This window comes from Brachionichthys hirsutus, chromosome 8, assembly GCF_040956055.1.
Source record: "Brachionichthys hirsutus isolate HB-005 chromosome 8, CSIRO-AGI_Bhir_v1, whole genome shotgun sequence".
Taxonomy (NCBI): domain Eukaryota; kingdom Metazoa; phylum Chordata; class Actinopteri; order Lophiiformes; family Brachionichthyidae; genus Brachionichthys; species Brachionichthys hirsutus.
In genome coordinates, this window is record NC_090904.1 from 8,162,386 (window position 1) to 8,304,793 (window position 142,408).

Genomic DNA, 142,408 nt, shown 5'->3' on the forward strand with positions numbered 1-142,408 from the left:
ACAACGAAACCTTTGAGCTCCCTTCAACACAAAATTTGTGCATGATGTCAAACTTTGCATTTTCTCCCTCTGCCTTGTCAGCATTAGTGACCGTATATGAGCCAAGACACTTCTAAGTCACCCCCAAACCAGAGCAAACTCTGACCAGCAAAGCAGCAGCAGAGTTGTGTACCGTGCCTGATTTACTGAGCTAAAGGTGAGGGAGTGCATTCAGGCCCTGCTGCAGCGCCGTGCTACGTGAAAGACTGCCACACATGAGAAGAGACGATGTCTGGAATGTGAGCTGATCAAATGTCTGTATGTTGAGAGGAATTATTCTGTGAGAAAAATTGTGAGCAATAATGCAAGTGAGGCACTTAGTCGCACAGCCTCAAGATAGAACGGTGACACAAGGAGTTCCGGGTGACACGTCGGTCGCCTCCCCAGCTATCCTGGGTCCCCCCCACAGGAGGCCTCCATCCCACCGGTGGAGGCCGCTTCTCTCCTTGTTGTTATTCACTCAGCTCCAACATTAAATGCATTCCGATAGCTACGCATTTCTGGAAAACATTGCTGTTAATAGTCTGTTGCTGCACATCCATTCAAAATATATTTTCACATAGTGTCTTTATAAAGCTCATGAATGCAACCTCGTAGCACGGGCAGCAAGAGCTAACGTAGCACAGCCCATTTGTTTTCCCCTAACCAGCATTTTTTCATTCACCCGCAGACAGACATCGGTCTATTTGTTCAAACTAGTACTAAAACTATTATAATTTTGTTATGCTATCATATTACTGCAGACATCCACTTTTTTCCTCCCCTCAAGTCGATCAAGTGAAAGAACAGTTTTCAAATCCCATTTACTGTCATGTTGAACGCAGCTGGGCTGCATAGCTGTCATCCAGACATGAGGATGATTATTGATCCTTTCATTCAACTCTTTGAAAGAAAGGATGTAAGATGCATCTCCCAAACTGTCAAAGTATTCCTGCAATAAATGTGGAGGTGTTGTCTCACAGGCGCCAGCGTTGTTGTGATATAGCTGTGGTTATTACTCTGCTCCGATGCTAGATGAGCGTAAGGCAATCCCAAAACGTGGAGCGTTTATATAAATGGCAGATGAGAGGAGTAATATTCATATGATGGATTCTGGTGACACATGAAGTTCAGAGAGAACCGTGCCTCTCCTTTTTGCTGTCTCCTCCTATGCCGCCATCTCTGTTTCCCTCTTCAACAGATGGCCGGTTTTAATTCAAGAGTGTAAAGTCTGCCAGCCTCTTACGCACATCAAACCAGACTGTGTAGGAATGGGAGGAATAGATCCGAGCTGATAGGAGGAAGGAACGAATAGCAGATGCAAGGCGTGGGCTGCAGTGTGGACAGCAGGGGAAGAGGGATGAGGGTGGGGTCGGAGGTAGATGCTATCCAGGTTTTTTTAATGACGATCGTTTGCCCCGGGAGGGGAGTGCAGCATTAATATGGTAATATCTCCCCAGACTATAGCCAGAGTGGAAGGTCATCCACCGTGTGTGCATCTCTGAGAGCCTGGGCGAGCAGCTCGGAGATCCCCGGGGGGGGGGGGGCTTGAAGCTGGTGAAGAGGAAGCAAAGGTAAGAGGAGTCAGGCTTCCTGAAAATCCCATTTCCAGCTGACAAAGAGAACGATCGGGGGGGGGGGGGGCAAGACTGGGAATAGTCTGCTAATGGGAAGGAAGAGATTGTATGACACACACACACACACACACAATCATGGAAGCAACATGCGCCATCCACTGATACTTTAACTGTTTAAACACATGAAAGGAAAAGGATGCTGATGTGTGTGTGTGTTTATTTTTCCTTTTTCCAGTCAACGAGTTTCCAAACCATTGGTCGGCTGATCCCCCATTAAATTATTTAAAGCATATAACTCATATATATATATTTATTCCCCAATTTATTCCTCCTGCATTGTTTCAAATGAAGAATAAAATCATATCAATGTGACACAGCTGTGCTGTGTTAAATCAAAAGGCACATGTTCGCTATCATGAAACCTTTTTTTGTTTTTGTTCAGTGCCCTCGTGGGTTCTCTCCTCCTCTATGCTGGGAACATGGAATATCAAACTTGTCACAATAATTAAGATAGGACGCCATTGGCTGTTCGAAGACGCCGCCTGAGGGTGGGCATATTGGGAAAACTTCACTCACATTCTGTGAGGACTCCTCCTAAATAAAAATAGTATATAGGCAGAGATGTTTACAGAAACCTGAAATGGAGGAATTCCATTTCGGGAATTCCTCCAGTTTCATTCGCTGAAATTAAATCAGTAAAACAATTAAATGTCCTTGAAAACAAAAAAACACAATTGCTGACCTTTTCTGATAAGGTCATTCAAACAATTAGCAAGTAAAGCACAAGGAAGTCTTTTCACAGCATCTTTGAGCAGCCACTATTGCAATTAGGAAGACTAGGATCAATGCTGAGGCTTTCTGCATCGCTGTCACACGGTTGTTTTTATGTTCACCTGAGACAGTCAGCAAGTGGAACCTGAATTCATTTCCCTAATTATCTTATTCTACAGTATGTGAGCTCTTCTGTTTGTACAACGAGCTCCCCCCATCTCTCAGAGCCGACTGCACCGCATCCGTCTCCTCTCTCTCCACCCGTACGGGGGAATCCCTCGCATGACTTCAGCGTTCCCTTCCATCCCAGGAGTCCTTTTCTGCCTCCTCATCAAACATTCATCGTCTCTCTTTGTCTCTCAGAGATCATTACTGTCAGTCCTGTGATTGGTGGGAACGCAGTGATGGATGTTCGGCGCTTCTGTTTCAGAGGTTTTATTTTATCTTTGCATTATTCATCATCGCGCCGTCACACTGTTGGAAGAAAGTGGCCTGGAACGCCATGATTCTTTTGGGGTTGGGGGATCGTTATTGGTGCTATTTTAGAACTAACGACTGATATTTAGATGCTTTTAAATACACTATGTTACATTCATGAATTATTTACAAAATTTAATAAGGCTAGAATTTTAATTTATTTATCCATTTATTTTAATTTGGTGGTTCCCACAGACTTTGAATCATTAGATTTCATAATGCAAATACCGACATGCATAATTACACAGTATTTGCACAATAAGAGTAATTGAATATGTACATGCACTGTATATGTATTCTTTTACGTGCCGTAACGGAGCATTGCTAGTTGCTCTGCCTTTTGATAATGTTGTTCTAACTGACTGTGGGTGGAAGTGTCCTTTGGTAGCTTCAGTCAGATATCACGTTTCTGATAGAAATGATAATCCAATAAATCAAGGACATATAAATGACAAAATATTCATATTTTTTTCCATAATACTAATTACACGGCTAAACCATCTCTAGACCAATCCAATGCAACTACAACAAGTAATTCCAATATAAGATCAGCAGTAATAAAAAACCCGATGTGAAATTATTGGCGTCGTTCTGCAATGCACGTACGTTTTTGGAATTTCAGGCCCCTTAAAGACTATTAACATGAAAGAAGCTGAGCCTGGGTGCTCCTCATATCTGAAGACTCTAGATTAAATGCTCTAATTGGCATCAGCTGGGCTGCCACTAACTTTGATGGTTGCTGTGTTTCTTTCAACAGTCTTCTGCTGCACGAGGAGTAAAGACAAGCTCGGCCTTCACTGACAGGAGCTGCATGCATAAAGACACTGTATGCCGAAATGTCAAAAGAAAATGTTTTACATTCCTGAGGTGGAATTCATATAAATGAGAGCTGCAAGTAGGAATCGACTCCAGTTTAGTGTGATTCACATGCAGCTGAAACCCGAACTGCATCTGATGACCCAGAAGCCACTTAACATGCAGTCGGTGCTGCGGTAAATAGTCAAACTCACATCAGTAATTAATTAATAGGAAGTTTCTCTATGATTTCACATGAGTAAGTCCATAGTTCAATCCTGCATGAGTAAATATCTACTGAAAATACTGGAGATCCCTTTGCCCCCCTTTTAAACCGTGGCTTTTCCTTGGACATTTAGGATTCAGTTGCAATAAAATGGAAAAATAAATACCAACAGTAGATGAAAAAAAATGCAGTTAATTCTGTTCATCTAAAATTAGCGCTGGGATAATTGTTTCTTTAATTTCTTATCATTGATTGTGTTTGCAATCACAATGAGCTGCATGAATGTGTTGCATTAATCCTCGACAGCGTCGGCTGCCATCAGCTCACAGGACACGAATAACTTCATTCAGAACGTGGTGATATTTTAATATTGATTTTAGCAGATGGTTTGTGCGTAAAAGGCTTTGTGTGGACAGTATGTGAGCACGGCCGTGATGGAGATTAAACCTTAAGGTTGTGCTCTTTGATCAAACCCAAGTGACTCATCATGCAGAACTTGATTTACCAATCACTGTTAGCCGATCTGACACATCCGAAGCCTTTTCAAGCACATTCTCAAGGCTACTTGGAATTTCTTTTTTAAATGTGGCACTCAGGCGCTTTTCTCTGCAGACACAAAGCCATTCTTGCATCATCAGTTACAAAACTCTTGCAACCGATCACTCTGCTCTGGTGGGCAGACACCAGAATAAAGTAATTCACAGCCCCCCCCCAATCCTCACATTGCAGCGGTGAAGCCCCTTTACCTGGAAACTAAGCAGCTGAGGCAGCTGCATCCTGCAGGATCTCCGTGAAAGGACGGACGGGTCAGCAAGCCTCACCTCCTCCTGTTACTCCTGCAGGAGTTGACTCAGATGATAGCAGTGGAGCATCGTGGGCTCCTTCTGTCAGCCGTGACTTGAATAATAACGGATCATTAACATATTTAGCTGGGCTGCAGATCATTTCAGATTCTTGGTATTGGGATAGAAATGGATTAAAATAAGTATTTATTTTTTTTGTCTCAGCGTGAATGTTTGTCATGAATAAATTGATTATATTGCAATCTGGTGAGGCTTTTTATTGCTGGGGGATTTTTTATATATATATATATATATATATACACATCTGCTGAACGTGCAGGAATAAAGCCTGGAGCTGTAGAGGAAGCATCCACAATAAATGTTCGTTCCTTTAATGACTTGATCCATTATTAGCGTCGCAGCCTGCATGCGAGTATTTCCTGCGGGTACTCGTCTAATATTCCGCATGTGTTCAAAAATGCATTCTTAAAACTCTTGCTGATATTCCCACCCACGGATCACACCGGTTCATTCACGCTGTGATCAGATAACGCGCTGTTTAAACACATTTTATAACAGATAACAGACAACAACGAAGATGAAAGAGGGAGGAAACGACTGCGAGATTACAAAGCGAAACAAATCCTCTCCGAGTCACTGGAACTCACCCTAAGTTTGACTTTCCTCTGCTCTAAATGTCTCTTTTCTGTCACGCAAAGTGGAAAAAGCCTTAAGAGTGGGATGGAGACATGGCGGGTGTTGCGTGCTGCAGCCACGCACATGTGGAGGGACGTGCAGCAAGTGGAAGTATAGACAAGATGAACAAATATAAAGAGTAAATACGACGGTAAAATGACAACAATAAACATTGATTTTATTCCCTGTTTATTTTTTAATTCCAATATTTTACCAATATGACCAAACTGCCCAGATTTGCTCAACACAATGAAAGAGGTGTGGAAAACTCGTAAATTACAACACAAACATATCTGCGCAAAACACGTTTGTTGAAGTTCATTCGAATTCACCTTTAACGGCGTGAATCGGTCCAGACAAAAAGCAACACGAGCGGGATTTGCGCATCTCTTACCTGCGCGCGGTGGGTGGGGGGGGGGGTCCCGCAGATTCCAGCGCTGCCGTGCGGGGACTGGGACGCGTCAACCCGACGCTCGCCCTTTGCAGCAACTACAGCGGAGCAAGGACGAGGAAGCGGAGGAGGCGAGGGGGGTGAGGGGGGGCGGCCTGAAGTTCGAGCAGCAGGAGCTGTCCAGTCCGCCGTGCTGAAATCCCCCCCCACGAGTCGAGGTGGATTCCTGCAGGTGCGATCCTGCCGTCAGCGACTCAAAAGTGCCTTTTCCTAAACGCGCTTAGAACAAACGCGGCTGACGCCCACTTCACCGAGCCGAGAGGAGCTGCACTTTATCGGGTACTTTATTGGGAATAAAGGACATTTATGAGCACAATAAAAGGCCTGATTACCTGTTTTATTTTTTTGCGAGAAATGCGGCAAAATTGTAATTCTACCTGTTACGCGATTAAAAACTCACAACAGTATTTCCTAAAATAATCTCCCTTGCAGATAAAGAAAGACGCAACTAAACCCCCACATTAATATACAGCCTATAATGAAACGTTCTGCTCTGGAAAACGAGTCGTGGAAGGGATGGAGAGTTGCCCCACATTCGTTCCTGGGGGGGGGGGGGGGGGGGGGTTGAGTCCAGTCCCAGATGTCGGCGTGCGTGAGGCGTGCGGTTGAGCATGCGCTCTGGCGGACCCTCCTCCAGTCTCCTACCAAAAGCAGCTACAGACACCTATAGATGTTTGATCAGACCCCCCCCCCAAAAAAGAAAAACTCTCCCCACGTGTAATGTAATGAGATTAATAATCAACGTCATAGGAGGGCAATAACCTCCGCGCCCCCCCCAAAGCCATGACACCCCATGCGTGTTTCCCATCTAATTAAATCAGTTGTTGACCCAGCGTGTCGTCCAGCTCTCTTTTTCCTGTGGACAAAGAGTGGGGTGTCGGCAACAAACGTGAACGTGCAACACACCTGTGGCGCGGACACCTGTCTACGCAGGCTGATCACACCCTGGAGGCGGCACCAGTGCATCGCCACCGTCCCGATCTCCAAGACAACGTCGTGTTGCCTACAGACTGAAACCTGAAAAAACATTTCAGTCAACATGCTTCTAATTATCGAGCGAGTCAGGCGGTGCAATAGAAGAGAGGACGCTTCCTTTGGAGGCAACAGCAGCCCAAGCGAAAGACACTTCCTTTACAGCTGGCAGCAGTGTTGAGCCCACGTTCCCCTGAAGATGCGTCTTTCTTTGGCATTGGGGAGCATCCCTCCTAAATGTCTTAGTAGAGTTGAACCGGATCAACATCTGTTGAATGTGAATTGGGCAACATTTGTCCTCGCAGCAGCAGAGCAGAAAGGATTGCGACACTAAACTCTAATCCAAGGAGACGCCTGCGTTAAATATGGGCTGTTATGAAACCGGTAGAGCAACAAAATCCAACTAACCTCTCATTGAACATTTTTTTATTAGACAGACAGACGCAACCAAGAAGTGTGTGCCGTACATTCTCTTGGAGGTCTAACAGCGTGCACCGACAGCTTCAACCTACGAACACGTCACGAGTCGTCCCTGGAAGGAGGTGAAGGTTTTACAAATCACCTGCAGGAGAGAGAGAAATCGCATGGAAAAAGTAACGCTCTGACGATAAAACGTGCTGCGCGTTATCCGAGGGGTGGGGGGAAATTGATTTTGGGATTTGGAGGCTTTGGTGATGTCACATTACGACTGTAACGCCTCACTGATGTCGATGACAGCGGTTTTCGCTCTGCCTCAGACTTCGGAATTTCTCCTGTGTATTAAAGACACTCCCCAGAGAAACGATTCATGATTAATACTATATGAAATAGGTCAGTCAAAAGAATCGATGGCTTGATCCCCTGATCATTTTCGCCCCATCTTCGTAAATCAACACGTCAAAGTCGGGCAATGCACAGCAACGCATGGCAGAACATGAACTTTCACACGCGAGAGAGGCTACGTGAAGATAACCGGAGTCAATGAGCTCACTTTGAGCTCAATCTAAAACTGAAAGTGTCACGTTTAATCAGCAATGGAGGCGATTTACACATAATTACAGGTTGAAATGAGATGTGAACATTAACAGCAGAAAAAATTAGGTTAGCTTCAGAAGACAACCCTGGGGGGTAGCATCAGGGATTATTATTTTTTATAAAATAAGATTATAGCATAACAAAAAGTACAGGCTCCTTAAAGAGGAATCAGAAGGCGCAGAGATGTGGAATGAGCAGCTTTAGATCCACCAAAAAGATTACATGACAGATAACCAGAAACAGCTGCTGAACCTCTGGCGTGTTGCATGGCCTCATCCTTCATCATCCTTCTAACTCCTCTCCATCCCCCAAGGGCTGCTTCTTCTCAGCTGCATGTTGAACCACTTCTGCAGCTGTGTCATCACCAGAAAGGATGTCCTCCTTTTCCTTTTCCTCCTCCCCCTCCACCTCCTCTCCATCTCCCCTCCTTTTGACATCCTGCAGCTTCTCTGCCTGATCCATGTCGAGCTCTTCGAAGGACGAGCCGCTGCCCATAGACTCGTTTGAGATTCTGTCGCTCTGGTCCCGAGACTTAATGTCTTCATTTGCATCCATGACATCCCTCAGAGGCAGGGAGGAGGCCAGCGAGGCGGCCGTGGAGGCAGCCAGCGACGTCTCCCTGCTGTCCCAGGGTGCGCCGCCGCTCACTGAGCTCACGTCGCTGTGGGAGTCTGCACCTGTAGGAACGCCGGGAAAGAGACACACATCCAAAAGGAGGCTCCGTCAATGTTTGATAGCGATCTTTCAACTTAAAGGACTCAAGCAGCGTGAAGTACAAGCATTTCTGGTAGAGCTTTGTAGACATTTGGGTAAACCGTGGCTCTGGTTGGTCAGTAGGAGTTGCCATGACGCCACGGCCGCAGCGCTGTGAGGTCATACTGGGGAACCTGCTAAACACCCCCATAAAGACAACAATAACATAAACAATAACATGCTGATGTGACGCAGCATTCTTTATTAGCTTCACTAATTAGCAGGAAATGACTTAAATACAGTGGAGGATTGTGTAAACATTGGTTCTATAGGCACAGTATGTTGTTGTTGTTGTTATAAACAGGCTGGACGTATTGGATTAATTAACATTATGATGATGTTACTGAACGAAACTCAGAGGAGCATTTACTGCTCAGCCGGGACCATGAATACCGAGAGAGGATTTAATGAAGACCCATCGAGACAGTTTACTCAAAACCACAAATGCAAACCAGATAGTGGTGCTTAAAGGAAAGCGACAGGACGACAAAAAAAATCAACTTTATGATGCGGCAAGTCTGATTATTTGTTCGCCGTTTCAGCAAATTTCAGTAAATAATTTCCTCTCATGATACCAAAGTTGCTGTGCTGCAGCTGCACTCACAGAACGAGATGATTATTGTAAAAGAGAGCAAAAGATCTTTTTGGATAAACTCTGACTAATTCTAACATCCAGCACCGCCGTGCTGCATCCGGCTGCAGCACGGCAGGGAGAGCAGGGCTGAGCCGTGGCCGTCTGCAGCGCATAACACAGATCTGAAATCAGCACCAAGAACTGATGGAGATTTCCTCACCCACACGATCAGCCTCCTGACGCTTTCAGGGCAGACCTGATCGTGACTTTGCCTTTGATCTCTGTGAATGAGCTTCCGTTTAGGATCCCTTTCCGCAGATGTGAGCTGGAAACGGTATCAATACAGGAAACGGCTGCAATGTGTGAATCACACAGGCGAGTTAGAACAAAACCCATCTGATAATCAGAGGCTCGCAAGGAAGGTCCAAGCTAAAGAGAGGGAGAAATAAAATGAAAGTCGTTGTCACGGAGACGGCCCAAAAATAACCAGTGGGAAAATAGGAGCGCTTTCTCTTCCGCATGGGATTTCACACAGTCGATATGTAGTAGCATAGTAATAAAGTACTGTAAATATTAATATAGCAGAAAATAATGTGAGGAAAATTTGAAAAACAAAAAAAACGTGTTGCATTAAACTGCTTGATGCATTTTGTTAACTGTTAAATTTGTAACGGCGGTAAGATGAATGACTTCTGAAGCTAACGCTAAAGTCATGATCAATAATCATCAGCTAAAGTTCTTAATCAGGCCCGAGCGCCTAACTGGCGTCATTTTATGTGTTCTTGCATCGCTTTGGGGATTTCAGCTTTTTTCGTTCTCTGAACTAAACCAATTATTTTATCGTCATTTTAATAAAGTTGCTTTGAACAGAACTTTATGGTTTGAAATGAACAAACGTAAAAAAGAGATTAGATAAAATGAGACTTGAGATGGCCCGATTGTCCCACAGGACACTAAAATATTATTGTCCGTCCCCCCCCCACCCCTTTCACACTTCAAATAAATCTCATCGACACATCAAAGTGGGTTTGCACTAACTCTGTCCCCGGGGACCCGCATACAAGGAACAGGGGGCTCTCTGAGCCCAGGTCACTTTTTCCTTTCCATTTATTTGAATCTCAACATCACCCAGCAAAATAATTATCACATCCAGATCTGATCCTACCAGCAGTCAGGAATACTATATATGGGATACTCATTTAGCTTTTTCTGTAATATCTGTTTACCGACTTGTTGATTAGCGAGCAGCTCCAAATAAATCCATCTGAATTAGTCCTGTGTGAATGTAACGGCAGCATTGCATTAAAATGTTAATAAAAATAAATGGTGATTTCTGTATATTTCATTTGCATGCTGCAGTAAAATATATTTTAGACGTGTTTTACTATAGAAGTAATTTTACAAGAAATAATGGGTCTATTTATAGTAATAGGGTGGACAGCCCCCCCAAGGAAGAGCCTGAACACACTAGACAATGCGCTCTCTGCCCCCCCCCCCCCCAAGCAAGTTCTGAAATTGGTACCCTGGTTGAAGCCAGCTGCGTCTGTGAAAGTCTTTTAGATAACATTTGCCTAAATTAGTTTCTAAATTGGGCCCTTTGGGATTATTAGCAGAGAATCAAGGTCTTGTTCTTGAAGCAGTATGAACAGAGGAGAGGACGTTTTCAGGAGGTCATTAAACAGGCAGGGCGGAGGTCTGCGTCAGAGCGGATGGTGAAACAGGTAACCCACGTTCCTAGAAAACAGACTAAATGAAATATTAATATTAATATCCAATCCCATTGCATGAATGTTGGATGCATTCAAATCAGTTGGTGGCATGGAGAGCGTCGTCGGCTTCTGCGGCAGAGATCTCCAGCCATTGAAATCTTTCTTTCATCAATTGCTTTCCTACTTCAGCCAAGCATAAAATGCTGTTTGTGAGGTTTCGCCTTTATATTGAGCTCGTAAACACGAGTACAGAAATATATTTCGTGTCTCGTCTTAGTTAAGATGGCGGGAGCGGTTTCATATCCTTCCACGGGCAGCACCGTGGCGCAGTGGTTAGCACTGTCACCTCACATCCTATCTGTGCGGCGTTTGCATGTTCTCCCCGTGTCTGCGTGTTTTCAACACCAGACGTCCTGTGAAACCCCCCCCCCCCCTTAATGAAGGGAAAATGCGAGCCTTCGTACAGTCGTTAGTTAGAAACAGAAACTCAGAGGTACACGCCCAAACGCCTGGAAGACTTGCAGCGTCTTTGCACACGGCACAAGAGTAGGAATGATGTCATTCATGAAGAAGAAACAATATCATCAAAAGATTTAAAAAAAAAAATATTTTATCCAAATCAGCAACTGAAATGTTGTTAATGGTTCTGTTTGCTCTGAATGATTTCTCCATTCCTTTGAACCAGAGTGGTCAACAACAATCTGTCTTGCTCTGGTGGGTTATCTATCTGTAACCATGGAAACCTCAGACACATGCACATACATGACCTTCCACCTGGCACGCCAGCAGGACAAACCTATGCTGGTATTGTGTGCTCCAGGTGAGCAGCGTCTGATACATCTCCTCCCACCCTGTCCCATCCTGCTGTCCCAGCTGTAAACCTCCAACGACGTTTCCATTCAGGTAAAGAAATGGCCATTTTGTTTCAGTGTACGTCATGTTATCTTATAGGGAGGGTTTTAATGCTGGTAATTATTTCCTCTGTTAGATTCAGCTTTAACAACATTGTTTGGTTGGAATGGTATTACCTGTAATGTCAGTTCCTCTGTCCTCGTCAGATTCCTCCTCTTGATCTTCTGTTTTAACTTCATCCTTCATCTCTGGAACAAAGAAGTCCGTCTGACGAGAGAGCGGAGCCATGTACTTGGTGACCTCCGAACCGCAGATCTCCATCATGGGAAAGGCACAAAGCTTCCTCTCCTGTAAAGGAAATACATCGGTGATGACATGAAACATGACTGAAACGGCTCTGAGTAATCGCTATCATGCCTTTTGATGATTCTAAGGCCCTTCCTCCTTTTTTGGAGAGGTGGGGTAAGACCATCTGGTTTAAGAATGTTTCTGGAACAGGAGTTACTGTAAGATGTTTGCTTCTGGTTTTATGAATAATTCCCCACAATTCTTGGACAAAAATTACAAGAACTCCCCATAAGATCTGCCACACTTCAGAGTCAGAGCTGGATCTGGATTGGTCCAGAGCCGGTGATCCAGAATGTTCGTTATATATTCATTTGCAGGGCTCACTCAAATTTTGCTACTATGAAACAATAAATAATGTTCTTCAAAAAAAAAGAAAAGGTCAACATTAGAGTCATATTTCTTTTTAAACTGGATGTGGGACATATTTGGTAACATTGTAATGTGGATTAGCTGTTGCATATAAACATCGATTTCCTCCAAATAATTACAATCCTCTTCTGTCAAAACTTTCAACGCACCAACTGAACAGTTGATGAAAATGTACTCGATCAAAATGCAAAGGGTTAAATGTTAACAACGCATGTTCTCAGCAAAAGTACCTGAAGTAAGGTAGATACATTTAAAAAGCATTTTTTTGAGTGGGGTTCATTCATAAAGTTCTACAGACTAGTCTTTCTCACAGAATTGTACTTTTGCAATCTGCTCATTTTGTTCAGTAAAATGTGTTTTTGTTTTTCTGTATATCCTGATAAGTTAACAGTATATCTACAGACTATTATGCATTAAAACACTATATATATATATCCTCATTTTTGCTGTGCAAGCAATCTCAGAATTTCGTAAAAGTCTAGTTAAATCAGTTTATAATTAATCAAATGCACAAGAATTTCGTGGTTGCCGTAGTGGTGCGACCAATAATGCTATTCCGGGCTGTCCCTAGAGTAATGGATGGTCACCTGACTCATTTATCTCAGGGTGATCCGGGCTCAAAGATTGGTTATAATGTAATTCTCTAAAAAAAATAAGACTGTAGGAGCTGCTACAAATTACCTGCCTGCTACATATAACTGTTACAGCCCGTGGCTGCCGATGCAAATGAGTCCCCATCGCCTTGATCCTCATCCAATAATGAGCAGGGAAATCGAGACAAAGACTGTGGTAGTACACAGTAGGTGTGTGTGTGTGTGTGCACGGACCCACGGATGCATGCACACAAATACGTGTGCGCACAAGAATATTGTGATAGATGAGATGTGTGTGTGTGTGAGGGATGTGTACTCATGTAAGTGAGGATCACTGACAGTCACGTTCACCTTGTTAAAGCAGCAACTTCATAATGAGCGTATTTCCTTTGTTTCAATCCTCACATCAGAAGGACTGCCGGTTCTTATCAGGCGATTCTTCTGATTAACATAACACCAGCATGTGAGGAGAAACGCATCGTGAAATCACCTCACATTACCTTTTGTACAAAAAACAGGGCAAACAAACTTAGTGTGAAAACATCAATATTTAGCCGTCTGTGTGGATCTGTTAATTAATATTATAATAATAAATTGCACAGTAAACTAAGAGATTACCTGTAGCTGTCCAGAGAATATTATTTTGGTCTCATAAAAAGTAGCACTCAACAATTCCTGGCATTGAACAGAAGTTTGGACACAAGTAGAACTTTTTTTCTGCTTGTTTTTTCAAGCCGATTCTTGCAGATGACCTACAACTAAGATTCATGAGCTGGAAACAAAACAAAGCAATGGAGCAGCAGTGTTTTTAGCCTGAGGCTATGTCTCAGCATTACCCCCCCAAAAAACCCCCCGCTTGAGATGAACCGAAGCATAAACCCATGACAGTGCGTCATTCCTCCCTCCACACATCATTAAGAGGTCAGAACAAGCTATTTAAAAAGCAGAGCGAAAACCAACACGCAACTTTATAGAGGCCGTTACATCGACACAAGGACGGTTTCTGGTTTTCTGGCCATGTGAAGTGGAAGTCTTTGTCTTCAACGCACCTGGCTCGGGCTTTACACAAGAGAGGAGGCGTGATAATCTCTCTTTGCCACTTTCCTACTCACTAGCGTCACTGGGAGAGAACAGGAAGTTGGGTAGCAACATGAACTTTGAAGGAGGGGATCATCTGCACTGATCATCATCACGTCTGTATTCTAACCCAAGTTACGAATAGATTGCCTTTATAAAGCATAACACACAGAAAAGCTCTTTCAAGATTACATACGACACATATTTGTTATTGCAGCCTTAACTGAGAGCTAGCAGCTAAAATAAGACTCCATCTTTGGCAGGTATATTTTACTGACCACTAATCAATACTTCCCGTCTCCAGGGAGATTAATAATGAAGCAGCAAATAGATGAATGGCTCCATCATAATCAAAAGTTGCTCCTGGCTTGAATCTTTTAACTCATACGACATGCAATATGTTCTCTTTCCTCCCTGTGCCCTTTCCTCGTCTCGGCCTGATTGGATGCCGCCACTTTCCCTGTAGTCCATCACGGAGTCAACATCCATCCACTTAACCCGCATCTGTTCCTGTGACTGCTGGGATTAAAACACGCTCCTCCTGCAGGATGTGAAACCGAACGAGACTGAAATGTCTAAATACCGTGTCAGATGTTTCTGTGAGCTGCCTCGGAGCAAACACGACATTTAAAATCATCATGGTCACACTTATTTCTCTCACCGCTGATGCAAAATTCTGAACAATGAAAGCAGTCCGTGTCTCTGTGTGGACAATATTTCACGGCTCTTTGCTCATTGCTCACGCTGCAGAGCAAGAGAGCAGAAATCTGTTTCCAACGTCACCATGTGATCAATCCCAATAAAATGCATGTAAAATAAATCATCCATTAATCAACTGGCTACAATTGAAATTTGAAATAAACTTGCTATTAATGAGAAGCCATATGACCGAAGCCTGGACCACACCAACCGCCCTTCAGAAGACGCAACCCCTGAACCAAGGCAGCAGAATGTCATTTAAGAGATCGGAAGAGACAAGTTCAAGTGCCCTTGACTAAGACACTAAATCTTGTTTTGTCTTGTCCCCCCCCCCGCCCCCGCCCCCGCCCCCGCCCCCGCCCCCGCCCCCGCCCCCCAGGGCACAACTGTGTAGTTAACCTTCTAACTTAATTGGAAGATACAGGCAGTAGTTTCCCACAAAATCCATAAAATAATCACAATTTTATTAATACCGCTTGACGAGAAGCCTCCCTGGAGTCGTGTAATTGTAATCGTAACCATTAAAAATGAGCTTCATAATCTTCCAGAGTCTTCTCTGGTGACACGACCAAAACAGCATTTAACAAATGTGGACATGTGAAGTCCCCACAGAACCCGATGGATGAAGACAGAAAGTTGTCCAAAATTCAACAGTGTAAACTGCAATGCATAGACAAGGAGATACTGAAGAGATCTCTTTAGAGGCCAGACGCCACCCAAAGCTGAGGAACAAAAGCAAACACAAAGAGGTTTGACTGGAGATCTGCCAGAGGTCACAGTGGCTATATGCCTTAACCTAGAATTGGTAATACAAGTCAATTTAACACACTTCAATGAGAATAAAATAAAATACAAGTTGATTTTTACAACAGCAGGATTTGATGTCATTCTCTTAAAACGTTTACACACTCCTGTGTCTCACATGACAACACTTACAGGAACAGAAAGACAGGAAATCATTCCTCTTTCAGCAGACTCACGACTAGCAGCTTCTCCCAGGCCTGGGAGACACTCTGCTAACAGAAAGGACAATGCTCATTTGTTTCAAGTAGAGATGCACCATCCTGCCTTTATTTTCCACTCCACTAGGTTAATTAATTTCTTCACTACAACTCAGCTGGACAATGGAGGTCCTGTGGAGTTCCCTGGGAGATGTTGGAAGGTATTGTGGGGAAATTCAAAAAAACACAAATTTCAAAAGAAGCAGGCAAGGCCAAAATGAGGAACATGCAGGAAATAAAAAGACAAATTACAGCCCTGGACTCAGAGACAATAAGAGGATCTGGGACAGAGCAGCATGATGGGACGGGGTTCTCTTTCACATTCAGGTAGCCATTGGCGGTCCAATGAGGACAAAGCCTCAGCCACCATGTTGGTAGTAAAAGTGAGACATACAGGTGGACTTCCAGTCGTGGACTCCATGGATTTCCAGCTGCTGTGAAACCCCAGAGAGGGAGCCCAAATGTTGCCTAACAAGGTCGTGATCTGGTCAACAGCCAAGACGTCTGCGTGGACGAGTGACAGCTGTCACGACTGTGCGGGGCCTGATCAATGACCTCGTTGTAATGATGAATCACTGATTTATTTGTACGCATAGCAACAAGGTACTGAAGCAGTTCTTTTTTGCTATTAAAGGTTTTTGGGTTTGTGTTTCTATGGTTACAAGTTGAACTGCATAAAATGTAGGTTTGAGAAGGTAGCCAGAGGGAAATTAGCCAAAGTTGAAGATTAACTCAGGTTGATAGTGCCTGAAAGAAACTTCAAACGTCTCCGACTATCATTCGATGAAACCAGTGAGCCCAAAACAGAATAAGCTGTTTTCTTGCAAGCAACAAAAATCGTTGACAGCACAGCGCCGCCTCAGAGGACAGACATGAGCTATGGCTGAGGAGCAGCGGTGAATAATGAAAAGAAGACGGAGTATTCGTTCAGGCCTGGATTCACAGTGACAGCCTCCGACTCGCATGGACCCTATGGCAAGATGAAGAAAGACCCTGCTATGGGTGTAAGCCACTTTATAACAGTGGATTCAGCACAGAACAGACATCCATCCATGCACACAAATGTCCACACACATTCACACATCTATTTATAGGTTATATGACATCTCACCCTGGTCCCAAAGCATACCAAAAGGAAAATTAATACGAAAGCTGGGCAAGTCAAGGTGACAATTGGTGACAGCCCCCTGAGTTCTCCTTGTCACCTGATCCATTTACTCCCACCACTATTACAGCCATGTAGTCTACCCTCCTCACACCCACCGTAGCATCCTCTTCCCCTTCCCATCTGTGGAAAGAGACAAAAACTCTTCTTCGCACCTCTGTAGAGGTGTCCAATTCCGAATGTCCCTTATGGTCACACACTTGTAGAAGAGGCTATTTTCATTCTGCAGGCACAGTGGGGCTATTTTCTGCATCAGTCTCAGCATGCCCAGGCCTCCGCCTTCTTACTCCCCATGCCCTTGTAGATACTGGGAAAAAAAAAAAAACGACTATTGTTGAACTCGGCACAGTTCCCAAGTCCTGAAGACTAAAAAAAGTGTATTGGCCGAAAAGCTGTGGAGGTGTAAAAGCAGAAGGCAATGGGTTTGTCTCAACCTCCACAATGCACCCTTTCAATCAATGAGAATAGTTACTCTGTCAGCAGGTGCTGTGGTCTCTTGAGCTTCTCCACAATCGATCTGGTGAGCTGGCAAGAGGTAAAAACGCAAAAGGCGGAGCTAGACTTCCAACTTCGGGGTACAAACTCCAGCCACACTTCCTGTCCCGTCATCACCTGGGAGTCTTTGGTGGCGAAATCTGGACTGATGGCTTTGTCCTGCTATCCTATATGTGGTCAAAAGTGAGCTCTGCATGGTACCAAGAGAAGGAAGCCACTGATCGCTCTGAATTTTTACTGTGCAGTGTTTTAAACCCTTTCAGAAATGACATAGGCCAAAGCCAACATCTACTGGATGCATTGGAATAAAAACACAATCATCCATAAAAATATCAGAAAAACAGGCTTTGGACCTGAGCATGCTAGCAAGCTATAGAAAATGTGCAAGCCTAATTCCTGCGAGTATCAGCATGTTGTCACTGCGAGCGATCTAACCGCTCCTTAGCACTATGATGCTAAATCCTCACACAGTAACAAGGCTAATGTGAATTATTAAAACACGATATTAGTGACACACAGCAACATATACATATAATAAATAGTATGTTATGTATTTTGTTTTGGGTTTTAATCAGACTTTCTGGAACAGTATTTTGGGCAGAGAAGAACAAGGAGCATTCCTTTCATTTAATCACAATGTAATGACAAAAGTCTTTGTCCTCAAATGCAGTGGTTGGGACCTAACTTAGCGCTTACATGTAAAAAAGAAAAAAGAAGAAATCAGGCAGTGTTGTCCGGGATTCTCTATTGAGGTTATGGAACAGTATGGTCTCATCTACATGATGCTGCATAGCTCCAAGCTCTTCATGCAACCTTTGAAGAGGAAAAACCTTAATATCGACAGCAGCAGTGAGGATTAACTCTGAAATTGCATTGGACAAAAAGAACAAGACCATTATGAAAAAAAAGTGGAGGGATTTGCGGTCAATTATTACTGGCAAAAATAAATAAATAATGGAACCATTGCAATTAATAGAGGAAATATGAATATGACTCATTATAAACCAGGAGAATGACTTCCTCCTGTAATTGAGATCTTAATCTGAGAATATATGTTAGAGATATTTATGTCTCTGCACTAATGACATACAATTAGAATGAGAGAGGATGTGGAAAGTGTTTGAGTGTTGGTGAAAGACTATTCTAGTCGCCTCTAATGCAGGCCTTGCAGGTGTAGAAACATTTGCATGCAGTAAATGCCAAATAGCAAGTCTATACAGTCTCTAGTTTTCAGTTGCATTTTCAGTCTTTAGTGGGGTTTAGAAATCATTAGTGAATAACTTCTTACCTGCCAAGTGATGGCGGGGGCACATTCTGTGGAAGTGGTATTTTGTTAAGAGCTTCGACTGCATAATGAAGCCGACAAACAACACTAAGCCACGGGCAGATCTTTACAGAGGCATGCAAAGTCAACCCAATTTACTGCATGCATCTTTTCCAGACTTAATTAAAAGGCAACTGAGAAAGAGCGTTGGAGGAGAAGAAGCGTAATTTGCACAGTGATTAATGCAGCATTAAAAAGCACTATCTACTGTTTTTGGTCGGACTTGGCTAAAGACAGAAATGACTGACAGGTAACGCTGTAGAAAAGACGTAGACCTGATGAAAACACCTGAACAGAATAGAAAAGAGATAGCAAGGGTGTGGAAAACATTCCTTTGACAAAGCAAAACACATCATGAACCCAGACAGCCAGAATTCTGTTGATCAGCTTCACTCCATCTATTGTCCTTCATAAAGTCTGACCCAGGTTGGTCTTATAGCCCTAGAAATGAGACAAGAGGCATTCTACCTCCTCTCTATGAATAAACCATGGGGTATATCCTTGGCATTCATACAGTAAGAGGCCAAATGTCATCTAAAACAAGTCAGGTGGCCAAATTAAATGCGACTGAACATAACACAAATGACTTATTGGCCCCTTGAAGGCAAATCTTTCTCTTCCAATTTTCCATTGGGGTTAAAGAAGCCTCAGTTATGGTGGTTACATTCAATACCACTTCTTTCATTACCGATTCTTAAATATTTGTCAGCTTATTCCTTTGCATCGTCTATTATTAAATGTCCGCAGCGGCCCCGATGTCAGCTGTGAAATGCTCCTTTATTTGTTGCCTTCCATGATAAAAATTGTTGCTTTAAACATGAGGCTTAAGCCTGAACCCCATGCTATAACAGTTGCTGATTATCTTCCACTACATGCATATTTCAACTCTGAATGCGAGCTCTGATGTGACAGCCATCACTATACATTTTCTTCAAAGGAATCGCCTTGCGCATGCATAACTATGGGACAGCACAGTGGTCTAACAGCTGCTTAACGCTGGGTCTTCAATCATCACACATAAACTAAAGCATGCAGTAAACAGAGCATTGTTGAAGAAGACAAATTCATTTCCATGAACACAATCGGTGAAAGTGGAGCAGGGAGAAGACAGGAAACTGGGACCGAACTTTTGACTAATGGCGTGTTTACAAGAGACAACAATCTGCTGCACGCCTCCATCCTCAAAACTCAAGGGAAAACACAGCAATCCCATGTCAGCTATAAGACAGAAGCTGGTGGGTCTGCGAAAGCAGGCACAAACTGCTGTCCACTGGGCAAGAGGCATGTCTAAAACAAAGGCCACCCACCATTAGCAAGCCACAACGGCAGCCTAATGGGTGCAATTAGCAGTCCCTTCTGCTGACAGAGCTCCCATCTAACTGTGTTCTCTTCGGTTTGGTGCTGCTCTAATGACTGTGTTTCACAGGTGCACCGAAAGAGAAGCCGAAAAGACGGGGCAGGAATTTGAACAATAAAAGAGGAGATTTATATCAAAAGCAACAAAACCAGGCAGAACAAAGCTAACTGTTAACGCATTTATTGCCCAACGTATCATATTTGATACACATGTGCTTTCAGGATTTTGAGACGTCTACTTCAGAAGTTAGATTTTTTTTTGATCCCCCGAAAAAGCTGATAGATACAAGCCGACGCATGCATCTAAATTTTCCAAGAAAAGATTTCCGGATTTTGCAAAAGTTACATAAATTAGAGTGTTCTGACTATTACTTCATGGGGCGGGCTTTAAAGGGTTAAAACAACTTAGGGAGAATAACAGCGTTGTGGGTTTAGACTAGACAGTTTGTAATATGATATACTGCTTATATTTCCACATTGAAGGAGAAAAATAATACATAACAAGTTCATATTAAAATGTCCCCCCCCCCCCCAATTGTATTTTATTTTTTAAGCCCCATAGTTCTGTAGATTTGTGAACAGCTCAGTCACTAAAACCTTGTATGACAACAAGAGACATAAATGCTGCCTGGTTTTCAACGGCTATAGTAAAACAATAGGAAGATTGATAAGATAAAAGGTTCATGTCTTTCCGTTTTACATCGAACTGTAAAGTTGGGTTTGCGATAACGGCAGTGAACCTCAGAGCGCAAAGACTCCCAGAGGAGCTGAGAAAAAGAGCTTTAAAGCTTTAAAGCCTGTCGTTTGCTTCACTCCATTCGGCCAGCAGAGCGTCCCATTCCTCTCCGTCAATCCATGGAAAAGCAAGAGGAGCTGTTTTAGCTTTTGTGGTCAACTGAAGGACTTTTATTGGCAATTACTGGTTAGTTTGAAAACATTATTTTGTTGCTGTGTTATACATCGCATTACACAGAAAAAGGCTTGCATGTATTAGAAATCAGAGGAAGACAGGCCATCTGGAGGAGTGGGCGTTTTCCCTTTGGGCCAGTCGACCAGTGGGCTGGTGATGAGTCCAACAACACGGATGTAAAATCGAGGTGGGAAAAGTATGTCATGGCACGCCGACTGGCTCCGAACACATTTTGAGTCTGACAGACTTTAAATTCACATCTCCTGAGTCCCTCTATCTTCAAAGTGCCAGATTCCTTTTGGAACATTCTGTCTCGAGCAACCTCCGTCTGGAAATGGCAAACCTTTTCTGTTACATTCATCTGCATGTCATAAATATGATTACTAACGTGAGCCAATCGTTTCAGATGTAATCGTGAAGCAACTTGATGGCAAACATTAAAAGTAAAATTATATATGTGGGAAAAAGTTATTTTTCAGTAATGCACTGAAAAATGCTGAAGTCCCTAAAACAAAAAGTACGATCTGATTTCAAAGTGGATTCTATGCACAACAGCTCAGCACAACTATAAGATATTGCTCAATTAATTTGTTTTACTTTGATTTGACCTTCATGCGTAGGTTTTTAGTGGCCATAACCTTGCAGGTGTTAAACTTACGTGGTAAAAGTTAAAGTCTGACGTTAGCATGACTTGGAACAGAGCAGATATTTCACCATGCAGGTTGAGATAATATATAACAACAATATTACAGGTACCGCAGTTAGGAAAAGCATCACTTAACAAAGATTAGTTTAGAATTATATTTAATGTTATCTTTTTTCGTGGCATTTTCATTGATTTGTTCTGACAGAGCAGGGACACTCTTTTGTCCTTCCTCTACTACTCAGACGTGTTTCTTTGAAAATCATATCACCTATTTCCAGAAGACACTTGAAATTTGACCTATTTGACTTCCTAAAGCCCCTTCAATTTTTGCCACACCTCACTGACTCGAAATGACTACCGGTATTTAAATAAGTTGGAAAATCCTCAACTGAAAACCCTTGTGGGAGGAAGCCCCACATTAGCATGTCTATTTCACTGCTATCTAGCATTCGGAGATACAGTTTTTTCCCTTTAAATACCTTCTGACATTAATCACAATAAAGCATATCAATGATATTGCTTCGAAAAAACCTTTTTTTTACAATCTTCGCGCAACCAGGCAGGACAACTATCCCGAGACACAGATGAGACAGACCTGCGTGTCCTTTAAGTGTAAGCTGCTATATTTGATATGGTTGACATTTTCATTTAGGACCATTACTTCAGGTCTTTTGCCCCCCCCCAAAAAAAAAGTTCCCCAGCTCAATAAGTCGCCAAACCACTAATAGGATTGCTTGGCCCCTCAAGCAGCTAAACAAGTCAGTATTAGTAGAAAAGGAATTTCCTATTAAGACCAAACACCATCAGCCCCGAGTGAGCGACAGCTCAGGTCAACTTTACATACACAAAAAGTAAAAAAGGGGAGATTTGGAATGCCGTCTCTCCTTAATTCATGGACTGCGGTTTGCAAGACAGAACCTACAGTTTTTTCAGGCACAGGCTTTAATGGTTTTATGCAGAGGATGATGGAAACACAGAATGACGATGGAAATGTCAATGCTGGGTCCCTCCTTTCAGTGCAATGCATGAGACGAACCTGACAGTCTTCCTGAAAAGACACTTGTTGCACAGAACCGCGAGGAAGAGCCTGGGCACATCTGCCAAACACGTCACGGCACAATGCTGCGTGCATGACAGCGAAAAGGAAGTACACATTTGCAAAATGCACTAATAAGATAGATGACAAAACACTGCTGATGTACTGCATGTCATCCTAGCACGGCAGCGGCCTTTCGTGTCCATGTTAAAACACAGGTGGAAGCATGGAGTTTATTTGATTTACAGTTCAGAATGCGTCATAATTCATTAAACATCACACTTAATCAGAGAGAGAAGATACCCATCAGTCTGCCCCCCCCCCCCCCCCCCCCATAAAAGGCTTCTTCACCCTATCTGGTTGTTTCGCGCCCCCGAGACAGGTCTATCCTGTCATCTGCGTGCCAAATTCCAGCTGTGTGGTGGTGTAATCTCTTTTGATGTACTTACACTCTGGGCAGATGGTTTAACCGAGCTTGATAAAAACACAATCCCTTACATCTCTTACGAGCCAGAGGCATATCTGAAGAGGAATGGTGGCCAAATGGCTTCTAAATCACAGCATTCTCAAAAAACACAGACACAATAAGATTCAATGCTGAAATATTGTGGGTTTTATATTTGTTGATCTATTAATATGTTTCTATATTAAATTTGGACAATCTAGAATCATTTTCCCATCAATGTCGGAGCTCAATGTTTTCCATCAACTTGTCTAAACAGTAACTGAACTTTGTTCTGTACGAGTGTTTTCAGACTTAACATTTAATTTTGTACAAGGATCAATCAATACCAGGATCAATAGTGTAAATGCAAATCTTCATGTCATCATTCTGACAGCTGTTTGGTGAACTGCTGTCAGAATGATGAGCTGCTTCAGCACTACAGCTCTCCAGTATTTTAATGCTCCAGTTAATTTGCTCTTTCAACAAAAAACAACAACAATAAAACAGCATTAGATACTGTTCTTTAAAAAAAATAAAAATCAGCCACGGATAATTTATGAGCTACAAAATGCAGGAATCAAATTCTTTTGACAAATGGCTTTCTGTTAAAAATGCCCCCCCCCCCCCCCCCCCAAGTCACAAGTGAATATGCAAGTGAGATGATGACACCTTCTGGAGATGATTCACAGGCTTGTCTGATGGGTGTCTAAAAGGAAATTAAAATAAGATTTTTAAAAACGCAGAAATCCTGGACAGAAAATAAATTAGAGCAAATGTCCTTGCTCTGGCTCAGTTTGGTGAATCTGAATCAAATGTTTCTGAATTCCATAATGCAAATCCTAATATTTGATTAGATTTTAACTTAAAATAGGAAAAGCATGTTGATGATAATTATTATAATAAGGTTTATGTATAACATGGGAAAAGGTTAACATTAAACTGCCGACGATTCTCAAGTAAGTGGAACCACAGGAAAATATGAAAGTATTCCTCATAAGTGGGGCGGTGCTGGTGAGAGTAGATAGATAGATAGATAGATAGATGGATGGATGCACGGAGGAGTAGATGGTCCCGATCGCAACAGAAACAGATTGATGTCATCGTGTCACATTATTAATGTACAGCAAATAGGAGCATCCTGGATTGCAGATGATTGTCTGATTTAAACTGTCAGATGAAATGACAAATTGTGCAACACACACACACACAGTTAGCAAGGAATGCTTCCATAAGAAATTCAACTTCTCATTCAATGTTCACATTTTCCAAGAAAACTCTATTCATAATATACTTTCTCCAATTAGCAGACGTGCAAAAGCAAAGCAACACACACACACACACACACACACACACACACACACAGAGCCTAAATTAAACCCCTTTCTACATCAGATATTATGAGTTTCCTGCTCAGCTAAAGATGACAGAACACTGCGTCAAAGGGAAATCTTTTTTTGATCCTTTATAATTATTATTATTCATTTTCTTTTACCTCAAGAATTTAATTGCTTTTGGTAATGCATTTTATTCTGAATTTAAGATAGACAAAAGCTTCAAACAATTGGAACAAAAACTAAAAGCAAACCAACTCCGAATGCTCATGACAATGAGGGTATTTACAATTAAAAACCCAGAATAACGGCAGCTTCAGGCCAGAAACCAGGACGTGAGCTACATCCCAAAATCCCACACATGTATAAGAAGCCATAATAAATATACACCTAGGAAACCAGAGAGGCAGAAGATTTCTGGCGATCTACGTGGCAAAACTGCACGGCTCTGCTCATGCTGTACATTTCAATGCGCTTGGATGAAACCCTTCACCTCCTGCCATCCTGCTCAGCAAACCGCTCAGCGCCGTGAAGACCGTTTTGGTGTTTCACAAGCCTGCCCTTGTGTGCCTCGTCCTTCTGAGCGACAGTTCCTTGAATGGCATTAATAAATTGAATCGCCCCGTTAGCCGTCTCCACTTCAGTCCACAGAAGAACGAGCGCTCAGTCAGACCACAGCATTTCATCCACCGTAAATGTCCACTGTGAGACACAGGCCCATGCACTACTTTAATCTCCCATTAATCTACTCCCATAACAATTCACAGAAACATGTCAGGAAGACGCTGGACTGTATTTTGTTGCTTGTTGCCATCACCACATAGACACAGTGGGAAGTAGGAGCAGATACGCTCATGATCCGACAATCAGCAGCAGGTGAGGCTGGGATGTATAATCCAGCATCCGGACCACCAACAACGGTGCCCCCCACAGGGGTGAGTCCTCACTCCACTGTTCTTCTCCCTCTACACAAATGACTGCACGTCAGGAGACCTTTCGGTGAAACTCTTGACATTTGCAGACGATATCACCGCCGCTGGCTTGATCCGGGGGACGAAACTGCTTACAGGTGGAAGAGCTGTAGCCCCTTACTGTCATTTGTCAAGTCATGCAGTATCCAGCACCACATCCACTGCGTACCATTAATATTAAATCTGTACTTAATGCTGTACTGGTATAGTTGGTATTCCAAAAATCATCCAGAATGACCAGTGGTCAAATTTTCTCTTGACAACTTTTTGCCCAGGTTCTGAAGCAATTTAACATTGGTTTCTTTATCTGAGAAAAATTACAAGTGTTCTTATTTATTTCATTAAAAAGATCCCCTTTAAGATACCGGTACCTCATTTCCTCCTGTCTGAATGCTGCTAAGATCCACAAAGAAGAGGAGCTCCATAGACACCGGTATGAGAGCGGTCGCTGTGATGCCCCAGTGGTTTTGGGTCTCGGGCATGTTAATGTGGCATTTGGCTTCAGAAGCGGATGTGACAGGAGATAATGGGCGAGGCCAGGGGACGTGCTGGACCTTTATTATATGAGGTCACCTGAATTTAACCACAGATTCCATCTTAATCATGGTTTAATCAACACACACATTAGCATTAACAGTACAATAGTCATTACGCATATAAATATGCACCAAAAAAAGCACGTCTTAGCCTGCCGTGTTTTCAGATAAGATCTTTTTTTTGGACCTCTGTCATTCTTCAACTGCTATCGATCAGTGTTGTGTGCGATCTCCAGACATCTACCTTTCCTTCACCTCACCATTCCCACACAGCATATTGGCACATTAATCCCAATCTGCAATAGGAGCTGCATCAGCAGCCGTGTTTACCCGCCTATGCAATCAGTGGCATTCTAAGACGAACTACAATCAATTTGCTACCCTAATCTAATCAAGCGGCTCACACAAAACACTTTGCTGTTTTATTACTTGGACAGTATGTGAAATAGAAATCGGCACAGATAAAATCCCAGGCACACACACCACGCATACGCATGCAACTACATGCTTAGTTGCAGTACATTCATTTGCCGCCTCCTTCTTGGAGTCGGCTGTCCTATTGTTATATGTTGGTTAAGGTGTACAGCAGCAAGAAGAACGAGGGCAGAAGAAAAATGCTGACACCGACTCCTAATCGCAACAATTCCTCTTCCAAGCATCACCAACAGGTAGGAGGAGCTCCACAGCAGGACAGGTAAGTGAACACGCCACTAGCCTTTCTTTGTATTGAGGTACACATCTTCATTTTGCATTATTACACAGCCACTTTTCTATTTGCTTCCAGAAAAAAAATAAACAACGAACGGCCTCAAAAATAAATATTAGATTAACAGAACAAAAGTTTGAATGATTGCGTTCATTTACAGCATCGGTAACTGAACACTTAAGGCTCATTGTTTGTTTTTAAAGGTAAGATTTAATTGACTAAAACACTTTTGTCCATTCCTGCTGCAAACAGGAAGACACAGTTCACTGTAGTCCTCAAATAAACAATGTCACGTAGCAACAATGCAGCTCGGAAATATTGAGATGCATAAATGAGGCGTTGAATATGCATGAGCGTCTCTGTCAGCAATAAAACAAAGACGAGATGTAGGGTGTTCACATTTTCACTCATTTTTCTATTTAAATTTTCATACAAATGTACTTCTTAATAACCAAGACGAACACAGATACATTTTTCCCCTGTAAATCTCTTCTGTCTTTGGCCAACAATCAGTGCAAATGTTCAGCCACATGGAACACCGACATCCTCCCACAAGGAGAGCGTACGCTGAACCAATATCTGCACCCATGAAGCATGTCTGCAGGTTCAACAGGACAAACCGCTGATGTCTCATCTCTTTAAGTGAGGGATGGGCTCACCAGATATCTTTAACACACAGGTTGTTCCCATCGTAGCTCCGGGCTTGCTGCTACAGTTACAGCGTGCTACAGAGATAGACGAGACTGGGCTCTTTCACCGTACACCTTCTCCAGGTGTCTGTGAGTCTTTTCCACATACTCTAGCTTTTTGAATAAGAGTATAAATAGAATCTGTATGTGCGTCTGACTACTGACCCGGACAAGATGCAGCGAGCCTTTACTCTAATGCACTATTTCAGCTATACATGTTTACTCTTGGCAGCAAACCGCACCTTCGATTTGAGCATCACAGCAATGTACTTAATATTGACTCATTTACAGCCACTTGCCAGCAGCCACGCTGTCACTCACACAGCGTCAGCTTTTTTGGATGCAGCTTTACAACATTGCACAAGTTATTGATTTTGTAATCTCTGTGTCAAAGAATAACAAGAGGAGTGCGGAGGCATCCATCAAAAGGAGACATGTCCTCCGTTCATGTATTAACCCGAGAATGGTGTTTATTATTTGGGATGTAATTTTAAACCGAGACGATGAATAGCCTTCAGAATCACCATAAAACACGTTCTGCATGGAAAATGTACAAAGAAATGATATTTGTAGAAAAATCACAATATTAAAAGACAACTATTTACTGTTGTTATATCCCCCTGTGCTGGAGATATGCGCCAAAAAAAACATGTTTCATTAAAAAGCCGTTATATTTAGCTTTGAGATTATGAGGGAATCTGATTACAAGAGAATGCCAGTGCTATGAAACCAAGAAAATGTCACCCTCAAAATGAACTTTACAAAAAAAGGGGTGCATTCAAGTACAACACAAAATACAACACAGAGGAACAAAAACAGCCACACAAAAAAGCATTCATATAGATAACAGAGAGAGAGAGAAGAACAAGCATCCAAAGTAAACAATCGTTTAATTAAAAAGTATATAAATGCTCTCTGAAGTTTTGTAAAGAAAGTTCTTAGTGGGTTCTTTAAAGGGTAGCGTTCCTGTCCAGACCCAGCTGCCCTCACTGGAATTATCACGAAGAATCTCTGCCAGTCGGGTAAATGCAGTTTCAGGTTCAGGCGTTGTTGCGGCAGGTTCCACGGTTTGGCAAAGAATATCTGCCAGAGGTTGGCCGAGGATCCAAACACATAAATTGGATGACAAAGTTCAACAAACACCATTACGAGTCCAAAGTGAGGTTGTGTCTCCCGTGTGACCATGGCTAAAACTAAAGTACACATATTAAGTATGAATTGTCTACATTTTTGATCAGACTGCTCATATCTGGCATAAAATCTTAATTGCATATATTTCTTCATGATTTATTTTCTCTTTGTGCTCTTTTCTCTCAGACATTCTATTAATCGCATTAAAAGCGTGATGGCATCTCCTTTTTCAATGAGCCAGAATAGAGCAGAACTTCAAAAATTAAATGGATTCTAAGGCCACGTGGGAGAGAGACCAGAGGCCACCGTGATGGAAAGGGTATTTGACAAACTTATGTTCACATGAGACAACAAAGCGTCCACGGCCAGCCCCTTCCCTCTTTAATTCACACTTCAAAGCCAGAACAGCACAGTGGATAGTCCTGCTGCAATGAGGAAGTGGCCAGATGACAGCAATGAGGACGAGGACGAGGACTCTGGCTGGCTCATAACCTTAACATGCTATGTCAATGGATCATATTCCACAGGACATCAACGTAAACAACGTCCGAAGCAGAACATCTATAATAAGAGATTTCCTTGTTTTTACATGACAATGGGCACGCTGAAAAAACACTTACAAAAACGTTCCTTGTTCAGAAGATGTTTGGAAATGAGGATTTTCTGTGACAAACCAAAAATGAGAAGTTGTAGTGTGCATGCCAGGCCAGTAGTGGGTGATACACCCTTTCAAAACTAACACCAAAGAACAAGGTCACAGCGGCAGGTCAGCAAATCTGCATCAGAGGAATGTTAATGTCTCTAAAGAACCTGCAGCATAAACAAAAGCAGCATTTATTGTTGTAGCTGTTCTATGCAGAACGCCGCCGCAGGTCGTTCATTCCAGTTCCTCTGCACATAATGCACGTATGTAATGCACATAGCATGTAGTTTGATGTTTTGTTTTTCCTTATCTTAGTCACCTGTCTTCAATGTAAACAAATATTTGATGCTCAATCTTCTTTTGGACATGTACCGTTGTGCACTGTAGTATTTGTACTACTGCACGATCGTATGCCTTTTTGCTGCTGCAACAGTTGAATTTCCCAATTGTGGGATCAATAGCATTCATCTGAGCTTATCAACATGCATAAATTAGCCTAAAACCACAACAGGAATGTGTGTTTATGCATTTACACTGTCACACTCTGAGATGCTCTTTCTTACCAGTGTCGCAGCAAAAACGCAACAAAGATTGACCATGTAAGGGTGAAATTGTTTGTATATAAAAAGGCCACAAAAAAAACCTTTCCTACTGATATATGTTTTTTTAAATGGCAACAGCTGATCTCTTGACACCTCCTCACCAGCTTTGCCAGCGTCTCCACACCCAGAGGGGTTGGGGATTAGCTGCCTTATGTTCCGCACTGAGGGGTCCTCCATAGGAAATTTGTCTTTATCCTCTCCTCACCAGCTGAGCTCGAAGGGTTTGCATGGCTAAAGGGGAATACTGGAATTTCCGTACTATAAATTGCTACATTTTTCACACGCTTTGAATGCAACTACCTTAAACACAATGTCACAACCTTTTGAAATGTGGCTTGTGTCTAGAAAGGTGAGGTTCAAACTCAGTGGTATCCGGTACTTCCCACTCCAACGAAGACAACTCACCCACACACAACCACGCTGTTACAAATTCGCTTTACAGAAAGAGCACATGCCCCACAATGCACTGGTGGCGTGTCCAGGGTGTAACCCCGCCCTTTGCCCGGCAATAAGGTAGATAAAGCGGCTTTAGGTGAGACGATAGGAAAAGGGCACATTGCACATATCTGTACAAAGAGTACATACGTTATCAGTATTTATACCTCAGGGATTAACATTTTACACTTGTAATCTGCATATTGCTTCTTACAACACATGACTTCTTTTTTTCCACTTGCTACAGATTGAGTAGATTGCAATTCCCTATCTGAGAGCGGTCGCTTATAATGGGTTTTAATTAAACCTGGTCAGAGGGTTGGATTTATGATGGGGACGACCCACTGAAAGATAGAGTGGATCAGGGTTTTGTTTAAAAAAAAAATAATCATACAAAATAAAACATTTTTAAAATACATTAAAACATACCGTATATATAGCATAAATTGGAAAGTACAGGTACAAATAACTTGATCTTGAGTGTGGTAGTGGAGTGAAAATACTTTAAACTATTACCTTCAATAAAAAAAACCCCTAATATTTAGAATAATGATTCTAAATCACGACTAAATATTTTTTAGGCTTTTTTTTTAGGTTGAGGTCGGTTTAGCAGCAGCTGAGGTTTACTAATAACCCAAGGATGGATGATAACTAACATTAGAGCTGCAGCAGCAAAGCAGGCAGTAATTGCGGCAAAGCCCAGAATACACGGCTGACTTCAGCAGATCATAGCCCACTCTTTGCAGGAAAAAAGCAGCCAAGTGATGAAACTCACCAGTGTCACCGGTGACTAAAAATAGCCCTGTGCATCTACGGCGCAGTGTTTCCTCCACAGGCTGTCAAAAGAAAGAATGAAGTAATTTCATTGCATATTAATAGTAAACACGATATGAAGAAAGGCAGGTCGCAGGCTGCCTCCACTCAGGGTTGCTGCTTCCTGTCGCTACGGTGTTATTACTACCGAGAGCCCTCGAGAAACAAGGCGTGTTAACCAATAAAAATGTAAGCACGGAAAATGCTGAAGAGTGACAGCATTAAAAATGAAGGAGACTCGTCTTGCTCTCAACCACAAAGCTGCATTTTAAAGCAGACAGGGCAGACAGGCGTGAGCCTCCCGATTCTAAGTTCCACCAAGCGCCCAAGGAATCAGTCGCAAAGAAAACACGCCTGCTCACGAACTCACTCACGCGGCGCGTATCGATTCTCACTTTGCTTTTCAGTGCTCTGATGGCATCACAGTTACAACCCGTGCCACTCTGCACCAAAGCTAGCATTAAAGATGTGGGATCCTGCCACGCCTTCCCCTACACCCCTGCCTCTGCCATCTCGGGCTTCGAGATACCATTGCTTAACAAAAGGAGCATGGAGGGGCCATGTGTAGACTCCTGTAAAGACCTCCTCATGGCTAGCGCAGACGAAACAGCGCTGTTTCGTGTGTCCCTGCACCGCTGCATGTGGCTCCCTATGGGTGTCAAAGGGCAGTAAAAAGAAGCAGGGGATGCATCTGGAAATGGAAACAATCCTTTTAGCTATAAATATAAATGAGGGATTATTTTACGCCGTTTCCTGGGTGAGGTGAACAGCTCCCCTTTTGTTCCGCAGATATGCCTACAGTGAGCGAAGGCGTGTGCAGACGGTAAAGCACGGTAAAGCACGGCAAAGCACGGGCAGGCTCGTCTGCCGTCACCTCGGGTACACATGGGGAAGAAATTTAAATTCCTAAAAGACAAACCGTTGCTGCACGTTATTGTACAGCAAGCTGGGCTGTCTCGATCGTGAGCCGTTAGCTGGAGTTAAACGTGATAGAAATGAATCATTGTCTCCTGTTCGTCACAGCCATTCATTCTTAGGTTTAATAACGCAATACAATACAAAAGGAGCATTTTCCTCTCATGATGAAGAAGAATATTGCATTCATATTAAAGTATATATTTAGACTCTTTACTGATAGCCTATCGCCTGCATGGACCTGCAGCTGCGTCTGCATGTCCCAGTTCAGTGAATTGGGTAATGTGGTAGATCTATAGAGGGATGTTTTTAGATTGCAGCATCAGCGGTTTTCCTCATAACCTTGTTGCTGCAGAGTTTGTAGGCTTTCCTTATCACTTAGCTTGAAACTAAAATGCTCTCGCAGCAGTGCAGTCGGTGTTTGCTTTTGCCACTTTGGTCAAATCAATAGATGCTCATTGAAAGGTTTTGTGCCTGTAGAGATAAACAGTCGATGGCATGAGAGGCTCATTTAATTCCCTGCTTATAGCAAAATAAACACGACCCACATGGGCAGGCAGCAAACAGAGGAACACGACATGGAACATTTAGATTTCTGCAGATGTTTCTACACAAATGAATGGAAGTAATTCCTCCACTAACATTCATTCAAATAGTTTGTAATAACTTCTGAACTTGTGTAATTGCAATCAAATCCACTGCCTTCTACTCCTTTGTCTGGTTAGACACCATTTCTAAAGATGAGAACTAAAAAAGAGCTGCAATACCAGGTAGAAATGACGGGATGCCAGACAGTGCGTGGGAGATTTCTGAAACGCACTTTGAGAGAACAAAAACAGGTGTGTGTGTTTTTTTTTTTAAACTGTGCAACACAATTAAGGATTATTACTGATAAATGGTCCGTCTGCGTGTTTCTGCTCAGTCGAGACAGAGACACGTGGCGTTTAGAAGGTCACTGTAATGGCTGGGCGTGGGTTTTACAAGACGCCCGGCCCTGTTCCCGTTTGACACGAGATAAAAAAGGAGGACAAGATTCAACGGTTTTCTCAAGAGTAAGAGAGCCTGACAGAATTACAAAAACACACCAAGATCTATCAGTAAAAGAGCGAACACCTGAACACCCAATCAGGGCGTTTTAAGATGTTTAAGATGCTGAATTTCCACTCTAATTCGCTGATAGTCTGTGATTATTAACAGCACAGTAAAACACCAGGATTAAATACAGCAGACACCAAACACCCACTTCACATCATGTAAGCTGCAACTGCATCCCCTATTACAGCATGGGTGTGTGCGCGCGCGTGTGTGTGGGTGTACGTGTGTGTGCATGGAGGAGATAAGGTGAGCTAAGCTGCTGTGGATATGGCACTGTTGGACTGGAGAGAAGGCATTCAAGTGGAAATATGCATTTACGCACCTAATCTAGTGTAGAGGACTAGAGCATCACCAGAGAGTCTGAGAAAATGCTATCGTGCCGAAGGGGGGAGGAGGGGCGCAGAGCCAGACACTCAGCTCGCCAGTCTGGCCTCCCAGCATCACCGGTTGCACTGGTCAGCGCTGAATGCACTTCATTTCACTGTTTGACTTCAAAGGTCAAAGCTGTGGTAATCAATACAGCTATCTATACTCACGGCGACTAAACCTACAAAGAATTATCACCAAACGCGTCTGAAGTTACAGTCTGGCTGTAATTCCCAGATTATCTGTGGCATTTCCACACAATCACTGTGATTTAAATGTCCATAGACAGCTTGACTGGTAAACATGCCGTTCCATTGAGAAGGCACTGCACAATTATCAGTGCGTCGCTGGTTCGAGCACCAGTCCCCCCCCCCCCGTCCCCACCAGTCTATTTAACACCATCTCGCTGCCAGGGCGCCTGAAGGGCTGCCCACTACAGGGATGGATCAAACACAGAGAGCACATTTCAAGACATTTCCTGTGTTAAATGGTTTGAGACGGAACTCGGTTTAAATGTGTGTGACAATGGAACTATTGGACATCTATTATAATGTCCCCAGACAAATGATTGCAGGTGTCAGAGGAAAAAATGACTACAATCAAAAGCGCAGCGGTATATTGTGAAATAGCAAGGGGGGGGACGACGACGACAATAGACTGATCTGTCTCACACGATATACTGCATATTGTTTTTGAAGACATGAACGCATCACAAAATGCAAACTTTAGTGTCAGTGCCAAAAGCTGATAAAGAAGCCACCTAATAAAGAAGACTCTGGGACAAGGCCGGGAGGAAAGGCTGCCCGCTATCTTTAGCACGTCTTTGATACGCTGGCACTGAGCATCGCCTTCGGCGAGGTCCTTGTCTCCGTCCTTGCTCGTCACAATACAACAGATGGAGGACTTAAAAGCAGCGAGCACGTCTCTAATGGCAAAATGTCACCATCACACGCTGATGGTGCGCTCAGATTGTGCGGGCATTTCTAACGTGCCTTTTTTTTTAATAACGATACACGAATAAATTCTGGCACGCCGATGTAACCGCTCTTAACATTAACCAGTTGTGTGCCTCCCCCATTATCACGCTTACGTATGTTTACGGCAACCAAAGAAAGTGAGAAGACATAATGAAAATAAAAATGAACATTTACAATTTTTGGACTGCGGAACTGGGATTCTTTTTTTTTTCCCCCTCCTGTGATGAAACAGATGCCTGAATAAACAGATGGACGTACATGAGAGCGCGCACCCACCCACAAACACACACTGAGCATTATTCATGCACTGGGATGGCCCTAAACAAATCCATGTGGGTAAATGTCATCAACAAATGTCAATAGCTTTTTTTTTTGGGGGGGGGGGGGGGCTGCCCTGAGGACATGGAGCCCAGCACAAGGGCTGAGGGACTCAGACGTACCTTCATTTGCTGCTGCTTCATCAATTCTTAATCTACTTTCAGGAACCTATCTGTGCACGGAATAAATTAAGCAACGCACCAGTGAAGGCCTTTTGACGGGAAGCAGAGGAGAGGACAGATGTGATCATAAGAGGCGTGCCATCCTCTGCAATAAAAGGACATAAGGAAGAGACGAAAACTGCCGTCTTACTTTTTCATGTGGGTGAGGGGGTATAAATACCGTAGAAAGAAATGTTCTCCTGAAAACTGGAGACGCTTTTCAATAACAACTCCTGACACTAACGGCTAAAAAAGCCTTCGACAGACTCCAGCTGTCATGAGGTATATCATTTTCTGCCATCACACTGTCATATTGGCTGTACCTCGAGGTAGGATTCGAGCTGGGGGTACACCCTGTAAGGGCCCAGCACCAACGACAGCGAGGTGGTGTAGGGGAAGGTGGTGGTTACGGCATGGCTCACTTCCGGCAGGGAAAACAGCTTGAAGCCAAAGCTCTCGTGCAACTTCCGCAGTTCTTCATCGGGCTTCTCTTCCCCCTCGCACAGGATGTTGCCCACGGCGTATCGGCATTTATCCGACGGCCTCTGAGGGGACAAAGAGCAGAGCTATTTTATTTATTGGACACAGATCCAGTTAAAAAAAAAAATCTCAGTGTGTCGCCTTAAATCAGATGAAACGCACTGCTCATTTACAGTAATCAAACCGACGGCGTGATTAACCGCTAAAACAAGGCAAAAAAAAGGATTGAATATACTGTACACACTTTTGGCCACACCACAAGACTGCCAACTTTTGTGTGCCTAACTTTAATGGGTTCAGGAAAAGTGTTTGGCTTGCAATACTGTGCTGCAACACAAAGAAGCAAGTGCAAATTAGTGTGTGTGTGCTGTGTTTAGAGTGGGGGGGGGGGGGGGGTCTTTTGTTTGTTATTCCAGGACACATAATCATGCATAACAACAGGTGACTTAATGCTCCCTCAGCACATAAGCGGCGGTAAGAATAGAGGCTTGATTGAGATCTGCTGAGACTCTGCCGAACGTCGCTGGCCAGAGTGCTGCCAGCTCTGCCAAGCATCCTCCAGCGAGACCACATGCTGCGTGTGGCAGTGCAAAACGCCGGTGATTTAAATCACGCTAGTCAAGTGAGCAAGACGTGGTCTTTTTCCTACGCCATGCGACATGAAAACGCTCTTAAAGCATGTTAAAATACCAACTTTGACCCAATTCATTGTAGTTTACACATGTAGTGGCTATCAATTAATAACATGGTCCCAAATGAAAATAACTATCCTTATTACCTATAAAAAAAAACTTTCAAACTACAGAAATATTAATAGAGCTATAACAAAAGTAATATAGCTCGAGTCGGTTCAGCCTCGGAACCGCACCCCCACACTCTAGACGGCATTGTCTGTTCTGCTCAACGACTCTTGAGCGGAGTAGATGCGAGGTGACATGTAGGTCCGGTCTCCTTCAGTGCAAACCTCCGCCACCATGTTCCTTAACGCGCCCGCGAGTCTGCATGCAGATGAGCGACGGCTCCAGAATCACGAGCAGATCATCAGTCAGAAGAGGATGTGACAGTCTCCCACGCACATCCCTCAGCCGTCTCATTCTCTTACTGACTGGTGGTTGGCTTTTAATGAGCCGTAACGGCTTCTCGCCAATTCACTAAAAAAGCCACGTCGTTATACTTAACATGTATCTGCGCGCCCTCTTCTGAAGCTTGCTAGAGTACTCGTTTTCTAATTACATGTTTCCTCATTACCCCTGCAGGCACCAGCAGAATGTACTGCAAGCACTCGTTCCGATATAAGGAGGCTGCATCATAATGATCCCTTCCTGCACGATGCTGCGAGTAGATTATACACAGAACTATTGTTCCGTCGGCGTTCAAAGGACTCCTGAATTCATCTTTGGAGAGGCTTTGCTCTGAAGGCAACGAGAGGTCCGGAAAGCAGAATATTAAATAAATACAAGTGTGATTTGCTTCAGATGAGGGAAAACGGGCGAGGTGTGTTCCTTTAATGCCTGCTGCCGGTCTCCGCTCCACGACAGCGGCGGCCTGTGAAGGGCTGGCGTTGAGGGTGCACAGATGGGAGCAAGCAACACTCATCTTCATGTCCCTGGCATCGAGGCATAATTATCGCTTCCAAACAGCGCAAACCCCTCTCTTCATTTCCATCTCATTTCTCACATGCAAAAGTATCGTTGTCTGCGTCGTGCTGCTACTACTCCACTTTGTTCATAATAATTCAGCACCAATCCCCCCCCCCCACCCCCAGTGAGCGTGGACACCTCCACCTCTGACCTCTTAACGTCCCCACCGTGTGATGGACAGCCAGATAATAATGACTGACAGTGCCTGGTTGAGCCTGAACAGGCTCATCTTTGCCGTGACCTGACAGAGAACCTTTGCCACCGTGAGCAAACGTCAAAGTCGGAGAGATCACGGCTCAACAGCTCTGGCAGGGGATTATTCAATCTGGCCAGCAGGAGAAAGAACAGATGCGTTTGCAATGAAGCAGCGAGTCACTGTGTATGCAGCGCTGGAGCAAAGCATTGAAGCAATAAGAAAGGAAAACATGTTTAAATCCTGCTGATGCATATTTAGCGGCGCGGTGGTGGACATGGTATTATAAGAATAGCAGATAGATATAACCACTGGTATTCATAGCCTGACTTTTCCTTCAGAGCATCTACATTGAGGATGGATTGCCAAATATAATGGTAAAAGATACAAGGGAATTTATTGTAATCTCAACCTGTGACATTCCAATCGGTGCTTAATACTGATAAGCAAATCATAGCTTGCCGACAAGCTAAACCAGGATGGACGTCGCTCCTGATAAACACGATGATCATCAGCGTCGCTGTGCCAGAGAACACAACTCTTCACAGATCCGGGAGAAGCATGAACATCTATATATCAGGATATCAAATGTGTGCAAAGTTCACATGTAAAATCCTGAAAAAGAAAAACAAACAATGAAACTTCAACAAGTGTCTTTAGAAAACATTATTTCTTCATAATAGCGCCACCATTTGGGCTTGGAATGACTCATTTTGAAAGATAATATTGGCTATTAGCGGTCGATCATTGAAATTCATGGGTTGGGTCCCACAAACATAAATTTGTACACAAATGAATATAATCACCGCATTTGAGGTTTTATCGATTCAGAGCTTTTTTTTTTAATAACAACTTAATTTTATCTGATACATTTGCATCTGAATATTTGTCGTACAGCAGATCAAACATGAGCCGTCACCATCCCCGCTATGCAGAGCTGCTCCTCGTCAATAACCGTTTAAAGACAGATGGGGTGACAAGCGTCCTCCCACATCGCTATCTTCTCGTCTCGCAGCCTTTCATGCTCTCAGTGCAGATAGACTAGCGTGTGTCAGCCGAGCCGGTAGTTCACTAATGATATCATTCATATCCCACACAGTGGCAGGAACAAACACCAGCGCTGACCTGCATCTCAGCCCTGCTTCCTGCAAAATAATCCACCACATAGATGGACAGGCAATTAGGAGGGCGAGGAACCTCGCTTCATGGACTTGACTTGTCTTTGTCATCCCCACCAAAGTTATTTTGTCTGCGTTTGAAATTTTAACAGCAGCAAAATGACAATTGAGAGATTCTTCCCACGCTGAGCTGCAGCGCTCTGAAGGCCCGGTGCTGCACGAGCTGCGCTACGGAAGGCAGCGGGAAAATCCGGTTCGCACAGGTGTAGCTGAGGAGGACCGGCTGCGGCTTTAGACTGGAGCGGTGGAGAAGCAGAGAGACGGACAATAAGAAGGCCGAAGCTGATAGTCCCCAAAATGAACTCTGACATGTCTGGAATACAGAATATAGAAACCACAGTGAAGAGATCTGTAAGACTTAAACAATGACGTGATCTTAATTCATGCCTCGGGTAATTTCATGTACAGAAAACATTAATTTCCTGTCTTTGGGAGAGAGAAAAAAATATGTACATGGCTCACGACACACACCCATACCCACACACACACACACACACACACACACACCAGGTCTCCACGGACCTGTTGGAAGAGAAAGTAATTTCACAAGCAATATGTACTTTGCTTGAGGCTACAAGGGTCTCTTTTGATGGATGATGGTTCTACGACAATAAAAAGGTACGACTGACAAAGATAACTCTTTATTAGCGGACCGATAATGAGGATTTAAGCTCCATCTTTCCTCCTCTTGGCCGTCGCCTAATCTGGGAAGCACTGCTTGAAACTCTGGCTCCGATTACCGCGGGTCACTCCTGAAGTGAGAGCAGGTTAGAGGCGGGCAGCCAACACTCCCACTTACTGAGACATAATGAGAACCATTGCTGCATTCATTAAAGCCCCACTGCCGGGTGACCAATCAACCAAACGCAGAGCTAAATGAGCAGAGTGGGTGTGATTAACGGTGCACACATATATCATCTGCTCTCTGCAAGGCAGAAAGGAGTTCCTTTCCTGTTAAGTTTTTGCAGGTTAACACCTAAAAAAAAAAAAAGCAGCATAATTTAAATCAAAATATTTGGAGAAATACTTTCACACCCTTGTTGGCACTGAGCTTCAGGATGACGCTGGATTAGGAAGAGGATCATGTGACCGCTCCCTGCATAGTCAACGCATCTGCAGTGGGAGCTCACATGGACCTCCTTCACCATCAACGGCTGCACAGAAGCAGGACGAGCAGCGAGTCTGAGAGGAGCTTGTCAACGGCCCAAATTGCATTGGATAAATGCATCAAGCAAAAGATGCACATCGTCGCCTTTGCCCGAGAGCTTTGGTTTTCTGTTCAGTGGCCCACGGTATTGTTTTCATTCTAAATCTGGAACACAGAGACGGGGGGGGGGGGTCACAGAACTAGACTTGACACACAGAGAGTAAGGAGAATAGACAACTACAAGATAAGCAATCTCTCAAGGAGAGCGGTTCGCTTTCCTGGCGTCAGAGCCGTCTCTGCTGATCCGAGGTCATTTTGGCACCGCTACAGGTCGCCACGGCAGCAGAGGTAAGTCAGACTAACAGCGCCCCGAGACCGCAGGTATGCCGCGATGGCTCCTTTGCAGCTGGATTAACAGTGAAAGCTGGCGTGCTTAACTCAAGCAGACGCAGGTACAGCATCATTGAGCAAGGAAACACTTGAGGGTCTTTTTTCAACTTGGACAGCAAGAAAAAACAAAAAAACAACCATCGCACCGGCATCTGATTTTAAGTCGCCTGAACCAGCCGTCCGTCATAACGACGGTGTAAATGAAATTAAGATGGACCCCCCCCCCCCCCCCCGAGGTTTTTATGCATCTGCTGCAGTGACGAGGCGTGGGCCCCAATGGCTGCCTCTCTCTCTCTCTCTCACCAAGTGCAAGTTCGGTGCCTTTAAGCTGTGCTCAGATGTAGCTGGTAATTACACATGGCATCCTGGGACTTCTGGCATACATAATTACTGGCAAGGATACGCAGCCTGCTGGAGGCAGCCCATGGTTTTCCTTTGCCACCGACAGTTGTTGAGCTGGTTCAACACCCCTTGGCCAGCTGGACACGGCGTGGCCCGCCTCCAGCCAGATGTCATCGGGGCTTGGAGGTAATCTTCCCTAATAAGAGAATCAGATCCTCTCTCTCTCAACAACAATCTTCTCTCCTCCACCACCGTGCTCCCTATCGGCTGTTCTGATTCGCATTCGCTCGTGTAAACCAACGTTCTGTGAATTATAAGAGTGGAAACCCAACACACGACACGATTGAAGGAAGTGTCTTCCCCGTCATTCTTGTTAAAATTGCATCCTGCAAATATATTCAATAGATATGTTTGAGGATAAAATGGCAGCTCCTTTTTTTTTGGGGGGGGGGGGGTAGTAAACATCCAGGGCATCTCCCATCTGGTTTAGCATTGTGTCACTGACTGTTGAGAGTGTCCACAAACATAAATTGAAGAGAGACAAGCACGTCCACAATCAGGCATAACGCAGCCTTCAGGACATCTGAGACCAGACTTCAGAGCCGCAGCGCATTTATGTCTCATTCTATATCCACCTTTAAAAAGCAGCAGAAGCCCCCCCCCCCCCCCCCCCTCTCTTTCATGTCGCTGCCGATTGTAAAATGCTAATCACTTTGACTCGAGTGCGCCGATGCTCCGCGCTCTGATCTGAAATTCCGATTGATGAATTGGAGCACTGCGAGCCTCTCAAGGTGAGTACGATTCCTAACAGTTTAAACGCCTCATCCCGTTCCTCACACGTGGCGCGTTCTTCTACCCTGCCCCTCATAGCAAAGCCCCGTGAGTGGGCAAAGAGGGACCTCATGAGATGAGAGAATGAACCAAACCATAGTTTTTAGGGTCAAGCATGTCAAACATGCGGCTCGCTCTCCATTAATGACACATTCCTTGCAGACAGTTAAGGGTTTGTTTTTTCTACTCCTTGCTTTTCTTCGACCAAACATCGAGCACAACTCGGGGATTCAATGATTCACTTTTGTCTTTCATCCCACTCTGGGATTTGTTCAATGCTGGCTTCAAAGCAGCTCGGCCTGAGTCGTGTTGGTGACGGCTGCGGGTCACTGATCCTCCGATTCCCCCCCCCCCCAGTGGAAGTGCTAAACTCCTCCATCCCACAAGCCTTTTTTGTGATACAGTACAGTATTAAGTGATGGCAATTTTAAGCCTACATGCAAACACATGCCAGAGGAGCCGCTCCCTTTACTATGTAGCCTGAAGTGCCTGAGCTGATCGAGGTAAGGATGCTAATTACCCGCCGGTACCTGTGTAGTAAAGTAAAGAGTCCACACCTGTCAAAGCTGGGGCTGAAGTAGTATTAATAAACTATAGATTATTACCATTAAACACAATCAGAAGTTATCAGGAAGGGCGTGAATCCGAAAACTGACTCAGGTAACGTGATCGAAACAAAATGATGCCAAACATCTTCTCTAAAAAGGTAGAATCAGAATTTACTGACTTTATGACGAATATTAATTAACAATTACCACATTTCAGTCAACAAAATCTAAGATCCACTCCAGCTTAAAAAACTGTTACATTTCAGTTACATTTCATTTAGTGACTAAATTAATCAATGATAATAAATTAAGTACAGGCACAACTCAATACCAATGCTAACACTGCCATCTAGTGGCCATAGTGTGCAGCGTGACAACAGGTCAGTGTCGAGGATAGAGTGTATTCAAGCTAAAAGAGTCTCCTCTGCTAGAATGAATGTTTATAAACGTGAATGCACCATCTGCACATGCTGGTGATTATTTATTAAAACAATACAAATCTGAATCTCTTGGTCTAACTTAGATCCCATCACATTTTGAGAGCGATCCAGATACCCCCATCTGGATACAAAAGAAATGCGTTTGGCTTTATTATGTGGCCGTTGATGCGTAAAGAAACTATCGGCCTCCAAGTCACAAATCAAACAGTTCAAAGAGTAAACGTATACGACCGCAGCCCTTTGCACCCTGCTGTGACAAGGTACCGGGTTTACCACGCTGTTAGCCGTCACCACCCAACCGTTAGCGCTTTCATTTAGTTCTATGTAGAGTCATGTTTAATTAAATCTTTATTTCTTGTCGTTGTTGAGTACACACACACATATATATATGTGTGTATGGGCCACATAACATACGGAGAGGGCATAGGGCGGGGGTGCCACCGTGGTGTGTCAGCAGCTGGGAGGCGGGGTGTGGGCCTTGCTCAAGGACACTTCGGCAGTGCCACGGAGGTAGACCCCTTTTGAACCGGTGACCCTCCGGTTCCCCACCCGAGTCCCGACCGACTGAGTCCCTGTCGTCAAAACCAAGAAAATGACTGAGCCAAGCCTTTCCAAGCCGCTCTGATTAAATATTTCAAAAAGTTTGGACCAGCTGATTACTGATTGATTATTAATTACTAGCACTATTTTCCACTGTGTAAATAATCTCAACAAGTGAATCAGAGGTCCATATACCGCCTCTTCAAACTACATCAGCGAAGCCCGAGAGCTCATTGTGCCCCATGCGCAAATCTGTGGAGCAGCTTATTATCCAGACTCTCCGCAAATTCTTTCACCAGCAGAAACATTTTAAAAGCTCCCCGGTGAGCCTCTCGCCACAACTTTCCACTGTCCAGGCTTCCAGTCAGGCTTTCCACTGAAAGCATTTACTGAAGGAAGGCCTGCGCACAGAGACAGAGTGCTGCCAGTTTGCCACGTTCCTGTTCCGCAGGGACAACAGAATACTGCACCTTGCAATGAACGACAGTAGAGTATTACAATGGCCCCAAACACAAGAGGCAGTAGTAGTTGTTATTATTTTTAGTCTTTAAATATTCTACGTCTGGACTACTGAGACTCATCAGCAGTCATTTTACAACCCGGTCAAAGCACAAGCCATGTTGCAAAGTCAAAGTCGCTGTCATGTGTGCTGAACTCCTGAATAAACATTGTCATCTACCAAAGCAGCCGTTTGTTGAGCATACATCTCCTGTTGACCAAAATAAATACATAAGCCACGACTCATGTTCAACGTTGGAATGTCAAAATAAAGTAGGAAACGTCCACAGTCCTCAGCTGAGGAAGGACACATTTATGAAAGAAAAAGGCTCTGGATGAGCGCAGGAATAGAAGGAGGGATTGATTTCTGCCCGATGTTGGACAAATAACGTCAGAACTTATTCAGACGAACCGAATGGCTTTACTGTCAGAGGTACAGCAGCTCCCGTTGGCCGTGTGGGAGCGGTTCTGTCTGCCCTTCTAGTTTAATTATGGTAAACATTATTTGACTCAGAAGCAGCCAAATGCTGGAGCGCCCTGGAAACAGGATGAGAGAGAGAGAGGAGGGGGGGGGGGTGTCAATGGTGCAACGTGGCACTGAACAGCTGACTGGTTTGATGATTCAGGTTCCTTCACCCACAGGAGGCCGCTTTGACGTTTAACCCCTTCTAGCACAGACGCCAAGTCCCATCGCTTTACATCGTAGTTCCACCTCTGAGGCACGTCTAAGCCCTTCTGACAGCAAGCCGGTTAATTCCATTTGAAAGTTACCGACACTGTAAAGTTAGATTCATTACTAACTTGACAAAACAGAAACGTAATCAACAACTCTAAGAATCACACTTCTGCTGGTTTCAGCTTCTCAAATATGACAGTTTTGTTGTTGTTGTTTTTTTTTGCTTGTGTCACAGTATGAGATGTCTTTTATTTTGTAGGGGCTGCGTGACCTTTAAGACTGCGCTCAGGTCAAATTAAAACACACTGTGGTGCAACAGAGAACATTGGCTTCGTTCTGGAGCTGAAGTATAAATACAGGCTTATCAGTGCTGCGTAGTTAGACAAAGTTCGGGGGGGGGGGGCTCACCTGCTTCGGGTCATCATAAAAGATGCCGATGGAGCGCAACTTCGGCCCAATGCTGCAGCTCTCGGTGTAGACGGCGCCGCAGTCCTTGTAGGCGCCCTCCTTGAACTTATAAGCGATGGTAACGTTCCTTATAGGAGGGGGTCCGGTCTTTATTGTGATTTGCGCCAGAAGCCCCGAGTACACCGCGTAGCCCGCTACGGTCACAACGAGACACACAATGAGCACCACTATGAGAAGCAGCAGAATTGAGTCAGACATGGTTCCACCAACGCGGTCGTTTTACTGTGTCCCAGAAATGTTCTGCCTGAATGCAGGAAAACGGGTGACAAACGCCGAAGCTATAATCCACAAGATTCAAATCTGAGACGTAAAAAATGGTGGCTGCTCAAGAGCGTTGAATGCCTCCCCCCGTCAGTGGCACAATTAAGTGTTTGACAGTTTACGGTATTTCCGCAAACAGTGGAAAATGCTTCCGGGATATACCATTCTCACCAAACAGAGGAGGGGAGCATCAGTGGGAGAGGGGTTTCTGAAGAAGCTACTTATATGCACTAGCTAGTAGCCACGCAGCTAAAATAATCTGATTTACCTATAATATATGACTATCAATACATATAACTATAAAGCTTTGCATTAATAATAATCTTAAGTATATTGTGTTTCTTCGTGTCCCTCGTATGGACTCTTTTTAATCACCATGGTTCAGTCCAGAAGGCCACGCACAGAGAGATCCGAGTTCTGGAACACAACACTCACTCTATAAAGCTAACGAGCAGACGAACATTAATTACATTTTACTTTAAGGTTTAATTACATAAAGTGTTTGAGGTGTTGGATTTAAATTGTCTTTCATTTTGTCAACGTGTTATTTGTGAGCTGTGAAGTGGGGGCTGCACTTAACTCTAATTCAACCCATTTTAGCCATTTTTAATTGATCTTTTTTGGACATGTGGTTAGAATGAGGATGATTTAATTATCCTCTAATCATCGGTATTTGTTTAATCTGTGGGATGTTTTGTAATTAGCCATTTCTGTATTTCTATATTAAAAAGAAAGTTCTTTCAAAAAGGAGCTAAAAAGGCCCGTGGGGCTTCAGACTCGGGTGTTCAACGACCGATTGCTAAACCCAGTCTCTTAACTGTTGCTGCTCAGTCATGGCGGCATTTTCAGAGTGAGATTTAACAGTAGCAAAAAGAAGCACTTTTTTTTATTGATGTGCTTTTACGGTCTGGGTTTCCCGCAAGGATTACATTTAAGTCTGTCACGGCTCTAAACATTTTGTATCCAAGATTCATTTGCACACCAAAGTATTGCAAGAGTTCACAAACAGAGTCTTATCCCTGGTTTCAGATTTTCCTTAATTAAACTCTGAGTCACTTACAGTATTTATGGTGTCTCAAAATGACCTTTCACAAGGAGTAAGAATTCATGACTCAACAAATCATTACACACAGTCATTCAATAATCTGCATTTTATTTGGTCAGCAAACAAAAGTAATTAAATAAATGGTGTATTGTCAGAAGCCTAGCAACCATGACATGTTTCAGCGTCAACAAAGCAAGCCTGCAGAAGTGCGTAACGGCACTGTAAGAATGGCTGTCTTATAGCTGCTACTGATCTTACAACGACACAAATTAATGCAGTGTTCGGTACATTTAGAAAGCATTGCTCCAAAACTCTCGCCATGTGAAACAGGTATGTGCAAAAAACATTTCAAATCAACAGCAGCAGTTTGGCTGTCCTCTCAGGTCGAGTCAGACCCATCTGTGAGGGCAGCTTGGTCAACATCATCTCCTCCGTTGACCCTCTTACTCGCCTCAGAGTCGGACTCCGGGGCCTGAAGGGAAACGCATGAAGAGCATTGGGCAACCCTGCACAGCATCGGGCTGGACACGGTCCCTTTCATCTTTATCATATGCTAATCATTAGCAGGTGGAAGAACCAGATATCTTATCAAACCACCACTCTACAGTTTGAACTGTTGAAGCAGCTAATTCAACTGACTGCTAGAACTGTGTGCTGCTTATCCAGCACAAATACAACCTGTGTGCAATGTTTTGTAAACAAAACAAAGTTTTAAATGGTTACCTTATTGAGCGTTTTAGCCATTTTTTACATTTGTTTACCAGATAAACGACCACATAGCTTCCAATTGTTCAATGTTCCTCACAGGTACTTCGCACTGAAACACACCAGATCTCACAGCCCTGACATTTTGATAGAAAACATCTTCGCCTTGACCTCAAACAGTCGAGACATAAAGCAAAAGCCAATGTGATTTATTTGCGAAATCCCCCCTTTGACACACAAGCCATTTAAAAACCATACAAAGAAAATATGTGCAAAGTTTTAACTCGTAAAATTAGAATCAGAAAACGTCAATAATCCCAAAAGGGAAATTGCTTTTGGTAGTTGCACTGCGCCAGAAAGTATGAGAGAAAGATTCCCACAATCAAGAAGAATTCAAAGAAAAGAAAGCAAAAGCTCTTACCACACGATCTGTATTGTGTAATTCTTGATTAATTCATTGATAATTATCTCAAAATGCCGAATCAAACTTTTAATTTCCACTGGTATACAAATACCATTTAATTATTGGCTTATTTAAAAAGAATATAACCCTGGAGTTGATGGAGATGACGGGTACCTCATCCTCTGACGATTCCTGCTGCAGCAGGGAATGTGGCTCCGGCTCCTCCTCCTCCTCGTCATCCTCACTTTCTTGTGACCTCTGAGATAAAATCTCCTCGCCCTGCAGCAAATATTATTCTCTTGAATGAGATGTCTCAGAAGTGAGCCGGACACACTCTGAAAGTCTGCTGCTGTTCTACCTTCAGGTTGCGATTCTTCAGGTTTCCAATCCAAAACGCCTCCTGACAGTTGTTGAGCGTCAGCATGGCTTTGACTCTATAAACAAACAGCTCCAGGCTCTTCTTTATCGCTGGGACGTGGTTGGTCAGGCTCGTGTCCTGGCGAGTCTGAGTCCCAGCACATAAAGACAAAGCCGATTCATTACAGAGCGTCGAGGATTAGCACACGTTATTCTAACTGGCGGACCTGGCTCCGGTGCACGCAGGTGGAAGTGTGAGAGAGGAAACTGAGATCTGTAGCTACCTTAGAGTGGCCACACATGTGATGGAGCTGCCGGGTGCTGAGCTGGAATGTTTTCAGTAGGCTCTGGACATCCTCCTTGAAAAGATCGGGGATTACATTCACGTTGCTTGTAGCGCTTTCATTAGCGAATCGGCCTCGAGCTAACTGCGGTTGTGTCGCTAGCCGATGGAATAAAAACCATGTTTATCAGAGTCCCTGTTTAAGCCGTAGCTAACAGTTTAAGATCCATCTTAACGGGATATGAACAAGTTGCACTCGGTGACAGTCATGCGTACCTTGTGCCTTTTAAAACTGTTGTCCAATAAAGGCATCCCCAACTTCAGGAAAGACTCCAGGAACAGGCGACCGTTCTACCGATGGAATAGCACAGTTAGTCGGTGAAAAGGGAGCAGCTGCTTCGCCAGAAGGAGAAGTGTTTTCAAACAGGCAGCTCACCTTCAGGCACACGTTGAGCACAGCCCTGGAATCAAACAGCTGCAATAAAAAGATCACAGGAGGAATATGGGAGCAGCTTAGCCAAACTGACACATAACGATAACAGCGGAGAATAAAACGGGATTCAATCAGAACAAAATGAGGTTGAACGTCAAAACTCAGTGCATTCAGACATCCGGTCACCTAACAGACCTTTACTAGGTTGACCAGGATAAGAAAGTCTCTGACAGCCAGGTTCCACGTCAGCAGCTTCTCACTCTGAGCCTTGACGGAAGGAAATGGGTTGCATGTAGTAAAACCAACAGCAGTTTGGCCTCATTTTTTGTGAGTTATTTCAGAATAAGTTGTTGTGGACAAACTAAAAAAAAAAACAGACAGACATGCATCAAATTGCAGAGCCAAAGATGGACTCCTTCACCGCTAAAAATATTGAGAAGTGTTTCTGCGGCTCTGATTAAATGAAGGCCTGGTGCCTTGCTCCACCTGGTGGCTGACCTCATTGTTGTCGCTTATTTTGTAAGCAGGAATCTTCCTGGCGGCCTTCTCCAGCTCGCCCATCAACACTTTGTAGAACACGAGGAACGTTTGCCTGAAGAAAAAAAGGAAGATAATGGGACAAAGCACAGCGAGCTTCTACTTTACTACACGATAACAAAGCGTGAGGGCCGACCTGCTGAGAGTGGGCCACGATGAAGAGCTCTCCTCTTTGGATGCGCTGACAAGCTCAGGGATTCCCTCTCCAGCTATCTCCTCCACTGCCTTCAGAATATCATCGACATGTTCCAGGTAGATTCTGCAGAGACAGGCGGCTGCTCAAAATGACAACGAAACCCGAACCATAAATGGCAACCACGTGCTTTATATTTAGGGTTGGGCGTCGTTTATAGATGGAGAGACAGAAACAAAGTTCAGTTTCTTGGAGCTTAACGTTCATGTCTCAGTCATCTGTGATGTGTTTGTGTGAGTACAGTACACATTGCTGGAGTTCTTCTAGTCAGATATTCCTCATCATATCAAATCGCCAAATATCTTTGCTAATTTCCACCGATTGTTGCGTTTTCTTTTGTGCATATTGTTTATTCCTGCAGACGCACCTGAGGAGTGAGTGAAGCGCTTCGTTAAATTTGTTCCCTCGCTCCTTCTCTCCGGCGGCCGTCACCCAGACTTGGCACAGGAAGCGCTTTGCTACGGACGCTGAAGGAGAAAACGCATCAAACGAATCAGCATCAGAACGACATTAAAAGAAGAGGGATCACAGACGCGTCGCCCTGACCGCTCTGCTCTCTGTAGGCGGCGGGGTTCCCTCCTTTCTCTGACACGGTGGACAGGAGCTGCGAGAGACTCAGGGCGGAGCCGAGACTCGGCGCCGTGCTGCTGAAATTCACCAGGTACTCGAAGCTGTGTCTGAACAAAACAAAGAAAGGAGCGAGGCGTGTTTAAAAGTCTGTCGTCATCACACCGAAACAACAAGACGCGCCATTAAACGCAAACGCAAAGAACTCACTTCACAAGCTGCTCCAGGTTCAGCTCGGCACCGCCCTCCTTTAGTCGCCCAGCCAGGACTCCCAGCGCCTTCTTCAGTAGCCCTCGCTGTCCTGGCTGGCTGAATCCAGACCTGGCAAGCACAAACAAAGGCTCATTCAGTCCAGTTAAAAGAGTTCATGCCCGATATGGACGCGGCTGGTTACTCTCCCTCACCAGCTGAAGGTTCTGTTCAGGACCCGCAGGAGTAGCTGGTAGGCCGAGGACATCAGATGATGCTCCTGAACGTCTGTAGCAGGGCCGTCCACAATGCCGTTATTCTCAGACAGCAGCGCCTGTAATAATAAAAACACACAGAAGGAGTCAGAGTCAAGCTCGCATCTACAGATTCAGCGCGTTGCCCCACGCAGGAACCCTTGCTGCTTTAGATTAGGATCATTTGCGTTTAAACACAAATCGAACATCTGCGTTGCAAACTGCCCGATGGAACAATCCGCTTGTACCTGAAAATGGTTGTGGCAGTTCTCCAGGTGTGAGCAAAGAGCAGGAAGCAGCTGGATGCAACAGGAAGCGATATCCTTGGAGCTCCTCTGCTGCAGGTGGGAGAACCCGACACTCTTAGAAGTCCTTCCCTGTGTGAAAGAAAAATACTTCCTAAAGTCTTGACCATTTTTATCAATAGTTCAGAAACCTATTTTCCTCTGGCTCTTTTCTCTGTCTTATCACGACTTCTGATTTGGTGTTTATCGCAATAAGCATCGGCCTGATTTTTCTCTACCTTGAGGAAAGGCGCTCTCTTTGCAGGCGCAGCTGTGAGACTGAACTCGAGTTTCTGAAGCATATCTTCCAGCAGGAAAACCATCTCAGAAGGACCCAGCAGAACCTCGTCTCGCACCTTCGGTCACATCAGACATGAGGAAATGCAGCACTTAATTTGCGTCGTTGCACGTGGTGCCAAATAGATCCGATCCCATCCTCGTGGTTTGGAAAGCCACGATGTTCATTTCAAAAATGGGCATCGATGAAACATTGCTCTTCCGGTTCTTACCTCCGTGTGGAGCTCAGAGTCCAGCAGCGACCGGGAGAGCAAGCCGCACTGCAGCACGCTCAGAACCTCGATGTCCAGCTCCCTGAAAAAGGCTCTGCAGGAAACCAGACTGACTCCTTGTCTGATGGGCTTTTCCTTCTCTTTCTCCGGCTGCTCCTTCAGCGGGGACGCGTTTTTCATGTTTTCAGCTCAGGCGCATTGAATACCAGACGAACGTGAGGATGGAGGATTTACCTGCTGAGATTTCTCTGCTTCAGTCGTCTCCAGAGAGCAGCTCTCAGAGTTCTTACCAGGGGCCTTTCTCTTCTTCCCCGCACCAACTACATAAAAAACAAAACAAATCGTAACGCTCAACATCTGGTCTCATTATTACCCAGTAAAACATCCTCTCTTGGGAATGGCCACCTTTCTTTTCCTTATTCACAGGAGAAGTGGACAGAGGTGAAATCCCATCTGTGCGTTCTCCGTCAAAGTTTGCAACAGGTGGGACATAGCCGGGCGTTCCTGAATCAGACAGACGACAAATAAGCCTTCAGTAGAACTGGTATTCATGACATGAGGGGGGGGGGGGCGCGACTGTGGGAGCATTGAGGGATCACCTGCCAAAGCCCTTTCTAACAGTGTCTGAAGGTATGTGATGTTCTGGAGACGGGTCATGACCTTCATCTTCATCTCAACGTCTTTCTGCGTACAGAATGAATTTATGACCTATAAAGACAGAGGCCAGACATGCATCAGTCTCACACACACCTGCTACTTAGCAGGAAAACTATCTGTACTAATCATCAAGTGAGCACGCAGTTACCTCTCTGAACCAGTTGATGGTGAGAAACAGCAAAGTGCACAGAAACTCCCTCTCGGCTTTCGACATGCTCTCCATCTTCTCGACAGCATCCATGTTGGTTAGGATCAAAGGGCAGCCTGTTTTCCACAAAACACACAGGGACATTCTTTTTTGCAGTTAAAGATACAGGATTTCTCTGAAGTTGCTCAGCGTGTGGGTATGACCCCCCATTCCTTTGGTGAATCGAGAGAACAGAACAAATGTCTGGGATATATGGAAACAGAAAATGTCCAACTTTCAGAGTCACCTCAAAATAGATCGTCCATGAAAAACTCACTAAATAAAATCTAGGAAATTCTAAATAGCCAATGATGTCATCTGGTAGAAGGTTTGGTGCTGATGATGGACAAACGGGTGGACTTACTGATGGGGGGGGGGGGGGGGGGTAAAAAGACAAGACTCTCACCCAGCAGGGCATCGATCTCCTCAAGGTCTCCGTTGTGCCTTTTCTCCTCACAGAGTCGCAACAGGCGAAAGAAAGGAGCCAGGCAGAGCGGGGAGACGCGCCTTCCCCCCCCACAAAACACAGGAAGAAACAAATCCAACAAAATCAGACCCTTGTGCAAGAGAAACACACGAGGGGACAGGGGAAGGTGATTTTTGTTTTGAGGTGACTTACTTGTGCGGCGTCTGGCGTCGACCGCTGCTCTGCTGCTCTTTGTGTTGCACGTCTTTGGCCAGCAAAGGCAGCAGGTTGATGGCGATGCTTCCCTGACTCTCCTCCTCATCCAGATCATACATCACGCTGGCCGGAAACGGGAGGGACCTGAGGTGCGCGGACGGCAGGTATTAAACGAGTTTCTCCGTGTTCTTATATTTCCTGCTGTCTGTCACTAACCCTGATATTTCAGGCCCCAGATCCACAACAAAGTCAATCTGAAAGTCGTCCAGGACACTCCCTGCGATCGTTTCCTGCAGGCAGCATTAAGACGCGTGACGATCATAATGCTTTGTCTTAAGGTGATTGAACAATGTGTGAAACACTTGAGACGTACCAGAACCTGGGGGTCCAGGGTGGCGCTCATGATCAGGTTGGCCAGTTCATCATAGTACAAAGCAGCAGCCTCGGGGGTGCTCTCACTGCTCGACTTCACCAGCTCCAGCAAGGCCGTCAGCTGCGACGCAGAAACACACGAGGAGGTCCCGTTTCAGCCCGACAGCTGAGGAGCGCCCGCCACAAACACCCACACGCTGATTTTAGCTTGGTTTATTGCAATGGCCGTTAAAAGCCGTTAAAGGTTCGCCACCTATGTTAATGCGTCAGAGGCGCGAGTAAAGGAATGCTAATTATATGAGAGTCATTGTCAAGCAATGAAATAAAAAACAGGTAATGAATTTACTGCTTGCTAAAATAAAGTAAAAAAAAAAAAAAACAGCTAAATAAAATGTGATCTAAAGATATTTGTAGAACAAAACGTTTCCATCGTCTGATACAAATGGAAAAATCAGAGTTTTACAAGAACCAAGTTGGCGAGACTTTTCCTTTAAAACGCTAAACTTTGGGGCACAGCTACTTATAAACTCTTATAAGTTTAAATAAAAAGGAAATGACTCTTTTGGCCGATACGCACCTGCCTGAAAGTCTCCTGGGGGAGCGAGCCATTCTGCAGCTCCTTCCCTTTAAGCCTGCAGAGAGTGAGAGCAGTGGACTTGAACAGGAACAATACTGCGTACAGGTACTGCGTACCGGTACTCCTGCGAGTACAGTTGTACCTGCTGGCCCCCATGCTGCCTATAATCATGACGGCACCGATGATCCCGATACGCTTGTACTTGGGGATGGTGCTGGAAAGCTGTTTGCGGATAACGATGTGCATGTCATCCTTGGGGGGGGACAGGGGGGACAAAACGAGTGGATCAGTGGGCGAGTGGACGACAAGACAAGGCAGGAAAGCTGTTGATCGTGGATGGGCACCTGGATGTGAGAGCCCTTCTGCTGCTGCCCGAAGGCCAGAACGCTCAGAAGGTGGAACAGCCTGCGGATCTGCTGGGCTGTGAGGTTCTCCATGTAGTCCAGGATGCCCTTTAACAAATACACTCAGTTAAACAAGTCCACCAGGCACAATGGAGACGTGTCCAAGAGCACCATTAGGTGGCGTTCTAGCGGCAGACCCGCCTTACCTTGACAAAAACAGCATACGAGGCTAATTCCGAAGGCTTTTCCGTAACCAGGCCGCAGAGCAGCTCCAGAGCTGCGTCCACCTCCCCACCCAAGCCGCTGCACACGTGGGTCACGAGGGAGCCCACCACCTCCTGCAGGAAAGGCACAAGACGGACTAAAAAAAAAAAAAAGGACTAAAATGTATTCAGGTTCAGCAACTCGAAGCCCAAACGCACCTGCTGGCAGTAAGAGTCGAAGGCAGTGAAGGCGTGTTGGTACATGTGTCCCCCGAACGGCACCACGCGGGGGTCGGGGGAGCGCAGCAGCGTCTGGGCCAGAGCCAGGACGGAGGGGAAATACCCTCGCATCACCTGCAAGCACCATCGTTAAGTTCAACTCAAAGCCACGAATCTGATATTTGCTAAATAGATGTAAAGGAACTCTTGTTCACGATGCTACTGCTCTTTGATGGTCGAAGACCGGAGCCACCTGAGCGTAGTCCCTGAAGGTCTTCTGGAGCAGCGTCTCCTGGATCAGCCCGGTTCTCAGTTTGGCCCTCAGCACCCTCTCTGCCCCCCGCCGGCTCTGGTTGGCGTTGGTGGAGTGGAGGATGAACAGCACCAGCAGATCTATCACCTGACGCAGCAGCGCATGGAAGTGAAGACGGACAAGCACGACCAGCCCGATGTTTGGACACACACCTTCTCATTTGAGATTTAAATTCCATCTTTAAAATCACATTTTACAGCCATTCCTCATTCTACTTTATAAGAATGGGACTTAAAAGGCCATTTTATACATTCAATAGAGATAAACCCCCGAACTGACAAGATGGCGCTCACCTTGTGGTTCTCCGCTTCATCCACTGACTCGATTGCCTTTTGAAAAACAGTTAAAATGTCACTAATTAAAGCTGAAATAGGGGCGGACTGTTGAAGATGAGAAGAAATCAAATAAAAAGGTATTCAAATGGTATCTCCCACCTTGAGCCAAGCCTCCGATATGGCTCTCTGGAATCGCACCGCTGACTTGATTCCGTCTAATATCAGCACGATGCTGTCCTGGCTGCCGCCGGCCGCCGGCGTGGACGACGACCTGCCCCCAAGGCAGGTTGGGAAATATAAGAAGCCTGCCGGCCCACTTCAGAACAGCTTACAGCAAACTATAACGGTGTATATTCGGCGAGTCCTGCTGGTCTTACGATCCCGGTCTTTTGTTCTTCAGGCGACTCTGGGATGCCTGCAGCACGGAAGGCAATACGCACTGCTCCAATTCCAGCTTCCGACGGAGGCCAGCCACCACCTGAGACGGCAAATATATCCAATTAGAATTAAGCACGCTACAAACCAGCACACGAACAATATGTCGTTGTGCAAATCGGTGCAACCCTCTGACCTCAAAGGCGTCGGCGGCCGATACAGAGTGGAGGATGAACTTCACCACCACGGGCAGGTCTTCCAGCTGAACAGCAACCAAGGTGGTCGTGACGGCTTCACGGACCTACGAGAGAAGCAGCAACATTCGCTTTCCCTTTAGCGACTCGCCAAAAATAAGTGCAGCAAACCGCGTGTGTGTGTGTGACGATGATGAATATATTTATTAGATAGAATGTTAGAGTACAGGTACAGTCAAACAGTAGTATGTATCACAGTACAAATACAGTCAAACATCCTGTCTAAGAGGAGCATTTCAAAAAAGCACTTGTTTCCGTTGAAAGTCCTTCGTACATAAATCATCGGCATTTAACAATACCAAAAAAAATAAATTACTAAATTAGTGCAAAATAACAATAAATTAAAAAGTCACATAATATGTACGACGTAGGTGGACAAAAAGGGGGTGGGGGGGGGGGGGGATTGATCCGGAGAGAGTCGTGATGACTATCTCAGTTTCTGCCCCCCTAAAAGGTGAATTTTTAGGGCTGTTTTGAAGGAGGCCAAAGAGGTGCATGTTTTGAGGGCGGGAGTCAAACAGTTCCACCCTTGGGTGGCCGTATTGTAAAAAGATGTGTGTGTGTGTGTGCGTGCGTGCGATACCTCCGTCAGTAAAGATGAACTGAGGTTCAGACTAGAGAGGGCATCTAGGATGGGGACAGTCAACTGCGTGTTAACCTGGAGCAAAGCGCTAAAGAAGACACGACGGTAAAGATCGGAAACGCTGAAGTGACGCAAGCAGAGCGAGAGCCACAGATCTGCGGCGGAGGTTTACGCTACGCACTTGAGCTCTCTGGCTACGTCGCTGTGCTGGGAGTCTTCCAAAATCTCCGCCAGGCTGGTGATGATGTCACACTGAGTCTCCACCGGCGCCACCGACACCAGCTCCATGAGCTTTGCTGCCAACTCCTGCCATTAATAGGAATCTGAGCAATAACTAATGTGAAGACGGAATACGTGATGAGAGATCAGCTAAAAATAAAAAGACGCATGACGACCGTCTAGACGGGTCATCACAGAGATGACTACCTTGCCGTCCACGACTCTGTCCAGCCATTTCAGCTGGTTAATAATTAGGCGAGGAATGCTGAGCCCTCCGTCTCCACCGCTGTGAAAGACGGGAAAGAGGCTACAGTACGCAGGAACAAACACTTGCAAACAATAGAGTGTAACATTAACTCTTGAAACGCTGACCCCTCAAGCATAAACTCGGGGAGTTTCTCGAGCAAGGCGTTGATGATGAAAGTCTGCGAGGAAAAGAAAAGTAGGTCAGACATGTTTAAACGCATTGCTCGTTTACATGCCTCGGGAAGAACATTTTATATTCATTCCTATTCTATAAATGGCTCCTTCTTACCATTGTAATATTGCTTATTAATTATTTAGTAATCTGTGCTATATATAAATGTTCCTTAATTGTTTCGTTTGTTTTTTTTACATTATTAGAAGTCCAATAGATTTGAAATCTTAGTTGTATAATGGGGGGGGGGGATTTAATAACCCCCCCCTCAATGGGGGGGGGTCTTCATCCCACTCCTTTTCAAGCACTATATAATGACATATTTGCTATTTCTTGTGTACATGGCACATTTGAGGTTTTGTTTTTGACATATTTATTGTTTTTTTTTGCCAAAATATGTTTTCGTATTATTTTATTTTTTATTCCAAACTAAACCAAACTAAACTAATCTAAAATAAAATTTCTGAGTTACATCATCATAGCCGAATATTGCTGAATATTTACCCCCCCCCAAAAAAAGGGTCCTACCTGTAGCATTTCAACTCCCAACAGCATCCGCAGCAGGCTTTCCTGGAAGGAGTTGACACAACTGCAACACAGAGGAAAACCGTACGTCTCCATGTCGACCTCATGAATTCAAGTGCAAACCTAACGTGCTTCTATTAGCAGTGTGTGTGTGTGTGTGTGTGTGTGTGTGTGTGTGTGTGTGTGTTCATAAGAATTACCCAGAATCCCCATCAGACAACCGTGGGACGCAAGGAAGGAGGCAGTTCTTGAATTTCTCCGGATCTTCAATATAGGATTCCAATCCAGTAATGAACTCCTGTACAATCTGAGAGGGGAAAGGTAAACGATCGCTTCGTGCTCGGGGCTTGACCTTTGTGCACAGAGTGTGTTCACGCTCACCCCGGGGTACCTGGGGCTCCTCTGGAGTTGCTGCTGGATCCTTTTTTGAAAAACCACTTGGTTAACAGCTGGAGAAGAAAAGATTAAGACCAGGAAAGAAAAAAAATCAAGATATATATATATATATATATGGGCTTGTTACATTCAGAAACCTAGATCGAGTGCAATTACCAATCTCGTTGGACGTGGCCCCCACTTTCAATGTGACCCCTGCCTCTTGAAGGAAGAGCCCAAAGACACTTTTATGTGTCTCTTCTGGGACAGGCTGCTGTGACTCTGGAGCAGCGCTGCGGCTCCTCTTTCGCTCTGCGGGGAGAAGAGAATAAACTTTTAACAGAACAGCTTCCTCATACAAACATCTTTCTAAGATATTCTGCCACTTTCCCCACTTTGCATATGTAAATAAAACGCAGGTTATTTTCACGATAAAGTATTAAAAACATTTCAAATAGACAGTTATGGCGTTGGGATGAGAGACTCTGGAATCCGGACATGCTAGTGTAACCGGATGATTGATCCCGACCCGCCACACTAGCCGGGATGAAGAACCTTCACTCGGGAACCATGAACATTGGTCAGCAGTGCAGCAGCTAAAGGAAACTTACTGGAGTTAGACGCGGCTCCCTCGCCTTTATCAGAAGCAGGCTGCCGCTTTCTACGCATCATCTGAAGAAACAGTCAGATGGGATCGTGTTAGCTCACGCTACAAACAAGCTAGCATGTTTTCTGCGTTCACTTAACTGGGGATCGATACAAGCAAGATAGTTAACTTAACAATATCACCAAACAATGCGACACGGTAAAGTTACATTGACGTTAAATTTAATGTGATATAAGGGAAACATACGTTTCATTCGAACAAGTAATCCACAGGCGGAGATATTAACGGGACCGTCACCGAAGCAAATTATTGAGAAAACAAACTTCCGCGCCAATAAACTTAAACGCGTCATCAGCCACACTTAGGGACCGTCTTCGTTTAGTTTATGTAAGAAGGGAAGACAGCGAGAAATAGTTGTCCGAAAGGTCAAAAAAATAAACAACTAAGGCAATCGTAAATAATTATATACACATATTTCTATTATAAACCAGTCAGTGACTGGAATCGTTTTTTGCAGGCCGTAGTTCACTGTCACGGCAACTACAACATAATACACACGGTCTCTAATTGTATCACCGGGCTGCATGTTTTATGAAGCTTTCTGCCACTGTTGGGCGGTGTTAGATATCGAATCAAAGTGTGAAACTCCTACGGGATACGCGGTAGAATAAAACGTTCACAATCTCAAAGCGTTGTGAATGAGCAATTACGTCAAAGAGTGTTGAATTGATCAAGATGTTTCATCATGCCTGGTTCTTCGGCTCGCCCTATTTATTTATTTTCACATAAAAAATAAATGATAATTGAAAAACTAACTATACTCCACACAATTTAATAAACCATTTTACCCAATAAGTTGATATTATTTAAATGTTTTTGCCTCACACCGAGTTCCTTTATTTTCAATAAGTGCTGTTTTATCCGAATGTTTTGCTCCACTTCCGCATTAAAGCTGACCAAACAAAGCTGGAGTGAACGCTCTTGGCAGAAGGCCCTTCGGTAATTCGAAGGTTGCGTCAAACCCTTAAGGAGCCGGATAGACCAGAAGAAGAAGCGCTCAGTGCGTTCTGAGAATAAAGGGAACGAGTGGGAGAAGAATGGCTGCGAACTTCTACAAGCTCGAAGCTAAACTCCTAACGGGAGAAACGCTTTATTTCTCATCCTTGCAGGGGAAAGTCGTCCTCGTTGAGAATGTTGCGTCTCTCTGAGGGACGACCGTCAGGGATTACACCCAGATGAACGAGCTCCACGAGCGCTACGCCGGCGAGGGGCTCGTTATCCTGGGGGTTCCCTGCAACCAGTTCGGCCATCAGGTGAGTCCAATGCACGGTCGAGACAGATCGTGGTACTGATATGTTTATATATATAATTACTTATTGAATTTATTTTAAATATGTGTCATATTTCTAGACTTGTGTAAGTTAGACTGCAACTATGGCACAAATACACAAATAAAATTGTTAATTATCCAGACCAATGGTTGACGTGTTTTTTTTTTTTTGTTTGTTTTTTTAAGATTAATATTAAAAAATAATTTAGTCGCTGCAAATAATTGAAGCAATAAGAACGACTCAGGAATGAGGAAACGGTGATGCGGTTATTCATCTACCAGAAGGCGCACCACATGCACGAACACTGAATCGGTTATTAGACGTCACGCGTTAACTGCTGGTCCGGTAGAACGTGTTCGACGACAACTCGGAGCGACACGTAAAATAATGTAATAAATACTGTAAAGATAAATGAAGGCAGATTTTCGTTGATAACCACGAGAACGGGGATTTGTAGACGAGCTGAGGTCATGAAAAGGCAGAAATGAAGTTTGGTGAGACTAGAAAGTGTAGTTTGTGCGAAATGCTTTGGACAAGATGTCAGATCGCAAGACTGTCCTTAAAAAGCCGCTTTTCACAATAATCAATAATCAATACTTCAATAACAAGAACTGTAAAGTAAATATTTAGCAGATTTAAAGACGTCAAACCCACTAGAAACAAGACCCAGAGCCATCTAAGCAGAAAAGAGAAATCCAACCGTGTGCAATCCTGTTATTCCTGCAAATTGTGCATGCAAATAGTTAATCAATCAGGATAAGTTACTGTTATACACTGAAGGATTTATTACTCAAATTGTGGGTGATTGAACCTTTTTTTAAAGACTAACTCCTTTGTGACTGTCGCTCAGACATTCCATTCATCATTGTATTTGACCTTTATTTCCCCAACTCCTCCAGGAGAACTGCGGGAACGATGAAATCCTCTCCTCTCTGAAGCACGTCCGTCCTGGAAGTGGCTTTGAGCCGAAGTTCCAGCTCCTGGAGAAGGTGGACGTGAATGGGGTGAATGCCCATCCCCTATTTGTGTTCCTCAGGGAGAAGCTCCCCCTCCCCAGTGATGACCCATCTTCCCTGATGAATGACCCCAAATGCATCATCTGGAGCCCGGTCTGCAGGAATGACGTGTCCTGGAACTTTGAGAAGTTCCTCATCGGCCCAGACGGGGAGCCTTTCAAGCGCTACAGCAGGAGGTTCCTCACCAGCGACATCGATGGAGACATCAAGGAGCTCCTTGGGCGAGCTGAGGAGTCTACCGGCCAACATGTGGCAGCACCTGTGCTCGTCGTAGCCTAGCCGCGACCTTCTATTCCCGACCGCCCGTGCTCAGGTGCGCCCGATAGGCCGTTTGGCTCTTCTACTACATGAAGGCATCCTCTGAAACCAAAGCTTGTGAGGAGGGCGTCTGATGAAATGTAGAAGACCAAATGTTTCTAGCTTCATTGGGTTCATGTAAAGCACGGCTGTGGGTTTGATCTACGGGGACCAATAAAGTGTCTTTTCCAGCCTCTGTGATGTAACCAGGTTGAGTTTAACCCACGCACGACCTTTAACGACAGAATAAAGAACTCAACCTCGCCCCAAAAGCCTCGTTTTGAATTGGGAGGGGTACATTTTCGTCCCGGGTTTCGTGGTGACACCGATTTTTTTTCATTGTGGAACTAATCATTCCAAATGGTGTGAGAAATGAATATTTCACCACAAGCAAATGGTTCATTTTTGCAATAGCTCCCCGCTGAGTTTCAGCCAGCTTCGTTAGACATGGGCATCTCGTGAGTATTGGGGTGTGTGCACGTTTTAAATTGAGTGCGATGACTCCAAAGCAGCCACAATGAGGCTTCCAAGTCTTTATTTTAGAATTCAAATATTTCTGTTAAAACCAAATACTGGCAATATTAGCATTAAGATATGACTGATCTATTTATTTTTACATCTCTTCAGTTACCATAGAGCTTTAGGCGCCTGCACGATTCACGGGGAAGACAGGCAGCCCAATTTATTTGTCCCAAGTAGTTACGTCGATAAACGACCGACTGAAAACAGGAAGTGGGAGTCCCTTCTTACGGCATGCCGCAGGCTGCACACGGCATCACTATAATGCCAGACCCAGAATATATCCAGCTCCTCGGGGAGCAGGAGTGTATTCTATTTTATAAAGAGCAACCCTCTTACAACGCACCCGTTAAATTATTATTACAGTCTACAGACTGTTCATTTATGCGAGGAAAATACTCCCGGACAATCGTGTCTTCTTTGAAACATCTGAATCGAGCCCACTGGAATTTGAGATAATCAAACGCTGTTCAGGTTCTGAGTCCTGACCCCCCCCCCACCCCCCCAACCTGACACGGGTCACGAACAAAGCGCCACTTTCATACTAGTTTATTCCGATTTACTCTGTGTGCTTTGAAAATATCAAATAACAGCAATTCAATACATGGAATTCAATGTACAAGACTAACAAGGATCAGCGACCGCAAATAATCTAGGGGTCAAATCGCAGCGATCAAAATGTGCTTTAAGACACATAAACATGAGATCAGTATGCCAGACCATAAGCTTGAATGCTAAGGTCAAACCATACAATCCGCCTTTCTGGACACACCAGAAGCAGGTGGGTCCATGTATCAGAATCCCAAGCGACTTCTTTTTGGGGTTGAAGGAATCAAAAGGCCGCTTTTTTTGCTTTTTGCGATTACAGAAAAGGAAGAGAACTTTTTCTGGTAGTTGAAACTCCTTTTTTTTTTTTGAGAGATAATAGAGTGGCTGAAAACAAGATCATGCCGTCGTGACAAGATGCAGATAAGATGACGGCGATGCTGAACGTGACACTTAAGACGCCACGCTGAGAATCCACAGGACTTCGTTATTAAGCATGGCAACATTTACCTGCCTGGATTCTAACGACTGTTAGTTTCATCATAAATATTTTGGAACACTTTGGTTGAAACGTTTGCATTTGGCTTCTTTATTTGTATTTTTTTGAATGCTGCTTTGAGCAACAGCAGCTTTAGTTGATTTAAGCATCCGAGGGCACTTCTTACATTCTCTGTTCATCCAGTGGGAATCTAAAATCCATCTATGCTTGGTCTGAATTCAAGACTCGTGAACTACCTTCAGGAATCAGTAGGAGCAAATATCTCGGGTCGCTCTTCTGGCTCCGACTGACTTGAGACAAAAAAAATCAGATAAAAGGAGGGAAGGCAGGGATAATATTATGTTTGTAGTCGGCTGTCGTTAACGAAGCTTCGTGTGTGTCTCCCAAGAGTTTCTTTTTCAGTGCGTGTCCGTTCCACTTTGGGAGTCCTCAATTTGTATCCATGTGGTCGTCGGGCCCTTCTGGGTCTCCTCCCAGCGAGGCAGAAGGCTGAGGTTTGGAGGGAGCGTCCTCGTCTCTGCGCTGATAAAACAGGACGTAGGCCGCTTTAGTCTGGAAGGAGAGAGTCGGATAACAATAACTGGAACACCAAGGACAGGAAGCCAAATAGGCTGAGGGCTTAGCTTTGAGAAGCAAATACACATCGGGATTTAAAGAACGAAAACTCACCACAATCTGGTCCTCTGAGGCCGAGGAGACGCTGCTGTCATCGAAATAATACCACTTTCCATCCAATTTATTCTTGCCATAAGCCGTGTCTGTAAAGAAAGGGGCCAAGAACCATCACTAAAGGCCATGTTTATCCAGGGATAGATTCACTTATCAGAACCCTTAATGGTCCGTCCATACAGAACAAACACATGCGGGCGTCTTTTCCTGCGGTGAAATGGGTTCATGTTAACGTAAGCTGTGCATGGTACCAGGTACACGGTACAATAAAAAGAACTTACAGTGACCCCCTCCCATTCCTCCATAGTGGTTGGACACAGCGATGAGGTCATATATGTAGGGGCTGGCCTTGGGGTCGCACACAAACTCAGACATGTTCAGATCCCTGACGAAGAAGAAAGCAACAGTCAGGGAGAGAAACTCTCCAAACCCATTTAATGTAAAAAAAATAAAAATAAAAATATCATCTTACACCAAGATAAAGTCAGACAACATGAGTCGCCACATGATTGTTACCATTTCTAGTTTCAAGTTCCTCTGTAAACGTGAACATGCGGTGCAAAAACAGTCGCGTGTCAAACAGGACGTGGTCGGGCCCTGGAACTGTGAGGAAACTTCTCCATTGTAAATGACAGAGGGACATTTGTTCCGCACCAACTGAGAAACAATGGCGGCTCCTTTTTAAAGCTGAAGTTACACAACCTAACCCAGGTGCGGTCAGTGAGGACACATTTATTCAAGCTCTCGAGCAACAATAGTCCGTTTCTCTCGACGACCGTTTCCTCATTGCACAAGTCTCGCTGTCCGCGTGGCCCGAATGTAAACTTCCTCCTAGTGTCACAATCCCAACGCAGCGTTTCTCAGTTCCAATGACACACACTTGTTTTTGCTTCCTCTTTTTACAAGTGTGGTTTATAAAATTGCCAGCAAAATGAGAGGCGATAAATATTTCAGCGGTCTGGCCCCGTCGGAATAGTAAGAGAACTTCTTTAGTTCAGTCTGAAAGTCATAAAATGCCAACATTCACCGTTTTTAACATCTGCAAAGCCTTTAAATACCAGCATCGGACCAAAGCATCATTCTGAGCGCCCTTTAACCATCGGCGCAACGAGCCGCGCTGCCTGCGTACCTGATGGGAAAGTCCACCACCGTGTCCAGTTTGTCCCTCCAACACCGGTTGTAGGAGAAACGCTTGAGATGAACCACCAGGATGCGAGGCAGCGACCACAAGTCAAACTTCTTTGTGGCCTGTTGGTGTTTCTTACACGTCGGACAGTACCTGCGCAAGAAAAAAACATTTCTCCATGACAACAGTAGAGCAAACAACGGAGCACCTCATGCTGGGATGGCTTCTGGCTGTGAACCCCTTACCATGGGTCGTGCTCTCCCAGCGTCTCCATGGTAGTGAAGAGCTCGATGCATTCCTTCAACGCAACGGTGGCCTTCTTCTTCTGGGGCTGCAGCATACTCTCATGCTTCTCATAGGCCTACGAACGACAGACATAAATATGAACAGCTTCTTTACAGTGTGGAAGTGGTTTAATATTTATTTATGTGCAGTCCTTCCCTCACTGGATTACAATGGACCAATCTCCTGTTTCTGAACATTGTAATAATTTACATCCAACAAAATGAGAAAACGGGGCTCAGATTAAAAATGTAAAAAACACTTTCCATTTGAGAGCTGATCAGAAACTAAATTTTGTCATCCAGTTTTTTTTGGGGGGGGGGGGGGGGGGGAGCCTGCAATGAGTTCAATAAATGGGTGCTGCTGTGCTAATCTAATAGCAGGAACATAGTTTTGTGGTGTTCACTGGGAAAGTTTGATTTATTTCTAAACGGAGATTAAATGTTGATGGAACGGCTCTCATTTATGCAACTTTTTTTAAGAGGAATGTCTGACTCACACTCAAATGATAGTTTCACAAGTCCTCTAAACTAAAACCCGACCCCAAAAATAATCATCCAATTACTTCTTCTAATAATAATAGCATTGCACAATAGCTAAATAAAGAGCTCTTGCTTCTGGATAAATATCAGCCCACTGACCTCCGCTTCCTGTTCATCGTAACACAGCTTCTTGGACTCTGTGTCCCAGTCGATCGCCACTGTGGAATGTGCTGCGCGGAGGGAGGGAGGAGATTTGTCAACACAAAGTGACCTTGAAAATGAAAACACTCTACAAGCCGACGGATGAAATCTTACGGTTGAGCTGGAGGACATTTCCGTCACAAGGCAGCGGGCTGATGTTGGCCGTTCCGTAGGAGTTGACTATGCTGAAGGTGAAGAGCTTGGATGGCGTCGAGCACAGCTTGCCTCCTTTACACCCAATTTGCAAGTCAGAGGCGTCCTCGTCCTCTTCAGAGTGACTGTTTTCTGGCTCTGGACTCACCTGGTGGTCCATGGCCTCGTCCTCACCTGAACACATTCGGTCACTCTTTGGTGGCTTTTCTTCCTTTGTAACGTTTCTGCCTAGTTTAACATCGAGGATAGGGGTTCTCCTGCTGAACATTTGCTTTATATTTATTTAAATGTGGCGCGATGCTGACCGTCGTAGAGCCCGTTAGTTTCGTGGTTGCTGCCGTTACTGGAGCTGGCGCTGCAGGAGGCCCCGTCCGACAGGGGGCTGCAGCAGCCCCCCAGGCTGGTGTTGAAGCTAGACGATGTGGAAGACTCGGTCGTGTGGCTGCAGCTCGCGGAGGTCGCCGACGCCGAGGCGCGGCTTTCACCGCTCGAGCTTTGAGAGTGTTTTACGTAACGTCTGCAACAGTAAATACAGATTTAAAATCTTAGATGACTCTTCATGTGATCCCATCAGGACTGCTTACATGCAAATCCTGCAACCACAATCATTTTGCTCTCATGTTTTCACTGTACGTGCACGTTTCCCTCCTTGCTGTTGACTCAGCTCTTACCCAATCCGCTCTATGACTTTGTCATACAGCGCGTCTGCCATGAGGTGGTGTTTGGGCACGGTGATGAGTAAAGGCTGTCCGAACAGCATGGTGCTTGTCGAGCTTCCGGCATGCTTGGAGTGGCGCTGTCTGAAATACACAGGAAGGCTCATTCTCTCGGTGTCCTCTTCCTGTACCTCGTACCTGCAAAGAGCAAAGTGAAAAAACAAAAACACACACACACATCAGACAATCCTAGAATGAAATGTCAACTAGTAATCAGCTTAAGACAACAGCAAAACGTACACAAAGATGTCATCTTTCTCCATGATTTGGTTGAGGCCATCATCCCGTCGATAAACCTTATGGAACCTGTGATTGTAAACGTCAGCCACCACCATCTAGAAACAGACAAAATTCAAAAAAGTCAGCACATTTGTAAACCACTTCAAATTAAAGACAAAGATAATCTACAGCAGAAAGTCTAAAATAAATGATTCCTTCGTGACTGTGTGAAAGGATCAAGTTCTAACATTTTCTGGAGGAAACCCGCAGAGTTTGGACAAGGTGCTGCACAGGTCCGCCACGGTGCCGAGCTTGGGGACCACCACTCGATACTGCAACACAAGACAGAGTGGAGTCATTAAGAGCATTTTATATTACAGCTTGATATGGAAATATGGTGGTTTGAGTTAATGTAACATCAAGGTCAGAAGTCCCAGCATGAACACATCATTGGAGGGGAAAAAATAACCACAATGAAATATTTGGATGAATTTAGCTTAATTATATGGAAATTACTGTTTTTTTATTTTATTTTAAAGCTCATCATGTGACCATGACAGTTATACAAGGCCGGTAGCTTAAAATGTCAAAGCAATATGTATAATCTAGTTATTATCAGGCTATATTGCTTTAAAAGAAGCACCATGTCACTTTCTTCACTGGTTAACCCTTTAAAGCCCGTACCATGAAGTAATCGTCAGAAGATGCTCATTTTTGGAAAATAAGGTCTGAATGGAACCTTCTGACAAATTTGTCAAATAAATAAATAAACTACTTTTTATCTAAGCGTTCTAATTTATTCAAGTTGTGCAAAATCTGAAATTTCTTTCATGGAAAATGCAGATGCATGTCGGCTTTTTTTATCCAAAAAAAAATCAAACTTATGAAGTAGAAGTCTCAAAATCCTGAAAGAAAATATGATACATTTGGCAGTAAAGGGTTAATACTCATTAAGGTATTTTCTATTGTTATTACTACCCTGTAGCTCTACCATTAGCGGCAAGCGTAAAGCCAACTATGCTACGTTATTTAGCATTAGCTCAACAGCATTTGTTCAAGCCTCACGAAAACCCATTTTATCTTTCTCTCACCTGTGTGGGTCTGGACTGAGGGTCTGAGCGCACAAGAAACACCTCCATTGTACGGTCCTTCTTCATGGGGAGTGGTAGCGTGAGGTAGCAGAATGGGTCAAAGGTCACCGACACCTTGGAACACTCCGGGCATACCAGAGTGGATTTAAAGAGGCCGTGGAAAATGTCAACTATGACAGAGTCATTACGCAAACGGTGGTTTGTCCAGGCCTCCTTGGCAACGATCTGCAATTAGATGACGCTTTCATTGGAAACCCTCAGAAAGACATTTCAAACATATACAAGTGATGTCTGTTCGGAGCGTTCGCTCTTCTGGTGCTTGTAGCTAGCTAGATAAATAGAAAGACAAACAAAACCTTGCACAAATTTGCAGCTGAAAAACAAAAATAAACAGCTATGCAATGTTTTACAGCTGAGAGGCATTTTAGATTCCTTATTTGACTAATAAATGCTCCTGAAAAATGTAACCACAGCGTATCTATATATGCATTACCTCATCGGGACGGCCCTCTGCATCCCTTAGTGCCAGATAAGGCTTCTTCTTGACACGGTTTAGATCTTCATGGAGCCCATCCAGCAGGAAGGCCAATAGCTCCTGAGAATCCTGCTGCTGATAGCCTGAAAACTGCGGCGCGAAACGACCAACCTGGGTCTGTAAAAGGAAAAACAAAAAACATTTAGATATTACACACTATGTAGCCGCCGACCACTGGTTTTATCTGTGACAGGGCAAGTCGTTTGACACAACTCACTTTGAAGGTGCGTGGCGCCACGTAGCTGCTGTGACTCATCCACATCTGCTTTACAAGATCAGCATATGCCTCCGCAATCTCACCCCTCATTCCCAGAGGATTCTCTCGGTTAATTTCTGCCTCATACTGGTCATTAAGGAAGTACTCCGTGAGAGGCGATGCATTGCCCAGACACTGGACAGAAAGGAATAGAAAGTATAGAGGTAAACGTACAAACCCAATGCTGTGACCAACTCTCCCTGGTGAAAGCCGGGACCCTGTTAGATTTTTCTTTTTCTTTACCTGGAGGGCCGAGTTCATGAAGCACGTGTTGCCCAAATTGCTGAGACCACATAGGCCAGGTTGTGACTGGGACTCTCTGTAATTGTAGGACGAGCTATATGAATTGTAGCCCCCCAACCTGTAGCAAAGAGCAGAGCTGTTACAGCTGGAACCAAATGCGTCACAGATTGACTGTCTAAATAAGACTTTATTATTACAGTATGTTGGCAAAATACAGACTAGAGGAATCTATGAATTCTCAATAACTTCTCAATATTGCCAGAATAGATTTGTTGTCATTTAAACGGGAATAACACATCACAAAAACAAAAACATAAAATTAAACAATATCTGCAAAACGCCAAATGAAAGGAGTTCAGATCACTCTATGCAGCCTATCAAATAACATGCGCTTCTGTTTTTACTTAAACCGGGTCTGAGAAACACAATTTGTTAATTCATATCTGACATCAAATTTGTGACTAGCATATATAGAATCTGAGTCAACAGAAAATAAATCATGACACCAAGAAGACTTGCTTCCTTGTTTTCAGTTTGTTAAACTCAAGGTCTCGGATGACCTATTCTAAAGGGACTGTGAATCTATAGGGACTCCACCTGTAGATTGATATATGATGCAATAGACATACATGAGAAACAGAAGTGATTCTTATTTTTCCTTCTACTATATTAAAATTTACTTCCAATGAGTTTTTGGGGAGGACACGCCGGCTGCTGAAGTACTTTACACCAAGCAGACACTTTCATTCTGGTTATGTCCGTATTCCACATCCATTTATTCATGAAAGCAGAGGAAATCAAAATTGTAATTTTCCTGTGCCCTATTCAAGTTGGGACCCAGAGGGTGGCTGGTTCAAGTCCAGTGTGGGCTGGTAGCCTGAAAAGGTGCCAGTTCACCACCTGGCCAAGGCATCAAACTCCTTGCTGGCCATCACTTCATCATCTCTCTCTACATTTGCACGCCCAGTGAGTGTGTAAATAAATACAGCGTGAAAAAATAATTTCCACATTGAGGTATAAGCAAGCATCATAAACATCAGCGTGATAAATCAGGCAGCTCTTGCCTGTTGCCTGAGGAGGTGCTGTTGTTAAGCGTGTAGCCAGGGCTACTGCTGCTGTCGCCATTGGTTACTGTTGAGGAGCTACTGGCTGTTGCGTTGGAGGAAAGTTTTGGGGAGGTAGTGAAGTTCCTGGATGGGGTTGTACTGGATCTGTCGAGCAAGAGTAAAAAAAATAATCAGTTTTGCAGAATTATGTTTGTAAAAATAACTTCAATATCAAGCCTTTTCCTTAAACGAATAAAAGAGACGGGATTTAAAAACTTGCTTGGGATGAGAGGCTTGTCTGGGCCATGTGCCATCATCGTTCTTCCATTCGATCACAAGAACCTGTGGGGAAACGGCGTGGATGAGAGTCAAGCCGGCACGAGGGACCGTCGTATCAGAGCGCTGACGTCTCAACCTCCAACTGAATACCAGCGCGAGCAAAGTGCTGACGAATCGGGCTTCTCTATCAAAGCCACCTCATCGGATGTAGTTGACCTCCGGTTCATATCTTTAGGACAATAGTTGCTGGGATACCATTAATATTTATTTTGTGCCTTTCACATGGCAACTGGAGCCGAGTAAAATACATTATTGCAAATACGCGAGTGTAAGGCACATTAGCGACAGCAGCGGTGCACTTTAGTCCAACTCCAGACAATGGCTTTGAAGCCTGAACTTTGAAAGATTAAAATGCAGACCAGTCCCCTCAATAAAGTAGAAATATAGTGCAATCACACACCAACATTTCTACCTCATTACTATTATTATAATAGCAGGACTAATGTATTGCATTTGATCCTTCTGTTGTTCGAACAGTGCCTGAAGATGAATAATGCATGCACAGTGAGTGCCAGTGTGTTTCTGGGGTGTGGCCATCTGAATTTTATTTTGAAATGCACGCGCGCTACGCTACCTGCCCCTGGAAGAGACCGGCATCCTGCACAGTGCTGTCTGGCTTGTTCAGCTGCTCGTAGGTGTTACTCATGTATTTGTTCCAGAGTCGCGTCTCCTTTTCTGATGGGATGTTGAACAGTGTCCTCATCTCCTTCTCTATAGTATCTGGAGAAACAGGGGTTTGCGTGATTACGGAGATCTTTTCCAATTGAAATAAAAAAAAAAAATACATTCGAAATTGACAAATGTCTCACCGATAGTATCAGCTTTACTGAAGTGACGCGTGACCACGTTGTCCATGTTGTCATTCTCACACAAGTTCAGCTCCAGCAAATAGACCTCCACCTTACAGTGCTTGACAAACATGCCATGTTCAACACCCTAGTGAAGAGGGATAATATTTAGGAGCTGCGTGCATAATTACAACAATAAATGATCAAAGTGAAAAACCGTGTTCAACAGCATTACCTTCCTGACAATGGGTCTCTGACTGTCGAGGCAACCGTACCAGCCAACAAGCTTCTGCCATGCCTCCGTTGGTACGAGGACGTAGTCCAGCTCATCTATGAGGTGCTCTTTAAGGGCCTGAGTCTCCTGGTCTTTAGGGGAAGAAAAACAGCATTACGGACACTGCCTGAAAAGAGCTTTTGGTCTCAGTCCATCATAGAGAGTGAGGGATGATCAGTCTAACTACTGTCTTCTCTGTTCAAAAACAAAAAAGCAGAAAGAAACACAAAGCCTTTAAAAGATGATGCTTAACCTGAGAATAGGCCGGAGTTATCTATCGGTCCTGGATAGAGGCTTCGTTCTCCAACATTGTACATATCCCAGCTGTCAAATCCCACGTACTTCTTCCACTGTTTGAACCATCGGCTGTCTATAAGATACCTAAAACAGTTTTGGGGGGGGAAAGTTGGGAAAGAAAAAAGAAAAACAGGTCAGAACGTGAAAGCCACTTGATCATTTCTCCTGAATTTCTAACACGTTCACTCCATGGGAGATTTTTTTTGGTCACCTGATAAGTTTACGACATCAAGCAAAGATCGAATAGGGTCAAGTGACATTCAGCCCCATGCCAACGCAGAAACGTGTGACATAGAAAACTACCCTGTGGAATTCAGACATAAACAGCTACTTTGTCATCTCAAGCCATTGTTAAATTAACTTGCTTTCTTTTTTTACCATGCATTCATAAGAAAGGATTGTGGCTGTCTCGTGTAACTACAGAGTCTTCGCTCTTGAACCTGACATGAGTTTCCCAAAGCTATCAGTTTTGTGTTTGTCAAAAATAATACATTTCAGTTTGAAAACTATGGAATGGTTGCGCTTCTTTTTTTTTTTTTTTTTTTTTTTTAAGAGTATGCAGAAGCACCATCCAAGTGGGTACCACCTGCCAAATTAACGTGGCTCATGTGACATGTTATTCTGAGAAGGAAAACAAATCGTGGAACATATTTTTGTATTTGCTGTAACATTTAAACAGCTGAAATACGGACTCCTAAATACAACCTTTAGCATAATGTAGATGGTCTTTGCGAGCTGAAACAAGATTAGTTACTAACATAAGATAGCTGACTAGGGAGAGAACCTGTCAAGCCACCTCAATTTGCAAGTCAACACAAGCAGGTCCAGCCCCACGACATCCTATGACGTTGACGTTCCTACCTGCTGCCAAAAGGACCGATTTTCAAATGGCTATCGTTACGAAACAACACTTCAATTTGACTTACAGGAGCTTCTAGTTGGATCCAGGGCCTAAACTACTCTGCCAGCCGACTAGCCACATCCACAGCCAGCGTCCGTCAACTTGTGACAAGCTGGCATGACCGCAATTTACCCCACAAACGAGCCACCAAAGTAACTTCACTTGGCCGTTTAAGATGGACGATTATGAAAAATATAAAAAACGTATCACTTTTTAGCACACAAAGTCTCAAGTTGGACATGCTATCAATTAGCATGCTAACATTAGCCGATCAAAACATCGTTAGCATAGCACCTTGTACTGGTGCAGATAGCTTTCTTTACTTTAGCACGTAGCACGCTACTAGCAAGCTAATGCTAGCCAGCTCGGTTTCAGGCAGGCAGAATCACTCTGGTAACGTTCGCCGCCGTCGGTTCTTACCATTCGCCGCCCTTTCTTAGAACCGTTTTCAAAAGAGAGCCGATAGACTGTTTCTGACTTTCGGTTGAGGGGGTTGGCATTTGAGCGGCTACCGGTTCCGAGTCTGTGTCTGCCGCGCCGCCCGACTCGGGTCCCCCTCCCTCGGCCATCATGCAGTGAATGTGCCGGTATTGTGAACGAGCGGATGAAGGACACGCGCTCGAGCACTCGATTTTAAAAGGGCTGCTGCTGACTCCTGTCGTCCCCGACGACTGTTCGGTGTCCTGAAGCAGTTGTGCACCAAAACACGAGTATCTCAAACATCCTATTTATTGTCCGCGACATCGAGAAGCTTAAAGCACTTGGCTTCAACTTGGACAAACGTGGACGCGGATATTAGTACTTGTGAGAATACTCAAAGTTTTGTGTGTTAATGAAACAAGTGCAACCGGGTACTTACTCAAAACAGGCTTTATGCTGTACAAAACACGCGGACTTGCATTACGAAATGTGTTGCAGGTACCTGCGTCTAACTTTCGGCAGCTTATACAGAGCAGTAGATCAATCATTCAACAGAAGTAGTCATTTAAGAATTGTAAAATGTAATTGAACACTCACTTAATACATTTGTACTGCTATTTTACATTGTTTTTGCATATTACACCTGAAAATGTTGATATCTAATCTAGTTGTGTATTACATAAGAAGAAACAAACAAAAGAAGCAACAGAATTATTATGTAATGTATTATAAGCTACTAATTAAGCATTTCAACAAGCAAAAAGCCACTTAATTTCCCAAACACCCCCCCATCTCTGAAAGACAAGGCAACAAAGCAATTGATTCTAATATGAATGAAACAGTAGCAAAAACCAGTGTATTTTTAAGGTAACATGTTTTATGGGCAGGAATGGAAAGGTGTTACATGTGAAAAGACAAGGACCACAAAATAAATGCATGTAAACGTTGCATAACATGAAGGGATTTGTCCCATCTATTTATTTAACAAAAACAAATCCTTGCTGTGGTCATCATTTTGCAGGCCATCAGAAGATACCATTTGGCAACTCCTTGCTAAACATGCCATCGAAGTCCAGCTCTCTACCCATCAGATCTTCCTCTACGTTCTCCAGAGCCCACTGATGGTCAGTCAGCTCCAGTGCTTCCCATTCAGCCTAAAATCAGGGACAATCATAACATGAGAAACTGAGCAAAGACCATCAACATCAATCTGTTACACTCCAAACATTATTCACCTTGAAAGCTTTATTAGTATCTGCAGGCATGGCCATGGCAGCACCGCTCATCTGCTCTTGCATGATCCTCGACTGATCAGCACCTGTGGGGGGATTTGATAGTAGAAGTCAAGTAGATTTTTAAAGGCTGACATAGTGACACGTTGAGACCAAGCAAAAGTTGATTGTCCTATTGGTGCCACAATTATCTGAATACAAAACTGTTTCAGCGTAGAAAAGACATTACAGAATTCACCAAGTTCACAGGCAAAACCAAATAACTACCCAAAAACAACAGCTGTGCATTCAAACAGGAAAAGCGCTCCACCTGCATGCTGATAAATTATGATAAACAGTATTTATTTAAATATTCCTTTTTGCATCATTTATTATTATTATTAATGTACCATTATCTTGGCCCAGAATGAGTGAGTACATGCTCCGTAGTCCAAAGACGTTAAGGAAATACCACGATGCTGAGCTCACCCTGGAAGACACACACACACACACACACACACACAAACAGCCAAAATTACACAACTGGCATCTTAAGCAGCTTGCAATGAATACATAATGCCTAATGCAAGTATATCTCTGGAGCTTGCTTTATTATTTTTACCAGGAGGCATCCAAAGAGAGCAGCTCTATTCCTTGTTGAAGCATGGGCTTGAAGCGCAGAGTTAGCGGGAAGGGGACTTTAGCTGTGGGAAGCAAAACGTAGAAAGAGCTCAATGTAGAATCTCCATAATAAACAATTTGGTAGCAAGACAAATTAAATGTCTTTTCTGTGCAACATAAGGGGCAAGACATTGTGAGATTTACTTGTAACAAATCCTGAAAAGGTCCAGTTGATCCAACCTCCAATTAGTATCATGGGAAGGACGTTGGTAACATTTCCTTTCATCATGTCTGTCAACATGCTGGGATCTGTGCAAGAAAACGCAAATAAATATTAACAGGAAGTGATAAACACCCGTGAATTGGAAACAGGTTTGCAGTCACAAGACTGACTGTGTTTTTTCTGCAGTTTATTCACAGACTTCTCAATAGCATTCCATCTTATTTTAGGCTTTTCTGAACGTAATTGGGAAATAAGAGAATATAAAAATATAGAAGAGGAAAAGACGCCTTCTCTTTATACAATGGAAATTATGTTACTCTATTGTACTTTTAGTTTGATATAGCCAAAATATCAGCCATATGACAAAGTAATTATTTAATATATATCATTCTTACTACATCTAACTGATTTACATGCAATTTGCAGTTAAAGCGACTTCTTCTGTAAGGGTCCCTGCGGACTGAAGCACCAAAGATTGCATCAACGTGCCTCGCATACTGGTAAAAGCTACCTGTCATCGGAGAGGGTTGAACAACCTTCCTTTTGGTCTTTTTGAAAAAGCCATCTTCTTGATTATTGAAGTAGTACTTCCTCATCTGAAAGGACTAAATCAAAACAGATTTGTAATCACATTGCAACGTGGCATTCATAAGTTTCAGAATAAAAAAAACAAACAAGGAAAACAATAAGAAAATAACAGATATAAATCCCCTACCTGCTTGGGAATGTATTTTCCATTCTCTCGGAGAATTCTGCTCCGGATGAGAACCTGGCTGGATTTTTAAGATTCAGAATGAAATGTCAAAAATATGAATCATGATCATTCAAGTGAATCACTGATGGTTCCAGAGAACTGAAGGCCACACACCTGTCTGACACCTGCTCTAACGTCAATTTCTTGTCACTCTGAAGAAGAATCGACACATAATGACGAATCACTCCAACGAGAAAGGTGATGAAGACGATGGGCAGCACGACCCAAAGTCGGATGTTGGAATCCAACAGCAGCTCTGGTTCAGCCATGTAGCCTAGCACCTCGGCTGGATTGTCAGAAACAAAGCCCAGTTGAGCATGAAAGGACGTTTAACATCAAATCTGCGTTCACTGTATTGATAATTTAGGAAACTAAACGGAAGGTCAACTCGTTGAGCCTCGACACCGCCAGGAGTGAGCTGTCAGTGCATTTAGCAAGGCTAGCTAGCGTCATCGGTAATCACGAAATATCAAGATAGCAAGCTAAGCTAATAAACAACATCTTAACACAAGATACATTTAACAACCAGAAAACAATATTTTACGACGAAAAAAAAAACCCGGTTATACGATAAGGTGTCAAGGAACCGACAGTACTGTTTAGCCAACGTTAGCGTTAGCCAGCTGGGCTACCTTCTTCCTTACACCCGGGTCACAGGCCAGTCGTCTCCGGGCAGCGAGCGCCACTTGCAGTATTATTCCACGCGGAGATAGAGTCTAATCATGCAAGGACGTGAGGAAGATCAGAACATTAAAAAAAAAAAAAAAAAAGGTTCTAACACACTGCTGCGGCCATGCTGTTACGATGTTAGCTCCGAGGATGAGACGAGATGATGGGGTTCTCGATTCTGCGGCTCGACCTTCATCCCACCGAGACCACAGCGCCACCCCACGGCGACGTCCAGCAACTGCAGCAAGTGTCCATCTCCCAGCGGAGACAGACTGGCAGGCTGTGGAAGCGAGTGGGTGACTTGAGGTTACTTATAAACAGAATATACGAGGGGAATAGCTAAACGTATTTGTACACGTTAATACTTACGTTTAACGCAATAAATAATTAATACATACTTTTTTTCACAGTTCTATAATAAACTGTAATATGTGTATGTTTTAAGTACAATAGATGCCAGGGACAGAGCTATTACCAAAGCCTAGTCTAGCCCAATCAATAGAAAGTATAATATTTCATATTCAAAAGAAAGTTATTCATGTCATATATACTATATTATTATTATTATATACTATTATACAACGCATCTCCCAGCAGCCATTAATTATGTGTTTCAAACAGCTATTGATATGATGGTAGATGTTGATAATAACACTGCGCTCATGCCTGGATGGCTAGGCTGCCGCTCATATACCTCCCACTTCAGCTGACTGCTAAAGAACGGACTTTTAACTGGTTCTTGAAGTTTTGGGTTTAATAACTTGCAGAATATTTTGAAAAGGATTAAACCCAATTTCTGAATTCAGACATCATTTTGTGGCTTTGTGGCACCCCCTAGTGGTTAATTGTCACAAATGATATGTACTGTATGTGAATCCACTGTACCAAGACTCTTGTTAGTAGGACTGGCGAAAGCTGATAAATCCAACTTGTTTTTAGACCCCCCCCCCCCCCCCCCGAGCCTTCCCTTCATTAATTTCACGCATCATACGAGGTGGCATAAAGAGCAAGCATACTAGCCATTCCCAGGTCTCTTCTGAGTGATAGCCAAACAGATTATCTAACCCTGTGGTATCTAGACTGACTAGAATGGAAGCTTTAATCTCCCTGCTCATCACTACTGCAGCAGAGAACGTGCTGTGCTTATTGTATCACATGGACACATGTATTCGTGTTTATTTTTCACATGGCATAGGCTTGTTGACAGGAATCAACTGGAATGTCTCTGTGAACGTCAAACTGGCAGAAGGATCACACCTGAAGTTGGAACTAAGGTTTATTAGAGCATTTTGTTCAACCAAGAGAAAAGTGTAATTCAAATTTCAAGTGTAAAACACTAAAGGAATGTTAAATCAAAGTCAAATTAAGGTGGATATTGTAGAATAAAAAACCTTCACAATACAATTAAATGTTAATATGACCATATCTCACTTTATTTATCCATTTCATTTATATAAACAGTCATGATAAAATGAGCAGGTTTTCTTCGGCACCACTTGACAGACTCATTCCTCGAGCTCTTGGGAGAGACTATGTGAAACAATGTCAGCATTAGCTGGTGCTCACACTTAAAATGACACATTTGATTACAGTAACAAGGCATTAATATATCCTCAGCAGATGAAATATGGAAACATTAAGCTCTATCCCTCTGAAACCAGCCAGCAGGTAATTGAATTGCCACATAATTTCCACAGAATGACTTTTAACTGCGGAACCCTGAGTGCACCTTGTTGCCTTCGACTGCCATCGCTTCCTCAAATGATGAATGCATTTGAAGATTGACCTCAATTAAGCCTGATTGCAGCGTCTTTTTCAACAAGGCTCAGCGAAATAAATTTAATGGGTTTGGTGGTCTGTGAAGAGATCCAAGTCCTCCTACTTACAAAGGGCTCTGCGTAACGAACAGGAGGAAATAAATGGCAATAGAAGCTCCTTGTAAAAATGTTACCCACTCAACATATGTGCATTATAGCTGTCTGTCTGTCATTTAGCTCAGCGTAGTCTGAAAGCATTGATAGCATTACTGAGACTATATTGACTTTGATGTTTCTTTTATTGTATGAATAGCATCATATCGTATGAATTTCTGCGTGTCACTGACGTAATAAAACATGCGTAAACTTTAAGAATGGTTGAATTAATTGCCACAGCTGTAAGGTCTTGTATATGAATGTCATTTGTGTGCTAATCATCAATTGCTGCCATATTTCTTTATCAATCAGAATCTCTGCTCAGTGGTCAGATCGAAGCAGACAAGCCACACCCACTGAGTCCCTTAAGATCAGACAGCTGTGCTTTTATTGGCCCTCACTGTCCTGTTCAGACACTGCACTGGTGTAAAGGAGGTCTTTGCTGTTCCACCTCTTGAGTCAGAAGTGGAGTTGGCGTTTACAGCCGGCATCGCAGCTCTGATTGGTTCTTGGGACTCCAGATTCTGGACTGGTTGGGGGGGTGCATGAAAAATAAATCACTACACTGCTCTTTAGTCCACGTGTTTTTGCGGTGCTGCCTGTCCTACCATCCTGGTTTGTCCTGTTTTGTCGGTGTCTTACTCAAGGTGCCTATTAGTCTTTAAAAGGAGGATGTAATTTTACTTTGAAAGCTTTTTCCATCCATTTTGGTGCAAACCATAATTATTCCTTCACAGTTGGCAACTGCACAAATGGACAGACCCAGTAGGATAGGACTCGTGACATTGTAATCATGTTACTTATCCTTCAACCACAAGACTTGACTAGCAGCTATTCAACATTTAACTGCAGGACAGAACAAGAGAAGTGAAACCTGTCTGTTCTACAGCTAGGCTGACTGTGAATTCTAGCCCGGTCTACAGCTGTTGAGCTCCCCTTCAGACCACTGGGACGCACCATGACACTTTCTCAGCATCTTTGGCCTGGTCCCCTCTACGGAGAGCTGCTCCCCGCTGCGTCAACCTCAGACCAGATGCTGTGGCTTCTTATGTCTCAGAGGTTAAATGTGATCCGCTTTCCACAAGGTCAAGTTTACTCACTGACTTCAAAGGAAACTGTTTGTCCCTGGTTGAGAGGGTAGCATGGCATTACTCTGAGAAAATGCAGACATTTCACGGCTCCACAAATTCAAACGTGTTGGGTAACACATTTACATAATTATAAAAAATATTCGTAAATACGTTTACGGGTGCGTTTGTATGTTGGCGTCAGGGTGAAAGAATGAGGGAACCTACAATGATTTACCTCAAGGACAGGTGTGTGTCTTTGTGAGTCTGAGATAAAGGAGAGGAAAACGAGTCCATCCCTGGAGCGTCGTGACGTCAGAACGCGCCGCAGCCGATGACCTAGAAAGAACGTGTGCGTATCCGACGTGCGTAAGAAACAGCGGGCTTTTGTGACACCAAAAGCGCAGGCAAATTGTTAGTGATTGCGTCACAATCATGGACAGTGGATCGATTTGACGTCCTTTAAGATGCCCCTTAAATCTTTTGTGTGTGTGTGTGTGTGTGTGTGGTCGTTCACGATCTCATTGTCTCACGATGCTCGGTCACGCACGACGATGAATCCATCTTCACGGAAAACCCATCGCCTCCATCACTGACTGGGAAAAAAAAAGGCTTCCATCCAAACCCCTTATAAACCGAACCTGCCTAACGCGGCTCGCCATTTTACGCACGCATGAAAATGCGCGTGCCAAACCGGAGGATGGCCGTCTGCCATGCGCGCCGACACATAACGCACGCAACAATAATTTGATTGGAGTCGCTGTGCGAGCGGGAGGCGGAACCTGAACGTCATCCACGTCCCACTTTTGAGAAGATTACAGGACAATTTAGTGGGGAAACACATGAGATTTAAATCGAACAGAGACGGGACGACACGCACGGCACGCACGGCACGCACGGCACGCACAGAGCGAGCAGAGCGCGGAGGCATCGCGTCTGTGTGGAGATATTCGGAGTTGGAAGAGGACAGTGATACTTCTCTGGTAAGGCGCACATAGGCAGCAGCAGCGCGACGGTGGTAACGTAAATATGCAAATGTGTGTGTGTTTTTTACAAATATATTGAACGAAATATTATTTTAACCATTAGATGGAAAACAAAAAATGACGCGCTTCGTGCACGCGTGCACGCAAAGTGACATGAGAGAACGCAGGGACGCACGATCAGAGGTGACATTCCACACACGCTGCTCTGGAGCGTCGTGTGTGCGTGGATAGTAGTACTATTGATATTCAGCGCAGACATCGTTTCTTCTGAGATCTTATAATGCTCGAATATAAATCCGGAATTTCAGAGGATGACTTTTGAGAATTCACACCTGCCAGCTCCTCTCTCATAATCAAATATTAGGCAGATTATTGGGATCAAATTGCAGAGGCTGGAGACTCCTAACGAACCCTTTGGTTTATCACTGCTCCCAACGTCAAGCCGGAGGAGTGTTTTGCGCTTTTTAATTCACGTTTGGCCCTCAGAAAGAGGATTATCATTGTTGAGGCAAATGCGTCACACTTTAAAGCTTCATTTCCGGATTGCGTCCCTATTTATTTTTAATATGTGCTGAGTGGCGACAGGTGCCATCATGGTCTTCATGTTTGGTCTTGCCAACTCTGATGGGCACAGCAAGCCATTTGACGGGGGTAAGCAGTTATCAAATAATAACAAACCACACAATGGCACAAAAAAAAAAGATCACTTTGAGCACCATCTTTGTCTTATTGGTCCGATTGAGCCTGAGTATGTCATCAAACATTCCATTACGGCAGTTTGCCTACACGACAGCAGATTTATTTACCTGTTTTCATCCATCCTGGTGCAAAGCTTGGATGATACTTGGTATAACAGCAGCGTTTCACTCCAGAACCAGTCACTTCACGGCCTTGTGGGCAGACATGCAAAATACGTGACCTCTGGAGTCGTCTGGGCCCCGAGCTGTCTGCAGCTCACGCCTGTCCTGCTCAAGCCTCTGCTGCGATATCCATCCGACTCCTCTCACTGACTCACCTTGACCCCAAGTGCTGCCTCAACTTACAGAGCAATCACAGTGTGAACAGCCTGATCCACCATCGGGCACGCTGAGCGTTTGGTTTGTGATTGAAGCCTGCGTTACTGTGAATCAGATTGTATATACCTATATAATATAATACGTATACTGTAATACTATACTACTTATCTTAACTATTGAATGAGACGGAGATTTATTACTTAATTTGATCAGAACCACGTCTGTGTAAAATATCTCCTGCAGCAGCACTGAGGTGCCGCCGAAGGAATGCAATGAAAATAATAAAGAGATGTGCGGAGCGGTACAGAAAACGCACTGAAGAAAGAAACACCCTGCTGTGACCTTTTCAGTGGTTTCAAAAGGTGAAAGGGCATGTTCTCCTATTTGGCCTTGAGCTGCAGGGATTTGATTTTAGCCGTCTAATTACGGAACGTTTCTTGAACTTTATCTCATAAAACAGAAATGGATGGGATAGATTCTCGAAGTTTGTTTTGAGTGCACTTACACGCCGAGTTAAATGGTGCCGAGGGAAACTGATAATTAAATCGTTAATAAGAAGAAGACATGCTCTAGATTAGGGCGGCAATGTAATTTCTAACTGCTAATGTTTGAGCTTGATTTCTGTCTGTGTAAACATGAATAATTTATCGCTTTGAATACATCGACAAATAATGTTCAAGCTTTAATACTCGCACGTAAATCCGTGTTAGATATTATTAGCAAAATACTTCTGTAATGCCCGTACAACCCGTTTGACAGTATTTTGTTCAGGCACGGCTATAAAATGTGGTTATTTGAGGGAATTAAATGTCATTAGGAAATGTGTGTACATACACATATTAGACTGAAATAGACGGCACACACCTGCCTCAGGGGAAGGCAGGTCTCCACAGCCGAGTGGTCAGGAGTCTCCAAGGCTTCTCATAGCAAAGAGACATCCCAACAGTAGCCATCACAACACTACTGTGTTGTCTGTGCCAGACACCTGAGACATCACATACTACTACTACCTGTCCTTTGCATCGTCCTCCCCAACACCAGCCCCTCTCATGTCCTCCCTCACTACGTCCATGTATCTTCTCCTGGGTCGACTTCTAGCCCTGTTCCCTGGCAGTTCCATCCTCAGCATCCTTCTACCGATATAGTCCCTGTCTCTCCTCTGGACATGTCCAAACCATCAAAGTCTGGTCTCTCTGACCTCGTCTCCAAAACGTCTAACCTTCACTGTCCCACTTATTGTCTCATTTCTAATCCTATCCAACCTGGTCACTCCCAAGGAGAACCTCAGCATCTTCATCTCCGCCACTTCTAGCTCCGCCTCCTGTCTTTTCCTCAGAGCCACTGTCTCTAAGCCGTCCATCATGGCTGTCCTCAGTTCATCACTGTCTTTTAGTCCTTTCCCTTCATCCTCGCTGACACTCTCCTATCACAGAGCACACCTGATACTTTCCTCCACCCTCCAGCCTGCCTGCACACGATTCTTCACTTCCTTTCCACATTCTCTCCATCACTCTGCACTGTTGACCCTAAAGGTACCTGAAGTCCTTCACCTTCTTTACATCTATACATACTGCTGCACTTTAATAAGAATAGACTGGTTTATGACAGACATGTAGTATGTGAGCACATCCTAAGGGACAGCATTGATGGGCTGCTGCCTGCCAATCGGTCATGCCACTAAGAATAAATGTCAGCTCGTTTGTTTGATGAGTTCTAAATAGGGGGAAACTATTATCATGTTCCACCAGCGGGACAAAAATTGCATTGTTCGGTTCGACTATCGTTCTGATTCTCCTCTCCAGCAACCTGGAATAAACTTTTTCCCGGAAGGCTGAGGAGCGTGATCCCCGTAGTTGGAGCAGACCCTCTGGTCCCCTCGTCTTGAAAAGGGGAACCAGCACCCCGGTCTGCCAGTCCAGAGGCACTGTCCCCGACTGCCATGCGATGGAAGATCATTTGTACAGCAGGCTGTGGTGTCGGTTGCGTTGTCATATATTTCTGGTTAACACTGGAATAGCTAGATCCAATCATTTTGTTCTGAAGAATGTGCTGGCATTGAGGGTGCTGGCTCAGTTTGACATTACCAGTGCCAGCACTGTTCTACTGGCCGAGCCGGCGCGTCACGCTAACTTCATTCAGATCAACTGAACTGAACACGTGCGTCTTTGTCAAACACTCGTGGTCGTGCAGTGCGCCTGTGGGGAAAAACACAACTTTCAAACAGCAGGCTTGTTGTGCGAAGCATAAATAAGACAGAACGCGATTATTGCGCTTATCCTTTTTGACATATGCTTAATTGATAAATATTTTATTCATCTTTTGTAAGCAGCCAAGCAAGCATTATTTAGCTTTGAGTAAAAATTGGCCTTTAGTGCCACTGGTTGTGAATCACTTGATATGCATCTAGCAAGCATTTATTGTCTGTTGTCATGATAATTAAGGATCCTTTTGTGATCCAAAATCCACAGCTCCGTTGGTGCGTTTTAAAATGAATGATAAAGGAGAGCAAAAATAACATTACAGCCACATCCCATCAGGTGGACGGATGCAGCCACAGTTCAATCCATCCATCCACCCGTGCATTCCTACCGAAGTTGTCAGATCACAGTCTAAACCAGGGGCCGGCAACCTTTTTCATGACACGTGCCACTTTACAATATACTCAAGCCCAAAGAGCCAACACTTACTTCTTTAATAAAATCATTTGTAAATGATCTTTTTTTAACAGTTTTTTGCAGTATTTAAACATGTTCACTTAAGTACCAAGAAGAACCTGGAGAGAACCCACACGGTGAGAACATACAAACTCCCCACAAACGTTTTTTAAAGGAAAATTGTTATTTTGTAATTATCTGTTCATTCAACAATAAACAATAAAAGGCCGTTGCATAGCCTTTGATTGTGAAGGCATAATTACTTCCATATTTCTTTGCCAGGCTGCTTTGTGCGGAACAATTCAGAGGGAGGTATCGTGCATTCTTTCCAAAAATTAAAATTAAGCTGTTCTTCATCAGTAGGTTTGCTTGAAGAATCACCCACAACATTGTAATATGTTGAAATCGTGTTGGCTTAGGTGGGAAGAGCGTCATCCACATATCAGAAGGTCAGTAATTCTTAATTAAAAGTAAGTTCCTGCAGGCTTCACGTGGCTGTATCCTTGAGCAGGACACTTAACAGACAAATGTTCTACCCAGTCGCCTCATGGGCTGCACGGATAAAGTGAAGAATAATTTTTAACACTATACTTCTTAACAAATGCAGAAAAAGGAAACTAATATTTTGACATCAAACAGGGCATTGGAACTTGAACTTGGTTAGCGCATCTTCTATGATCAGACATTATTATTGCACATTTAGTACATTTTATTATGGTATTCCATCTCAATCAAGTAAATTAATTGTGTTCTCTTGCTTTGTAACAACTATCAGCTTGGTCTCATTTTGTAAATCAGATGCTAAATGTTTCCATGCACAAATTAAAGTTAAGCCTCAGTGCCTGATTCATGATAGTAAATGTTAACATCATATTGATTGCTCTTGCGTTGCCTCTTACCGCTCCCCTCTTGTTTTTGTCTCAGGGAACCTAATTGCTGCCCTCTGGCTCGTCCTATTATCTATGTGCCTTTCGCCGATCACCCTGCTCTTCCATATGTTCTGCTGTCCCTTCCTGTTGTGGGGTATCAAGCGTTGGAGCTAAGCAGCGGTGACAAGATAGTATTAATCAGTTCTATAAATAAACCCTATTTCCAGTGAGTCACGGGACTGGTGATCCCACTCAGGCATATCACAAGACGATCCACATCTTTCCTGGGTTCGGCTTCACGTCAAGCTGCAGCTGTCAGGCTGGGGGGGGGGATGACTGCAGCTTTTTAGCCTTTTTTTAGTTTTACAGAGGAAAACTTGTTTGAGTCACTTATAGATGATGATACATAATCAGCAGATGCCGTATATTATGGAAGAGATATTATGGTAAACAAAAGTGGCAGTGGCAGAGTCAGAATAAAAACCAAAGCCTGACCAATAGACAGGTCACACATCCACACAAGTCCTTAATTACATGGTGTGCAGTCGGTTGATGGAGCTCTCTCACTTAACAATAAGCCTTTCTTCAATAAGGATTGATATTGTACATATGCAATATAGAATATTACATATTGCAGCTTGAACGATATATATCGGTGGATTGATTTTTTATTTTTACACCCCTACTAGGCAGGCATTTATGAATTCTTTCTGGCAGAGGGGACGAACACGCAGTTTTGAATGGTTGTATTTTTTTTTTTAAATACTGTTATACGTTTTGCGCTGTATGGCGGTAACTCGCTAAACACTTTTACTCTCACTATGGCGCCACGCGCAGAATCTCAGTGGCGGGGCCGATTTTGTGACCATGCATTTTTATCCCATGCTCTTCACCCACCTTCGCTGTCATCCATATTGCACATTTCTTATGAATGTTAATGAGCTTTCCTCCTCTACCTTTTAAAAAAAAGAAAAAGAAAATCAAGGTCAAAAGTAATACCTCTCCACTTCCTGTGGCATTTCAACAATTCTTAAGCTGCACTGAAGCAATAACTTTACATTTCTGCAGAGGAAACAATGGCTCTGGTTGATATTTATTTGTTGGCGTGTCTGTGATTCATTAAGCAACCCAGGGTAGCAAAAAATTATTCTTGTTTGTTTGTCTCTCTGAGTGCTTTTCTAGTTATTGTCGTGGTTAAATGCAACATATGAATTTAATATTTGATGCAAACCCCCCAGTATGAGGTTATAGCTGAAAAAATGAAGTCAATTAATCACAGTAATATAATAAAAATACAAATGTTAACGTCAAAAACTTTATATATATATACATCCCGATCATACTAGATAGAATATAGAGTAGTCAAAAAATTGCATCCCTAGTTGTTTGTGCTCTCTGAATTGAATGATTCAAATAATTTATAATTAACAAATAATCAGACTTTTTTTTTTTAAACCTCTCCAAGATCGATGCATTTTTATGTGAAACAATTTAGACATCAGAAGATAGGGTGTCTGTCAAGTTGCGTAATTATCTTCTAGAGATCGTCGTCATCGTGTCACCATTCTGATGAATGCTTTGATACTGTCAGAAGCAGCTGGCTTGTTTTGACACAACAGCAAAGCGCACGCCCAGCATCATTTTTATGACTTCTGATGCGTGTGCCTCACAGATTACAGGACTCTCGAGACGAGGAGCCTTTCAGACGCTGACGTACAAATCTCTTATTGGAAGTTAATCTCTTATTCTCCCTGCTGGTTTATGAGAGGCATATAATACTTAGAGACAGACATGGCAGGTGGAATATAAATGGAAACCAATGATGCATCAATTCCACCTGACTCCCAGCATGGCTCTGCCCACCTGAGCAGAGTCCTAATTAGCAGACCTCAAAGGATGTCTCTCGTGCTCTTCAAAATAAATTCAACCTCCTGGATAAAAATAGCCACACAAAAAGGTCAAAGGTGTATTAACCATCAGGTCGAATTGTTTCCACATTTTCTACATTTCCTTCAATTGTGGCGTTTTGCATGTGCATGTTCCAAATAGTTATTTACTGCGTTATAGAGGTTGGTGAATATTTGTGACGCAAACTCAAACAAAACAGCAACTCGTCTATCTTCTTCTGGTCACAGCAAGAACCAGATTCTGGTTGATAATAATGCCAGCCTAATATTCTGTCTGCGTCATTCAACAGCATACGTTTTCCCATAATCACACGGCATACGGTTTCGAGCGTGGGTCGTTGTATTTTTTTCACGTGCGTATTCACGCTTGTGTGTGTGAGGGGGAATAGGACACACAAACAGGTGGTTGTGGGATGGTGATTGCTGAAGTGTTTGGTGCTGGTTCAGTTAGACATGCTGCAGCACTTAAATACAGCTTTGTATGACACGACGTCCGGCTTCAACACAACCGTTTACTCCTTCGCAGCTATTTTTACACAGGATCAAGAATCGGGGGGGAGTGGTCTGAGCCTTTTGATCCTGATTTCCGGCTTGAGCGAGATGGCACTATAATCTGATCTGCTCGATCATCCTGACTGTCGGAGGTCTCGGGTCTCGATCCATTATTTTACAATCGCATGTTCTATAAGCTGTTCATCAGTGAAATTGCTGGTAATGTGTTATCCTTTAACAATCCTTTGTACAAAAGCGCTTCCTGCTCATTGACGTAAAGGAAGGATAAGGCATTTACTTTAAATTTTAACTCTCATTTTTTCCAGTGATCATGCTAAAACAGGCATGGCTGTTATAGTACCATCAGGAAGTGAAACGTATAATAGAAGAAGAAGAAGCAGTGAAGCCACAGGATGACAACCACAGCAAATAACCTGGTTTCTCGGTGGCGGCGGCTGCTATTTGTGGTACTGCCGCTAATAAGGTTAACGTTGTCCCTGTGGTAGAGGGGGCACTCGAGGCAGAACCCCCCCTCCCCCAAGCTAGGAGTGTGGCTCCGACAGATCCCAGGAGCAACATCTGAGGCTTCGGTCCAGAAGAACGCAGGTCCAGGAACAGCTGAGATCCTGGACAGAACCCTCAAGCGCCCAGGCCTATGGTCGCGGACCCGAGCTTGAGGATAACGCGGATACCAAGCCGTGAAAGTGAGAGGGATGCTGCTGAACTATCAGGCCATGGTGTGAGACAAAAAAAAAGACTTGAAGCCGTCAGATTATCCACACATGCGAAGAGATTACGAGAAATTACAGTCGAGAATCAATTAAGAAAGATTAAATGGCTGGAGGAGAAAGTCATCAAGAAGGAGGAGGCAGATTACTCACTGCATGTGATGACGCACACACACACACACGCACAACCACATATTTAAATCATAACAATGGCATTCATATGTACACAAACTGCATATAGAATAAGTAAGGAAGAATCATCATGCAGAGATGATTGGTACCGGTTAAAGAATGATCGTCTCTGGAACTGCCTGGCTGCTTTTTCTTCTTCTTCCTCTCTCTTTTTCTTTTCTTCTCCTTTCTGTGCTGCTTACGTCAGAGCCGCTCACACACTCACTGCCATCATTAAGTGGGTGTTCCACCCTGGGGGGTGAGCTCAGTTGAGTCTCTACTTACTCTCATTTGCCTTCATTTTTTGTCGTTTGTATAATTATTGGTGCTGACTTTATCACCAAGCACATTGGATTTTGATGCTGTTAATACATCAGATATTGCCTTATTATACACTATAGTAGTAGTTTAGTTTAACCCTAACCCTACACTAAACAAGAAAATGTAATTATTACATAAAAATAAAACATATGTGGACCCCTATTGAGTCTTAAATTTCCAAACAAGATTTGTTTCATAACATTTGACATTTTCTACAACTGAATCTGGATTCTTTCACTAGAAATATATTGGTTTTATTAGTCATAACTCATGTCAGAATAAGTATTGTTTTTTTGTCGCCAGAACCTTGTTATGGTTTTAAAATAAGCAGGACTGGGCAACGACCTTTTAAAAGTACAACTTTACTGAATGGCACTGCTCCCACTCAAATACTTACAAAGATTTTACGCACTGTGTTACTGAACACAATGACTGCGGGAGCGACAATGCATCCTTGTAGTCCGACAGGCTAAATGCCCCTCCCTCCAATGGTCCCCCCCCCCCCCAACCACCTCGTGATTTGTAGACCATCTGAGTGGCAGCGTGGTTCTGTGCAATGATTTGTCCCACGAGAGGGATCCGCCTCTGTCATTGCCACCGTCATCAACTCTGCAACAACTGCATTATGAATACAAAATACTGACACTTGCTGAATTCAAGGTGGCATTTTTTTATTTATTTTTTCAATTAGAGCCCAGTGAAATACCTTTTCAGCCTCTCAAGTGGCCTGGCAATCTACAGCAAAGAGGGCCCCAGCAGCAGTATAATGATGGCCGGCACAATAGTACTACTGTTCTCCAACCGGTTCCCAGGAAACCGCACAACATGTGCCATTGTGCACTGTGCTTTGCTCGCCCAACCACGTTGCCTGGCCCTAGCCTGAGACACCGAGAGGCCTGACTGTGCGCCGAGGCTCACAGCAACGTGGTTGGTAAGACAGGTTTTCGAGGACCGCTCGATGAACATCCGGGTTTATCCGCCTCGCATTGTGTTTAATGAGTTCTAAGATATCACAGAAAGCCACATTCTTAAAGGGCACCCTGTGAAGCGGAAGGAGTCTGGGAGGAAAGGGGCTATACAGAAAAACCCTGCGCATTGTAGCTACGTTGAACCCTCCTCAATGAAAGAGGAAGCTAATAGAAAAGTGACATGTAGAAAAATGGGGGCCAGAACTGGTTCGTAGCTGGTCCTGGCTGGTTCTTCTCTGTTCATCTCAATGATCTGGGGTTTCAACTGCTTGTGTGTGTGTGTTCTTCCTCTATGGCCCCCGGCATGCTCTCTATTATGGTCCTCGGTGTGCTGTTTATTCTACCCAGCGAAGGAGATCATTCACCGCCCGCCAGCGAGGGCGTTTTTGGTCGACAGTATTCAAGTGATACACAAGTCACAGGGGCCTCTCTGAGACCCACAAGCCAGCTGATCAGCTAGGACACCACAACAGGATATCCAGGAAAGGGAGGCTTGACACAAAGCCCAGTGTGTCAGTTAACTGAAAGGGTGTAGACGTGTCAGCTGATGGGTCAGTACTTGCTGGGATGTGCAAAACCTCCCTTTATTTCATCCTTTTACAAGCTAGGAGTTTTCGCTTTGGGTTCCAAGTAAAAATTTGAAAAAGAAATGCTGACTCTTCTTGAACTACTGTTATTCATATCCAAAAATGCAGTGCTCTGTCCTGGCATTGGATTGCTATTGAAATGCTATTGCTTTCAGATCCCAGTTAAACTGCAACCATAGAGTTTATTCATATGCTTTCATTGATTCAAGAGGGATTCATTGTTCTCGCTCCATCCTGCATCCTAACCCTAACCCCAACCCTCACCTGGTGGAAAGTAGAAATTAAACCATTGCTAGTACCATTGCATTTGGGTTTTTTTCAAATTCTGATTGAGCTGAACTTCCTATTCAACAATGTGAAATCTGATTTCACTTCTCAAGCAACAGTTACATCATGTTTTTCATGTCTGTGAACGCACGTCATCTAGTCACAAGCCGTCAATGCTGTGAGACCCGAGGCTGATATCAAACACTTAAGGATGTGTCTCTATTAAGTAGTTTCACACTTATATTTTTTACAAAATGCAACATTACCTAAATTATGAAGGAAGGAAGTTGAGTGGTTAAAAAAGAGCAGCATCAGGCTTTTGCCACTGCCGCTAGTGAAAAACTCAACATGCTCCCACTTTAGAAGCTAAACACGTCATTGCAAATTATGATACTAATTTTCATAATAATATAATAATCAGATAATAATCACTTTCTCCCCCCCCGCAGACCCCTGGAGGAAAATAATAAATTCAATAAGAGCACAGTAGAAACATCAACAGACAGAGCAGATATGAGTCAGGATAACCCAGGCGACGCTGTGGAAACTGAACCTGCAGAGATGAACGTTATTCCCAATGGGAAGAGCCATGAGGAGATCACGGCATCAGGGAACGACGACAAGTGAGTGGATCCATCTATTCATTCCTTACAACTCAGTTATTGTCTTTAGCTTTTCTTACAGAACATTAATCATTACTGTCAGTGTGAGAATTTCTTTCATGTGAACATCCCATCCTCGTAGGCCTGTTGTCTAAAACAGTGGTTCACAAAAAAAACAACATTCTGGCCACCCACATATTTACCCAAATCACAATACATTAAAATATTTTATATGTCAACCCAAACGCAATCGCCACCCAGTCTTTGGGAACCTCTGTTTTACTTGATATACTGAAGGCCTTACATGTTTTCCCTTGTGCACGACATCACATTGGACCATGTGTACACATATGCGTATACTATGTGTTAGCAAAGCTTTAAATACTCTGCACTCATCTGTACCTGTTTCTTAACCAATCACGAGGCCTCTATCTGCAAAAGCCACACCAGACCCCCCCGCCCTGTATGGAGGGATGAGGGGATTTCTGTGTACATCAGATAGAGAGGTGTGTGTATTCTTTAAATGAAAGGCGACAGTACATCCGGGAGGGACAGGAACTGTGTGATGCAGTGAGACTGGCCCAGCCTTGCCCAGTGGATTGTCTGTGTCTTCATCACAGGGTCTTACACATACACCCTCTAGCCGTCCGTGCCTTAACGGCATTGCGGCGTACCTATGAGCAAGTCATTGGCCTCCTACCTGTTTGCTCTTCACCCTGTCTGTTTTTTTGAGGATGAGTGAGTTGACTATTATATTCGTGGTTTGTCTTTTCTATGCAACAGGTGGTTTGATGCCACTTTCTGGGTCACGCATGCCTGTTTATAGACGGTCATGCCACTGTATTCATTGCCTTATTATATTTTGACTGTGGGTGTTGTTATTCTACTTTGTGCTCTCGTTGGGTGGATGGATTACTCCCCCGCACACGACCTTTAGAGAACCCGTACCCAATAGTGCACAGAATAACAGGTATGTATATTATAAAAGTGTTCTACCTGTAGGAAGGCTGCCTTTCCTGCATTATATCCCTTTCTCTAAAAGAAAAAGTCTCACAGCATGAGAGGTACCATGAGTGTTGTGTTTATTCTGGCCGTACTTTGACAATATCTTTTTTACATTTAGTCTCCTCAAAACTGAGAATACAGAAGCCGACCACCAAGAGACCCAGGAGTTAACACCAGGCATTGATGTCAAGAAGACCACGCAGTTTACAGATGCAAGTTCAAACGCATTTAATCCTTTTTCAATTATATCTTGTGTTTATATGCAGCATTTGCATGCATTTCTAGATAACAAGCATACTTTCCTCTGTTTCGCATCGATTACAGTTCGAAGGGAAAACCTCGTTTGGGATGTCCGTCTTCAACCTTGGTAATGCAATCATGGGAAGTGGAATCCTAGGACTGGCCTACGCCATGGCCAACACGGGGGTCGTACTGTTTTTGTAAGTCAGTCATCTGGATTTGATACACTTAGTAGTCTTCTAGTGGATGTCAGCATCACACATTAGTAGCACCGAACTGTTCTGGCACTCACGAAGAATGAAAGAATGACATGGGGAGAAAGGTTAAGCAAGTCCTTTTTGTAAACTGTGGCAATTTTAGAGGAAAAGATATCAAGCCTCGTTCCTGTCTTCTCTGGTGTTGTTTTCCAAAATCCTTTTTTCAGTGAGAGCTCATTCCATCGTGACAATCTCCACGTTCAACCACGTTTAGATTTCCACACAACCCTCAGAAATAACCAGGGTTCTTTTTCAAGAGTGATGCCTCGCTAGGCATCAACAGTTTCTACTAGCTCCTCATCTTCCTCCTGACTCTCTGAGATTTCTTCCTAACATCCTGGATTCTAAGAGCTGACAGTGTGAAATACAGGAGCGCACTGCTGGAAGTTTCCTAGCCTTGAGGTTCTTACAGTCCTGCTTATTTAATTAAACATCCCTTAATAAAACTCTCATACAGAACATCCTGGCAGAGGTTAAATATGTTTATACAGCTCTTTGCATGCAGATGTGGATTTGATGCTTTGCTGGAGAACTACCACAGGCTTTAAACAGCGAAGTTTAAACAGGGACAAATAGGGAAAACTTTCATTCAGGCGTGTCATTAGTTTTATTGTTTGACATTCCTGATTCATGCACATTATCTGAACTCTGTTCCAGGGCAGTCATGGCTGCAGGATTTTGACCTCGTGTTTGAGAAAGCTCCTTATTTTGAGCTGAGTTGTGTCACTTCTGCCCAGACCAAATGAGCCTTGAGCCACCAATGTAAGAATTAACAGTAAGAACCTGCACACACACAGAGAGAGAGAGAGGGCGTATTCATCCATTCCTTTACAGATCAAAGGCCCGGTCTTTGTGGGCATAGCTGCAGGATCTTGTATCAAACAATAGGCTAGCCGCTAGCGACTGAGAGATCAATGTAGGCAGACCCGGGAAATATTTGGCAATCGGGATTCAGGCTTGTGATCACTTTGAATAAATCATCTTTGAGCATTGTACTGTCATTTTGACCTGAACCTCTGCTAAAAGGGAAGACATTTATTTTTATGTAGTGTATACAAGTACAGCAATAGAGTGTAGTACATTTTATTAAATACAGACACACACATGTGTGTTGATTGTCACGAGTAACTATACTCATCAGCATATTCTCCATAGAAAGAAAGTTATTGTTGCTTTATTGTTAGGGATGAGCAGAACGACAGGCCTATTGGAGGATTATATAGTACTGAACACAAGTACAAGTATGTACAAGACCATTATTATATCCAATAGTTGCTTTGTCTTTAGTTTTGAATATTCCTTATCACCCGATGTTTCATGTCAGCCAGAGTTTTGCTGGCGGACGCCGAGGCTCCAGCGCGTCATTGGCCCCGGGCTAGTGAGGAATGCCGAGGGATGGAAGGCTGTGAGCAGAGCAACAGTAGCGCAAGTGTGTGTCTGACTGGGTCAGGAGATCTGTCCTCCCACTGCCACTTGACTCAGTAAATGTGTGTCCACCCAGCGCACAGTACACACAAACAAGGGCAGGAGAGACCCAGACTGCACTGAGGGTGTGTGAACCTTTGCCAAGGCATCGCAGTTCCCCCCCCAATATGTCGTTGCACCTAGAATTTGGCAATTATTTAGGAAAATATTAATGTCATCATCAACTTTGAGACTTTTGTCCATGGCCAAGGCCCCCCCCCCCTTCCACCCAGTTTCATGCTAATCCATTGAGGATTCTAAAAACACAAACATTGACAGGTTCTTTATTAATTGCAGAAGGAAATGGTGAATAAAGCTCTACCTCACAATGTTAGGAAAGCTTCCAGAGATCATAACCTTCTTCTCAGGCTGTCCCATATGTTCAGGCGGGAAAAGAGTTTGTTATGTGGTATCATTTATTATGTCATACTAATCCGATTATATCAGAGTCATCTGGGATAGTTTGTGATGATTGAAACGATGGTACGAAAAAATAATTTTGCAATTAGAGAAAAAGAAAGAAAATGTTCAAATGGAAACGATAGAAGCCTGTCACGCGTGCCTTTTGCTAAAGATGTGAGGCCTGACTCATTGGGACCGAAGTGGATTAAAAGTAACAAAACAGGAGAAGATTAATTTTTACAACAGGATTTTCCTCATTCCAGGAGTCTCAGCGCTCCACTGGAAACATTTTCTGTGAAAATCTCCAGCTAGTATACAGTGTGTGTGTGTGTGTGTGTGTGAGATTACTCTGATAGTCCTTGCTCCTTGACCCATCTCTTTGAACAATCCACTGCAACAAAGGGATTCTGATCTAAAGACACAATCTGTGCTTCCAGAAATGTATGAAAGAAATGTGTAAGAAAGAATGTTTAATTAAACCAAGTTTTAGATGTCATGGATAAAAAAACAAAAACAAATACACGATTAGAATTGTTTGTGTGTTTTCTGCTTGAAGAAGTACTCTTGCCATCCACCGGGGATCAGCTCCTGCATTTACCCGAAGGTCCGAGCGTTTCCAAGCTGACTTGCTCTTCCTGCTGTCTCTTTTGTGTGTGTGTGTGTCTCTGTTTCAGGATACTTCTGACAGTGGTGGCGGTCCTGTCAGCATATTCCATTCATTTGCTTCTAAAGTCATCTGGTATTGTCGGTATGAACCTGCCCCAACACTTCAGATCAGGAAGGCGTCGTCACATACATTACAAATCCATGTGAATACACAGTAGTCTTACAGCATGGCCACTTGCAGACAGTTAATGTGACTCTGCTCAACAACTGGGGGCACGCCGTGACATCTACATTTTCTAGCTAAGGATTTGACACATTGCTAACTGGCTCTTTCTCCCGTGTGTGGCTCAGGCATTCGTGCGTACGAACAGCTTGGCTACAGAGCCTTCGGGACCCCAGGGAAGATGGCGGCAGGTATTGCAATCACGCTGCAGAACATTGGAGGTGAGATCGCATTGATGCCAATATGCCTGAGGGTGCTTCCGTTGTTTCCTGTACACCGGCCTTCAGCACTAATGCGTTTATGTGCTTGCGTCTCCTTTCCACAGCCATGTCCAGTTATCTATACATAGTGAAATACGAGTTTCCTTTGGTCATCCAGGCTTTTCTGAAGGTGGACAATCCTGCAGGGTGAGTTATATAAATGCTCTAACACAAGTGGCTTGAAACCCATGTAAAGCCGTACTGACAATGTACTTATATTTGCGTCTGTGTGACCCTAAGTAAGAAAAAACACCTTTGCACTTCACTCAGAAGAACAAAGCTGTAATCCTTCAGATTTGCATGCTAATTAATTTTTAACACATTTGATTACTGATCACAATGATCCCAAGCACCATTTCATTACACAAGTAAGATAGATAGATATTTAATACCTTAAATGGAGCAGTATGACGAGCTTCGTGGTATTTCTGTACGGTTTTTCGCAGCCTTCCCGGTCTGGTTCAGCTTGCAGGTGTAGCGCTGCTTTGCATGCACGGAGCAGCTGGTCTGAGAACAGCTGTGATAGCGACCCTGGAGCAGCACGAAGACAGAAAAACATTCACATGAAAACCCAGCTAGACTCCACGGCTCAAAACGTAAACCATGGGATATCGCCATCGAATGCAGGTGTCCTCGGAGACAAACAACACTTCTGTGGTTGGGATTTAAGTGCGAGTTTACCCCCCCTTAACTCTTAACCCTTAACCCATTTAAGAGGCCTTCCTCCGCTTTCTAGGTTTGGGAGTGGAGGCCGGAGGAGAAACGATGCAGGGATTTGAACGTGAACTGGAAAAAGTAATTGTTATCGTGCGTGTGTGTACGCGTGAGTGTGTGCGTGTGTGTGTGTGTGTGTGCTCATCCTAGTGACTAATCATCCTGACTGTGTGGGTCTGAAAATAGCTTCTGCAGGTTTGTTTCCAATATGCTGTGCTGGAGATGCTAACATGTGGTTGGTTTTATCTCATGTTTTACCAAATAAAGAGGATTTTTTTTCCCCCTTTCATCGTAGATCTCTGTTCAGCCGTGAGAAGAACTGTCTATCCATTGTCTATATTCTCTATAACATCCATCCAGAGCCCGTCTCAGCTGACAGTGGGCGGGTGACTTGGGTACACCCTTGACACATCGCCAGTTCATCACAAGCTAAATGGAAACACAAGCAAACATTCATGCTTATAGCAAAGTCAGAGAACAAAGAGGGGAACCATGCTGAACCCATTGATGAAAACCTGAATAGGTTCTAAAGCCAGGAGCATCTCGCTGTGAGGCGATGCCACATCAGCGTTTAAAACACTTTTATATAATGTCTTACCAGTCATCATCTAACAGTTCAGATGCTTAACCAAAACTGAGGAGTGTTGAGCTGAGTGATTCTAAATGGATGTGTTTAATAACCGACGCCCTTTTATCTCTCTGCAGGGAATGGTTCCTGAACGGGAACTACCTCGTGGTCATTGTATCGGTGGCAGTAATATTACCTCTGGCTCTCATGAAACAGCTGGGTGAGTATTAGTTTCATTAGTGATACGGGGCCAGGCTCTTTCCCAAATTCTAAGCTTTATTAAGGACTGTATGACCAGGTTATAGAGAGATTATAGCACTTATGAATTACATGATAACGTTAAATGATGAGTTCCTTATTATAGTAACTTATTTAGCTCAAATGCTAGCTAAGGTATGAAAGCAGTACTGTTGGAGACAAAGTCAGGTGTCATGAGTAAAACCATTATAAATAAATATTTCTTACATTTCCTAATATTAGCCAATATTAGACCAAATATATATTTAGCAGCCAAATTAAGCAGAGTTCAGTTTATTGCTAAATAGTTTTTTTTACATTTCTTAAACTTTTCATTTTCTAAAAATCTCTCTCTCTCTCAGTAGCTTGTTAGCGCAGTTAGCTGTGCACTTGCTGCATAGCTAACAGTTGCTTTGGAACATTGATAGTGGAGGTTAACATATGCATAGCAACATTGGATTGGGCATCAGAACCAGAGCCAGAACTGATTGGAATGCATTCACATCTAATTATTGCAAACAATGGCTAAATTGACATGGCAATCTACCAGGAACTGTGTGTGGGAAAAACAACATGATGAGAGATCTGGATCAAAGTATATGATCCAAAGACTTACATTTTTACTTTATTTCAGGGATTTGCATATTAAATTTGAACTGTTTTCCCGGGACTTGGCGACGTCGCTTTTTAAATGTTTTACGGCCGTGCATTTATTGTGTATCACCATCTCTGACATGCTGCTCGGTAAAATAACGCACCTCTGGTGCTTTCACGAGGTGGGTTGACTGCCTTGCAGTTTGCCTTTTCAGATGAGTGAGTACATGAAACAAAGCAGATGGGCATAAGAAAAAGAAAGCAGGGGAAGCCTGTTTGGATGTGAGAAAAGGAGGCGTATTGACTGGCCTCTTGTCAGAAGCCTGTCTCCTGCTGAGACATGAACACAACAGGGCCGCTCGGTGCAGTCCATTAATGAGGTCTGACTCCCAGTGCATTCTATCAGCCCAGTCCATCATGAGGCTGGACGAGCAAACAGCAGAAAATACTGCTATAGAACAAATTCTGCGTTACCTCGATATTGTTACTTAACAGGCTAGATATTTGAAATGCATTTAATATACGTCATTCCATGTTACCAAAGAGGAATGCTAATAGAGAAATGTTCCCTTTAGGATACCTGGGATACACCAGTGGCTTCTCCCTGAGCTGCATGGTGTTCTTCCTCATTGCGGTACGTCCTCCGACTCGTTCTCATGTAAAGCACACATGTTTGCCTGTTTCTTGCTTATTGCCAGGAACGTCAAAGCCGCATGTTGTTATACGGATTGTTCCCTCAGATTTCAATCACCTCCTTGCACCCCCATCCTCTCTCTGCTCATGGCTGTAAGATGAATGTTTGCATGCTGCGGTTCCAAGCTGTGCTGACTTCTATCTTTCCCTGACCTACTTTTGCCAGTGTGAGCTCTAATCCATGCGTGGCTCTCTCTCTGTTTCTCTGACTCGCTGTATATTTCCCTGCCTGTGTTTGTCCCAGACGCTTTGTTTCTACTTCAACATATATCGTCTGCCCTTTAAAGGTTATCTACAAGAAGTTCAATGTCCCTTGTCCCTTTGTGGAGTTTTCCTTCAATGCCACTGCCAGCGGGTTGAATGTCAGCACCACCGACCCCGGCGGGGAGGTCGATCCTGCCTGCGTTCCCAAACTTGCCAACCTTAATTCACAAGTAAGTTTCTGCATGTCACCCAGTGTAAAACTGGAAATCCACCTCAAGAGCCGCTGTGGCAGTCGTCGTCTTCAGCACAACGCTAGCGCTGGTTCATGACCCGAGCATGGAAGCCACGCTTGCTATGAAGAAACCTGTTCAAAGGGGATCAGGGCTTTTATCAAGCAATAACGATGGACAAAGATCTACAGCAATCTTTGCGCTCTCTGCTTCTGGCTTTCTGTTGCTTGAAAAGGAATCAAAAAACCTTTGCCGTTTTTGGGTTAAAGTGATGCATGAAATGGAAAATGTTCCAGGCAGTTCACGCCTTCACACCAGGAGAGAATTCCTGCAGGACTCCAGAGACTTGCTTTGTCTGATTGTATTCTTGTTACTTTTACTGAATCAAATACTGCTCAATTATTCCTATTTTTTTATGGTGTTCTTTATGGTCACCCCTTAAAAATGCATTTGTAAGTACCTGTAAGCAAGAGTCATTTTGACATCTTAGGTCCTTTTTAACTTACACACTCTTACATCAACAAGATGGTGTGCAGCCGACATCCAAGTTAATCAGAGGGAGACAATTAAGTCTCTGTAATGCGTCTGACAAAGTAAAAGGCAGCAATGTTGCATAGACTTGGATGGAGGTGCGGTTGCTATAGTGATCTGTTGGGTTCATTTTCAGACCGCCTATACCATACCCATCCTGGCGTTCGCCTTTGTGTGCCACCCTGAGGTCCTGCCCATCTACACAGAACTGCGCAAGTATGTTGCCATGATGGGGAAAAATCCTGGCAACTTCAGAAGTTGTTAGTTATGCAGCAGGAAAATAAAGAGGACAGCAATGATGTCCCATTTGTGCTTGGCTGATCATATTGGAATCACACACACACACACACACGCACACGCACGCGCACACGCACACGCACACGCACACGCACACGCACACGCACACGCACACGCACACGCACACGCACACGCACACTGCTCTCCCTGTATGTTGAAAGGCATTTTCCATGCTTGTATGGTGTTGCATGTTGTTGGTTTACATTTTGCAACCTGCTTTGGACCGCTCTTGCTGCTTGTTTCCCGAATATTAATTGTATATCATAGTATCTGTTGACGCAAATTTCAATTGTAAAACTAACCCCTGCACAGAAGACATTTACAAATACAATATTAAATATAGTTTTTGTGGGGAACTCTTTCTTCAGTTGATAATGGATGCCCTGATATTATGCATCTTCTTCTGATTTCAGTCCAACCAAGAAAAAGATGCAACACGTGTCAAACATCTCCATTACAGTCATGTACGTCATGTACTTTCTGGCTGCCCTTTTTGGATACCTCACTTTTTATGGTGAGTCCTGGTCCTCTCTCTCTCTCTCTCTCTTGCTCTCTCTCTAACTCTAAGCTTGTAGGTTGATAGTGTTGTGATGCATCTGCTCTCTCTAGTGGTTAAACTGCCTTTATACAATGCAGGACTCTCACTGTTCTGCAATCATTGGTTATGGAGGTTTTTCTTGCCATAGTAACATATGACAATATTTAATCTTTAATTAAAATAATAAAATGCATTTTAAACATTCTCAATCTCTTTTATTCTGATGAATATTAAGTAAATATTTGACTCAGCTCCTGAATTAGTAGTAAAAGCAGTAATTATGTTTTTCTGTGAAGGAATCTTTATTTATTTATTTATTACCTTTCTCTCTTTCCCTCTCTTTAACCCGCTCCAGGTGAAGTGGAAGCAGAGCTGCTTCACACCTACAGCCGCATCGACCCGTACGACACCTTGATTCTGTGTGTGCGTGTTGCTGTGCTCACTGCTGTTACACTCACCGTGCCCATTGTGCTCTTTCCTGTGAGTGAAACCTTCAGTTAACACATTGGCTAAAATAAGATGCTGATAAATAATTAAATATGATGATTATTATTTTTATTTATTTGTTATAATCAGGTACGGCGAGCGATTCAGCAAATGATGTTTCCCAATAAGACCTTCTACTGGCCCCGTCACATCGCCATCGCCTTCATTCTGCTCACTTTCATCAACGTGCTGGTCATTTTTGCCCCCAATATCTTGGGAATCTTTGGGGTCATTGGTAAGTGAGACAGACCTGGGTATTTTGATCTATCTATCTATCTATAACAATAGTCATTTATGGTGGTTGACTGAATACTAATTTCCATATCATTGGAAAACTGTTGTTAGATTGGTAGCAGTATTAAAAGAAAGAGGAACAGAATGGAGAACTGGAATAACACTTGTTAACACTTAATCTGTGGAGTCTGCTTCTACTTCCTAGAGTCTGCCAGGCGCATTCCTCACCTCTCCACAAAGATTCATGGAAATTGTTTCAGCTTTGTTTTTCTTCATAATTAGGGAAAAGTTTGAAATAAAATGAAATGAAAATAAAAAATACCTTTTATCTCACTACGGCGAGTATGCATGTGTTCTTACTTTTTTTTTGTTTGGTGACTGCTTTCCAGGTGCCACATCTGCCCCTTGTCTCATCTTCATCTTCCCAGCTGTCTTCTACATTCGTATTGTACCCGAAGAAGAGGAGCCATTGCGCTCATTACCCAAAATCCTGGTGAGTAGCTCATGTGAAAATGTGTAAATTAATTTTCTTGATTTTATAAAGTTTTATAAAGTCTTGACTGTCAAAACATATAGCACTAGAAAAGCACTTGGATAACGCAGACCTTTAGCATGATTGCCTAAGACTTGGGCAATTATGCTATAAAGCTAACAATATATATATATAAAAAAAAATCCTGTATCCACATGGTGATCTGGATCATCATCAAAAGGTTATAAATAGTTTTTGGTATCTTTATACACCAACCATGAAAAGTCAAAGTGAATCCATAAATGGAGTTCACAATGTTAAAATTTAATATTTTTTTCCTGACCTAATTCTGGATCCGGTCCAGAAGACATGTTGCATGATAGTTCATATCGGACCCCTTTATGACTGTGATTTTTAGTGAATGAATTGAATGTAGATTTTACAAGATCTGATTTTTTTTAAAAGCCTCCATTATAAGTAAATGGGAAAATCCAGATTTCTTTTTCGGCAAGATCCATCCAGCAGTTTTTCTGTAATCCTGCCAATAACAAGAAAAACAAACAAACAAACCAATGCTGTCAAAAATATAAACCTCCTTTGGTGGAGATAATGAAGACATGGCAGATGCCCTCATGAAATGCTCTATGAATATAAAAGGCCAGGTGGATAAATTGGACACCAGCACATTTGTCTGCGGATGGAAATCAGAACACAAAACGGCACCGCGGCGTGCTCCAGAAACATTTACGGGAAACTTAGGAAGAGTGAAGCCTCAGACAGCGCTGACGGGGGGGGGGGGGGGGGGGGGGGGGGGGGGGGGGGGGTTCTATTCAGCAGGTAGATGCAAGCAGCACCAGACTGAGCAGCAGCTCTTTGATCTCTTCTCTGTTCTCGCTCACACGAAACCCACCGGGAGGTGGCGATGAGCGTGATCCGACGCGTTGTGCTGGACGTGCAATCACACCCAGCAGCAGCACCGCGGCGGCGTGCTGACGCATCTTAGAGTAATGTCACCGCAGCAAGGCGAGAAGTCAGACCTGAGCGCCTTTATTAAAAACAAAAACAAAAAACCCCAGTTATTAGTCTTTCTAATTCTAAATATTTTCAGTGACTGAGGCCTGAGGGCACATGACCATTGTGTTTGAACCCCCCTCACCGCTTCTCTCTTCTAGGCTGCCTGTTTCGCCGGTATAGGATTCCTGTTTATGATAATGAGCCTCAGCTTCATCATCATCGATTGGACGTCAGGCACCAGCAACGCCAGCAGCGGTCACTAGACTCCTTCCTGCCATTCGTCTGTTGTTGGTTTGCGTCTTGGTTTCTGTCTTAAACTGCTTTTACTTTTCACAATGATTGATTTTGAAGATCTTTTCCATGAGAAAAATATTTTGCCACAGAGGAGGAATCTGGAGCTGAGGACTGTGCTCGCATTAGTGACATTACATCAAACTGCACATCGACTGCAGATCGGGGCCAGTAAACTGTAGATGAAGGGCAATAGTGGATTTACAAAATAGGTCAGGGACATGAATGTTGGAGGCTGTGCCTTGTAAGAAGGATGAGAAAGAGCAACAGAGAAGCAGCGGCTTCCTTTGAAGGCCTGCCCCTGTCATGGGCGGAGCCATGTTCACACTGCTGCTCGCAATTCACAATTCTTATTCTTATTCTTCAGTCCCTCCAGCATTTTGTGATATCATGACTCCAACAGCTGATCTCAGTTCAGCCACTCTCAGTGACTTCTGCAGAACCATACTTTGCAGTTTTTACTCGCTGCAACTTAAATACAACTCTTGTCCTCTCGCCGTCATAGTTTAATGGGGGTGTCCTATGCTGAACCATGTTTCTAGAGCGCCAAACTCACTTCCTTGTTGTCTTGACAAGCATGTAAATGTAAATATCTCACATTTACTGACAGAAATAACAGCGAAAGATGTCTTGAGGCCATTTCTTGATGGAAAGCAGGGTTTATTTGTTGCAGAACACACTTGAGGAATGTCTGAAATGTGTGTACAACAGGAAAAGAAAATAGATCCCCGTGACAGAGGCTGCTGCATCCACATCTGTTAAACGTGCGGAAATTAAATCTATAAACATGGATGCATTGCAAGCATTAAGGAAAAGCTGCAAACAAAAGCAGAATATTTAATCCCAGTTGATGCCTTAGAAATCCTGGAGGGACTGAACATTTATATTGTTATCATTAGTATATATATTTTTGGAAAGAATATGCCTTTTTGTGCAACCACAGATGATATTGATAGCACAAGAATTTGCACAGAAGGAAATTACAGAAGGAATGATTCATCACTTTCATGAAGAACCACTTTTATTTTCTTACTCAGATTTAGATGAGATGATTTAATGGTGCTCAAACGCACAGCAAGCAGCGTTTCATCTCAGCGCGGCGTGGTGAAAACGTTAAACGCTCCCTTGAAGTGCAGCCTTTAGCTTCCTACTCCATGAAGTCATGATGCTGCTGTGGATTTTAAAGGTTGGAGTTTTGTTTTGACACAAAAAAAAGATAAAAGCACGGACAGTATGCAAGTTTGTGAACACCTATAACATTCCTAAATACTATGACTGAGATGTATATTAATGAATACTTAGTGAAAACCTCACAGAGTCCTGTATGGAGCACTTTGAAATGGCTCTTGGCTCTACTCACATCACCCCACTGGGCCGATGATTCCCTGAGTCAGGTCACACTAAGTCAAACTGATAAATGAAAGGACATAAATGCTCAGCGTTCCTCATTTTTGGACCTGGAAGATCTGACCAAACTATAATGGAACTATTTCTGTGTCCAGTACAAGCTTTATTCCCGACAGAAGTGACAGACATGGATTCACCGTCTCTTTAACAAGCTGGTGGTTAGCAATAGCACATACCTTTGATAAGCACCGTTTCCTGTAGCCATTAATATGCCGAAACGAACCAATAATCAGTGAGACGTTCAAATACGCTGCTCGGAAAAAATAAATACAGGGAACACTCAAACCACACATCCATGATATCAATGGCTGCAGTATTCCAGTTGAAAAACCTTGATGTATTCCACAGTGTAATTCACTGAGGACAAAATATTGTAAGGAATACAAAATCATTAACTCCTTGAGGACTGGATTTAGAACCTCACCCAAACTCAAAGTGGGAGAACTCAGATCCCATGAGTTAATCGCACCAATGCCTTCACCGTTCAGGAACTGCTGACACACTCCAGCCACATGAGGCTGGGCGTTGTCGTGCACCGGTCCGGGTCTGAGGCTCTCGGCTCGGTACCGAGCAGCACTCAGGGTACCTGCCCCCCCCCCCCGTCCCCCGTCCACCTCTGCTGTCTCCTGGTGTCTCCGTGCTCTTGACACTGTGCTGGGAGACATAGCAAAGCTTCGGACCACTGCTCACATGGACGTTCACAGGCGTTTGACTGACTTTGAGCTACGCTCCGATTGTTATGTGCCCCCCCCCCCCCCCCCTTTATTATTATTTGGGCAGTGTATTCGATTTGATAGCTGTGATTTAAGGGCTTGTCCCTTTCGTATAACAAAATCCTTGTTAAATCTATCTAACGTAGACAAATGAGAATATTATCATTGTATTGATGGAATAATATTACATGAAAGTACGTTTTCCCGTGAGTCCCTGTGGTTGTTTAGTTTCGTCTTCTGTTCTGTAGATTAAAAACCACTAATCGGTTGGATGTAATGTTGGAAGTTTTTAAGTGTCTGTGCTGTTAAAAAAGAACACGTTGCTCCTCTGTATTTCGACTAAAGTATCTATATGCATTCGTGTTGTTTGGCCTGGACCTTTACTATCAGCATCATTCTAGTGTTCCCTCTCCTGCCATTGAGCATCTAATCTGCTGTTTAAACGTCATGCTCAATGTTCATTCTGCAGTGTGAAGTCGGATCTGTTTCAGTGATGCAAGATATTCCTCACGTGAACGACCACTGTTTATTCCTCATAATTGTCTTTTATGCTCAGTGGTGTGTTATCAAGTGGAGCAGTTTGTGTTACTTCTTGCTTCCTAGAGGCTCTTTGGCAGACGTTAACCTACTAACTTTAAGTTGTGCAATTTTGCGGGTAAGTCCTGATGATTTGATACACAAAAAAAACCGTTTTTTTAAATAGCTCTAGATATTGGGCTGACATTTTTTTTTGTCTTTACACAGAAAGAATAATCTGAATCAGGCACTGGGGCATTATTACATGCTGTTTGATTTTGTTCTTTGCCACCTTCTTGTTCACAGTTTGACATGGATGTCTGTGGAGACTCATTCCTCCAGGTGTAGCGTGATTCTTTCTGTATTAGAAGGGGGAGAGCCTCTCTTCCAGCTTTGTCAATGCTCACCTCTCTCTCCAGGAGGCTTCCTAGGCTGAACATGAATGAATTGGGAGGTGTTTAAGCTCTTTTGGTGGGTCATTGAGGCAATCCTGACCTTCTCATGCCTCCAGTGGGTGGTCAGCACTGTTGGATTCACCAGTATGCGAGTGGTGAAGGAATGTCAGATGAAGGTTAACCCGTTTGTGGAGGGAGTCGGGACTTCCGTGTATGTTGTGGCGTGCCCCCCCCCCCCTTAGAGACATCTTTCCAGTTTGATATCCTGTCTCAACATTCTGTCAATAACATCTTAGGACCCTCTGGTACTTTGACATTTGCATTTGACATAAAATGCTTCAAACGACACAGCATGGGGATGACCTCCGTTTAGAGCTTTGTGTTGTTAGTCGCCCTGTGTGATTTATTGAGATGTATGATTGAATAGTAACATATTAAATATCAGCCAGCATTTATAAATAGTGTATATAAATGTATACCCTTTATATTATATATGAATATGTAGTTTGTACAATGTAAATAGCAGGTAAAGTTTTAGTCTAATTAAAAAAAATAAATGTAATAATTTTCTGTCAATTCAAGATGATTTTCTGGTATCTCTATATATTTTAATATGTTGCTGGCAGTTATTGTACTGTAAACAATATTGCAATAAAAATGAAGTAATAAAACTGTGATGCCTCTTCATCGTCATCATCTTCTAATTGTTGTCCATCTCAGTAAAGGTTCGGGAGATTGTATGTGAACTGACACAAATCAATTGTCCTTCAGGCCCTCGTGCACATTATCAATGTGACGTGAAACACAAGGGTGTATCCTTCAATCTGTTCTAATGAGTTGATTGAAGAAAAAAGCAGAAAGATAATGGTGTAAATGGACAACTGTGATACATTTTTATATTTAAATATATAAATTTTTCCTCAATGTTTTTGTATTTAAAAAAATATATATTATTTTGTGCGTGTACTGAATGAGCTTGTAAAATAAGGCTTGTATTTATATATCCACTAGGCGGTAGTATAGAGCTGAGTCAGGCAGGAGCTGTTGGAGAGCTGATTGATGAGATGAATTTAAAAGAAGTATAAATTATATAGTATATGTGAGGTTCATTTTGAGTCTCATGTTTTTTTTACTTTAAACTTAAATTGTTTATGGTTTAAATGGTGGCTTTTTCTAACATGCTTTTTTTGTGAAATCAAATTGTTCAATAACATAACAATTATTCTTTTTTAAATGTCTTTATTTTTCACATATCATCATTAATAATAATAATTAATCAGTTATATTATTTTTAAACGTCTTGCGGTCAATATAAATAAAATGTTAAAACAGTACATAAACCAGGTATTTATTGGTCATAAATGGCAACTAGGTGTTTTTAAAGTACCCTCTGTATCCTCATAAACTATACTTCTACTACTACTACTACTACTGTACTTTCTTCTTGCCCCGTGAGGGGTCGCCACAGCGAATCAATGTTCTCCACTTCACCCTGTCCTTTGCATCGTCCTCCCCATAAACGAGTGTATTAAAAGAAACACACGTTCGGCCACTTGGGGTCGTGATTCACAAAGAACGACTGAAGTCGCGTACGACGGCGACTACATTTCCCATGCGCCACTTGGAGTGGGCGTTCATTTTTCTCCGAAGGTTGGCCCTGCTGCTGGGAGAGCTGGGCGGTGACGGCTGTCTCCGCTGTTTGTCGAACAGAGGTGGGGGAACTTCTCGGCGGCTCCGGGTGTGGCTTCAAACGTGATGAATCTCAACGCGTAAAAAACAAAATAACGCGTAAGGGAAACCAAGACTAAAGCAACAAAGATATAAGGCAGCAAAGATACGCATCCTCCTCGGAACGGTGGTTGGTTCGTGTTCGGGGCATCCTGAATCCGTGTGCGCTGCTTCAATCAGTTGGAATACTTTTTTTTTTTTTTTTTTTTTTTGTGCTTGGACTTTGTGCTCCGTTTTTGTGTGTTTGATGTTCTGCTGAAGGGGCTAACGAGTTAGCTCAAAGTCGACCGAAAAGCAGCTCTCGTTCTCGGCCGCTGGACAAACTCACCGCTCTTTGGGGCGGGGGGGGGGGCGGAAATCTCCAAATGACTGGCTGAAACGTGATTGTGGTGGAATTTCCGAACTTCGTTACAAATCCAGTTTGACATTACCGAGAGTAAACATTTTTATCTTTATTTTTTATTTTCATGACCCCGCCCCCCTCGTTTGTCGCCGCTTATTAAGAAGTGAAGTCTCGTTAAACTTCGACCCGTGTTCTGTGACGTAACGGGCCGCTATTCAGCGCCCCCCCCCCCCCGTCCCAGGCGACGTTGTCCCACTAAGCAGCAGTCCTGAAGCGAGCACTCGGAACCATGGGTTGCACCGTCAGTCAGGAAGACAAAGCCGCGTCCGAGCGGTCCAAGATGATCGATAAGAACCTGAGGGAAGACGGGGAGAAGGCGGCCCGAGAGGTGAAGCTGCTGCTGCTGGGTGAGTCTGTTTCCCGTCACAGCTGACTCCGGCCTCGCAATCAATGATTACACACGAATTGTGCAACTGTGTGTGTGTGTGTGTGTGTGTGTGTGTGTGTGTGTGTGTGTGTGTGTGTGTGTGTGTGTGTGTGTGTGTGTGTGTGTGTGTGTGTGTGTGTGTGTGTGTGTGTGTGTGTGTGTGTGTGTGTGTGTGTGTGTGTGTGTGTGTGTGTGTGTGTGTGTGTGTGTGTGTGTGTGTGTGTGTGTGTGTGTGTGTGTGTGTGTGTGTGTGTGTGTGTGTGTGTGTGTGTGTGTGTGTGTGCCAATAGAAACGCCACGGGCGTGGGCTCCGGGTGAAAAGTGTGGTGGGGGGGGGGGGGACGACTTATGACCGGTCATAAGTTTGGAGTCGTTTTCTCCCACCAGGACAGAAGTCAAAGGTCAGACATTGGGAGCGTCTGATCATGAGCAGGCTGCTGTTTGGACACAGTGGGATCAAGATTCCTGAAAGTTTCCAGGAATGAATGGAGCTCTCTCTCTCTCTCTCTCTTTCTCAAAGCAAAAATATATAACAATAAAATGACCAGCATGTGTCACGACTGGAGGATACAACATTTTACACAATCAGTAATGTGTGTGTTGACTCCCGTCGGCACACGATTGCAACAGGAATCTTCCCACACACAAGATGGTGACGGCCTCTGCGTGATGTCATCCTGTGGGATGGGGACTCGCTATGCAGTGGGTCCCCCCCAGAGTGACCCAGAGTCACTCGAGAACCCTTCAGGGTTCCAGTGGGGTTTAATCGCTGGCCACTCCAGAGGCATGTCAGTGGCACAATGCCAGTCTTGTTGCCCCAGCTGTGGCATTCCTGCACATGGCAATTTACACTCCCCAATTTCCAACGTCTTTCTGGGACGTGGGACGACTTAACATGGGAGTCCAGGCTACATGCAAAAATCAGTGATCTTGACCTAAAACCTGCCTGACGTTTTCGTGCATAAACAATATAAACACGCCGAGGAGGTTTTTCCGGTTTGAGCCAGAATTGAGTTTTGTATTTCTAAATTCTTTGACTGGAAATTGCTGAAAAAAGGTACCTAAAAACTTTGAAAGCCTTATTTCTTGTGTAACTCAGAGACGCAAAAGAATACACAACAAGCTGCTGAACCAATTGTTTTCATGTAAAGCTGAAATCTGCTAATTGAATGAGATTTCTTTTTCTCATTCTTTGTTCAGAATTTATTCCAGTCGTAACTGGACCTTAAAGGTAACATATTATACCCTTTTCCCACAAGTTACCGGTAATGCAGTTCCCAGACACTTGTATGAAATATCTGTGACATTCTTTGGATGCTGCAGGACAGCGTCCCTCTTTTCTGTCTCAAACGGCTCTCTCAGAAACGCCTCTGGAACCGAACTGAACGGTAACGGAAGGATAACGTTGGGGCGGCGGTGATGCGCGAATAATCACAGGACGTAATAAACATGTTTTGAATCATGAAGGCTTTTTTTAAACACTTCTCCCTCACCTACATTCTTGTCACACAGAGACAAATATCTTACAGGTCTGAACCGAGGGACCTTCCGTGGTTTCTGATCCTCCTGCAGCACCTAGCAAGTTACAACATGTAGCTTTAACCAGCGCTAAGCGCTACCACGAGGAGAGAGAACAAATAGCAGTGCCATTTTGTAGTAGTCTAAATCACTTAATTGATTTGTTATCCTCTTTTCTCAGACAGAGTAGAAAAATGATGCTTAAATTGACTGGGGGGGCGCGTTTACTGTTTTCTCGAGTGTGTTTGAGGAAGCGAAGGGTTGTTCAGTCGTGCCCCTGGTTGGAAGGGTAATTACATGCTGCAATCTGGCACAGAGAGAGGGTGTGTGTGCTGAGAGGGAATTATAGGAGAGAGATTTCACAAATCTGTGTTCAGAATCATGCAATGCAATGCAATGCAAAAAAAAAAATACTTCTGTACTGGCATCTTTCTGTAGGCGTGCCAGTATCCGTTGGTTACTATCATGGTATCTGTTGGACCAGCTGAGAAGAGGCTCTGATTTAATGTTTAATTTTTATTCACGTTGGCGAGCAGTATGTCGCATAAAAACGATCCGCTTGTAATCTCGTTTCCCTCTTAACGCAAATGCTGCAGACTCCGAGGTAAGACGTGGACTTTCTGTTGAAGGTTGGGCCTCGTTTGTGCTCGGACACAGAAATTTGAACACATCTTCCATCCTTCAAGATGCCAGTCAAATTTGAAATTGGCATTTTAATCATTTTACTTCATGTAAACAAAGAAATTCTGAATGGATTTTTAATGCTAACTACTATAATTATGCTACACCAAAAAGGACTAGGTTAGGTTCAGAGAAAAAAAAAATTCTGAACAGGGGTGGGGGGGTGTAGGAGCAATATTTCTATTTTAATACCCATAGAATTTATGGTATGAAATGACTCTGCTCACCATCCATAATAGGCTGCTAGAATGAAGCCACTTGTCTGTCGTCCATCTATTCATCCACTCCTGCTGGAATTCATCCCTTCAATCTGTCGCAGTTTCCTGCAACATGGAATCCCAGCAAACGCAAACTATATCAGCACATGAGTAACATAAACTGTTATTGTTCCAAAGCAAAGACCGTTGGATGCGATCATTTACTGAACAGATTGGTTGTTTTGCGTTGCCACCGGCGAGCGTGTTGTGTACTTGGAAAATAAAAATGTCAGACTGTTGCTGTGAGAAGACGAGTGTCTCAGGAACGAGTTAAAATGTGTCGCTGTTCGTCTAGAGAGTGGCGTTGTTGTTTTTTTTTACGGTTGCAAAGTAAAGGATTTTACGATCGACATCAAACAGTTCAACTTTGGAACTGAACGGTGTTAATCACTGGCGTTTCTTTTATAGCCGCAGAAAGCCAGCAAGACACCGGCCATTTGTTTCACCAAACGTGTTCCAGAATGTGCCATTAAATCCACGCACAAATACCAAAGACCTGTCCTAAGGTCAGAGAGGAGTACTTCTCTGTTCCAGCTCGGCTACACTGAGAATGCTTTGACGTGTTTTCTGTTTTTTATTTTAGTGATTGTGCTTCTCTATCTTACAAATGCATCTTTTGTTTAGTGCTCATTGTGTCCTGCTGTTGTTCTACGCACCGTGTGCTCGCTGTGCTGTGTACAAAATCAAATCTCCCACCCTCTCCTTTTGTAAACTGGAGTATGGTAATATAATACATATAATAGTTTCTCCTTCACACAAGAGCGGCAAGCCCCCACCCCACCCACCACCGTGGGTGATTTTCATCTGAAAATTGTTTCCACTGTTGCCATCATCGGGCACATGTGTTGTTGGCTACAACCCCCCCCCCCCCCCTGTTGTTCATGATCAAAGCATCGAATGGTTAACTTTCAGAGCTGGACTCCAGCCACAGAAGAGCTTGTGGCTTGGAAAATGTGCTGTTGATGTTTTCAGACAGTGTAGAGATCATCTGTATGAGAGGAGAGGAAGCTTGCCTCACGCATTACACTGTTCATTATTCTGGAAGGGGGGGGGGGGGGCATGACTTGAAACCAGGGTAGTCGCTTCCTGTTTTGCACCTCTGCATGGTGAGGATGTTCGTTCTCATTGGTCATTCTTTTAGTTCTTGTTTTGTGTTGTGTTCTTTGTAAAAGCCCTGGTCAGGAAATGGGGAAGCGGCCCGTGGATCCCACAAGATCCGACACAATAATCAGAATAGACCTACCGGTACTTCAATGTAAGGATATTACATATTTCTCAGCTGGGAAATACTTATTCTGATACTTGTAAGTGAACATGATGAATGAATAACCGAATAAAACGCTGTTCAATAAGTGTATAAAGTAATTAACTGTTGTACCCCGAGTGTCCACTTGTGATTGGATCTCACTAGCGTTAAAGCCTGGAGTCATTGTGAAATCACTTAATTTTTCTTTTTTTGGAAGAGCCTGACTTGTCTTAGTGCTCGGTGTGTGTGACCACTAAGATTAAGATCACAACCAAACCATCTGTGTTGGGTTTAGTTCACGTCTTTTTTCACCACTGCCACAAATCTTTGAAGCAATTTCTTCCTATTGCCTTCATTTGTATTTAAATGCCTTGATTAGGTAACTTTTTCGAAAGTGTAGCACTGCAGACATTCAGAGAGCAAAGCCCGTCGACGAACCCGGCCACTGCTGCCGTTTGGTAGAATAAGACCAAGCTAGAATTGAACTGGGGAATCCTGAGCTGTAGCTGCAGTATAGACACGCGATTAAAGAGGCAGAGGGTTTAGGCTTCTTATCCTGTTGTATTCTTACCAGTTGGGGAATCTCCAAATACTTTCCCCCATCTCCGCTACAGGTTTAAACATTTGTCATCGGAAACATACAGAAGAAGAAAATGTTGCTTAAATGTTGTAAATTAGCTTCCAGTTTTTGTCCAAAAGCACAGACGGGAACTCCAAGTTAAAAACACCATTCAAATCACATGCGTCTGTTTTGTGCTGACTTGAAACTCTTGCGCTTGAGCAACACTTTGGTAGCCCAAAAGCTAAACCCTCCGTTTACTGTCGATAATCCCGTCTGGTGACAGCGCCGGCTGACGCGCCGTCATGTGGTCAGTGCAGCACGGCGCTTCTCCCCTGTGATTAAAGTCCGTGTCTGAGGCGCGGTGGGACGTCAGGCGTAGTTACAGCCAGATGATTATAGAGAACCTGCATGGCAGCGAGCCGGGCTTGACCTCTGCTGCCCAGCGAGCTGCGTTCTGATGCTAGCACGAATGGCTAAAAATGTGTGTCTGAAATGTATTATAAGAGCTGCTGCCCTATGTTTTAGGGTGACTTGACTGTGTGCGCAACAGTCTGCGGTACTGCCCGATTAGCCACGTGACGCACTGGATAGCAGGTGTGTGTGTGTGTGTGTGTGTGTGTGTGTGTGTGTGTAAAAGGACTTGATCTCCTGGAATTACAGTGAGCGCTCCGATGACGAATCTCGCTCCCGTAGACCGTGCGTCTCAGTGAGAGTCCACAGGGACACCAGTCCACTATCCTCTGTGCGCTGGAAAATACTGATATTCTGATACTCAGAAAATCCTCCGCCGCCACCCCCCCCACCTCTACCCACGGCCCCTCTTTGCTGCATACCTGCTGCAGTTCAGTAACGTTGCAGCTACACAGCTGTGTCTCCCGAGGTGTGTGAGAATCACAACTAATTCTCTGTGCGTTATCACAATGCGTGTGTGTGAGGGAGGGAGGGGGGGGGGGGGGTGCTGCAGCAGCATGTAGGTCTGCTGACAGCCCGGCACAGATACAGGAACTTGTATCTGTGAATGTAAAATAGGAGGCTGTCTCAGTGCCGGATAGACGGATGTAAGGGAAAACGCACAGCGCGGTATCCTTGATGTTGAGCTTGCCCAAATTGCCCAAAATACTTCTCAATTCCTCCCGTCTGTGACATTCCTGTTCTCTTCGGGGCCGTTGAATCACAATGAAACACAGGTTTACCCTAAACGGTGAGCCTGTTGTGTTCACACATCTGATCTGCTGCCTTTCAGGGGCTTGTAAACTACTTCCCATACTCCAGGTATTTTCCTTTCCACACCAGTTCCCGCGTCGTCCTCCTGGTCAGGGTAAGGGAAGGGAATGTGACTGGTTTGATCTCTGAGCAGTCCGCTTTTCCAAATGCATCACCTTGACAACATCAGAGTTCAATAAAAAGTGGATTGTCTTGTCTTCTTGAAGAATCTAGCAAATCTTGAGGATTTTAAAATTCCCTGTGCTGGAAATCCTCCCTGTTGCCCCGCGCTAGTAACTGTGATATTGTTTGTGGAAAGTCATGCAGCTGTGGAGCTTCTTGTTTCATTATTTTACAAATCACAAACACAGTTAAAATCCCCCCCCAGTGTCCTGGAATGGCAGCAGAATGGCGTCATTTTAATTCATGTCAGCCTGTAATTGGGATCGGGATACTCCTGCACAATAGTTGGCACTGTCTTTTTGTGTTTGTTCCGTTACCCCAGGTCAGATAAAATGTTCCAGTTAAAACCATAAAATGAAAAACAACACATTTTTACCCTCCATGATGCTCCCCTCGCCGCCCCCACAGCACCAGAAATGCCAGAGTTCCTCTATTTATGTTGCCTACATTTCCATGTGCCTACATAGAGGGGGGGGGGGGGGGGGGGGGGGTGCCTTCCCATGCCTTTACGCGCACACACACACAGCACACCATTACCCCCCCCCCCTCCCATCCATTTCTTCCTTCTTGCAATTATAGGAAATGAGCTCATTGCACTTCCTCCCCAAACTCATCCCTCTGTTTCCATCCTGTCGATTTTCTGCACCGCAAAGTTTGGTTTCCAGGGCTGAAATAAACCATCTTTTTTACCCTCTTGAAACCAGCTTAAGGACTATTAAACAATCATCAACGTCCTTCGCAAATGAACACATCTCCATTTAGCAAGGGCTTCTTTTTGTAAAAGTGGAGAACGCTGGAACGAAGAACGAAGAAAGCACATTCATTATGCAACACAATCACACACACATCTGCTCGATGTGTGTGTGTGTGTGTGTGTGTGTGGGAGCATTTCAGGTTTAAGAACAAAAAGGAAAGCAAAGATTTGGGACAGAAGTATGGCGGTTTGCAAGCTGTGTCACACAAACGTGAAATTTCTATTCCTGAACAAGAATCCGAAGAGAATGTCGATCACTCGGTCTGCAGTAACATCGAGACGAGCTTTTCTGTTTCGTGTTACCAGCCTTTAGCTGCTCTGCTAAAACGGGTACAATTTTAATTTGGCTTAAATGTCGCTTCATTGGACTTGAATTATTGATTTTTTTTTACCAACCTGGGTGCTCGACTGGCTAGTAGCTGCTCAGTAAGAAGCTAAAAAAGCTGCCACAGAAAGCCACTCGCTGCACTTTAGCTACATTAGCACTCACCGTTTAAATAAATGAAACTAATCATCTTTGACTCATTTCTGTCCAGCATTTGCAAGCTGCAGTTCAGAAGCACATATCGTGTAATTGATATTTTCAGTTCAATTAATTCGATCCAAGTCACTGGAACACTCACAAGATGTCACCAAAATCACCGTCCCTTTAAAGTCTTTCGGAAAATGATGTAAGTGTATGTAATCGTATTGTGAGGTGAATATTGTAACGCGAGGTTAGTGTATCGCTACAGCCCTAATTACTTGTCATCACGAAACAAAAGCTAATAAAACACACGATTTATTTGTTTAAACTTGTCTCTCAAAATCTGTTTGAATTGAAATATTGCCAAATATTGATATGCAATTACCGGTATTCTAAAACAATGTATGATGTCTATGTATCAACAAAACCTCTACAAATAAAGCCACCAGGGGAAATTTCTTGAGCAGGGACGCTCCTGAATAAATGTATAGTTCTTCTTAAATACCGTACAGTCGGGTGTTAAACATGTACAAACAAACTGCTACTGTACTTTCGGCTTGTCCCTGCTTGTGCAACGGACGCATTGCAGGAAGTGGAATGACAGTGATGCCAATCAACTGGAACAAAACATCATAGTCGACTGTGTTGCAAATGGAATTTATGTCATTTCCTGTCTGATCGCATCTCCCCCCACCCCCATATCACTTCCTTTTTCAACTCGATGCGAGTAAAAGAGAAGTCGAGTCGAGTGTTTTGTTCAGCTGCTTGAGGAAACCAGCAACACCCATCCTGTGTCCGTTAGGTTCTGATTCTCTTCGCTGTAGACACCCCCCCCCCCCATAATGCCAGGGTCTGTTGGCATGCAATAAAATACTCAAACAAGTCGGATGTACGACCGTTTAAAACATTTTGACAGCGTTCTCATTTAGCAGGAAAGTGGCCGCCCTCTGTTCTTTCTCTGAAGCCGACATCGGCGAGCGTTTTGAAACGGTGTTCCTTGTCATGCTTGCCAATTGTTCTGGCTCATGTTGAATTACACATCGTGCTCAGTCGGCATCGTTGTTTGTCAGACCACATCCCCTGAGGCCAAGAAAGATTTTTGGAAAGAATTTATTTAGTGTCATGAAAATATATTTTGTGCTTTGATTTGTTCCTGCTGTTTTTCCGCCCTGTAAAATAAGCGGCTCTTAAAGCAGCGGGACGCAGCGATGAAACGTGCGAGACCACATACCAAGGCCTCCGATTTCCCTGAAATAACAGCTGGCGGGTCTGATGGTTTAGCGTGACTTCTTATGAAAGGATTGGCAGTGTTTTTTAAATTCACATGCGTGACCTTGGGTATCAAATACGTGATTGCAGCCACTTGGTTCTCAGCAGAGATGCTCTGATCGCAAATAGAATTTTCCTCTGGGATCGACGAACGCGTTCCGATTGTGATTGCCGGTCTAGTTTTGCTAGCGGGATGGCCAAGCTGATGGAATGAGATCCATGTGACAACTTGAATGGGATTTGCGTCTCGGATGCCTCAGATATCAACAGCGTGAGTAAACGTGCACACAGGCAACACCTGACCATTCATGGCAGACGCTAGTTACACCTGGAGAGTCTTTGAAAGAGGCCGACATCCTTCATCACCTGAGTTTTATGTGAATGGGGAGGAAATGCTGACTCGGCGGCGCCTGCTATTTCAGTGGCGCTCATTGAAGGGATTACGTCCTCGTGGAAGGCTTTAGTTGGACCTGCTAGCCTGGGAATTGATTTCACTTGTGTTGCTGGTGGTGTGTGTGTGGGTGTGTGTGTGTGTGTGTGTGTGTGTGTGTGCGCATTTTTGACCGTGCTGTGGACCGTTTCTGGTATAAATCTCTTGCTTATAGAATCGTAATCCTCCTCAGGACCAAAGCACATTTTTATGATGTCCTGGTTAGAATTAGTCTTTCCAAAGTGAATGTAAATCAGTGCATGGTCCCATCAAAGAATTGTGTGTGTGTGTTTGTGTGTGTGTGTGTGTGTGTGTGTGTGTGTGTGTGTGTGTGTGTGTGTGTGTGTGTGGAGTGAGTCACGCAAGGCCAGGGCTCATCTCGCAGCTTCTTCATGGCCACAGAAGTGCAGGCCTGCGCACAGTTAGAGTGCCCGAATGTGTGTTTATTCCACTCGTGGTGAAAATAGCTTCATCCTGAGGCTCAGCGCCACTCTGGCTGTTTGTGTTCATGCACACTACTAATGCTCTAGCATGCAATATCTCTGAGATAAAGAGCTTGTAACATCCCAGAGGAAATTAGTTCATTGGTTGCTGCCAGGCAAGGTTGGTTTCCTTGAAATTATCTCACCACTAATGTTGGAACCAAATAGAAAGAATAGTTTTGTCTCACTTAGTTAAAAAAAAAAAAAAAAAAACTAGACTGTTTGTGCTGGAAATCCTTTATAAATTTCGACCTTAGCCCTGGCCTTCACATTTGCATGGCCTCTTCTAAATAATATATTTATATATAAGCTCTGGATGTCCCGTAAGTTTATTATCTTCTATAATTAAATAACTAGACTTGCAGCAACTGTGCCAACAGCTTGAAGATGTTATGTGCCCTCCATTCCTAGGACAGGTTCTAGTAAATTTTATTGAGCCAGAGGTTAGGAAAAATAAGTAGAGCATATGATGCCTCGTTCACATTAAGGATTGCGTCCCACAGACATTATTGTGGTCCAAACTATATTTATGTCCCTGTAATCACAGTAATTAAATCTCTTGCATCATGAAAATAACAGATTTGAACATGTGCCCACCATTTGTTGATAGATGGAGAGAAAGCACGGGGAATAGAATACGGTAGGTGTTAAGCTACCCCCCCCCCAGCTTTAGTTACAACCAGTCTCTCAGAACTGAAGAAGCGGCTTCCATCGAACGTGAACAAGTCCAGTTGACTCTTCTTCTTGGCTCATTGTGATTTAATGGCAACAATAATGTCGAGCTAATGATTTCAATTAATTAAAACAATTTTAGCTGCCAAGAAGAATATGCTTGTATAATTGTGATGTGTTACTGAAGTCATATCTACTAAACCACCTTATGAGACTTGTCTAATCTTATGATCTACAACTTTGCTGCTTTCCTGTCGGCAACACTAAATACTGTGAGTGTTTTGTGCTTTTTAATTCCAAAAGCTTTTAAAGCCTAGTAAATCACTCCTGGTTTGTCAAATGTATTCCGTCGCCATGAATCGTTTTGAAACCTAGATAATACCTTGCTGGAGTTTCTCCCATTTGCTTGGAGATTTCCCACAGGAGTAATGGAAGTATTACCTTTTTAACTGACTGGATAGATTACACTGACATTTGAGCGCTGTGTAATTGGTCGGCTTAGATTTGTTTGCTCAAAGCCACAGCTTTAGATCTTTTAGTTCTTTAAATATAAATATTTTAACTGCTCTGGCACCTATCCTTGGCTGATATAAAAGCACGCCTGTTATCCTGCGTCACAGTTTACTCAGAAAGTCCACTGTTCCAGCCGTTTGCGTTACCGATTCCCGTCCATTAATTATTCAATATCTTCCTTAAACGGTATTTTTTACATGTGCTTGTGAGAAGAGCATCTAAAACATTGCTTGCATTTGAAGAGAGCAAGTCGTATTCGTTGGAGGCATTTGAGCACCACAGAAGTGTGGCTCAAAGTGGAGTTTATGGCATTATGGCAGACGGATAAAGAGAACAGGAGGGAAGATTGCAATTTACTCCAGGGACGAGAGAAAGAGAGGAGGCTGAGAGAGAGAGAGGGAAGAGGTCATAGGTCGGCAGAAAGACGGTGGCAAAAGCCTGTAGTCCGAGCAGAGCAGCGTGCAGTTGAGCCCCTGGCAGCGACGCAGCGCTGAGGGCTTTATTGTGATTTGTAATTATGTGGTTTTCTGTGGGGCCTTAGTTCGGTGCGCTCCCAGAATGAGCCTCTTTTAGCCAGGGGAGTGCTGAGTCGGCGAACAGACAGAGGGTGGGGTCAGGGGCCACTGTTAGCTATTTCTGTTAGACTGAGAGTGAGCAGAAGTGGCTGCACCTCCAATCAGTTGCACCGAAGATGAACAAAATGCTGAGGTTATATTTAGCATTCATTCAGCACCTCTTTTCCTCTTCGCTTCCTCTGAGGGGTCTGGGGGGTGTAAAGCTAGTAAGGTTTGGACTGGATTCTCAGTGACAGACGACTTACACAACATTTTAGGTGCTTGCAACTGGACAAAGACGTGACAGATGTGCAGGTGGTGAAGACAGGAGGGGGGGTGTAGATGTGGTAACAAATTGTTGGGGGTGTGGAATGGCTGTGCTGCATGTTTAGTATGTCAGTCAATGCCTGAGCTGTGCTAGTTAAGTTGAGGAGAGCAGACAGCTGTACTGACAGGAGTCTGGAAACGGGGCAGGAGGAGCACGGCTTCGCTGGTGGCAGCTCCTCTCTGTGCTATGTCTGCAGGCCCACTTTATTTTCACGCCTCCAGAACCAGACATTCACTAGTTCAGCCTGCACATTTCACCTAGTTGGCTTATTTTGATTTGAGATGTATGTAATATGTCGTTGATCCGAATTTGGACGAAGGCTCAATGGTGGATACGTTCAACAGTGTATGTGTATATGTATATATATATATTTAAATATTTTTTTTTAGTTCTAATTGTTTTATTTGTGTTCCTAAGTTTTCCTAAGGCTGCCAGTTGCAGCGGGTTCATTTCCTGTTTGTCTGTTTATTTCCCCCCACAGCTGTGAACATCATAGGTTCATTCACTAATAATATGTTCTGGGTTTAAAATCTAATTCACCTTTTTGTAAATAAATACTTTAAAAATGTTATAAAATGGGGGTTAAACATCTTTTATTGGGAAAAAGTGTAGTAACGTGACGAGCTAAGCATGAACACTGGCACGGGGGAACAGGAAGGGCAGGGTGAGGGCTGTGCAGTGTGTTTCCTGTGAGGCAGGAAGTGAGCCGGGTGAGACCACAGAAGCCACTGCTCTGAGCTGCTGCTGTGGCCTGCATCCAAAATAAACTCACTTTTGGTGGCTCATTCTTCCATCTGATTTAATGCTTCATGTTAGGGTGGCACATTACTGCAAAATTAAACTCTATAAAGATTAAATTACTGATTTTTGCCATATATATGCAAAGATAAATTCCGTACAGGTGGTCTTGTTGCAGTTGATTGGCCTCACTGTTATTCGACAAACTGATTCATTACACAGATGGATTATGCAGTTATTACCGCCATGTTTGTTATCTACATCAACCTTTAAAGTATTCAGTCACGTTTCTTCTTGGACCTTTAAATATTAAATACACGGTTCTCTGGTCTTAGAGGTTTGGAAATAACAGTCAGCTGTTTCCACAGTGGGATCCCGAAGGTTATCATGCTATGGAGCAGAGCTGTGACATTCAACTCAGAATCAAACTATGGCAAACCATTTCACATGAAAGGAATGGTGCAAAGGCAGGAGAGATGAACAACTCATGGATGCACTATTTACTTCCCACAATTTATGTACCAAGGCAACTTTTGCATTCAGTATATAATGGAGAAAAGGGGACACCTCCGCCTTTGACCCTGAACTTCTTCATTTATTTCATATATTTATAAGAGATGTAGCTGCTTTCAAATCTTTTTTTTTTTTCAGACAAGTGGATGAACATCCTGGAGTGATTAAGCCATTTTAAAATAATTTTCCTTGTGTGCCATTACACAAATGCATTCATCCAAAGCTGTTGCAGCATTACCCATTACTCATTTCATTCAGTGACTCTGCTCTACTGTGCTTCCATCATCTTCCTCTATTCTGCATTCACACCAGGTTCTTTTATCGAGACTTTTGCACTTGCTTCATCCCAGACACTAAAACAGAAAATAATCTGTCTTCGTATTTGAGGTAAAGGCAGGTGGTTTCATTTGGCAGCTATTCACAATGGCTTCAAAAGAGTGTCAAAGAGTGAGAAGGAAGCTTTGCAAACTTGACTAAAGTTTAACTGATTAAAACATTACCCTATCAATGAATGTTTATGCCTGACTCACTTTGGATAGGTGGTTTGACTATGAAAACAAATCTCTCGAGCCCACTCTTCATCAGTGATTCGTTGTAGGAGTGTCCTTCCTGGTAGAAATGACATGCAGCGAGTTCAAAGTAAAGGAGGACGTGAGTAAAAGCAGAACACTGACTTGTTTAGAAAACAAAGTAGAGACATTTCCCTTTGCTTTTTCTAAGGTCATCTTTTAGTTTCCAACAAGAGATAAAGTCTCAAACATCTTTGTTGCATGCATTATTTATTTACAGTCATTAAACATATACTTGTGATTATCAATGCCTTTACTATAAAGAAGCTACTGAAACGTAGAGCTATATTGAGATTAGAGTGGGGGGAAAAAAAGTACATTAGAATTCCTCTGGTCTTAAAGAAGAAGAATCTGAACGTGAAACTGTGAGAGCTGGGCCGACCGCCCCGGTTCCTACTTCAGAACACTCCCCATGAGATCTGAGTCTTACTGCAAAGTCGGCAGTGGACTCTTGTTGACTGAAAATAAACTCGATGAAAGGTCTTGTTATGTTGGTATTCAGTACAGGAACGTAGGACAGATGGTGGTGGACTTTGGCACGAGGGTGGAAATGGCAGTAGTTAACACTTGTTTCCAGAAGAGACTAGAACACACAGGTGGACTACACCTTGTGTAGAGGGAGAAGTTTAAAGGAGGTGGTGACTGTAAGGTCGTGGTAGGACTATACTCGCTAGTATATTGGTAGAAGGATGCTGATGATGGAACAGGACTAGAGGAAGATACGTAGACGCAGTGAGGGATGAAACCGGTCCATGGCAGAAAAAAGGTTGGGGCCCACTGGAGTGAGATCTGGACAGGCGAGTGAAAGAACACCAGTAGCATTTAACACCGTCATCATAATGGAGGTGCCTCTGACCAAGACCATGATCCCATGACTTCTCCATTGGCACCGCCTCGATGTGACTGCAGTCCTACTGTCACAGCGTCATGTGAGTGTGGAGCAAGGCCGTTCTGGCATATGAGCATTTCATGCTTGGTGGATTTGCCCTGGATAAATAACAGTCAAAGCAGCATCTCAGTAAAGATACCTTATCTCCTCCCTTTCCTTTGTACCATCTCCTGGATGGAGTGGAGCCGGGCAGGCCTCTCACTAGGCTGCATCGTGACGGAAATGTGTCCGTTGTTAAGGGCCAGCTTGGTATAACTGTCAATTAAATCCGCTTTGACCCAATATTTGATGAGTCTTTCTCGTCAGTGAAACGTAATCGTCGACATGTGGATAGACCCAGATAGCTGCGGGTTTTGTCTCTCTGGTTACTATGGTGATTATCACTGGTGCAGTGTGTTGTGAAAGCAAACAAGCCTGTTTTGACACATTAAGACCTGCGTTTTCGTTTGAAACGCCGGGGAGGAACAGAAACACAAATTAACATATTGTATTCTGTTGATGAAATGATTCATACAGATCAAGTTTTTAGGCTTGTTGAGAAAAGCACGTTCAAACACGTTATGCAATAACCTTAGTCATTTCAGTCCGATTTGCATTTTGCACAAGGCAGTCATTGTCTGGCAAACGCCATTGCCAAATAAACGACAACAATTTACCATCATAGTGTGAAATAAAGTTTTACTGGCAAGTTTAGGAGATTGTATTTTCATTTGCATTTAAACCGAACTACCTTGGCCCACCCTGAGATGGATTCACTTCACAGGGCGTCTCTGTCTGTCTGCCTGTTATTTCTCTCATGCTTCCTCAATGAGCCAATTTTGCTCCCTCACTCGGAGTGTGAGGACCCCCCCCCCCCCTGGTCAGCTGCAGAGAGAGGCAGCTGAAAGGAAGGGGAACAAACAAAAGTAGAGCAAGACAAACAAAGATGCAACCAGGCTCGGGTAGACATGCTGGCTCAGTGGCAGTATGCACACAAAGGGCTCTCTTTGACGCTGGTAGTGCTCCGTATTCCGAGGGAGTACTTGCTCAGTCTCACACGAGCACATGTTAGACTCTCAAATGAGAAAGCAGATGAGTTTTACTTAAAATGTAATAATGGTGAGCTCTAAGAAGTGTGTGATATTATTTTTACATGTATTGTATTGAAATTGATCGTCTGCCCATGTGCAATCATTAGTTTTCACATGGCACAATTATTCAAAATAAAATAGGTAGAGACATAGGTGAAGCCATGTACTAAATGAAACATGGTCTGTGATATGGGGGGTCTGTCATTTTGCCAAAAGTGTGATAGTTATTGGCAAATGTATTTTTGGTATTTCAAACCGAGAACAATCAGTAGTTTGCTTTTAATAATTATAAGAGCCTTAATGAATCGACAGAGGAGAGAAACTGGTTTGCGCCAGGTACAGAAAGTGTCTTCAGCTTCTCCCCCTGCTGTTTGTTCGAGTCTTTCATTGTGTTATGCAGGACCCTTCATCACAGGAAAGGGTCCACTGGGTAGTGAGGACAACTCAAAGGTTGTTAATGGACAACTGAAGCGTGTTGTCTTAGTACAAATTGTCATTTAACTGCGTGTATAGTTCACTTTTCAAGAATGGGAAGAAAGAAACTTCTTTCTTATTTTGTTTCATGATCATTAGTGTTGATCTTGGAAGAGTTCAAATATTTATCAGAATAAAAAAAAAAAACATCCCGTCATCCTGAATCTGCTGAAATGCTGAAGTTTGCTTGTGACACATCAGGTGAATCAGTCTGGGGGAGGTTTTTCATGTCTTTCGGCTTCAAGTCCAGGTCAGCCTCCTTATAAGGTTGTCAGAAGGCTATCTGTGTCGTGCAGCCTTGGTCTACTGTTTGATCTATGGCCTTCTACTTCGGCCTAGGATAATTACCCCCCCCCCCCCCTCGAAAGGCTGGCGACATGGTGAGTAATCATATGTACACAAAATGACAGCATGAGTAATTTAGTAGTATATAAAGTCATGATTGGTCTACTAAATCATGCAAGTTAATCAATTGGCCTTACTAGTAAATGTAGTACTAGTAGAAAGATTTGGTGAAATGGTTTTGTGTGAGAAACTCTCCAAACCAAACAAACTGCGTGGAAAAACATAACTTCCTTGGCGGAGGTAAAAAATGAAGAGCATTTATGAGAAGTAAAAAAAAAAAAAAAGAAAATACTGATTCATTTTTTGTAGATGAGCTGATCAAATATTTCCTTTCAGCTCTACTCTCCTTCAGTATCAGCATTCAAGAATATTTTACAGCAGCCTCACCGTCTGACTTTTGTTACAGCATTTGTTTTTCGAATCCGAATGTTGATACCAATCCACTTCCACGGCTTATTGCTTATATTTTGATCAATCCGTAATTCATTGATCCTTTTTCCTCCAGGACTGTGTACTTGTACGCGTAAATGTGTGCGCGCATGCCACAGTAGAAAGGCCAGTGTGGGATGGAGGTGCTGTTAATGGATGCATGTATAATGCATCAGCAGTACTCAGCGCATCCAACGAACCACCACCATCCTTCTCCCTATTTGCTTGTTGATGGTGACTACCTGTGAGGGTTGAGGAGTGACTCAAAACATCTCAGTGCATCATTTCATTGATGTGTATATCAAGGCAGATGTGAATGATTGTGAATCAGTTTATAAATGTCAAAAAATGTTGGTTCCCTAAATGTTGTTTAATAATGCCGAAAAGGGCAGAAGTCAATAGAGAGGGCATCACAACCCAGGCGAGCTACGGCTGCAAGATCCAAAGTCCTGTGAGGAGAAGCTGGCCTTCAGATGTGACCACCACCTCCTGCTAGTGTGTGAACATTTTTGGTTGAAGGTAAAAAGGATGTGGAAGGTGTGTCTTGCAACACTAATATTTTGGCACGATGACAAACATTAGAACCCACATCATTGGTTCACACCAGGAGTTGGAAGAAAAACCGGTTGAACTTGCTGCCCAGCTGAGAAGATTCAGGACACTGAGAACATTAATTTCTTCCTCAACTAAGAAAAAGACAAATTAATCGGACCACTTTGCAACATTTATCGCCAAGGATTTCTAATTTACACAATACTCGGCTCGCGTTACGATTCGATACACTTGCATCATTTTCTGAAAGATTTTAAAGTGACAGTGATTTCTGTGACATCTTTTGAGTGTTCCAGGGACTTGGATTGAATTAATTGAACTGAAAACATCATATGCACGATGTATGGCTCTGAACTGCAGCTTGCAAATGCTGGACAAAAATGAGTCAAAGATGTGGTAAGAAAATTAGTTTCATTTATTTAAACGGTGAGAGCAAATTGTAGTCAAGTGGTGTTTAGCTGTCAGCCTGCAGACAGACAAATAACGTCCCAATGAATCAAGTCCTGGGGAGGTAAGACGGTGCCAGCAGGCGGATGTTTCTTCAGACTTCCATTTTTATTGTTGATATTTATTTTGCTGTTCTCTTACTATTGTGCATGGGGGTGCAGTTTCTACAGCTTTTTTGCCCTTTTTGTGCATTGTGTCAGTCTAAGTCGGAACCTTCAGGTGTTCTGATGGTTTATTTTGATAAACTTAAATTATTTTGGGGTGAAATGATTGTCATCTTTTATGAGTCTTGTTTTTATGTGGCTGCTGATCAGTTGACTATAAGTTGCAATTTGACATGAGTGCAGTTTTCTCCCACCGTATTAATCATCCTTCTCTCTTTTGGCAGCAGTTGTCAGTTTGCGGTCCAGACTTAACTCTTTGCCCAAAGCATGGTAGCCATCTGTTAGAATACCGAGTCTCTTCGTCCCTGTCATTCACACAGACAGATGTGATTTTATTCATTAATTTTTTTTTTGCATTCTCAAGTGTACACATGTTCATGCAAGCTGCTTCCATTTCCTCCTTGATACACGATCTGAGAATAGGAAGTGGCACATGTGTCTCTCGAAGGTCCCCTGGTCCTCCAGTCTGGATTGGTACATTTCTTAACACATAGCTGTCGAGAACAGGCGGCATCGTGGCCTGGCGTGTAGGCGGCTGAGGACAGTGAGAGTTTACGAAACAGAAATGATGGAGACATTTATTCACTTGATTGGAGGATAATGAGAGCGAGACGGTGGGGAAATGATGAAATTATTACGGCTATTTGTTGCATATGACATAGGTGTGTTTGTCGCACAGTTCAGTCTACTGAGGCCGGGGGGACCTGCCACAGGCCAGAATTTAGTTGTTTCTATTCCCCTCATCTGTCACTGCCTGTTCCCTTGAATTCCTGTTGTTTCTTTTTCACTTTAGTTACTCATCTGATGTTTGTCAATTAAGTTACTCTTCTTGCATTCTTGAGTGTGAAGTAATGTCTTGTATAGCGAGACAATCCTGGCGTACGTAGTAACCAGTATTTTGTCAGTCCGCTCAGGAAGCAGGGAAAATTGTATTAACATGAGAAAGGTGTTCTTTATATGCTGCTAAATCTTTCATGCTGCAGGAGAACCAGACCGGTTCCATCTCATTTGGGGAGAACATCGATCTGGAACTGCACATTGAACGTTCAAACCCGACCTGATAATTGTTAAAGTTGTAAAGCCGAAATCGGAACGGGCTTTGTGTCAGATCACACAATTCGATGAGAGAACTGAAGTGCTGCCAACCAACCATAAATGTCTTTCAAGCTAACATGCTACTGTTGGTAGGACTTCTGATTCTCACGGAAGGACAAGGCCGCCCGCGTTGACGGCGTCTTCCCAACTACTTCCTCATCCAAACGTGCTTCTTCTCTGACGGAGACCAGTCGCTGCAGAATTGTCTTCACTGTTTTTCTTTGTGACACTGAAGCCTCTGAGAAGATTATCAGTCCTTTCATGCATTTCTCCCTCCAACAGGAGAATCTTAATGAACCTTGGGGTGTGCATGTCTTTACTTGCTATAGCTGGCTCTAATACAGCACTTGATAGTCATGTGCGAGCCTGTCACCGAAGGGTCACATATTGATTGATCTGAAGTGGAGACAGAATTGGCCAGAGGGCCAGCTCATTATAAATTTAGCGGACAGATGAGACGGACTTGTCCGTTCCCCGTTGTCCTATTATAGTATTATTAACCTCTATTAATAATTCTCATTACACCTGTGACAAACATTTCACGCCCTGTAGCCATTTCTCTTCTAATACATTTTGTATTTAAATATTATATGCAAATCATGTCAGTATGGACAAAACATGTTTGACTTTTTAAACTCGTTGAAAAGTCCTGTTTGAAAGGGGATTACATTCTTTTATCGCATTCTGGGTGATAAATCCAATAAATCTATGGACACAACTGACAAATAGAGAATGCAGTCTAGTATAATGCACGTCCCTGCAAAGGTTGGATCAGATTGGCATTTGAAGATAAAATGTGCCATTTGCAATACACGCAATGCAATGCATTAAGATGAATTTGTCTTTGCATCACCTATTTTTAGAGTAATTGTTTTTAAGGTCATCCCTGAGGAATTATGTGGCTTCTTTTCTGTGCGTAAATGAAACCATAGCTTTTATTTTGAAGCTATTATTGCACGTTAATAAAAGATGATCCTCTAAAATAGTTGCGCGCTCATTTTCTCCCATCGTGTTGCCCTCTCATCCGTAGGATTCAATGTTTACGTCGCTCGTGGCTGTAAAACTGCTGTGCCTGATAAAGGAGAGCAGCAGGGACTAACTTGTGCAAAGTAATACTTGATTGGAAATGCCCAGGCCTGAACTTCATCAACAGGCCTGTGTTCTCAGCCAGCAGGGCCCACACTACCGCCTTTATGCCTTTGCTCACAGTCACACCAGTATGGGTCACGCTCGCTCCAAACACATGCACATTTATTCACATACAGAGGGAAAGCCCCGACACCACGGGGGGGCGGCAGTCCTTTGAGACGGCAAACAGTTTTAATCTTGATGATACTATGACTGGTGCAACACTACGGGATGATAAACCAGGAAGTTCATTGTTAGACGCTGTTGATGCTCGGTCTTGCCACACGATGGAAGGAAGTAGCCCTCCTTCCTGCCTGGTTTTTGTGTCTGGCCTGCCAGTTTCGTCGTGCTTCGGTTAACAACAGAAATCTAGCGGCAGCAGGAATCATCACAGTAGAGCTGGCTGGCGCGCTTCTTCCTCTCGCTGGATTTCATCACTTCTCAAAAGTGGGAGTCGATAGCGCTGTCCGTTCTTCTCTCAGATCCTGTTGCCGTGAAAGAAAACATCAGGATCAAAGCTTCGTCACTCGAAAACCTTGTGCAAATTTTGATGTCTGCTGCTTCCTCCTGGAGCTCCATGTCTCCAACTGACAGATTTGTTGTTGTCCAGTCACTGAGACGGTTGGAAGACGGTGTTGATTTTCCCTGACTATAAAAAGGAGCTTTGCCAACAACAACTCATTTTGATGGTTGTTTCACGATGGACGGCCTCACAGGCGTTACTCCCAACCCTGTTCCACATTCTTCACGTCTGCTTCACAGGTGGCCAAGTGTACTTGTATTATTCAGTAGAGAGAGCAGATACCTATTTTTAATTAAAGCGCCTACGACGCCATGATCTCAATTGCTAATTTCCAACAGTAGCAAACTCCCTGAGGAAGTGCGTGCGTGCATTTGCTTAAAATAAAATATAATAAAGCTTACATGGAATAGCGGTTATGATTTATTCCTACCGTTTCTTAGTCATAGTCATTTGTTAGCTGGGAATATGTTCATATTTTTAAAACTGCGGTTCAAGGTTTGCAGTGTGGCAGAGAGAGAGTTTCTTCATTTATTTTCCTTTTTCTGCTTAACAAAATGGCCCACAGACTGAACGGCAGATGGGTGAGGGCTTCATCACAATGTGATGAGCCAACTGCTCGGTGGGCAAAATGGGCGCTTCAGAATCGTCGGCTCCGAGAGGAGTGGAGATGCCACTGTGTCTGCATGTCACGACAGAAAAGAGCTTTTCACACAAACGTCAAAGACTCTCAAAGATGTTTGGTCATGAAATTCCGTCTCTGCACATTTTGCATTTTGAAATTAACTTGTCTTTAATAAGGCAAAGGGGCACATTCTGCTCTATTAGCCAGTCTTGGCTCGTGCACAGAGAAGTCGGCTCTGACAGCTGTCTGTGGAGGCTGTGTTGTATTGGCCCATCTCTGCCCAAGGGCCTGACTGTGTGTATTGCATGCTGTGAAGTAGAGTATTTGAGGGTCATCCCTGAAAGGCTGCTCCCTGGGCAAGTATTCGTGGAAAGCACATTGACAGGCATCCCTGGGTGTGTGTGTGTGTGTGTGGTGTTGGTTTCCCTTTGGTCGCCTCAGACTGGTCGAATAAATACAGCAAGTGGATAAAAAACAAACCTTATATCCTTAAACAGAAGCAGGTTTTCATCAAAGTGTTGCGATTTGTCTCAACATTAAAAGAGGGAAACATGATGGCACGTTTTTTATATTAATTTCTAAATGGTTGGGACAGATCCGCAGGTCTAAATAAAGACACCCCTGGATTCTATTCAGGCTTGACGAAACCAAATGAGTTAGAACCCTGGCAGGCGCACAGGCAGCGGAGATCTGTTTCACAGCTGAAGCCAAGGCTGGGGAGGTAAAGGAAGGGATGCAATGAAAGCGTCCAGATGTGCGACCTCCTCGCTGGCTCCCTGTTTACGTTGGTCAGCTAACGGGAGTGTGTATTTTTAACCTCTGCTTTTGTTCTCTCTGCAGGTGCTGGAGAGTCGGGGAAGAGCACCATTGTGAAGCAGATGAAGTGAGTAAACTGCTCATTGTTTAGCTTTTCCTCCCATCAATGTTGCGTAAAAGGTGCTGGATACAGAACCCACAGCCCAGTAATCGATGATACCATTGTTGCTCATGTGTTCATGAAGTCGGTCAAAAACATCATTTTGTGAAATCGACATTCAGGATCATTCACGAGGACGGATACTCAGAAGATGAGTGTAAGCAGTACCGAGCCGTGGTCTACAGCAACACGATCCAGTCCATTATGGCCATCATCAAAGCCATGGCCAACCTTAAGATCAACTACGAGGAGTCTACCAGAGCGGTAGGTGTCTTTGCTCATCGCCACCAAAGCCCTCCTCTCCGCCTCCACCCCACCGGCCGTGTCTGGCCCGAAGGAAGTGAAAATATTCTGCTTTCTCTCGAGTCCTCCTCGAGTGCAGCCTGACAGTTTCTTCCTGGAAATCCTCTCTGAGCAGCCGGTCTCTGTAAGCTGGTCTCTCACAGACGTGTATTTTCTGTCCCGGTCTGTGCATGAGCCGTCAGAGAAAAGCCATATTTTTATTAATACAAAAATAATTCTTCTGCACAGAAAAATAAATTACGATTCCTCTATTCTATAGCCCAACTATCAATCCATCTCGCGTACGTCAGTAATTCAGCTCTTGCAGATCAATTTAAAAGGTGATTTATTTATAAATGTATACATTTATATATATTTGAGGAGAATGAGTGAATTAGCAAAATGTTTTAGAAGAGACCACAGCTGTCTTTGACACAGTTCTGCAGTTACCTGACTGTTTTAACTTCAAGCTGACCCTAAAAGATGGAATAAATCTAACTTGACGCTTTCAGTCTACGTTTGATACTACTTCAAAAGTGCTTGACTATTTCCACTCCCTCAGTCGACCTTCGTTCCTGAGGAGGAGGATAAACATTTATACAGAGAGACGGGGCAGAGTTATGCTTTTTCTTTATTTATGGACAGAACATTTTTACTGCCTGGTATATGTCAGAAGCTCTGCTAAGGTCGTTAGCGCTGGAGGACAGATTATGCGTGTCCTGATGTTTCATGAATGGCTTTATTTGAGCCCCCCCCCCCACAGACCTGCAGAGTGCTCTGAATGTCCTGGAGCTTTTCAAATGATTAATTTCTAATGTACATTTGTCTTCAGCCCAGACGGAAGGCGGTCAGCAGTTCTGCTTTTTGTGTTTGGAGCTTGCTGCAAATTATTGTTGCCCGATAGCAGTTTGTTCGGTGTCCATTTTTAATGCGTGCCAAACACGCCATCGCGGATCTTCATTAGGTCTGGATCATTGAGTTACTGTGGCATATAACTGAGTTGAGGAATGGTTGCTTAAATTTCCTTATTGCCGAAGAAAGCCATCGGAATTATAAGAAAAAAACATGGAGAAGCACAAACCAACTTTTTCTTTTTATAAAATAGGACCAAAAGATTAAAGACAAAACCTTTTAGGAATTTCAGTGAAAGGCTCTTTGCGCACTTAACAAGATCATCTCTGGGTAATAAAGGCTAGCAAGTACATCGGATAATAATCTACTGGCACCGTGACGCCTCCGTTTGTCCAGGCCACTGTAGCTTTAAAGATGGATTCATTAGCGTGCCAATATTAATGGTAAACGACCGTGTGGTTGCTGAAACCCGTTCAGCTCAATGATGGCTGCATCATTTCTCACTCGTTAGTTTACGCCTTTATGGTCTCTCGTGTGCACGACTAGCTGAGGCAGCAAGTCGCCCGGCAGTAGGCCATAAATCTGATTCTTATGGCTTGCAGAGAGCTTCATGTCACATTACATAATCATGGAAAGAAAAAATACTGTCTAACAGAAGCACTTCCAGTAGTGACAGCTCTGATCAGCGGATTGGCTCAGGCATTTTTTAAACGCACCGAGCATGCACTGAATCCCCGCTGCGACAGCAAGCTGCGGTTCGCGTGTCGGCCGGGCATCAGGCCGAGGATCGCTCGCCGAATCTGGTTTATGTTTCAGGATGATGCCCGCCAACTGTTTGCGCTGTCGGCAGCAGCAGAGGAGCAGGGCACCCTGCCAGAGGACCTGTCCAGCCTCATCCAGCGGCTGTGGGCCGACGGCGGCGTTCAGGGCTGCTTCACACGGGCTAGAGAGTACCAGCTCAACGACTCTGCCGCCTAGTGAGTACCTGGTACCTGGACAAACACACGACACCCCAGAGGATCCGGATTTCAAGAAAAAATAAAAGCATAGAAAACTTGATGAATTTAGAAGCCACAGTAAATGTCTTTGCCTTCCAGGGCTCGTTGTGAAGAACAGCACCCTCTCACTTCCTAAATACCTCGTTTAAGCTCAACTCTGAGTTCATACTTTGTTTTGTCGTGCTGCTCCAGTGTTTACGTTGTGAAAGCAGGAGGTGAGAGAGGTGTCGCTCTCCCTGAGGTCCAAGATGTGAACATTTGCATCCTTTGAAGGCTACTTGGACACGACGTTCTCTGTCTGAAGCGCTTTCCGCTCCGCTCCGTCAGTGACCTTCCTTCACACCGTAACCGCTGACGACCTGCTTCCTCTGTGGACGCTGCAGGGCTATGCTGTTAATCGGACACAATGTTGTTTCCCGTCAGCTACCTGAACGACCTGGAGAGAATAGCCAAGCCCGATTACATCCCCACACAGCAAGATGTGCTGCGGACCCGAGTGAAGACCACTGGCATTGTGGAGACACACTTCACCTTCAAGGACCTGCACTTTAAGTAAGACCCCCCCCCCCCCCCCAACTCATTTTTAGACGACTCCAACAACAGTGAAACATTTGGTCTAAACTTTGAAGTACAAGTGGACCAGACGGTCATAAAAAGTTATCTGTTTTCTGTGGTTTCATTATAACGACTGTCCCTTTGAGACGGCAGACTGTGAAGAATGAATCCATGCGCATTTGAGTCATGCGCTTCTGGTCGCGCTAAAAGTCTTTATCCTGTTTACCACGTATCTGTCCAAAAGGAAAACATTTGCTTTTCCCGTTTGGGAAGCTGCTGTCTGGTTTCAGCTACTGAGCTGAAGATGTCTCGTCTGACTGGATGCTGTTTCAGAGGAAAAAACAAAAGAAACGGAGCAACAGATTTCCAGTTATTCAGGAGATTTCTTCCCGGTTTCTATCGGTTAAGCGTAATTGACTTGTTAGACTTTGATGGTTAATAAGTGGAATTTTAAGCAGGATTTCATTGAATGTAATCTCCTTTGTGCTGCGAGTGCCCTTTAAGCTGTGATAATGAAGCGTCAAGATTTGTCATTTCTGTCAAACCACAAAAACACATTACGCTTATTTATCAATGGAAATATTAGACGCAACTGAAGCGCGGAGTTTGTCCGCATTATTCAGGCAGCGATGACGAACAAGCGCTTTTGCTTCAGCGCTTGCTCTGTCTGTGGAACGTTTGCGTCTTTATTTCCTCTCGTAAGACTTGAATCAAATTTAACTGTCACACCCGCAGCTGTGGAATATTCTGATTGTAAGCAGGAGCTGCAGATAAGTTGAGCTTCAGCGATGAAGTATATCACTGTGAGAATGATCTCCCCCCTGTAGCCGTACTGACAATTTGGGGTGTCCAGCTCTGATGTGGGAAACAGAATTGCACAACAGTCGTAGTCCTAAAGAACCAATCAGAACTCACTGTGAACTCTTAGCTCTGGTTTTCAGTCCACGTCTTTCACGTCTCTCTGCTTCTGGAAGGACTTTCCTTTGGGTGATGGTGATAATCGGTGCTCGTTGAGAACTTCAGCCGTCACTATAGCGACTAACCGGGGGGGGGGGGGGGGGGCAGAACCTGCAATTTGGATGAGAAGAGGGGCCAGAGCTACGTCTTTGTGTGCCCATATTGGGCTGATGCTACCCTGACCTCAGAAATGGTCCTCCTAGAGGGGGGGCTGGTTAGCGTGCTGAAGCCAGCGTTACCTTCGACTGATGATTTCCCCACACAGCTCGTTCAAGGCGGCCCGTTACTAGAGGGCCTGATGAATGTCAGCGAAATGCCACCGCCTGATCAGTGAGCCCTGGCGGAGATAAAGGGGCTGCAATGCCGTCGCCGGATAGAGAGCGAGCTGCCACATTCCCACAGGCAGGCCCCCCCCGAAGCGGCTCGGCCGGCGTGGAAGCTGTTTCTCATGCGCTCACTCCCATTTAAATAAACGCCATGTTCAAACTGCTTCGCCTCCACAGGATGTTTGATGTCGGAGGCCAGCGGTCCGAGAGGAAGAAGTGGATCCACTGCTTCGAGGGAGTCACGGCCATCATCTTTTGTGTTGCCATGAGTGCGTATGACCTGGTCCTGGCTGAGGATGAGGAGATGGTAAATTACACTTGTTTACAGTATTGCTCTGCCTTCATTTTGCCATGTAGGTATTTCCTGCGTGGAGGGAGAGGAGGAGGTTCAACTTTTAATGATTAAATCTAACATTTGTGCTCATCCCACACAGAACCGAATGCATGAGAGCATGAAGCTGTTTGACTCCATTTGCAATAACAAGTGGTTCACAGAGACGTCCATCATCCTCTTCCTCAACAAGAAGGACCTGTTTGAGGAGAAGATCGCCCACAGCCCTCTGACCATCTGCTTCCCCGAGTACACTGGTACAGTGCAAACGCCTCAAAGCAGAGACAGAGTATTTCTGTTTATTAGAATACGAGATGATATAGTTTAAAGGTAGAAATTGCATAACTCTGACTCATTGTTTGTTTTTGTTTTTTTGTATTTAGCTTTTCTCGTTGGTTTAGAAAAAAAAAGCTGAACTTGGTGGATTTATTTTTATTCCTTGAATTTTTGACAGCCACCTTAAAAAAATCTGCCCCAAAGTAGTCCTTAAAAATCAGGGAAGTTCTGTACAGCTGTGATGGATCCAGCTGTTTTCAGGTTAACCGCTGGTAGACTGAAGGTTACCGTGACCTTCAAGTCACAGAGCTGCGCACAAAAAAATGTTGACTCAATCATCTGAAGATTATTTTAAATAAATATTTTTTTAAATATTAACAGCAAAATATAAGTAACATCTTTATGACAAGCATGACTAATAATTCGAGCGTTGACGTTTTGATTGGGCTGCGCAAATCGTGCAAGGCAAGCGATATGCACTCGTGTACCACCTGGATGAGTTGGCATCTCGCCAAGGCCACGACAATCTTTGGATATTCAGCAACAGTAAAAGCTCTGACCAATTTCATGAACTGTCTGTTCACAGGCCCGAACAAATACGAGGAGGCCCAGGCTTACATTCAGACCAAATTTGAGGATCTGAACAAGAAAAAGGACACCAAGGAAATCTACTCCCACTTCACCTGCGCCACCGACACCAAGAACGTGCAGTTTGTGTTCGACGCCGTCACCGACGTCATCATCAAGAACAACCTGAAGGACTGCGGCCTCTTCTGAAAATGTCCGAGGGGAAGATTCAAGGTGAGTTCAGAGAAAGCTGCTCCGTTATTCTGTTTCAGCCACGAAGTGAAGCCTTGAAATTCCTGAATGTGTGTGTTTTGTGCTCCATTAGATAACTTGAACAGTTCTGGTGACCACAAAGAGAGGGGAATATTCACACACCGTGAACGACTGCACTGGCCAACCACCATTTCTGCTTTGATCTGCTTTTTATAAAGACACCTAAGAGACGAGCCTTGTGGGGATTCCATCGATTGCTGATCTGGTAACACGTATTAACTCTTTGGGCTATGACCACAAAAATCAACCTTTTTATTCTTGTGTTTTTGTTCTTTTCTTTTTCATTAATTTTCAATTAATAGAGGAGTCAAAGGAAAACATTTTTATATAAATGCATTCATTTTACTTTTAGAAGTTCTGATGTGCAAATTATTCCACTTTTAATCACACGAAGCTTATTTTTTAAGAGATGAAGCACAAGGACAATATAAAATGATCGATAAAGGAAAGTGCTTTTTTTTGTTGTTTACATGAGTTCATCATTCATAGTCGACCCGTATATTGTTCTGCATGTCTCGACATGACAAATACTAGCTCTGTAATCTGCACACATTATCTAACATTCCTACAAAATGAAAACAAATCTTAACACTTTTTATCTGTATACCTAACATTCTCTCCTTGTAGTACCTTTTCCATGTCTGTTGCAGTATTTTTGTGCCTTCACTTCGGTTTACACCGATTGGTAGATTTGCCTTCAGTAATGTTTGACCTACTGTGCGCCTTTATTTTGCTTCCATGTTCCCGCCTAGCGCCTATGAATATATATAGTGGTTATTAATGAGAGACAAAAATCTAATTCATAAAAAACGCTTAGTGTTTTTGGTAAATATTAAAATGCTTTAAAAGTCCTATATGATTTAATTTAAATAAAAGTAGAGATCACCTGACTCCTGCATGTTGTTTTTCCTCTTCATTTCAATACAAGTTGAACTTTGTCCTTTACTCATGGAGGCTCGAAAAGGTTCCGAGTTATCGACTCTTCGATCAGGATGGAAGAATCGAACTGTGAAAAGTTGCTGTGGTTCGGTTTTTATGGGTCGGCTGGTCAGAGGGAGCTGCAGGGAAACTCTTCTCATCTAAAGCAATCGGTTCAGGGAAATGCAACTAAATCTTTAAGAAGCTCAAGCTGCAAAACTTAAGACTATATTTAATTACATTTTTCATGACAATCGATGATTTTCAGACTTACTTTTTAACATGTCAAGGTTTACAGCAGAAAAAAAAATTCTGCTTGGAAGTTTGTATTACTTCTGTCCTGCATCGGGCAGCCTGACCCATGCGTCCTGCCGCAGGATTATTTAAATGCTCATGCCGCCATCTAGTGGATATTTAAGAGCATGGCATACAATATTTATCATGAGCATGGTCTTTTAAAAGCCCACTAAATTAAACTTAGTCAATCATTTCAATATTTCCTTTGGCTATGCTTGACTTGTCTCAAGGTTATTCATAAATACGAACTTTGAACGCCATGACAATGACGACACTAAAGGGATCCAGTTACCAGCAGATTCTCAAAGGTGAGCCACCCACACCATAACCAGCCATCGTGTAACACACATTCAGAAGCCACTTATCCGTCGGCTGCTCCTCTGAACCCGGTTCTGTCAGGCCCAGGTTACTGCAGACCTTTCAGGCTCTCAGTGGGCCTCAACTCCAAACAATAAGAAGTCATCTGAGACATTATGGACTCATTAAAGGTCGGATGAAGGCCAAAATGCCAAACGGATAAAGGTTGTGAAGCGGCAGGATGTTTAATCCCGTTAAATATTGCGCTGTGATGATCTAGATGTCCGCTTGTGGCAGATGTCCTTTATGACGGCCTCAGAACCACAGTGAAGTAGATTTGTGTTTCTAGACTTAAATCATTGGAGGAAAACCTGACAAAATGAAAACCGTGATCACTGATGCCGTTTGAAACCAAGAGAGCACGGCCTGCAACTCTTACAACGATCAGCAACAATCAATAGACCTGGAGCAACATAGAAGGAAAGGACAAGGGTGCTGTACTGAATAAAAGTAGTGGGAAATGCCTTTGGATTTGGCTGAATCCAGTTTCCTAAACTCTTCAGCAGAACTTTCTCTAGAGGGCACTGCAGATCTGCGTCAGTCCAGAGCTACGGATCACTCAACCCCACGGGAATTACATTCTAGTTGGTGCAGCTTGCAGTAAAATGCATGCTCTTGTAAGCTCGGTTGAATCTTCCTGGATCCGTGTGGCTGGACTCAAACGAGTCGGTGATGTGGAGACATGCTTGGTGCTTCGGCCTTTGTGTCCTCGGCCTTGGTGACCTCCGGTATTGTATGCACGACTCCAAGACGGAGACAAAACAGCATGATTCTGAACAACTATTCATCGCCTCCTTTAACGTGAATGTTGCATCGAGCACCATCTCTCATGCTAATTATAACCATTAGACATTCAGGACAGCATAGCTGCTCGGAATAAAAGCAATCCTGTGCTGAATATTCAAAATCACATTTCCATTATCATCCCTGTGTAATTGCCCAATGCATAATACACTGTATGGGCTGGTGGCTGAATCTGAATGGAGCTGTTTTTAGAAGCAGCATTGGTTTAAGTGGAAGCCTAGAGACCTCGGTCAGCTGCAGAGTGTGATTTACCATTTTTGTATTCTATTGTTTGCTTGTGTTTTGCCCTTGCAGCAATTTTATATGCATCTCCAGCGTAAGCCACAGTATCAAATGGAGAGGCTAGAAGGCTTTTTTCTCTGTAAAGATCTTAAATTCTTCCCCAGAAACGAACATTTAGACCAGATCAGAGCAAGGAATTACCTAAAACCAGGCCTGGAAGATTCACACGGTCCTCATCTTAAAGATTGCTGTTTGCCTCATGAACTGTACCAGTGTAGGGAAAATAACCTTCATGCTGCCGGAGACACAAATCTGTGCTTTAACAGCAGGCCATTATACCTGGATGACCCCCCCCCCCCAAGATCCAGTCTCTTTGCATAAGCATCCATTCACAGATTGATGTAAATGAGTCGGGGCCATCGGCTCCGTTAGGCTGCAAATTAAAACATTTACACTTTCCTCTCTGCACTATTCAGATTTGTAATGAGCGAAAAAACTACTATGGGAGTTACAAGCAGTTTTTTTTTTAAGGAGCAATGTTTCCTTTTTTAATTGAGAAATTTGCTTGAATGTGACTTTAAAACAGTTGTCGAAGGGAAAATGCACATCAATGTCTAATAATTGAGATGATTATTAATAAAATACTTTTTCAAACAGATGAATAATAATACTACACTAAAACCAGGTAAAACATCTCCAAATGAGGACTTTGACTTTTATTGGCAAATGGATTTAACGTCAAGGTGACATTAAAAGAAGAACCCAATCAATTCTATCGAACCTTACAGCGATATTTGATCACTGTCTGACTCTGGATTCTTCCGAGTCCGCGTTCGGCTGTTGCGGTAGGTGTGTTCATAAACGTGTGTGCGAGATTCCCTGCGCTCTGATTGGCTCGTTCAGGTTCGCATCGTGCGTAACTGGCCGCGGAGCGCAGAGCCATAAAAAAGAAACAGAGAGCGCGCAGGGCCGAAGACTCACTCGACACATCTGCCTCTGCGCGCACGGAGCCGAGTCGGGACTGGATCCATACTGGTCGCCAGTATCCAAGAGCTGGGCGCGTTGGGTGAGAGCCGGTCTGCTGTGGACGGAGAGACGCCCGTTGAGAGGTGAGACTTTATCCGCGTCACCTGGACCGTAACGCGCTTCTTTGATTTGGACCTGATTGATTAACTATTGACGCTCCGTCCTTTTCCTCGCAGGCTGCGCGGGTTCCAGAGGAGAGGAAAACGCGATGGTGAGTCCAGTTTCATCTCGTTGCACCTTTAGAAGCGCCTCGTTTCAGAATGCTTCGCGGCTTGTTTCAGGGTGAAAAGATGATGTGTTCTCCGACGTGGAGGAAACGTCGTTGGACGCGCTCTTACGCGTCCGCCGCGCGCCGCGCGTTTCAAGCAAATGAACTGCGGTTAAATTCACCGCAACACAAGTTTCTCTTTGAAAGGGACTTTAATTTTCATCGTGATAAAACATTATTTTTTTTTATTTTTTTTAGAGAGATCATTGTTCTTTGCTTTGTTCTCGTGTTCTTGCAACATCTCACAGTTATGATGGAAGCCAAATGGCTGCAGCGGTTCTTGTAGCTGCATCAGATGGTTTATGCCCAGTCAGCAGAGAGCGGTTCACTTTGCTGACCTTGTTGGAGGAGAGAAGTTTGTTGGCTTGACCTCTCGGGTCACATGAAGCCGAACCCTCAGTCCTTTTTTATTTAGTTTTTTATGGCCCGAGTTGCACAACAGTGTAGATGAGGTATCTAAAAGAACAATGGGTTTCAGTTTTGCAGCTTGGCTTTGGGGTCTACTCTTAACTCCCAATGTCACATGATCTCTCGCATCCTGTTTGAGTTTGAGAGAGAGTCGGCCCGCTGCTCACTGGCTGATTCTGACCAATCAGCGCAGTGACCCAGGGAGGAAACAGGAGTAAGATATTCCTTAATGTTCCACTGGTACATTTCATGGACGGGCCCTGTTCCCCCTTAAAGAGGCAGGACCCCTGTAGCAGAATCAGGAGCTCAATCTCTGCTTGGATATTCTGCAGATGTTTTTACTCGGCTCCTGGAGTTTAGATTCGCCGTCAGTGCAGCTCCCTCTGTAATAACATCTGTCTGGTGTTTCAGTCGACTCGCGCCTGAGTCACAGCGACTAAGGCAGCCCTTAATGTTAGAGATTTGCTGTGTGTGTCGATAGCTGCAGGATGCAGTGTGATCTTTGATCACTGTGGTCTCAAAAAAAGAGAGAAGGTCTTATGTGATAGGCTCAGGATTATAAACCTGAACATGAAGGATGCTGTCTTTGTCAGCATTTACTTACATCTTATTATGCGAGCCATTCTTTTCACAGTTTGTTAAGACCTTCCAAATTTCTTCCGTCTCCTCAGCTCTGCTTACGCGACTCAAGTGACTGCTTACGGGAGCCGATGCAGTATATGATGAGGTCGCTGCAAGACCTGAAACAGCTGCGGAAAACCAGCCCTGCAGGCAGAACTCAGACCCCTGGCAGACCCCCGCTTACCCCCATCAGAACACAACTACCGGCGTTGGTCAATCACTCTGCGGTGGCGCGTGCTTGCCAGCAGCGTGCTTTGCAACGACGGCAGCGCTCGCGCCTTCGGATTTCTGATGCCAGCACGGCCAGCACCTATGACTCTGCATGCTGCCTGGCCAGCCCTCTGGAAGAAGAGGAAGAGGAGGAGGAGGAGGAGGAGGATTCAAGCAGCCGACTGGGTCTGAGCCTCAGGCTGGGTCTGGGCTCCCCCAGCAGTCGCAAAAGCCTGGAGTTTGATTCTGGCTACTCTGAATCATCATGGCAGGATGAAGGATTGCTTCTCAGGAGGACCAGGAACGTGCGGGTGTCATCGTCAGCTTGCCTCCGCACAAACAGAGCACCGAGTGGACGCACTCGCCCCAAATCCACATCCGACGCCTGTCTTGAGAGGTGGACATCATTTGAGGTTGGCGACCCAGAGGACTGGGCAAATTCTTTACTGACCAGAGGACGCAACCGCAAGCCTCTGGTTCTGGGTGATAACAGCTTCGCAGACCTCATACAAAACTGGATGGACTTGCCAGACTGTCCTGAACCCACTGAGCTGAAGCCAAAGCCCAGGCGTAGACTAGGAAGGGATTTCTTTGTCAACATGAGGAGGAAACTGTCTGGATTTTCTAAAAATGTCGAATGCAGCGTGATGATGAGATCCACAGGCTCTGCTCATGTTACTCGAGTCGCAAATGCCCCAAAGCGTCTGTCTTGTCCGGTTGTAGCATCGCAAGCCAAAGTGCCTTTTTTCCACCAGTCTCACTCGGGCATTAATGAGCTGGACACAGACTTTTATCGGTTCGCAGCTCTCATGAAATCCGGTAGCCGACAGCCCATAATCTGCAAAGACATCATCGGCTATGTCTGACTTTTCATTCACCATCATGTCTGGACAATCAATGCCATACTTCTGTTATTTCACTTGTTTCATACGATGTGACTGAGCCAACGAAAGATAATAAATAAATAAATAATAATTTAATCTCTGCATGTTTCATATTTTGCATCCGGCACATGATTAAATTATCATTTGAAATGTCGACGTCAAAATATCATTAAATTCAGATGGTGATTCCTTTGCTGCCGGATCAGGTAAAGGAGGATTTTACTGTCTCTGTAATAAAACAAATAAGCGTGGGTTCATTTATTTTCATTAGAAATGTAATGCTCTGGATCCGCATGATGGAGTACATTGTTGAGTGTAATTAGTATATAATTATAAACTAGAAAAGCAACCGGACCTCTGATCCTGTATCCACATGGTGATCAGGATCAGCACCAAAAGGTTCTAAATTATTCTTGGTATCTTTATACACCAACCATGAAAAGTCAAAGTGAATTGGAGTTCATTGATTTTCACAGATTTTTCTAAATTAGTAAAATCAGATCAGTTAAAATCTGTTTTTTCCTGACAGCATTCTGGTGAGCTAGAGCCCCCCCCCCCCCCCCCTCCCTACATGACTGTTAAATTCCATAAAAATTGATCAATAATCAACAGAGGTATTGAGGAACAAATTTCAAAGCTCCAAAAATCAAAGTTATCCAGGATCTCTTCTGGATCATCACCAAAATGTAATCACCTGTTCCTGGTAACATTCCCAACATTACCTGAGAATGTCATCAAAATCCATCTGCAACGTTCCTAACAGACAGACAAACCAACGCCGGCGAGAGCCCCCCCCCCCCCCCGCCTCAGCGGAGGTAAAAAAAAAAGATTAACATGATATCTATTACTACTAGTCCAGCTTCAGTGCACACTTGTAAGATACAAGCAGTTAGTCTACGTGAGAGGTTTTAAACAAAATGACTAATCTATTTACCGGAGAGAAACCCGGGGTGCATCAACGGAGCGCCGTGTACATGAGGTAATTCCCCAAGAGTCCACCGCAGGAAGAGGTGAACAGAGTCAAAGCAGCTGCTTGCAGCTGGAACAAGAGTCTGCTGTTTGCTTTACGACGCGTAAAGTCTCGCTAACAGCCCCCCCCCCGCCTCATTTCACTTGGCTTTATGGTGCCTCGGCCTCACAGGTGGTACCAACTCATCCGAACACATTGGTGAATGCTGCTTTTAGTTCCGAGAAGGAGAGCAAACACGCGCCAAGATAAGCTAATGATCACTTCACCTTTGCCTGAGCATGTTTCGCTTTTGTTCATCAATTAAGAGGAAAAATAGAGCCAGACGCTGTAAAGATTAAGAATGCTCTCCGGAGGGGTTTCCCATGCTCCCTGCCTCAGCCGGCCTCACCAATCATGTCTCGTATCGAGGACACGGGAGTCCAGAGGAGAAAGACGGCTCTTGCTGGGCGTCATTTGTCTCGGCCTGTTTTCCTACATGTCCCTGTGACATGAGTTAACTTGAGTTGAACTCATTAATGCTCATTCATGCTAGAGGAAGAATATAAACCCCGCCAAGGTGGAGAAGAAAAACATCTTTGCTAAAGACAACACTCAACCAATATTTGTCATCGTCGTGCCATTCCTCAAGTCTTTGTGGCTCAACAGCTGATTTTTCAGCAAGTGTTGGCTAGTTACCCAAAGAGTTCAGTGATACTTCAATACTATTCGTCCTGCCTGGTACCACGCTTGACTACACACAAACAGTTTGCCCTGCAAAAGCAAACTTCTGATTTACAATGTGTGACACTTGTGCACTTGTTGAAGTGTTGGTCTGCGGCGCTGTCTGTTTGGTCTCTTGTGATTGAGAGAGGAGCTGACAGTTTCTCAAACTGGTTAGAAACAAAGGTGGGGCAGTGGTAAGCGCTGTGGACTCACAGCAAGAAGGTCACGGGCTTAGATCCAGCTTGGGGTCCTTTCTGTCAGGAGTTTGCACGTTCTCCCCGTGTCTCTGTGTGGGATCTCTCCGGCGCCCTCCCACCCCAAAGAACACACACCTTTGTTCCAGGTTGTTATTGTAAATGACAATTAGTTCTTAATCAACTGACCTGGTTAAGTAATTAACAAAGTCCTATATTTGACTATGTGCATTGGCTTTCACTATGTCATTGTGTCGTATTTAATTCCGTGACACCCCCCGTGGGCAGCGCCTGAGAGGGATGACATGCAGTAGGGGACCCCCACGGTCCAAATGCAGGATTTTCTAAATGCATTTTCCAGTTTCCAGTTACAAACTGAGCTATCATTTTTGTGAGTGATGGCAGTTGATCAGAATTCCTGATTGCATCGCCAGGTGAGCCGGCTGCTAAGTCTTTTTGTGCTTCTCGGAACCTTTTGAAGGACAGTTCTACGGAGACTCCGAGGTAATGAAGGTTACCCACTAACAGTCTGTCCACAGACACAGGAAAGCTTTGCTTTCAAACTGCGAGTGACTGATGATTGCCACCCACAGTCTGCTTACAGTGAGCGAAGCTCTCTTACTCTCTCTTTCTAGCGGCCGTGGTTTGACAGTGTTCATGACTTTGACACACAAGGTGATCTTGACCAGATCTGCCCAAGCATCGCACGCTTGCAGGGTGGCCCAGTCCAACATAGTGGACACACAACAAGTCTCCTGGTAATTAATGATCGAGCATTAGGAGAATACGGGCCACGTGTTTCAGTCAAGTCTGGGTGTTGC

The 142,408-nt window shown here is 43.8% G+C and overlaps 8 protein-coding genes across 8 annotated transcripts; 4 read left to right on the forward strand and 4 right to left on the reverse strand.

The window, feature by feature from the left end:
* Window positions 1-7,147: 7,147 nt before the first annotated feature.
* tex264a (testis expressed 264, ER-phagy receptor a) lies at window positions 7,148-44,559 on the reverse strand. The gene is made up of 4 exons (XM_068742595.1): window positions 44,132-44,559; window positions 35,144-35,365; window positions 11,844-12,015; window positions 7,148-8,456 (listed from the first exon to the last, which is right to left on the reverse strand). The coding sequence occupies exons 1-4, from the start codon at window positions 44,387-44,389 to the stop codon at window positions 8,062-8,064; spliced, it is 1,047 nt and encodes a 348-aa protein (XP_068598696.1). The 5' UTR covers window positions 44,390-44,559; the 3' UTR covers window positions 7,148-8,061.
* A 1,255-nt stretch (window positions 44,560-45,814) lies between these two features.
* Window positions 45,815-57,401, reverse strand: fancd2 (FA complementation group D2). Its single transcript, XM_068742455.1, has 43 exons — window positions 57,341-57,401; window positions 56,907-57,041; window positions 56,736-56,803; window positions 56,555-56,661; window positions 56,358-56,418; window positions 55,784-55,836; window positions 55,619-55,697; window positions 55,374-55,498; window positions 55,193-55,280; window positions 54,552-54,656; window positions 54,358-54,458; window positions 54,140-54,251; window positions 53,999-54,034; window positions 53,646-53,792; window positions 53,393-53,527; window positions 53,177-53,308; window positions 52,971-53,078; window positions 52,769-52,878; window positions 52,627-52,681; window positions 52,051-52,170; window positions 51,894-51,967; window positions 51,675-51,821; window positions 51,462-51,562; window positions 51,017-51,132; window positions 50,811-50,919; window positions 50,617-50,715; window positions 50,446-50,531; window positions 50,212-50,367; window positions 49,942-50,058; window positions 49,667-49,795; window positions 49,380-49,498; window positions 49,186-49,296; window positions 48,955-49,085; window positions 48,776-48,875; window positions 48,352-48,474; window positions 48,177-48,270; window positions 47,874-47,945; window positions 47,682-47,720; window positions 47,522-47,596; window positions 47,247-47,321; window positions 46,964-47,110; window positions 46,780-46,884; window positions 45,815-45,969 (listed from the first exon to the last, which is right to left on the reverse strand). The coding sequence occupies exons 1-43, from the start codon at window positions 57,399-57,401 to the stop codon at window positions 45,877-45,879; spliced, it is 4,356 nt and encodes a 1,451-aa protein (XP_068598556.1). The 3' UTR covers window positions 45,815-45,876.
* A 1,007-nt stretch (window positions 57,402-58,408) lies between these two features.
* On the forward strand, window positions 58,409-60,240 carry gpx1b (glutathione peroxidase 1b). Its single transcript, XM_068742935.1, has 2 exons — window positions 58,409-58,649; window positions 59,567-60,240. The coding sequence occupies exons 1-2, from the start codon at window positions 58,434-58,436 to the stop codon at window positions 59,960-59,962; spliced, it is 612 nt and encodes a 203-aa protein (XP_068599036.1). The 5' UTR covers window positions 58,409-58,433; the 3' UTR covers window positions 59,963-60,240.
* Window positions 60,241-61,033: 793 nt separating this feature from the next.
* usp4 (ubiquitin specific peptidase 4 (proto-oncogene)) lies at window positions 61,034-71,734 on the reverse strand. Its single transcript, XM_068742019.1, has 22 exons — window positions 71,583-71,734; window positions 70,218-70,345; window positions 69,926-70,056; window positions 69,712-69,838; window positions 69,477-69,622; window positions 68,844-68,905; window positions 68,582-68,728; window positions 67,518-67,635; window positions 67,236-67,409; window positions 66,977-67,135; window positions 66,484-66,708; window positions 65,641-65,724; window positions 65,414-65,508; window positions 65,129-65,311; window positions 64,763-64,974; window positions 64,419-64,631; window positions 64,263-64,333; window positions 63,585-63,700; window positions 63,343-63,492; window positions 62,495-62,598; window positions 62,214-62,302; window positions 61,034-62,096 (listed from the first exon to the last, which is right to left on the reverse strand). Exons 1-22 carry the CDS (start codon window positions 71,732-71,734, stop codon window positions 61,974-61,976), a joined length of 3,009 nt encoding a protein of 1,002 aa, XP_068598120.1. The 3' UTR covers window positions 61,034-61,973.
* A 280-nt stretch (window positions 71,735-72,014) lies between these two features.
* Window positions 72,015-75,192, reverse strand: emc3 (ER membrane protein complex subunit 3). The gene is made up of 9 exons (XM_068742442.1): window positions 75,024-75,192; window positions 74,506-74,677; window positions 74,353-74,410; window positions 74,149-74,242; window positions 73,619-73,723; window positions 73,416-73,497; window positions 73,204-73,283; window positions 72,818-72,900; window positions 72,015-72,736 (listed from the first exon to the last, which is right to left on the reverse strand). The coding sequence occupies exons 2-9, from the start codon at window positions 74,658-74,660 to the stop codon at window positions 72,608-72,610; spliced, it is 786 nt and encodes a 261-aa protein (XP_068598543.1). The 5' UTR covers window positions 74,661-74,677; window positions 75,024-75,192; the 3' UTR covers window positions 72,015-72,607.
* Window positions 75,193-89,519: 14,327 nt separating this feature from the next.
* Window positions 89,520-101,140, forward strand: LOC137898163 (sodium-coupled neutral amino acid transporter 3-like). Its single transcript, XM_068742161.1, has 15 exons — window positions 89,520-89,629; window positions 90,732-90,825; window positions 90,938-91,053; window positions 93,651-93,724; window positions 93,934-94,026; window positions 94,131-94,212; window positions 95,485-95,567; window positions 96,754-96,812; window positions 97,159-97,305; window positions 97,973-98,052; window positions 98,547-98,647; window positions 99,027-99,151; window positions 99,248-99,392; window positions 99,781-99,884; window positions 101,036-101,140. Exons 1-15 carry the CDS (start codon window positions 89,520-89,522, stop codon window positions 101,138-101,140), a joined length of 1,518 nt encoding a protein of 505 aa, XP_068598262.1.
* A 4,777-nt stretch (window positions 101,141-105,917) lies between these two features.
* LOC137898596 (guanine nucleotide-binding protein G(i) subunit alpha-2-like) lies at window positions 105,918-134,596 on the forward strand. The gene is made up of 9 exons (XM_068742641.1): window positions 105,918-106,677; window positions 128,214-128,256; window positions 128,412-128,553; window positions 130,240-130,400; window positions 130,845-130,973; window positions 132,437-132,566; window positions 132,694-132,847; window positions 133,453-133,667; window positions 133,759-134,596. Exons 1-8 carry the CDS (start codon window positions 106,560-106,562, stop codon window positions 133,641-133,643), a joined length of 1,068 nt encoding a protein of 355 aa, XP_068598742.1. The 5' UTR covers window positions 105,918-106,559; the 3' UTR covers window positions 133,644-133,667; window positions 133,759-134,596.
* Window positions 134,597-135,186: 590 nt separating this feature from the next.
* Window positions 135,187-139,735, forward strand: LOC137898099 (PAK4-inhibitor inka2-like). The gene is made up of 3 exons (XM_068742094.1): window positions 135,187-135,229; window positions 137,507-137,541; window positions 138,678-139,735. Exons 1-3 carry the CDS (start codon window positions 135,187-135,189, stop codon window positions 139,701-139,703), a joined length of 1,104 nt encoding a protein of 367 aa, XP_068598195.1. The 3' UTR covers window positions 139,704-139,735.
* Window positions 139,736-142,408: the final 2,673 nt, after the last annotated feature.

Bases quoted from the DNA above. Each gene is read 5' to 3' on its own strand.
- tex264a (XM_068742595.1), bottom strand. From the start codon at position 44,389: ATGTCTGACTCAATTCTGCTGCTTCTCATAGTGGTGCTCATTGTGTGT. The intron at 35,366-44,131 runs GTGAGCCCCCCC...TTGTCCCCTCAG, and splicing joins TTTATGATGACCCGAAGCAG to AGGCCGTCGGATAAATGCCG. The intron at 8,457-11,843 runs GTAATACCATTC...GCGTTCCTACAG, and splicing joins CAGAGGAACTGACATTACAG to GTGCAGACTCCCACAGCGAC.
- fancd2 (XM_068742455.1), bottom strand. From the start codon at position 57,401: ATGATGCGTAGAAAGCGGCAGCCTGCTTCTGATAAAGGCGAGGGAGCC. The intron at 50,920-51,016 runs GTAACTGCGTGC...CTGTCTTTATAG, and splicing joins CCATCAACTGGTTCAGAGAG to GTCATAAATTCATTCTGTAC. The intron at 45,970-46,779 runs GTACCCGTCATC...GTTTCCCTTCAG, and splicing joins AGGAATCGTCAGAGGATGAG to GCCCCGGAGTCCGACTCTGA.
- usp4 (XM_068742019.1), bottom strand. From the start codon at position 71,734: ATGATGGCCGAGGGAGGGGGACCCGAGTCGGGCGGCGCGGCAGACACA. The intron at 65,725-66,483 runs GTGAGAGAAAGA...CTTGTGTTGCAG, and splicing joins CTCAGTCCAGACCCACACAG to TATCGAGTGGTGGTCCCCAA. The intron at 64,632-64,762 runs GTCAGCATCGCG...GAATGTGTTCAG, and splicing joins AACTAACGGGCTCTACGACG to GTGAGGACGAGGCCATGGAC.
- emc3 (XM_068742442.1), bottom strand. From the start codon at position 74,660: ATGGCTGAACCAGAGCTGCTGTTGGATTCCAACATCCGACTTTGGGTC. The intron at 74,411-74,505 runs GTGTGTGGCCTT...TTAAAAATCCAG, and splicing joins TTAGAGCAGGTGTCAGACAG to CCAGGTTCTCATCCGGAGCA. The intron at 74,243-74,352 runs GTAGGGGATTTA...GTTTTGATTTAG, and splicing joins GAAAATACATTCCCAAGCAG to TCCTTTCAGATGAGGAAGTA.
- LOC137898163 (XM_068742161.1), top strand. From the start codon at position 89,520: ATGAGTCAGGATAACCCAGGCGACGCTGTGGAAACTGAACCTGCAGAG. The intron at 94,027-94,130 runs GTGAGATCGCAT...TCCTTTCCACAG, and splicing joins CACGCTGCAGAACATTGGAG to CCATGTCCAGTTATCTATAC. The intron at 99,885-101,035 runs GTGAGTAGCTCA...TCTCTCTTCTAG, and splicing joins GCTCATTACCCAAAATCCTG to GCTGCCTGTTTCGCCGGTAT.
- LOC137898596 (XM_068742641.1), top strand. From the start codon at position 106,560: ATGGGTTGCACCGTCAGTCAGGAAGACAAAGCCGCGTCCGAGCGGTCC. The intron at 128,257-128,411 runs GTGAGTAAACTG...ATCGACATTCAG, and splicing joins ACCATTGTGAAGCAGATGAA to GATCATTCACGAGGACGGAT. The intron at 128,554-130,239 runs GTAGGTGTCTTT...TTTATGTTTCAG, and splicing joins ACGAGGAGTCTACCAGAGCG to GATGATGCCCGCCAACTGTT.
- LOC137898099 (XM_068742094.1), top strand. From the start codon at position 135,187: ATGACGACACTAAAGGGATCCAGTTACCAGCAGATTCTCAAAG. The intron at 135,230-137,506 runs GTGAGCCACCCA...TTTTCCTCGCAG, and splicing joins TTACCAGCAGATTCTCAAAG to GCTGCGCGGGTTCCAGAGGA. The intron at 137,542-138,677 runs GTGAGTCCAGTT...CCGTCTCCTCAG, and splicing joins GAGGAGAGGAAAACGCGATG to CTCTGCTTACGCGACTCAAG.